The sequence below is a fragment of the Salvelinus fontinalis genome, chromosome 35 (assembly GCF_029448725.1).
Source record: "Salvelinus fontinalis isolate EN_2023a chromosome 35, ASM2944872v1, whole genome shotgun sequence".
Taxonomy (NCBI): domain Eukaryota; kingdom Metazoa; phylum Chordata; class Actinopteri; order Salmoniformes; family Salmonidae; genus Salvelinus; species Salvelinus fontinalis.
Genome location: NC_074699.1, coordinates 14,492,611 through 14,636,789, shown reverse-complemented (window position 1 = coordinate 14,636,789; position 144,179 = coordinate 14,492,611). Strand labels below are relative to the sequence as shown.

Below are 144,179 nucleotides of genomic sequence, written 5' to 3'. Positions count from 1 at the left end.
CTTTACACCTGACAGGTGAGGTCTTTAGGTGCAGACTGTGAAGTCAAGAGAGAGACATTTGACTAGTGGTGTCTGTTGAGATAGAAAGCAGAAATTGTTAAGGAAGAAACTGTTCCAGTGTTAGTTAGCATTACCCTCTAGTGGTGTGTCAATGCAAGTGCATAGGGAGTATCAGCATAACGACTAGCATGACCAAACCCGCAGGCAAGATAAACAACAATGCTACTGATTGGATTCCCTTGTGGAATTTAATTTACTGACAACTTAAATCAAGTTAAACTTATTTTGGTCAGTTTACTTTTGACCTCTGTGTGGTGTGATTAACTAACATGTGTCTTAGTAGTACAGGCCTATTCTACATACGTAGTGTACACTGCCATGTTGTTTCAATTTAAATAAATGCACAAGCTACTGTATTTTTACTCCGCCTACACCATCTTCTCCAGGAATAATGAGTGTTTAGACATTGTCAATGTGATCCCCTAGTTTTATTCCTGAAAATGATTCTGGTCCTTCTGGGTTTGAAAGTGCTCCAACTTGCCATTAGAAAGGTGTAGCAAGGTCATTGATGGCTACAAGAAGCGTATGTCTGCAGTTATCTTGGCCAAAGGCTGTGCAACCAAGTACTAGCTCCGTTGTGTAAATCATTTTGTCCATGCCTTTTCTCTTTATTATCTAAACTAAGATTGTAATCTTAAATTTACAAAACATAAAATAGGTTCTGCAATGTTGAAAATCCACTAACAAGGTGTGGTGACCCAAAGTTAATTTTTATTTATGTTTTTTACTTCTTTTAGAAGAAATAGGGAATTATTAAAGAAAATTGCAATGGTGCCAATATAGTTGACCGAAACTGTGTTATACATCTTTATTATGTTCCCGCCTCAAACATATTTCCAAAAATGCATGTGTATACAAAGTGTGTATTTGCATTCTGTAGGGTAGAAGGGAAGGATGGCTGTGTTGTGGAAGTGAATTGCCCCTATCCCGGCCCCTCAACTGTTTGTAAACTTCTGCTCTGGTAGGAAGCAGTGGGCCAAAGGGGTCAGAGTTCACTAGTGTCTCACTGCAGTTGAGAAAAGCGTCCGTTAAATGATCGTGGGAATAAGGGCGCCGGTGGTGGGGGGCTCTGGCTCTGCACACTGGACAGGACAGGGAAGCTCTACAAAGGACTGTGGTGGGAGCTCTGCTCTCTCTCCCTGCCCTCTCCCCTCTCTCTCTCTCTCTCTCTCTCTCACACATCTGATTTATGACTGTGTTTAGCAGGCCTGTATCTGTCTACTCTGTGCTTGCGTTTCCCCAAGTGTCGTCAGAGGACTTTCAGACTGGACCTATTGAACCCACAGATAGAGAGTCCAGTTTAAAGAATAACACCCTTCCCTTAACCCTAGCCCTTACCTGTTGGCCCTGACCATCCCCTCTGTGGCCTTCGGTCATCCCTCTAGTCTAGAGAGATGACAGATGACAGAACTGCTAGTCAGAACGCACAGTATAGGGCTACAGGTGACGGATATTTTCACTATTGCCACTTATACATCTGCAGGTGATAGTACCTAGTGAAATGACTCGCTGGTCCAGGTTTGCTGTTTATCATAAGGGTGAGGTTCCTCAGGTTGAATTGTTTCATTGTTTCATTGCCACAGCAGCTAGGGAAACCAGCCTCTCCTTGTCTCTGCAGTACTGGGCTGCTGTCTCTTGCTGTCCTCTCTGTTCATGGGGGGGGGGGGGGGGGGGGGGGGGGGGGGGTATGGTGAGGCTCACTCGGCAGTCCCAGTGTTCTCTTTTCAGGAGCACACACACACACACACAAACACACATACACACACAGAGACTCGTACACTAATGGGCAATAATGGAAACTCAAATTCACTTCAGTGCACATGTCTAAACACACAGACACATCGCGAGCAATATTCAGTACTCATCCAACAGACCTATCATTAAGCTCTTAAAGGCTGAGTAGTGCTAGGAGGGATCCAAGAGGCAGAGAGAGGGAGAGAAATATAGAGACAGAGATGTGGACACGCATGCTGATGATGGCCTCCACATTCTTGCCAGTTGTCATGACGACACTGCACTGCCTCCTTGGCCTAGCTGCATGCCGTAGGATGTGTGTGTGTGTGTGTGTCAGGGTGAGAGGAAGTGCTTGGCCGCATGAGAGACACTGTGTTTGTTCTACGAGGGTCTGCTGGTTGGAATGTTAAACTGAGCACTGAGCAGCAGTGTTTCTGGTCTTTCATGGTGCAGACGAGTGTTGGTGTTCTTATGAAAGTAGTCACATCCTTCACCATCCTTTCTGAGCTGATACAGAGACAGAGAGAGAGTGTGAAGGGAAGGAAGTGAATGAAAGGGAGATGAGAGGAGAAGGAGGGGATGAGAGAGGCAGATGTAGCTGGGGTTGAAAGGAAATCCTGGCTTCAGAATAAAGCTGGTTGGCCTCCACCTCTCTTCCTGTCGGTTAGTAGAGGCTATATGTCGTTTGTCACGTTCACCTCTAGGAGGTGTGTGTGTGTGCGTGCCTTCCCAGCAAAATGTGAGAAATATTAACTATCCAATAAAGAGAAATGTTACCACGAAATGCAGGGGACTTATTAAAACATCATGGCCATGTTAGCACAGGAAACTCGAAATATCTGTGAATCATTATTACACATGCATTGAACTTTCCCCATGGATCTCCCGAGAGCCATGTTCTGTCTCTTTGTCCACATGGAGCTGACAACAGTCTCTATTTCTCTCTCGCTCTAATTCAGATTGCTTTATTGGCATGAAATACAATTTGTAATATTGTCAAAGCAGTATACACTCATAGAAAAAAAGGTGCTATCTAGAACCTAAAAGGGTTCTTCGGCTGTCCCCATAGGATAACCCTTTTTGGTTCCAGGTAGAACCCTTTTGAGTTCCATGTAGAAACTTCTACATGGAACCCAAACAAGTTCTACCTGGAACCAAAAAGGGTTCTTTCTACCTGGAGCCAAAAAGGGTTCCACCTGGAGCCAAAAAGGGTTCCACCTGGAGCCAAAAAGGGTTCTCATATGGGGAGAAGAACCCTTTTGGAACCGTTTTTTCTAAGAGTGTAGTGGTACAGCATTTCAGTATATATAGTACAATGCAATGAAGTTAATGAAATACAGTTAATTTCAGTAGTAGTAGTAATAATAATAATAGTACATATAATCATGTACACAGGTACAACACTACTGCTGTCGTATTGTGTAATCTTCAGTCGATACATTTAATTAAAGAAAAAGATTATATAAAGAAAAAATTGCTTGCAAATCAACCCAAAAAATGTACATCTATTACTTGTAAGTTATATACAATGTTAACACTTTAAGGAAGTAATGGACATGGGATGTCCCTCAGGCTACGGCAATCATATGCATATCTGGCAGTAATATTTGCAGTTTCTCACTCAACCAGAATAATTACCAGCTTTACGTCATTAGTAAATGCACAGAAATTGGGATTTGACTGAGATATTTTCTTGAAAAAATATGATCTTATTTGGGAGTATTTCTCACAGTAGAGGAAAAAGTGCATCTCTGTCTCTACCTCCCCTGTCGTACAGTGACCACATAAACACTCCTCTTTGGTTAGCAATGTCTTTTTGCGTCTTCCTTTTTCTACAGCCAATTGGTGGTCACTGAGCTATTTGGTTAGGATCTGTCTCTGTTTTAGATCTCTGACTGAGTAAAGATATCATGCCAATTTGTATTCTCTTTTGAGGGCAAAATAGACATTTTGTTTATTCTGTGTTTTCGTTTCATTTTCCCAATTTGTCAAACAGGAGGTTTTCATTTTTGTCACAATTTGATTGATTTCCTTTTGTGTTTGGATAATATGGTTGTTTCGTGTTTTTAACAGCTGACACAGCTTTTTAGGGTTCACCTCTTGGGTTTCCAGTGCTTTGAATTATAAGGATGCATTATACTGTCTTTTAGATATTTAGGATCATTCTGCCAAATTTTGTATGTAGATTTTCAGTTGGGTTTTTTTTCCATTGCTTATAATCTCAATTACAGGTTGGATCCCAAACCTTGCTTCCATATAGAGTACCATTGAATATTTTGCACCAGATTTGGATAGGAATATTTATTTTTGAGAATGTTCTTCTTATGGAGTAAAATGCTTTGCAGGCCTTTTCTTTACTATATTCACTGCCAGACCAAATTCACCAGAGGCACATCTTTTTTTTTAGTCCCAGATAGTTTGGGCATGTTCAACCATGGTATTTCCTCATTTGAAGAAGTTTCTGCTGATCTGATTCCTGGCCTTTTTCTGGGAGATCACGACTTTGGTTTTCTGAAAGTTGATGTTGATTTTCCAGTTGATGCTGTATTCCCAAAGAATGTTACGTTGTTCCTGTAGACCTTGCTCTGTTGGTGCTCTCTCTTGCTCTCTTTCTCTCTTGCTCTCTCTCTTGCTCACTCTCTATTTCTCTCTTTCTCCAGAATCATATTTGTCCCCTGACTACAATCTGAGGGACATCCCCAGAAGAGGCTGTTCTTTGACAGTGCACTGCTCTTCTCTGCAGGAAGTTGTTTTCAGCCTGTTACTGTCTGTATTGGCCTGTATCTCCATGAGATGTATCTCTCAGGTTTCATTTGGGGATGATCATCCCTTTTGCAGACAGTTTTTAACACAGTTTTTACATTGTCTGTGGTGCAAAGTGCAGTAAACAGGTCTCACTCCTGCTAAATATTTGGACTCTGAGGTCAGCGTGACTTTGAGCAGAAATAGGAGACTGGGGTATGGCTAAACAGGAAAACCGCATGTCTCGAAATGTGAATACTTGATTAAGGACATATTTTCCCTCTCCCTAGTGGAGGCACAGCCAGAAGAGGACTGGCCACCCCTCATAGCCTGGTTCCTCTCTAGGTTTCATAGCCTGGTTCCTCTCTAGGTTTCTTCCTAGGTTTTGGCCTTTCTAGGGAGTTTTTCCTAGCCACCCCGTGCTTCTACACCTGCATTGCTTGCTGTTTGGGGTTTTAGGCTGGGTTTCTGTACAGCGCTTTGAGATATCAGCTGATGTAAGAAGGGGTATATAAATACATTTGATTTGGTTTGATTTGATTTGGAGGCTTTGGATCTGATAGAGAGTTTGGTTGGTTTATTGAAGTCCTTATTCTTAAGTGGCATTTAGTGGCTTTTCTGACTCTAGTATTCTAGGTTCTAGTATTTTATTTTTCTCCATTTCCACAGTGAACGTATCCAAATACAGGCTTTAACCTTTCTTTCCCTGAGCATACCCTATTTGATCCTAACTCCTGGTTCTTTCCATAGAACCAAATACTAATGTGATGAACGAGATTGTGAAGAGACCGGAAAGGGCAGGATGCATTCTTAAGCTCCTCTACCCCCTGACAGTCAGCAGACCACATCTCTCTCAGTTAAATAAAGCTTGCGGCTGCTGCCAAGGTTAGGCTTCAAGGTTCTACTGTGCAATAAGAGACTTCAACTCCTAATGAGTCCTTTAATTAGACGTTTTTGCCATTAGAAACTAAAGTTCATTTCATCTATTTCTCCAGGGGTCCTTCCATGTCCTCTAGACTTGCATAGAGAGTTGCCCTAGCAGTCAGGTTAGTTAAGTCCCAGGCCAAAGCCTCCTCAGTCCTTGTCTGTGTAACTTCTTTTCCATGTTTTCTGCTTAGGGTTAGGAACCTTCAGTCACTCCCTTGCGTGGAGGGTGCGTTTCTGGATTGTGTGTATGGAGTGACATCATACTGGATGCTGTCTTACTAACAGTCAGGTTGACTTGAGTTTGACCCTGAGTGGATCTAGGAGGAGTTAGTTGATGCTGTCATATAACCTGTTCCTCATCTGCATAACACCAGGACACTGGAGAAGCCAAAGGTCCATCACTGAGCCTTCCCTAGTATGTGGGCTCTATAAGCAAATCAATCAAGATGATGGATAAAATACTTCAAGATGAAATAGGGCTCACCTATGCCTTTTCAGTGGAAAATGTCATATACATTTGTACCAGATTTACATAGTACTAAAGAAGGAATACATATTAGGCATGTTTTATTTGGTGGTGACATGAGAAGAAAATGTTAATTCAATTCTAAAGGTTTTCACTAAGCTCCATATCCAGGTACATAATGTCCCCATCTCTTTCTGTACAGCTGTGTGTTTTAGCTGTGTCGTGCTGCTCCAGACTCTGAGCTTCTGATGGCAGTGAGGTGGAGGACGTTATTGTCACTCAGGGACACGGGGACTCTTGACTGGCAGATGGTGCCTCTCTGGATCTGGGCTACTGCATTAGCTCTGGCACATGCTACTCAGCACTGTGGGTTTGTATGTTTCTCTTTTAATCCAGGCATTCAGTTGGATAACAATGGATATAAGTGACAGAGACATACTGTAGTCATTCCCTGTTAGTGATTTATACCAGGGTTCCCCAACTGGCAGACCACGGGTGATTTTTCTAAGTAAAAAAACAACAACATTTTGGGGACATAAAAGACTGTAAAAACACCAGGAAATAATCTCCAAGTGATTTTAATCTGGGAAATCTGGTCCCAAGTATTCCCACGCATAATAGAGAGACACGTGATCATATACAGATGTAAGCAAGGTTTGAAATTATTATATTTTAGTCAAATATTGAATATTGAATGAAAAAGAGGACCCACTTCTGATCTTTCTTGGTTTTGAGTCAGACCTGGGATAATCTGGCTCTACTCTGAAATAGATGTGTTCCACTAACTAAACTGTTTTTCACTGTGTATTCCATTCAGTGACAGGGTCTTTCACTCTAGTCTCCTCTCTGGGATACACTGACAGAATAACGTTCTGTCTGTGGACCTACTTGGAGCAGCCTACTCTTCCAGCCCTCAGGAACTTAAATAGAGTTTCCTCTCCTGAGTGGACACTTAAAGATGCTCCAGGTTTTCTCACACTAAGAGAGAGAGGGAGACTGAAGAGGATAGCCCAAGGTTGGAGGTTTGCTGCGTTAAGATGCATATCATTTCTTAGTTGAGTGAACAAGGAGGAAGGTCACAGGCCGTCAGGCTGGCCTCATTAACATGGCTGTGATGGACTGAGAGATGGAGGTGGGAAACACAAGTGAAACACTCTCCTTTTCCTCTGAACGCTTTGTTCCATACTTGAGAGCTCCTATTAAGTTGTGCTCAGGGACTGTAAAGTGTCCTCTTTACTCTTTTGCCTGTTGTTCTCTATATCTCCCTGTTGCGCTCCCATTTCTCTCTCCCCCTTTCTCACTCTTAAGATGTTCCCTGCCTCTTTCAGTTTCTGTCTACTTTTAATTTCTTTCTCCCTCTATTTCTTTGCATCTTCTCTCTCCTTTCTCTCTCAGAACACTTTGATCATATCCCATGCTCCCATTTGATATCAAGAAGCAGAGATATATCTAGGCCACGCTGCAGACATCCGAACAAGGTGTTTTTGCTTTTAATTCTACAGCCTTCTTGGAACTTTACACGTTTCTGCATCACAACCCACACACTATCCCAAAATGGTGCTGGGGACGGTAAAAAAAAGAAAGAAGGCTGTTATACAACGTTAGCTTTCTTATTAACTCTTCTATGTACAATACAATTGGTTGAAATGAATATGTCAGAAGAGGCAGTATTGTTCAAATGCCTACAATGCAGTGGGCATTTGTCCGTCAGTTACCCTCTCATCCTCTCTCCTCACCATCTTATTCTCTCTGTCCTTGATCGCTACTCCTGTAACCAGTCCACTTCTATCCACCCTATTCCTCCTGTCTCAGAGATGGATTAGATGACAATGTCACAAAAACAATGCACACAGAAGTCTGCGTGTCGTGATACTAGATGGCCAGATAGCTAGCAACGTGTGGTGAATCGTCAGTGGCTTGTTTCATCTTGATCTTGATACCCTGTCTTGTTTTGAGGTATTTTGACTGATTTCATGTCAACGCTATATGACAAAAATTCGCTATCTAGCTAACCAACAACTGCAACAACGTATTTGAGAGACAACAAGTGCTTATTGTGCAAATGTATCTATATTTTCAATAAACGTTGGAGACAACATATAGTTTACATGTTGTCAACAATCTAAGCCAACCAGGTCTGTTTTGCCCCCTAGTTGCTCACGTGTCGGTTTTGTTACTAAACAACCAACCCGTCTGTATGCTCCTCTTCTTTGTGTGTGTGTGTGTGTGTGTGTGTGTATGCGTGTGTATGCATGCATGTGTAAGATGAGTTGTGAGGTTGGTACAGTAGGGGGTCTCCACTAGTATAACTCACTGTAAGGACTGTATGAAGTCAGAGCGTGACGTCAGGACAAGTCCCCCAACGACGATTTGAATAGGCCACAGGTCATAACATCTTAACATGTTCCCTCCATCGACAGGCCTACAGTATGTTGAGTCAACATACAGTACAGTACAGGAGACATGTGGAACATCTATCAACGATACCGCAGAACTGACAGAATTTTCCTGGTATTAGTGAACGGGTTTTTTGGGCATGTGAACGACACATTTAGTATGTACGTCTAATAATGTGAAACTGGAGTAGAAAGTCATTAGACATAATCGTTCTGGGAGCTTCACGTTAACAGGATATGACTTCATGTGTGTGTTTTACACATGTGCAGCTCTGCTGTGTATGAACCATCAAATATATTATTTAACAGAGAGAACAACCATCTCAAAATATAACTATGTGTCAGAATTTGGGGGGGAGGATGAGGTGGGGGGGATGTAGCGGCTTTGACACCTCTTACCCTTTTAATCTGAGATGGCGGCGCAGGGAGAGCGGGTTGGGGGAGGGGGGTTGGCAGGCAGGGTATCCCATCTGAGAGGGATGAATCCCAGGAGAGATACCTCAGGAGTGGCCCATCCAGATTAGGGCTGGATGGGGCTGTTTTATCAAAGAAAGGAGCCCAGATTGCACTGCAACATAAAACAACTGACTGGGGGTTGTTAAATAATTCAGAGTGAATGAAAGTAAAAGATTAATGAGTGCAGTTTCTCTGCAATGCTCCTCCTCCTCTTCTCCCCTCTATCTGTGTTGTCTCTGCATCCACTGATTCCCCCCCCCAAAAAAACTGCTGTCTGTCTCTCTGACTCAAGCGCACTCACACTCCCTATGAGGTGGCTGTATAGAGCAAATGTTAGTAAATTCTGTGTTGTTCCTGGCTCGGACATGGAGGCTCAACAGCAGTTCTTTCTCTTCAACAACAGTCAGTGATGTGTATTGCAGTGAGCAAAGCCTCGGAGATAGTGACGCATTCTGTAGCATTCAAAGAAATGTGTGGGTGATTTGCTTAAATAATGGTGCTGAATCACAGATGCCCGGAATATTCTGTGCTTTTGGGGAAAAGAGTGTATATTCTCCAGTATGTTCTTGTTGCCTAAAGCCTAGGCAGATGGTTATATTATACTTTAGAATGATTGATCTACTACTCTGAAATGTATGCCCTGCGTCAATGCGCCTGAGAATAATTCTTTCATGTTTGGAGAGGCGTGTCCACATGGGCTGACCCTTTACCCAGTCCAATCATCGGTGACCTGGAAGAGAAAGAAACGTCCATTTGCTGACCGAGGGGGACACATTAAGGCATCATCCAGTCCAGGTACCGAAACAGGGACCATGTATTTCTGACCAGCCAGTTAGTCTGGGGAAGGAGTCATAGTTCCTTCCCCAGACTAACTGGCTGGTCAGAAATACATGGTCCCTGTTTTGGTACCTGGACTGGACCAACCCAGACAGTCACACAAAGGGCCAAACCAGGACAGTGACCTACAGATAATAGAGGGATACATCCTAAACAGAACCATATTATGTGGTATACCTGAGTTTCAAAGCACCTGCCTGAGGTGTATTTCTATGTGAAAACTCCTGCTTTGCCTGTCTCTTTCTATCACAGTTCAACAGCTATCTGTGTTTTCAGTACAGCTGCTCAGTAAAGGAGCTGCCTGCACTGATGTATGTTTGACCATAGGCTCTATTTATGGCAAAATATGTATATATCGTCCACATGAACACGCGCTGTTGACCCTGACACATTTGTTTTGTCTGACCGAACATCGTCTGTTTCCTTGTTTGTGAGTGATTGTGTTGGGTCTCTGTTTGTGTCTATGAGACTTTGTGCTGCTAGCTGTGTGATATATGAATGAGTTTAGATGTGTGCACAGGATGTTAAATGATTATATATTTGTGTCTGCTGCTTGTCTCTCTCTGTGTGTGTGTGTGTGGGTGTGTGTGTGTGTGTTAGGTCTCTGTGATACATCAGTAACTGGGGCAGAACTGATTGCAGCTTATGGCTGTAGGCGAGCACAGACCTACATTCTGCAGAAGGATGGCGGGAGGGAGTGGAGACGGAGAGAGGGGGCAGAGAGAGTGTTTCCTACCTCTTTTCCACTCCTCCACACACTGTCTGGCTGACTGTCCAAGGGATTGAGGGACTTACTCAGCAGGCAGCGAGAGGGGGAGAGAGAGAGAAAGATGCACTCTTATGTCAATCACAGGGGACACAGAGAAACTTATCTTTGCATCTCATATCAGACAGATTGGCAGTACTCCTCCATTTCCAGGGGCGCAACTTTGGTTCTAGAAGTGGGGGGGACATAATAAATAAATAAATACATATATTTTTATACAGACGGATAAACACTCCAAACAGCCTACCCGACGCTTGAAGGCGTACGCATGGCCCTAAATCATACCGTTGCCTCGTTTTGTATCACATTCCAATGATAACACTGGGGGGGACAAAAATGCAATTTAAGAATGTGGGGGGGGCGGACATGTACCCTCCGTCCCCAGTGAAACTTGCGCCCCTGTCCATTTCTATTCTCAGAATTGATGAACAGGACTATGACTCACAGATGTAGCCTACGCATTAAAGTTTAGGACAAACAGGAAAGGATGTAGGTATTTCAGACTCAGAGAACAACAGCTAGACGGTGTAGTTGATGCAAAGGAAAAGGTGTAATAAGAAATTAGCAAATAAGGAGAGAATTTATCTGTCCCATTGTCCCAGGGGACTAGCAGTACGAAGGTGACTATGCCTCCTGTCCTGTAGCAGGTGTTGTGTCTGTCACCCCCTGGGCTGAGCAAGTCTGTTCATTATTCCTTGTACTCCTCTCCTTGTGAGTCCTTTCCAACCCAGCCCACAACAGGATGGAACCCATAGCGCCACCTCTCCTACGGTGATGTCACTTCCTGTCAGAGGTTATCACATGTTATATTAAAGGTCAGATGGACAGATGGTCAGCCATAGTATCTTACTTCAGCCCCTCTTGGTGTGTTTAAAGTACCACTCCCATCACTTTTAGATGCGTCAAATCATGTGATATCTTCCCCTCAGAGGAATTGTTAAGTCATGGGTTTTGTGGTCAGCTGGCCTCTGACCTTTCACCCCCAGTATCCTCACTTGCTGTTTGTCTCGCCCTATAATGTGACTCTGATGTGAGTTACAGATGTCAACACTGGGTCAGAGGTCAGAGAGTTAGTATAGAGATCAAAGTGCAAAAGGTGGTGAATTACTCTAACTGGCCAAGTAGGAGCCCTTCAAGGTCAATGAGGGGTTTTGTTGCTTGTCTGATTTTGGATATTTCAGGTCCAAATATAATGAATGACAATCACTTTCACAATCTTCTGGTACAGACAGATCGTTTGAAGAGCTTCTGAACCTGACCGTGATCTCAAATCCATCATGTTTATTACATGGACCTTTCTGAAGAATGCATTTGTGACTCACTGTAGCAAAATGTGTAATGGTGTTTTTTACGTTGGATAAAAGAACAGACTCAGAGCTACAAAATGGTATATCATACACTGCTTTTTGAGAAACAATGGGAAAGTAATTCTGCTTTGAAAGTTGATAAACTTGTAAACTCACTTTTGAGAAAATGGCATTTGAATGTTTTGGTATCTAGTAAAGAGTTCTTCTTTGTCTACACCTATTCAGCATCGTTCACACCCTCTTAAGCTTTAGCCCCACCCATCTAGTTTCGCTCTCGGAAAGTTTAGAGTGCACACTTGACGCTCTGGCGGATGATTTGTTTACCTCTGGATAACATGAAAACAGCCTAACCAGCTCGGCTGGCAACAATCTCATTATGCTTTTTTGTAGACGTTGACTGACACCGGCCATATTCGACAGGTGTTGTACACTTTAGCTTAAGACATGTAGCTAGCTAGGTAAACAATGAATCTAGCTAGGGAAACAACATGTAAGATCACACACATCACATAAGCCAAAGAGCCAGCTAGCTAACGCTAGCTAGTTAAACAACAATGAACACAGTGCAAAACCAAGTCATTACTACACTGCATGAATATGTTGGGCTCTAACCAACCAGGTTCAATGTTAACGAGCTAACATTAGGCTCTAACTAGAAAAGCAAATGGCTCTGGGATACGAATAATAAGGTTGGCTAGGGAGCCAGCCAGCAAACGTTAACTAGCTAACTAACAGTACACTTTAGCTTGAAATGAAACCACTTTCTGTCAAAATTAGAAACGTGTAATATCAGAAAATGTAGCTAGCTAACACTAGACTATCTCACCTGTATACATCCTTATGCATGATGGACGCGTCTCCCTGTCACGAATGCCATGCCACGGTTGCCCTTAGTTTGAAGATGTAGTCCGGAGACAGGTGTTTTCTCTCTTTTGCTATCATACTCTAATTCCATTGATTTTAAAACTCGATCCTCCAGAAAGTGGAGAGCAACACTTAATACATTTTTCAAAAAGCCGCGTTGACAGGATTACCAACACAGACTGACCAGCTCAAATAGACAGAAGCCTCTATATAGCCTTCTATATGGCAGACCAATCCAAACTCCTCTCTCTGCATGTTCAGCCCACTCATTATCTCAGCCAATCATGGCTAGTGGGAAAGTATTTTTCTCTGGCTTAACCAACAAGGCTCGTAATTTAACAATTGTATTCGTATTTGCAGGTGGTATACAAGTTTGTTATTAAGGAACATGTAAGTTCACATGTTCGAGAAGGCATTTCTGCCCAAAAAACACATTTTGATATTTTTTTTTTATGTTCAAATGGCTCTCCTGTGAAGCTCTCCAGCGACATACACCTAGTTTCCTGAATCGGGTCACATTTTGTTGACAACAGCATGATAACAAAGTAAAGAGCCTGTGTCTTCATAAAGGAAATCTAAAGTGCTTACTTATCCAAAATAAAAAATAAACTAAATAATTCAGGGTTCCTGGCTGGCAGAGAGGAAGTGGGGGACTATATTTTCACAAAACATGTTTTGCTCCCATTTCGAAGAAAGACTTAATCCTTTTAGTGTCTTTTATCGTTCACTGTGGGACTAGCAGTGGCACTTGTTGAAACAGATATAGTACATCTCACAAGGTGTTACAACACACAAAATAAATTTAAATATACACTCAAACAATTACATAAGGAACCTTTGACGTACTGTATCATTTCATTCACAGTATTGACATAGGCCTGCACCTTCTGATGCGTACTGTGCAGCTGAGACATGCTGGTTGAGTGACTGACTGAGCTGTTAGAATAAGTAGTTGTCTTTATTTCATGGATGTTTTTAGTGTTGAGGAATAGGAAGCAACTAGTTATGGGTCATGGGCTTTGGTCTAGTGAGATATAAACATTTGGTGTACAGACTGTTAATCTGCATTTCTGGTGATGGCTTTCTGTATTGCTCCTGTTTTAACCCCCACCATCACTACCATCACCATCAAACAGGGTTCTGAGGCCCTACAGGTCTGAGTTTGGAATGGCTAATGTACTGCAATTGTTGGAATTTGGGTGTTAGGAGTAAAGTAATATGGATGCAGTAGGGAAATAGTAATAACACTATTGTAATGACTTATTTGGAACCATATAATTTACACGAGGTTGAGCATCCCCAGCTGATTTATATGTATACCTAAGACACTATACTTTATGCATTTTTCTGATAGATTCCATTAGACAGTAAACATAGCGACTGTCACAATAGAGTGGTCCCTCTGTTGTGGGTTGTACTTGCCACTCTGAGTCTGGGGTCTGTGGATTGGTGTGTGTTGTCTGGCTGGCTCTCTAGTGCTGCCTCCTCCAGGGATCCACCAAGCCTTAGAGAGAGGAAAGGAGATGGGAGGGGAGAGGAGAGGGCTGATTGGGTGACTCATCCTGACCCACTTAACACAGTGAGGTGGGTAAGCTGGGATAATGCTGAAATATGGTAAAACAGCCTGTTTCCTACTCATGCAGAAAGAAGGAAAAGGAGTTTCCATCCTTCAAAAGTACACATTTTGAGGTGCAACTGACTCACAACCATATTCTTGTACAACCATTTTCTTGTAAATAGGTGAATGGTTCGAATTTGAAGCCTTTCCTTCTTACCATGGGTTTTGCATATGATACTGTATGTCAGTGTATATCTGAAGCATTCTTAAAGTTCCTCGAGGCCCCTTGCTGAATCAGCCTGTATCTTCGCCTCCCAACAATAGGAATTCAAATGTAAACAGAGGAGAGACATGGAAGCAAGAGCAGAGCAAAGACCCTGTCAAAGTGCCATCTTACTGCTCTCTTCACTTGTCCAGAACCACTAATAGGTTTGTGGTAAAACCAGGGAGCAAAAATCATTACATTATAACACATAAACTGCCTTATGAGGACAATAATAATATAATACAGTGCATTCTGAAAGTATACAGACCCTTTGACTTTTCCACATTTTGTTATTGTAACGCTCTGGGTGTCGGGGGGTGTGAAGTCAAGCGCAGGAACAACAGACTGTTCAATATGGTGCTTTTAATGCACAACTGGCAAACAATGTCCACACGAAAAAACACTGGGTGTAAACAAACAAATGTCCCCTACACGGAGGACAAAAAACACAGTACAAAATACACTTGATGAACGAAACAAACCAACGTTCATCTACTCCCGAATCCAACATACAGCTGAACAATCCCGCACAAAGAACCGTACGGGCTGGCTGACTAATAAAGCCCCACTAATTATAAATCACCTCAACACAGGTGTAACAAATAAACACATAAGGAGGGGGAGGAAAAAGAGTCAGTGGCAGCTAGTAGGCCGGTGACGACGACCGCCGAGCCCCGCCCGAACGGGAAGGGGAGTCACCTTCGGTAGGAGTCGTGACAGTTATGTTACAGCCTTATTCTAAAATTGATCAAATATTTTTTTTAAATCCTCATCAATCTACACCCAATACCCCACAATGACAAAGCAAAAAACACATTTTTAGAAATGTTTGCAAATGTATAAATTTAAAAAACAGTAATACCTTATTTACATAAATATTCAGACCCTTTGCTATGAGAAATCGAAATTGAGCTGTGGTAAATTCCACCTGTGGTAAATTCAATTGATTCGACGTGATTTCGAAAGAAACACATCTGCCTATGTAAGGTCCACAGTTGACAGCGTATGTCAAAACAAAAACCAAGACATGAGGTCGAAGGAATTGTCCGTAATGCTCCGAGACAAAATTGTGTCGAAGCACAGACCTTTGGCAGTGTATCAAAACATTTCTGCAGCATTGAAGGTCCCCAAGAACAAAGTGGCCTCCATCATTCTTAAATGGAAGAGAAGAAATTTGGAACCACCCATACTCTTCCTAGAGCTGGCTGCCCAGCCAAACTGAGCAATCGGGGAGAAGGACCTTGGTCAGAGAGGTGACCAAGAACCCGATGGTCACTCTGACAGAGCTCCAGAGTTCCTCTGTGGAGATGGGAGAAGCTTCCAGAAGGACAGCCATCTCTGCAGCACTCCATCAATCAGGCTTTTATGGTAGAGTGGCCAGACGGATGCTTCTCCTCAGTAAAAGGCACATGACCGCCCACTTGGAGATTGCCAAAAGGCACCTACAGGACTCAGACCATGAGAAACAAGATTATCTGGTCTGATGAAACCAAGGCCTGAATACCAAGCATCACTTCTGGAGGAAATCTGGCACCATCCTTACGGTGAAACATGGGGGTGGCAGCATCATGCTGTGGGAGTGTTTTTCAGCGGCAGGGACTGGGAAACTAGTCAGGATTTAAGGAAAGATGAACGGAGCAAAGTACAGTGAGATCCTTGATGAAAACCTGTTCCGGAGCGCTCAGGACCTCAAACTGGGGCGAAGGTTCACCTTCCAACAGGACAACGACCCTAAGCACACTGCCAAGAGGATGCAGGAGTGGCTTCGGGACAAGTCTCTAAATGTCCTTGAGTGCCCCAGTCAGAGCCCGGACCTGAACCCGATCAAACATCTTTGGAGAGACCTGAAAATTGTTGTGCATTGACGCTCCCCATCCAACCTAACAGAGCTTGAGAGGATCTGCAGAGACAAATGGGATTAACTCTCAAAATACAGGTGGGCCAAGCTTGTAGCATCATACCCAAGAAGTCTTGAGGCTGTAATCGCTGCCAAAGGTGCTTCAACAAAGTATTGAGTAAAAGGTCTGAATACTTATGTAAATGTGATCTTTTTTTTGCAAACAAATCAGAAAAACTGTTTTTGCTTTGTCATTATGGGGTATTGTGTGTAGATTGATGAGGAAAAAAAATATTTAATCAATTTTAGAATAAGGCTGTAACGTAACAAACTGTGGAAAAAGTCAAAGGGTCTGAATACTTTCCAAATGCACTGTAAGTGTTGCTGGGAAATAAGATGGGAGAGATTAATCATAGCTTGTGTGATATCATATTCCATAAACAGTCTGATTGCTAGAGGCCAGTCAGTGACCTGTCTGTGTAGTGTCACACAGACTGTGGTAACGACCCTCAAAATGAGACTGAGGTTTGCTTTGGCTCACACACATTGAACCATTTCCCAGAAATTCTTCACATATTAAATAGTTTTTTTTAATTACTTTTCCCCATCCATTTAATGCAGTCTTTTAACAGGTTAGGGACATAGGAGTTCTGGAGATGTTTTTTTTGCAGTCAGAATTGATCTGACTCAACTATGCAAAAACGTGTTTGTGTGTAAGTGAATATGTGTGATCGATGTGTATGAAAAAGAGATGAGTTCATGGGATTTAACTAGATAAGTAGATTTCATGAAGTGATTGATTAGTTGATAGCATCTTCCCAAGCATCTTCAAGCAGTCTGTAGATCAATGTTTCTTAATCCTGGTCCCAGCGATTCAAAGGGGTGCACATTTGTTGTTTTTTACCTAGCACTAGACAGCTGATTTAAATATGCTCATCATCAAGCAAAGATGGTGGATAAATTAAGATGTTCCCCTCATGCCGTTTAACTGTATCAAGGCACAAGTCGAGACCCAAATGCAGACACAAGAGGCAGAAGATTGGAGTCTTACAATGTTTATTATTAATCCCAAGGGGTAGGCAAGAGAATGGTCATGGACAGGCAAAAAGGTCAAAACCAGATCAGAGTCCAGGAGGTACAGAGTGGCTGTCACGTTCTGACCATAGTTCTTGTGTGTTGTGCTTGTTTTAGTGTTGGTCAGGACGTGAGCTTGGTGGGCATTCTATGTTGTGTGTCTAGTTTGTCTGTTTCTGTGTTCGGCCTAATATGGTTCTCAATCAGAGGCAGCTGTCAATCGTTGTCCCTGATTGGGAATCATATATAGGTGGCTTGTTTTGTGTTGGGGATTTGTGGGTGGTTGTTTCCTGTCTCTGTGTTTTCTCTGCACCAGATAGGGCTGTATCGGTAAGACACGTTTGTTATTTTTGTTATTTTGTAAGTGTTCACTGTTTATCGTCATTATTAAATCATGTTGAACACGCGCTACGCTGCGTCTTGGTCCGATCCCTGCTACACCTCCTCTTCAGACGAAGAGGAGGAAGGCTGCCGTTACAGTGGCAGACAGACTTGAGGTCAAGGCAGGCAGAATGGTCTGGCAGGTGGGTACAAAGTCCAGAAACAGGCAAGGGTCAAAACTGGGAGGACTAGAAAAAGGAGAATTTAAATAGCAGGAGAATGGGAAAACACCTGGTTGACTTGGAAACATACAAGATGAACTGTCACAGAGAGACAGGAAACACAGGGATAAATACACTGGGTAAAACAAGCAACACCTGGAGACAATAACGAGGACAGGTGACACTGATCAGGGTCTGACAAAGTTAAGTTGTGGCTCACCCATAGGCACCAATGCAATAGAAGCTGGGTCTGGTCTGCTTAGTTATTTTTCCACCTGAAAAAAAGAGCGAGTGAGATGTCTGGCTTCAACTTCCGTCTCTGCATCAAGCTTTGATTATTTGAATCAGGTGTGCAGTGCTAAGGCAACATAAAAAATGTGCACCCCTTTGGGTCCCCAGGACCAGGATTTAAAAACACTGCTCTGGAAAATTGTCACACACACACACACACACACACACACAGCTTTTAATGAGATAGTGTGGTCAAACATATACACAAAGTTTAAGTCTGAAACCTAAGACTGACTTCTGACCTTTGATATTCTAGACATATCTAACTTAAGGAATCTCTATTTAAGACTCCAGAAATGTTTGGCTAAACCATGTTCAAAAAGCATTTGAAATCGACTGTCTTCATGCTGACAATATTAGTAAAATTATGATCATTTGATGGAGGAAAAACATGATACAGTACAATGTTGCTTTGTTATAATGTATTTTCCCTTCTTAAACCTAATTAGCAAGTGATTCATTTTCACAATATTTCACTATTGATATAAAGGTTAGGTGTCAGTTCCTGCCTGTTCCAGCACATTCCAACATATTTCTACCACTTGATTAAACATCCATTTAACATCTAGTCCAAATTCATTAGTCAAGTGCTCTCATATTCACTCAGAGCTGAGAGGAACTGGCCTTCCAGGAACTCAGCCGTTTAAAATGTCCCCTCGAAGAAGCCAATTCACCGTAACAGAATTCAGAGAGACCTGTGAATATTGATTTATCAAGGTGGGATATTGGGTGTGGTACCTGACGTTTAACCCTCAAAGTGCTGGTGTTACACTCAGAAGAAAAGAATCCAGATTATGTGTGTTGCTGGTCATTTCCACCTATCATCTCCAAGTCATGTTCAGACCAGCTGGCTGGAGTGTTTACGGACATATTCAATCTTTCCCTATCCCAGTATCTTGTGTGATGTCCCCACTTGCTTTAAGATTTTTATTTATTTAATTTATTTCACCTTTATTTAACCAGGTAGGCTAGTTGAGAACAAGTTCTCATTTACAACTGCGACCCGGCCAAGATAAAGCAAAGCAGTTTGACACATACAACAACACAGAGTTACACATGGAGTAAACAAACATACAGTCAATAATACAGTAGAACAGTCTATATACAGTTTTTGCAGATGAGGTAACTTAAGGGAGGTAAGGCAATAAATAGGCCATGGTGGCGAAGTAATTACAATATACCAATTAAACACTGTGCAAGTAGAGATACTGTGCAAGTAGAGATACTGAGGTGCAAAGGAGCAAGATAAATAAATAAATACAGTATGGGGATGAGGTAGTTGGATGGGCTATGTACAGGTGCAGTGATCTGTGAGCTGCTCTGACAGCTGGTGTTTAAAGCTAATGAGGGAAATATGAGTCTCCAGCTTCAGTGATTTTTGCAGTTCGTTACAGTCATTGGTAGCAGAAAACTGGAAGGAAAGGCGGCCAAAGGAGGAATTGGCTTTGGGGGCGACCAGTGAGATATACCTGCTGGAGCGCGTGCTACGGGTGGGTGCTGCTATGGTGACCAGTGAGCTGAGATTGCTTTACCTAGCAGAGACTTGTAGATGACCTGGAGCCAGTGGGTTTGGCGACGAGTATGAAGCGAGGGCCAGCCAATGAGAGCATACAGGTCGCAGTGGTGGGTAGTATATGGGGCTTATGTGACAAAACGGATGGCACTGTGATAGACTGCATCCAATTTTTTGAGTAGAGTGTTTGAGGCTATTTTGTAGATGACATCGGCGATGTCGAGGATCGGTAGGATGGTCAGTTTTATGAGGGAATGCTTGGCAGCATGAGTGAAGGATGCTTTGTTGCAAAATAGGAAGCCGATTCTAGATTTCAATTTGGATTGGAGATGCTTAATGTGAGTCTGGAAGGAGAGTTTACAGTCTAGCCAGACACCTAGGTATTTGTAGTTGTCCACATATTCTAAGTCAGAACCGTCCAGAGTAGTGATGCTGGATGGGCGGGAAGGTGCGGGCAGCGATCGGTTGAAGAGCATGCATTTATTTTTACTAGCATTTAAGAGCAGTTGGAGGCCACGGAAGGAGAGTTGTATGGCATTGAAGCTCGTCTGGAGGTTAGTTAACACAGTGTCCAAAGATGTCTACCATTGTTCCTGTACCCAAGAAAGTGAATGTAAGCGAACTAAATGACTATTAGCCCATAGCACACACTGTCATCATGAAGTGATTTAAGAGGGTAGTTAAGGATCATATCACCGACACCTTACCCGACACCCTAGACTCAATACAATTTGCATACCGCCCTAACAGATCCACGGATGACGCACTCCCCAGTACACTACACACTACCCTGGTGGAGTGGTGCCAAGAAAATAAACTCTACCTCAACATCAACAAAACCAAGGAGCTGATTGTGGGCTACAGGAGATAGCAGAGACTACAGGAGACAGCTGAAAGTGCACGCCCCCATCCACATTGACAGGGCCACAGTGGAGAGGATGAAAAGCTTCAAGTTCTGTGACGTGCACATCATTGAAGACCTGAAATGGTCCCTCCACACTGACAATGTGGTGAATAACCTCAGGAGGCGAAAGAAATTCGGCTTGGCCCATAAGACCTTCAAAAACTTCTATAGATGCACCATCGAGAGCATTCTGTCATGCTGTATCACCGCCTGGTACGACAGTCAGCCCAACGAATCTCTGGGGGCACACTGCCTGCCTTCCAGGACATATAAAGCACCAAATGTCACAGGAAGGCCAAAAAGGTAGGACCTCAGACATCCGAGCCACAGCCTGGTCACCCCGCTACCATCTCGAAGGCAGACACAGTTCTTGGTGCTTCAATGGTCAGAAAATTGATCAAAACGTTATGAATTGTAGGTTCACAAATGTATTTTGCTCAAATTACTTTCTTTCTACTTTCCGAAAATACCCCTCATGTAAGCATGTAATTATGTTAATTTTGCATGCCTAACAACCCTAGGCAATATCAGTAGCCTAGTCATACTGCATGCTGTGTGCAGCTATTCCTATTCTTGATCTGGCACATCTGCGTGTTACTTTCAGAATTGAAATGTTGTAAAATGGCTCGCGCAATATTACGCTTTATTAGTTGAGTGGCAACCAATTTCATTTGCGAGGTTATTTTTATAAAAAATCTTTTGAAAATGGTGTTTTACCGGAATGAAAGTAGCCTAAGCTAGCGCTGGAGACACAACTCTTATCTGGCTATATAGTGTAGGTAGGCTACATGCTACTGACATTGCATGGTTGAAGCGAAAGGAGAAGTGAAGTTCACTCCGATTCCATCAACTTCCAAATGGTATAAACCAGGTTTCCCAAATTGGGGTGCGCGTTTTTCTTCGCATTTTCACACGACTATCTGGGTGATGTTTTTTCTCGCCTAAATGATCTGAATCTAGGAATCTAACAAGAAAGCAAAATAATTTTTTGATATGTTTTTCTGTGATTCTTAATGTAAACATTTAGGGCAGTAGTGATTACAGGGACTCTGCAACTATATTCAATGTGTCTGACAAAATTGAGGCTAAGATTAAGAAATTGCAGCTCTTCTCCATCTGCAATAACAAGGACAACACACAGGTCTTTCCATCATTGTATGCTTTTTTTGTGTGCAGATGAACTCAAGCTTACGGACAATGTAAAAGGTGATATAGCGAAGCACCTGAGTGAGTTAGTTGCGCAATTACGCAGGTACTTCCCCGAAAACGGATGACACAAAAACCTGAATTCGCTATCCCTTTCATGCCCTGCCTCCAGTCCACCTACCGATATCTGAACAAGAGAGCCTCATCAAAATTGCAACAAGCGGTTCTGTGAAAATGTAATTTAATCAGAAGCCACTGCCAGATTTCTGGATTGAGCTGCGCTCAGAGCATCCTGCCTTGGCAAATCACGCTGTTAAGACACTGATGCCTTTTGCAACCACGTATCTATGTGAGAGTAGATTCTCTGCCCTCACTAGTATGAAAACGAAATACAGGCATAGACTGTGTGTGGAAAATAGTTTAAGACTGAGACTCTCTCCGACACAACCCAACATCCTTTCAAAACACATCCTTCTCATTAACCTCTCATTATTCAGCATTTTCGATGAACAAATAAGGTTTTATATTTCAGATGGCTAAATCAAGACCAAAATTATTGATTATTATTATGTTATTATTTGTGCCCTGGTCCTGTAAGAGCTCTTTGTCACTAACCACAAGCCAGGTTGTGACAAAAACTCACACTCATTCTTATGTTTAATAAATGTATTGTATAGTGTGTGTGTGGCAGGCATACAATGATGGCAAAAAACAACATTTGAGAGTGCACTGACCCTGGTGCTAGAGGGGGTACGCAGCTGGAGGTTGAATGTTTGAAGTGGTATGGGACTATAACAAGTTTGGGAACCACTGGTCTGAACCATTCAACACACATACACACACATAGAAGTCAGCTCAGACAGATCCAGCTCATGAGCTCCATCAGCAGCAGATTTTAATTTACAATGGAAAAGGAATATGTTTACTCATTACATTTTAGTGCATCGAATTGTATCGCATTGTTCCAAATCGCATTGATTTGTTCCTCGTATCAAACCAAATCGCACCGAATCGTTTCAAACTAAAATGTATCGTTCCTGTATCGTCTTGGAGCGCATATATCTAGATACGTATTGAATATTCTTGAAAGGGAAAGATGCACATACTGTCTATACACACCATTTACATCAAATCAAATACATTTATATAGCCCTTCTTACATCAGCTGATATCTCAAAAGTGCTGTACAGAAACCCAGCCTAAAACCTCCAAACAGCAAGAAAGCAGGTGTAGAAGTACGGTGGCTAGGAAAAACTCCCTAGAAAGGCCAAAACCTAGGAGGAAACCTAGAGAGGAACCAGGCTATGAGGGGTGGCCAGTCCTCTTCTGGCTGTGCCGGGTGGAGATTATAACAGAACATGGCCAAGATGTTCAAATGTTCATAAATGACCAGGATGGTCAAATAATAATAATCCCAGTAGTTGTCAAGGGTGCAGCAAGTCAGCACCTCAGGAGTAAATGTCAGTTGGCTTTTCATAGCCTATCATTAAGAGTATCTCTACCGCTCCTGCTGTCTCTAGAGAGTTGAAAACAGCAGGTCTGGGACAGTTAGCACGTCCGGTGAACAGGTCAGGGTTCCATAGCCGCATACTCCAGACTCTGACATTGCTTGTTCTGATATTGCTTGTTCTGTTATTTCTTAATTTCTTGTTTTTTTCAGGATTTTGGATTATGTGTGTATTGTTATTGTATTGCTAGATATTACTGTACCGTTGGTTAGAAACGTAAGCTTTTCGCTGCACCTGCGATAACATTTGCAAATCTGTGTAAGCGATCAATACATTTTGATTAGATTTTCAGACAGGCGTAAATTACAACTATTCTCCCTCTGAAACCCCCGAAGTCTCTATTTGGAGGATGTGACAGTTTTGTCAAAGTGTGCTCATGTTAGTCCCGGTCCTGTAATGCTCCTGTGCTCGTGTCATCATCTGCTAAAAGGAACAGACATGAGGAAGGACGCTTCCTCTAACTCAAGGTTTACTGTGACACTGCATGATATCACAGGAACACTCTCCTTTCCGGTGCAACACACCAGCTGCTCTGTTGGAATCCCCTATATCTCTTTAGTTCAATATTATTTTGTACTCTTTGCTCTACAATCATTGATTCAGTTTAAACATGTTTACCTGCAGGTTATCATCATTGTACATGCCACAAATGAATGTGTATATACTGTAATAACACTATGAACCTGTTACTGTCATAGATTCATCTGATTTACCTATCATCCTACCTCTCCTTAAAGACGTTCTGGTACTTTGGCGACTACTAAGCATTTTTTAAACCTCTCACTTTGGGCTGGATGTGTCAATGTGTAGTTCATTCATGCATAATCTATGAGCAGAATTGCTGTTTTACCTCAATTAGCCAAAAATCCCTAGCTTTTCTGAAAGCTGTGCTGCGCCATTTTCCCTACATTTCCCCCCACTAGGCCAGACTCCTAGCAATTTGAGTTCTAGCCAATGAGCTTCAGCCCCTCGCCATTTGAGTGACAGCTAGCAAGATGCATACACAGCAGAGCGAGAGAGCAATGGTGTGGTGTACATATCTGCACATATGTTATAGTAGCAATTTTCAGGGACCACTTTTGGCTCGTGAGTGCTACGTTCAGAACTACTGGCTAAAAGTATACATAAGTATTGGAGAATTTCTTTTATCTTAAGAGACAGCCTCCTCATACTTACAACAGACTGTGCACAGGCGGCCTGTGACAAGTCTTTACTCCTTAATTGTCACTTCCTCTCTCTCTCGCTCTCTGTCTGTCTTTTTGACTGTCATGTGTCCCTGGTGTGTTATCTGTTAGAAACTTCAATAGAATGTGCAGAATATGTTATCACTTTACCCTCCTCCCTGGCCCTCTTTTTTTCCCTCTGTCCATCTGCTCCCCATAACCATACAGGGTGGACCCGGAAGGAGGAGAGGAGCAGCACAATGGAATACTGTAGAGAAAAATAGACTTGGAGAGATGAGAATAAAGCGAAGGGTCAAACTCATGAAACTAAATAAAAACAATAAGAAATGAAGTAAGGACATGAAACAGGCAGAGCCATGCTTGAGCTGCTGTATGGAGATGTGGACGTTGGATGCTGAAGCCTGTGTTTTTAGGGCATGCTGAGTAATGTGGCAGAGAGAGGAGAGAGAGCAGGAGGCAGAGAGAGAGAGACTTGCCAGCTCATGGGAGAAGAGAGGTCTGTTGGCTCTCAGTGGACACCAGAATGGCCCCACCATCCCTGACTCCTGTCTGTCATTCAGAGTGAGGGCACTCAGTAGTCATGACCCTGTCCTTTAACACTGTATCAGGGGCCCCAGCTTCTGCATACCATGGCTTTACAGCTTGACCGGTCATGGCCAGAGCTCATAATGGCGTTTCTCATTACAATTTTGGCACTGAAATGAAATACAGCTGAAGTCGGAAGTTTATACACATCCACGCCAAATACATTTAAACTCAGTTTTTCACAATTCACTAAACACAACTATACAAAAGGAAAACAAGGTCAGGAACGTGACACATAGTTAGGTAATTAGATAAATAACAGTCTTCAAATTAATGTTAAAATCAAGTCACGACATGGCGAATGCACAACACTGGAGAATAAACTGGATGAGCTCCGTTCGAGACTATCCTACTAATGGGACATTAAAAACTGTAATATCTTATGTTTCACTGAGTTGTGGCTGAATGAGGACATGGATAATATACAGTTGGCTGGGTTTTCCATGCATTGGCAAGACAGAACAGCAACCTCAGGTAAGACGAGTGGTGGTGGTCTGTGTCTATTTGAGTGCGAACTCTAATATTAAGGAAGTCTCAAGGTTTTGCTCGCCTGAGGTAAAATACCTCATGATAAGTTGTAGCCCATACTATTTACCAAGAGAGTTTTCATCTATATTTTTTGTAGCTGTCTGTTTAACAACACTAACCGATGCACGCACTAAGACCGCACTCAATGAGCTGTATAAGGACATTCGCAAACAAGATCATGTTCAACTAGAGGCGGTGCTCCTAGTGGCGGACTTTAATGCAGGAAAACGTATATCCATTTGACCTCATTTCTACCAGCATGTCACATGTGCAACCAGAGGACAAGTACAAAGCTTGCCCTCCATTGGCAAATCTGCCCATAATTCTACTGTCCTGATTCCTGCCTAAAAGGCCAGCATCCCAGTCGCCTCTTCACTGTTGATATTGAGACTGGTGTTTTGCGGGTACTATTTAATGAAGCTGTCAGTTGAGGACTTGTGATAAATGGACTTGTGATAAATGATAAACTTGGATTAGCTAACACAACGTGTCATTGGAACACAGGAGTGATGGTTGCTGATAATGGGCCTCTGTATGCCTATGTAGATATTCCATCAAAAATCATCTGTTTACAGCTACAATAGTCATTTACAACATAAACAATGTCTACACTGTATTTCTGATCAATGTGATGTTATTTTAATGGACAAAAATTGTGCTTTTCTTTCAAAAACAAGGACATTTCTAACTGACCCCAAACTTTTGAATAGTAGCCTACATGTTACAAGCAGACCACCATAGTCCCCGTGCCCAAGAACGCCAAGGTAACCTGCCTAAATGACTACCGCACGGTAGCAATCACATCTGTAGCCATGAAGTGCTTTGAAAGGCTGGTCATGGCTCACATCAACACCATCATCCCAGAAACCCAAGACCCACTACAATTTGCATACCGCCCCAACAGATCCACAGACGACGCAATCTCTATTGCACTTCACACTGCCCTTTCCCATCTGGACAAAAGGAACACCTATGTCAGAATGCTGTTTGTTGACCACAGCTCAGCGTTCAACACCAAAGTGTCCTCAAAGCTTATCACTAAGCTAAGGACCCTGGGACTAAAAATCTCCACTTGAAAAGAGATCCTGGACTTCCTGACGGGCCGCCCCCAGGTGGTAAGCGTAGGCAACAACACATCTGCCATGCTGGTCCTAGACACGGGGGCCCCTCAAGGTTGCGTGTTTAGTCCCCTCCTGTACTCCATGTTCACCCATGACTGCGTGGCCATGCACGACTCCAATGCCATCATTAAGTTGCAGACAACACAACGATGGTAGGCCTGATCACCGACAATGATGAGACAGCCTATAGCAGGGGTGTCAAACTCATTCCACGGAGGGCCTAGTGTCTGCAGGTTTTTGGTTTTTCCTTTCAATAAAGCCCTAGACAACCAGGTGTGGGGAGTTCCTAACTAATTAGTGATGTTAATTCATCAATCAAGTATAAGGGAGGAGCGAAAACCCGCAGACACTCGGCCCCCGTGGAATGAGTTTGACACCTGTGGCCTATAGGGAGGAGGTCAGCGTACTGGCAGTGTGGTGCCAGGACAACAACCTCTCCCTTAACGTCAGCAAGTCAAAGGAGCTAATCATGGACAACAGGAAAAGGAGGGCCAAGCACGCCCACATTCACATCGACGGGGCTGTAGTGGAGCGGGTGTCCTTGGTGTCCACATCACTAACAAACTATCATGGTCCAAACACACAAAGACAATCATGAAGAGGGCATGACAATGCCTATTCCCCCTCAGGAGACTGAAAAGATTTGGCATGGATCCTCAAAAAGTTCTACAGCTGCACCATCAAGACCATCCTGACTGGTTGCATCACTGCTTGGTATGGCAACTGCTCGGCATCCAACCGCAAGGTGCTACAGAGGGTAGTGCGTACGGCCCAGTACATCATTGGGGCCATTCTTCCTGCTATCCAGGACCTCTATACCAGGTGTCAGAGGAAGGCCCTAAAACTTGTCAAAGAATCCAACCACCCTCGTCATAGACTGTTCTCTCTGCTACCGCACGGCAAGCGGTAACGGAGCTCCAGCTTCTACCCCCAAGCCATTAAACTGCTAAACAGTTAATCAAATGGCTATTTGCATTGACCCCCTTTTTTACACTGCTGCTACTCACTGTTTATTATCTATGCAAAGTCACTTTACCCCTACAGTACCTACATGTACATATTACCTAAATTACCCCCACACATTAACTTGGTACAGATACCCCCTGTATATAGCCTCGTTGTTATTTTAAAGTGTAACTTTTTTTTTTTAACTTTAGTTTATCATTACATTTTTTACTGCCAAAATTGTCTTACTTAAAAAAATAAAACTGCATTGTTGTGTTTGATTTTAAATGTCATAAAGGAAGGCTAGAGACCAAAGCCTTTACCACAATGCCAATGAATGAGACACAGGGAAATGAGCAAACATTATTTCTAATACAGAGGAGGATTGACTGTGTGACCGGATAATGTTCTCTATCCAAGAACGGATGAGATGATTATAATATAGTTATGCAGTGGTATGAATATTAATTCCGATATTACACTGTAGTCTAATTAATCACGGTCTAATGACCAAGTTGTTTTTAAAAATGTATTTTTTTATTGTTTTTTCATCAAACACAATAGAAAGCATATTTGTTGATCGTGTAGTGTTGTGTAATAGCCATATTGTGTGAAACGCTCTCATGAATTGAACCACAACAGCTGAGCCATCACAAAGCCTTTGTGCGCTGGGGAAAGGCTTTGTGATGGCTCAGTTGTTGTGGATCAATTAAAAAAAAACGAAACAATGGGGCCTTGAATAGCTTTTTGGATTATTAAAACTAAACAAACAAACATATGCTATCTGTGACAAACCTGGTCATTAGACCGTGATTAATTAGACTACAGTGTAATATCTGAATTCATATTCATACCACTGCATAACTATATTATAATCATCTCATCCGTTCTTGGATAGAGAACATTATCCGGTCACACAGTATGCACACAGTCAATCCTCCTCTGTATTAGAAATAATGTTTTCTCATTCCCTGTGTCTCATTCATTGACATTGTGGTAGAAATGCGTCCCTATGCCATTGTTTGCTGGTAGATACATCTATTTGACCTTTCTCCCCTATCGCACTGAAATATTTGATGGGCTAGTGTGTCTCTGTCTGTCTATGTGTGTGTGTGTGTGTGTGTGCGCGCCCGCGTGCACCCGCACGCATAACCCCTCCCTACCAAACACCACCTCCATGTGACAAGAGAGTTGTTCGGCCCCTTTCAATTCCCATAGATCGAATTACTGGCTCTGCTCACTCCGCAGCGCAGCCCCACTGCCTCTGCTCCAATCACGGGCAGCCTCGCGCTCCCCTGGTAGGCCTACTCACCAACCTACTCTCTCACATTTTGATAGATCACTCCGGAGCTATAAACGCGCATCAACACAACTCGATTTTTCCTTGCTATCCGAAGATGAGAGTGTCCATCGCGGTGCCCTCTGCATGCTTTACCTCCTAACTCGGGCTCTAGACCCGCAGCTGGGACGGGAGAGAGAGCAACCTCTCTTTTCTCTCATCATCACTCGCTTGGTGTTCCAAGGACACGGGGAGCGAGCCGACAGTCGACGACAATAATTGTACGGTATTTGTGTATCCTTTCTCATTTAAACAAACTTCCTCATCCTGTCTTTCACGCTGGGCACATATAGGGAAGGAGAGAAGAACAAGGCTCCGCATCGCTATTTCTACCGTGGAAATACATTTGGACGGGTTTTGTGCCCTGTCCGTATTTGGTGAACCCTGGATTTAGTGACCATGGAGACGGTGGAGAAGGAGTGCGGGGCGTTAGGTGGACTATTCCAGGCGATTGTCAATGATATGAAGGTAGGTCGGGCATCATTATTGCTCGTAACATGTATTTTCTATTATTTTCAGAAGTGGATGATTTGCCAGCATTTGTGATTGCTTGTTTTCACCCTCGAGGACATGGAACCGTTATTCTGTCACAGTGCGGCGACAGGCTACCTACCCAGCCAGCACCTACTTGATAGTGACATTCCCCAGCAAGGCTTGCGCATTTGTCGCGTCATTTCTTTGGAAATGTTGTTTTGACGTCTACTATAATTGAATCCAATTGCTCGATCACCACTGCATGTGCTTGGTGTGTGTCAGAGCGTTGGTTTACTCTGCAAAGATCAGGTTAAACCTAGTCATCATGTAGGCTATGAATCCATGTGTGTGTTAGGGTAAGCATGTGCATTCGGAACACGATATGGATTATAACCATATGGATAATTTATGACCGAAAAAATGTGGATGTATTCAGCAATTATTAACACAAAATAAATGTATGTTAATAAACTGTCAGATTTAACCATGCGATTTTCACATGCCCCGTGATTTGTTGCGCGCTGTAGATGAGGAACAGCTGTTATAGGCTGTGTGAGAAAGATAGCCGATGTTCTCCCTCTTGTAGAAAGCAGCACCATTGATTTTCTGCCAAGCTGATTTTTAAAGAGACCGTGTGAGCCAAGCATGAGAACCTCGACAGCCATCATGCGTCCAGCAGTGCACACCACTGTGTCTGTCTGAACGGCCCATGGTGTAGGCCTATCCTGCTGTATGGCCTTCTTCTCTGGGTAGTCTACTGGCGTCACATCAAGATGCTCTTAGAGCAGCGATGGTCCAGATGAGAAGACAGCGAGCTAGACTCCTAGCTACAACGACTGTGACTAACCAACAGATTATTTGGCATACTTAGTATGTGGACAGTCTTCCTCTTTGAACAGGAAATAATAGCGCTGACTTGGAACCAGTAACACGACTACCAGTAACACGAAGCTGCATCAAGGGTACGTCATCCGAGTCCCAGTCTCATGTGAATAATGTTGAAGTAAAGCTGGCGTTCTGAATGGTTATTATTCCTGCACGGACCATCTATCTGTGTGAACATCACAGGGTTTTGAAGGAGCTAGGGACACGTCAAACTGCAACCTCGGATGAACAACATCCTAAACTAAGAACCCGTGACACCCCCTCTCTCATGGTTACATCTCTCTCTCTCTCTCTCTCTCTCTCTCTCTCTCTCTCTCTCTCTCTCTCTCTCTCTCTCTCTCTCTCTCTCTCTCTCTCTCTGTCTCTCTCTCTCTCTCTCTGTCTCTCTCTGTCTCTCTCTGTCTCTCTCTCTCTCTCTCTCTCTCTCTCTCTCTCTCTCTCTCTCTCTCTCTCTCTCTCTCTCTCTCTCTCTCTCTCTCTCCCTGGACACACTCATCTCATTAATTATCTAAGACACATTTCTCATGGTCTTCATCTGATCTCTTACTCTATGGTGGAGGATAATAAAATATGGGTCAAACAGTAACTTCAGCATCATCCATGGTCACTTTGAGTCTCAGGTTGGCCATTGCAGTAGTCTTAAAAAAAATATATAAAAACAATTAACCTTTTATTTAACCAGACAAGTCAGTTAAGAACAAATTCTTATTTACAATGACGGCCTACCGGGGAACAGTGGGTTAACTGCCTTGTTCGGGGGCAGAATGAAAGATTTTTACCCTGTCAACTCGGCGATTCTATCCAGCAACCTTTCGGTTACTGGCCCAATGCTCTAACCACTAGGCTACCTGCCGCCCCAATAGTCTTCAGTGGGTGTCCCCACAGCAGAGTGAGATGCCACATGGTAGGATCTAAGCCATTGGCTGACTGCTGTGTTCTCATGTAACCCCAGACAACCTCATGTTGTCACTAATGACCCACCTCTCCAAGGACTGCTGTTGTTGGCAGAGGAGAGGAGAACACACACAGACATGGATGGAGACCCTGGGATGCCCTGTTGTTGGACAGAGATTGACATGCGAGGAGGGCCTCAGCTATTTGTGTCTTTATGGCTGGCTATGCTTAAGATGTTATTTACACTAGACATAGCAGTGTTTAGTGATGCTGTTACAGTAGTTAACAGTAAATTCAGTGCTGTCAGGCGATCTCTGAACATTGATTATCCTCTCCAGCTGATATGTGCCCCCATGACGGCTGAAGACAAAACATCTCTTCGCTGAGCAGTGAAAAGCAAAAATGTTGAATGATGCACTATAGACTTAACTCATTGAGGAATGCAATTCCTTGTCATGTGTGACAGGTCACGTTTACATACGCATGCAATTGATCCATGTCCTAGTAAAGTGTTTCAACTGGTGGATGTTTCCCCCTCCCTCTTTCCCTCACTATCCCATTGTTGCAGGGGGATTGATTCTCCCATAGGGCATGCACAGTCACTTCTCATGTGTGTCTCCTCTCCTAGAATCACTGGCTCGGTCGACCAGGCTTTCTCTTTGTTCACACTGCAGTAGACATGCCCAGTACAATAGCTGGCAACACAACTGCACTAAAGAGACAGTCGACTATATGTAGTCAGTCCACCTCTGAATTGTATGGTACAGTGCAATACAGCACAGTGCCATGATGAGCGAGGCTGGAGGCCTCTCTGAAATTGGCATACAGTACATGAGTCGGATGTTTCACTGAAAGGAATGTACATTACAACCACAATGACATGAAAGAGAACCCCGTCTCCCTCTCTGTTCTCCAGAGAGAGCCCCCCCCCCCCCCCCCCCCACCGTATGGTATAATGTGTAAGAGAGAATGTATGGGGGGGGGGGGGGTGTAATCCCCTTTTAAGGAGACACAGACGGGACTATATGTGTGTGTGTGACTTACATACACAGGAAGGGGGGTGGGCTGTCTGGCAGTGTAGGCTACATCCCTCAGGGCTATGTCTTGTTATTATGTGACGGAGCAAGGATGGAGGTGATTTGATTTGTAAGCACAGGAGGTCACATTCTTGGTCGCCTTTCTCTTGCATTTCAAAGATGATGGTACAAAAAATAAATGAAACACATGTTTTTTTCTTTGTATTGTCTTTTACCAGATCTAATGTGTCATTTTCTCCTACATTAATTTCACATTTCTACAAACTTCAAAGTGTTTATTTTCAAATGGTATCAAGAATATGCATATCCTTGCTTCAGGTCCTGAGCTACAGGCAGTTAGATTTGGGTATGTCATTTTAGGTGAAAATTGGGAAAAAAGGGTTGGATCCTTAAACAAACAGATGAATGTGGGATGAACCACAAAGCTTGTGCTTTCCAAAAGACATGCATAGTCTTGACAACCCCATACAGGCACTATGTGTGTGTGTGTTGTCTGGCTAACCTGGGGAGATCCCACAGCATTGCTCAGAGGGCGTGTTAACAGCTGCACTTGTGACCCATTTCCGGACACTGCCTTTGGGCCGAGAGGCAGATGACCAGAGAGGGCATCCATCCTCGTGACTAGTGTCCGTGCTCGCCCAAATGATCATACCTTTGTAGGGGCCATTGATGCCATGACGACGTGCAAGGCCCTGGGTCTCTAAATGAGCATGTGTTCTCTTGTCTCTCATTAGGCTCGTTAGAGATGAATCGACTGGTTTCAGATTGAGAAATCACATTGGGACAGTGCCAGTGGTTCTCAGTGCAGGCTTTGTCGGGCCTGTCAAACTCATCTCATCGCAGTCATTTCTTGACTGTAAAGCCACTCAGCGCATTGATAATCATGAACGGGGAAAGAAACTGTGCCAAATCAATATTTTTGCTCTGTAAAAAAAAAATCAGGCTACTGGAGGAACAAAATCCACTGTTCTCTCATCCAGAAGTATTTAGTATGGTTTTCCATTCATTAGACCCCTAGATTGTACTATGGGGCTTACTGAAAATGTTTGGTTTGGGTCCAGGCAAAAAGGAGGCTGATGCTTACCCATGTCCTTAAGGACACCCTGACCTCCAACAAGACACATCTGCATTCCCCCCTGTCTCTGCATGATGGGCAGCCGTCGGCGACCATCCCCACCAATGAGAGTGCTACAAAATGCTACCTGCTTTTCAATCACATGTATTTTAAAACCTGTTATGGCTGCAGGGCGAATATTGAAAAAACTGGAAAATATGTGCACATTTTCAAACGGCCTCCTAAGAAACTTTTTATTTTACAATATGCATATATTTACTACTGTTGGATAGATAACAGTCTATAGTTTCTAAAAAGGTTTGAATTGTTTCTCTAAGTCGAACAGAAATATTTTTACAGCCATTTTCCCAGCCGAATTGAGATTTCCAAAATGCGATGTGTCTCTTTAAGACCTTGTCTATAAAAGGCCATTAGACTTAGGACCGTAGAAACACGTCACACGCCTTCATCAGGCTGTAATGCGGAAGTGAGAATTGAAAGCTGTCGAATATCTCGTCCATGGACTGAATAACACACCTTCTTGTGAGACCTGCGCAGTTAAAAAAAAATTCCGGGCGCGAAGCATAATTTGGTCTCGGCTTCTGGAAGAAGGTCGATAACGGTGAATATGATCTCTGACTACGATATTATTTGATACATGTCACAAAATCATCCTAAAGTATGTTTTTTCAATATACTTTAATTATATTATTGCAATTTATTCTGGACTTTAGATGTGATACGACGGAAGAATTTTTTGAAGAAAGACAGAGTAGCGCCGCAATGCTATTGTGCTTGCTAACCAAAGAGGGAAATAGTTCGTTCTGGAACCCAACTAAAGACTCTACTGGACATTGGACCCCGTTACAACATTCTGATGGAATATCAACAAAGATAAGGAACCAATTTGGGATGCTTTTTCATATATCTGTCGAACTGTGCTGTGCTAACTGGGCTAACTGTGCTAGGCTAGCGCTTGACTTATGCTAGTGCTGCCTTATGCTAGCTTATGTTGTTAGCTAATATAACGATATATTGTGTTTTCGCTGTAAAACACTTCAAAAATCGGAAATGTTGGCTTTATTCACACGATATCTGTCTTTCATTAGCTATCCACCATATGTTTTTCTGAAATGTTTTATGAGGTGTAATTAGTAGCCGACGTTGGTGTATGTATTTTCTCTGGCTACTCCCGTCTGGATTCAGACTGTAGCTATGTGTTAGCATTTATGGTAGCATCAATGTAAAACTGATTTATAGCTAAAATATGCACTTTTTATGAACAAAACATAGATTTATTGTGTAACATGTTATATGACTGTCATCTGAGGTAGTTTTTTCTGGGTTCTTTAGGTTGGTTTTAGTTTATTTCGGTTGGCTTGTGCATGCTACTTGAATCATAATTCATACATCATAATCATATTCATACGTGTCTGTCCACTTTTGTATTTGGTGGTGAGCTAACATAAATATATGTGGTGTTTTCTCTGTAAAACATTAAAAAAATCGGACATGTTGGCTGGATTGACAAGATGTTTATCTTTCAAATGCTGTATTGGACTTGTTAATGTGTAAAAGTTAAATATTTTTAAAAAATAGATTTTGAATTTCGCGCCCTGCAGCTGTTGTCATTTTCGTTCCGATTTCGGGCTTGCAGCCCAAACAGGTTTTAATGCCACTATATACAGTATTTCAGAGTGGTGGCAGTCAGTCACACAGAGAACCTCCAGTGAAGACTCCCATTTCAATTAGGCTGAGTGGTGCAACCACAGCCACCGCACAAATACAACTGTGGAGACCTGGGACAACTAGACCAGGGATGGAGAGCGAGATAGTGAGTTAGAGAGCTAAGATGGATGACTAGAACAAATAAGGGAGATGATAGTAAGAAAGATTGAGAGAGCATATGAGAGAGAATGAAAGGCACAAAGTGAGAGAGACAGACAGATATATTGCGAGTGAGACAGGGATGGAGAGGGAGAGACAGACGTGGAGGAAGAAGCTGTGCCTCATTAAGTGATTTCTGTTATTCATTTCTGCAAGGCTTCAGGCTGCTGTGGTAAATGGTGAAGAGGGAGATTATTTCCCCTCTCCATCATTCATTCACACCAGTGAGTGAGATGTACTGCTTGGGTGGGGATATAAGATTGAACCAAACCTGCTACTTTTATCAAGCGCTTGGAAGGACTTGACACTACCTAGACACATTGAGCAGCCCAGGCCCCAGCCAGTCAGACACCTATAGGCATCAACCTCCACTGGTCATCTCTCTGGGTACCTTAACTCCCCTCTATCCTCATCCCCCTGTTTTTTTCATGGCTGAAGAAACAAAAAGGAACTAGAAATGATTGGGAGCATTGGGTCTTACCTTATCTGTTTGATGTCTGGGAAGTGTAAGGTCAAGTTCAGGAAAATTGAGCAAATGTTTTCACATATTTTAAAATTCTAAAGGCATCAAATGAGTCTATGATCAACCTTGTCCCATGGCAGAAAGGCAGGGCAGGATAGTTTCGTTTCTATTACTATGTTTAGCTTAGTAAGATCCTCTTCCTCATAAATTATGCAACACACAGTCTTTCTGTTTCATCTGACAACAACGTGCTGCCTGTATCCTAATGTCATTAGAGAGCAATGATTTACCAACATGATGTAAAAGTAACATAAGGTGTATAGTTGTGTATCTATCCTTGGATAATGTGTATCTGTAGAGAACCCGGAAGTCTGCTTAGTTGGTGTGGAGCAGCAACGGAGACTGAGTTGGTAGTATTGATGTGCAGGGGATGGAGAAGACTGGATCCAGAGATTATTTGTGACCGACCGGCTCGATTCGGGTCTTATGTATCAACATTTGAAATTGTGTTTTTTACATTGGATAAAAGTAGAGACTCAGAGCTAGAAAATTGTATATCATACACTACAGTTGAGGAACAATGGGAAAGGAATTCTGCTTTGAATGCTGACAAACTTGTAACCTCACTTTTGAGAAAATGGCCTTTGAATGTTTTGGTACACCTACTGGAGAGCTCTTCTTTGTCTACACTCATTCCAGCATCGTTCTTAAGCTATAGCCCCGCCCTTAAACTTGTCAGATTGTCCGTTTTGTAAATTCAGAGAGTTTTGCTCTCGGAGCGTTCAGAGCGCACACTGGACGCTCTGGCCGAGGAGTAGGGTTGATCTTAGCGTTCTGTCCTAACAACAGCAGTCAAGCTCCCAAGCTAACTGGCTAACGCTTCCTAGCTTGCTAGCTACTTCCAGACACAAATGAGAGAACAGCTCACTGACCATTTTACTCGCCCTAGCAGAGCTGGTTATCCAGAGCGTTGGTGACTGCAACTGTGCGGCTGGCAACAATTTAATTACGCTTTTTTGCCAACATTTTACTGACATCGGCCATATTCAACAGGTGTTGAGCGTTTGTAAATTCATCAGTTATTCTGCACTCTGGCACATTCAGACGAGAGTGCTCTGAAATCGGAGTAGATAGCCAGAGCGAATTTACCAGCTACGTCTATCAAGAGTTGTCGCAGTGACATCAACATTCTATTGAAATGGTTACTTGCATAGTGGAGTCGTTTGTTAAGATATGTAGCTAGCTATGTTCAAACGGCTCTCCTGCGAAGTAATGACGCGCGACATACGCCTATTTTCCTGAAACAAGTCACATATTTTGGCAATTCCACAGTAACGGAATTATGCTTTAACTCAGATTTTTCACTTTAAAATGTATGCCAAACAAAAACCACCGATTTCAAAGTTTACAGACCACACTCTATGCACAAGGACTACTTTGAACAATTTACACAGAACATTTCACAAAAACACATTTAGTGGAAGAACTGTGCAGAAGCAAAGTTCACCCTTAGTTTTTTTATGTAACCACGTTTTCCATAAACTCGGTTAAAAACCCAGTGCAATCAAAAATGTGAATTTACCTGTGTTTTATATACACTGCTCAAAAAAATAAAGGGAACACTTAAACAACACAATGTAACTCCAAGTCAATCACACTTCTGTGAAATCAAACTGTCCACTTAGGAAGCAACACTGATTGACAATAAATTTCACATGCTGTTGTGCAAATGGAATAGACAAAAAGTGGAAATTATAGGCAATTAGCAAGACACCCCCCCAATAAAGGACTGGTTCTGCAGGTGGTGACCATAGACCACTTCTCAGTTCCTATGCTTCCTGGCTGATGTTTTGGTCACTTTTGAATGCTGGCGGTGCTTTCACTCTAGTGGTAGCATGAGACGGAGTGTACAACCCACACAAGTGGCTCAGGTAGTGCAGCTCATCCAGGATGGCACATCAATGCGAGCTATGGCAAGAAGGTTTGCTGTGTCTGTCAGCGTAGTGTCCAGAGCATGGAGGCGCTACCAGGAGACAGGCCAGTACATCAGGAGACGTGGAGAAGGCGGTAGGAGGGCAACAACCCAGCAGCAGGACCGCTACCTCCGCCTTTGTGCAAGGAGGGGCACTGCCAGAGCCCTGCAAAATGACCTCCAGCAGGCCACAAATGTGCATCAGTAAAAACACTAGCTAATTTGTAGGTCTACCTTTACTTAAACTTTATTATCCTCCTCCTCATGTGGGAGAGAAATGAGAAAATATCTTGAAGATAAATGGGTTTTTGGTAACAAAATTACATGGCACAAGGTATTGTTTCTTAAACTTACAGAAGGTAAACAATTTCTCATGTCTAACACGAGTCACATAAGAACAGCTCACAGGCACTTTGAGATTCGTCACAGTATCTATCCTCAAGTAATGTTAAAGTTACTGAGAACTTGCTCCAATCCAGTGTTTGCTGTTCATATCAGTAGTGGAGACGTTATATTTTGTCCTGAAACTAGACATAACACTTAGTGCAATGGGGGCTACTGAGGGGAGGATGGCTCATAATAATGTCTAGAAAAGAGCTAATGGAATGGAATCCAAGTGTTTGATTTGTTTGAAACCGTTCCACTGATTCTGCTCCAGCCGTTACCACGAGCCCGTCCTCCCCAGTTAAGGTGCCACCAACCTCCTGTGACTTAGTGAACATTTCCATTCAATCAAACTTGTCATGCGCATTGCCTGCGTCCATCACTCCAGCTGAACACATTTGGCCTACTGATACAGTAAATCCCTTAGAGGAGTCTACTTTCCTGGATCTAAGTAGTAGGAGCTCCCCTGATCTGGAGATTATGCAACACGATGTAGTAGACTTTGTGGGTACGCACGTTTGTACGTGTAGCTCTGCTTCCAATTACTTCATTAAGCTTAGGTGTATGCATCTATTAACCCTTTGCCCTTGCCTGTCTGTGCCCTGTCCTTGTTCCGACAGCCTGTAAATGGGCTTCTTAATAAGCTAGGGGCCCACCGTTGGTTCCTTGTCTCATACAGTTGCTATAGAAGGAATGTATACAGTATCCTTTGGCGCACATCCAAAATGGGAGCTATAATTTTAGCGTAAAGAACTGAAATTGTGTGGATGTTTTATTTCTTTAAAATTCTGAATTGGCCCGATTTTTAAAGAGCTGAAATTGGGCTAATCCACTCTTGAATCTGTGGTTCATGTCATCCTCCAGAGAACAAAGGAACAAAGTGATGAAGCTGTGAGCTTTTCATTCAATCCAGTAAACATGTTTGGTTCGCTAAACAACAGAACAGAATTCTAGTCCACTGAGCACAGATATAAGCCAATGGACTGTAAACTCACTGGAGAGTTCCAGAGTCGAGCTAGCCCATCATGGAACCGATAACCTTAAACCTTTGAGGGGTTAGCGAGAGCTGGTGGAAGGGAGAGATGATGCGCTGCATGTCTAGGGGTAGTCGGGCACGAGATGTGTTACTATGGAGTTTTCTGTGTGCTGTCACTACTGTGAGGATGTCTTTATGTGCAGAAGAGGAAGCGGTGATGCAATAGCATGTTATCAGTAGCTGAGTGGCCTGTGAGGAGAACACCGCTCCAGACCTCCAGCTCCAGATTCTTATTTGACCCTGCTGGTCATTTATAAACATTTGAACATCTTGGCCATGTTCTGTTATAATCTCTACCCAGCACAGCCAGAAGAGGACTGGCCACCCCTCATAGCCTGGTTCCTCTCTAGGTTTCTTCCTAGGTTCTGGCCTTTCTAGGGAGTTTTTCCTAGCCACCGTGCTTCTACACCTGCATTGCTTGCTGTTTGGGGTTTTAGGCTGGGTTTCTGTGCAGTACTTTTTGACATCAGCTGATGTAAGAAGGGCTTTATAAATAAATGTGATTGATTGATTGACCTGCACTGTGGCAGCCAGTTATGTCATGCTTCTGTTTGAATGCCTTGACCTCCAGGGATGCAAACAGCAATCCATTGTCAATGCAATGTGGATCCTGAGTGGCACAGCGGTCTAAGGCACTGCATCGCAGTGCTAGAGGCATCACTACAGACCTGGGTTCGATCCCGGGCTGTGTCACAACCAGCCGTGACCGCGAGTCCCGTAGGGCGTCGCACAATTGGCCCAGCATCGTCGGGTTAGGTGAGGGTTTGGCAGGGGTAGGTCATCATTGTAAATAAGAATTTGTTCTTAACTGACTTGCCTAGAATAATTATTTTTAAATATTCCTTCCTTTTTCTTTGTCTTTACTCTGCATTATCAGTCTGCCTCTGGGTTGTTTTATTGTTTCTGATAATGCACCTTTTAATGGCTCTGTTCCACTTGGTTAAGCTAAAGGGGAAATAGCCTGCTCTCTTTACCTGGGAACAATCCAGGCGGATGGATGGATTGAGAGAGGTACTTATCTCATTGTTTGTGGGTCATGTTGCAAGTCGAGTAGGAGTGAGTGAGCGATTCATTGAGGAGGATGGGAAATAAAATATCCCCAGGCCTACAATGAACCTAATAAACAATCGTTACACAATCGGGCACCACCAGGATGCCCTCTATTGGATTAGAATTCCCTAATATGTTAATGAGGGATGGGCTGGTGTGGTTGCAATGGAGAGGAGGCGTCGCCCACTCCTTATCTCCCATTATCTCCCAAGGCCTCTCCTGATAGACGTCAGGCTTGCAACATTGCAAGATTAGAGCACTTCAAACACAGACGGGGACCGCAGGGAAATACTGCTCTGATTTCAGACCAAATTAACTGACATCAAACACCAGGAATGAGACGTCAGATCACAGGGCGAGACGCCCTCTGTCGCTCACTGTAGCCCCCGTGACATCCTTGCTCCTCCGCTCCGGTTGTGTCCTGTCCCTTAAACGCTACTCTTCATTCTCCCTCTCTCCCATTCCCTTTCCACCATATCCCCCTTTCCTTTTTCTCCGGTCTCTTTTGTCTTTTCCTCCCACGATCTCCTAGGTTCTTATCCCCTCTCCCCCTCTCTCTCCCTGCATGCTGGGGGTTTGGAGACGGCGGGGGGACTCGGGGTTACTTGCTTCTGGAGATCTCTAACCCCCAGCTGTGCTGTGGAGTGAGGCTTATTTCAGCCTTGGGCACACAGCCCTATGATCTGCTGCTCTCAAGGTCATAGCGTCTGATAACAAAGACAGAGAGCGGCACAGAGGGCTGGACACACACTCTGCCCTGCAGGTAGAAGAGATGTTATAGTCAACTTGTAACACCATGTACTTACAGGAGGTTGGTGGCACCATTGTGGAGGATGGGTTTGTCGTAATGGCCGGAGTGGAATGGTATCAAATACATCATACACATGGTTTCCATGTTCCAGGTGTTATTATGAGCCATCCTTCCTTCAGCAGCCTCCCCTGCATTTACTACTATTTACCTTGTGGATTTTTTGCTTGTGATAATGGGTATGAACAAAGAGAAAGGACACCTATATAGGGTTAAAAAGAAGAGAACTTAACAGTCATTTTGGAGGGTACAAATATAGTGTTTGATTTGCGTTGCCGTTCATTGCTTCCTTTGATATCTGCCGGTGCCAGGGGCTGGTGGAAACAGAGGATGTGTTGCCCAATCACAGACAGTGATGACTCAGACCAGGGAACATAGCAGACATTTTTGTCTGCCTGCCTGTTCACCGTGACATTATTTCACCCAGAATATTCTGCTCCTCATGGGAGGTGCAATGCTACACGTGAAGTGCTCATTTTATATTACGCTCTTTGAAAAAAGTGTACCAAAGGGGTTCTTCGGCTGTCCTCATAGGAGAACCCTTTTTTGGTTCCAGCTAGAATTTTGGTTCGAGGTAGACCCTTTTAACCAAAAAGGGTTCTTCAAAGGGTTCTCCTATGGGGACAGCTGAAGAACCCCTTTAGGTTCTAGGTAGCACCTTATTTTCTAGGAGTGTTGTGCGCAAACACAAGTCTAGAGCATGTGGTGTTGACTGGTGTTGTGAGTGAAAACACAAAGGTCAGACCTGTCAGATATCTGTACAGACAATGCACTAGTTGTATTGCATAATGTCCTAAAATATAGATTCTAACGTGTCCCTTTCTATTTATTTATTCCCAGTGTTCATACCCCGTGTGGGAGGACTTCAGTGCCAAGGCCACCAAACTGCACTCCCAGCTCCGGTAAGCCCCAGCCACTGTCCTGTGTGTACTAGAGCAGTGCCCATCAATGAGTATCCCAGCCAGTGCCATTGATAACAATGGAATCCCCCGCTGTCTGTTCAGAGGCGCCAGATCTGCTGACTATGTTTGTTTATGTTGAAATGGCTGTGGTTGTGAACTGGTGCCAATCATATGTCTGCTCTGTCCCGCTCTGCTCTGCTCTCAGGACCACAGTGCTGGCGGCAGTGGCCTTCCTGGATGCCTTTCAGAAGGTGGCGGACATGGCCACCAACACCAGAGGTACGTGAGCTTCCAGATGTGTGTGTGTGAGCGAGCTCGCTCTGAGGATACGGGAGTTGATATGTGTGTGTGTGTGTGTGTAGAGTAATGTACGTTTTGCATGTGTCTGTGAGTGTGGGGATGAGGGTATCCCAGGTGATTTGGGTTAATCTTTTGGAGGGCAGCCTTTCCAGAGAAGGATAGAGAGACCGATTTGATTAGGGGATCACTCCTCCTGTTGTTGTGTGGACAGATTGTTGTGCATCTAGTTAAAGATTCCACAGAATGAAGTGTGTGTGCCTGTGTGATCGTGTTCCTTTATGTGAGAGAATAACATCAGGTATACTTGGATACGAGTTAAGGGAACAGATCCTCATAAGTGACACTCCGTGCCGATAGGGATGTGATTTTTATTAACAGTCCCTTGATAAGATGTCACCAGCTTTAATACATTTGTTTACTGATTTAAAAAGGTGAGTTTGATACGGGGCCTAAAGTTACATTCTCTATGAACTTTGAAGAGGTTTCATCCCTGAATTAGCTGTGTTTAGGGAGCAGAGATGGAGATGAATGGAGCATCATCCCACCGGATAATGTGAGGCGCGGAGAACAAAGGCTTGGTTTATGGTACAAGAGAGAGAAGATGTGGCAAGCGGCTGGGCAGCAGGGTTCTTTTTGGCTGGGGGGCTCGGGGCAGTGTTAGGAGACTGCTGAGCTCCTTTCAGAAGACTTGGCATACGGAATACTGGGCCTTACTGGGTGTGGCTCTTGTACTGTATGTGTGTACAGTGTGTGTGTGTTTGTGTCCCTGTGTATGTGTGTGCATGTGTGTTTGCCCCCCTGCGTGTGCATTTGGGTGTGTTTGTGAGAGACCACACCAGGCGTTTGGCATTTTTAATGTGCTGACAGGGTTGGGTGCTTCCTGTCTGGCCTGTAAAAGCAGTGAGGGGCACATCCTACATCCTCCAGAGACCACAGGGGCCCACCTAGGGCAGGACAGACACACACCGCCGGGGACAGAGGGAGGAAGTACACTATAGTGTAGGAGAGGAGCTGTAGGAAAGGAGAGAGAGAGATGGGAGGCTCTTCAAGGACACAACAAGATGGAACAAGGTATTATGCCAGAGACGGGAGAGGAAGGAGATGGAAGACGATGTCCTTTTTTCTCTTCTCTTTTTGTTGTAGTAGAAGAGTGTGAGGATTCAGCAGTAATGTATAGAGTTTAGAACTCTCCAGTGCGTGCGTGTGTCTGTTATTCCTTTGTGGTCATGTCTGCATTGCTGGTCAGTTGTGGCCGTGACTGTGGCAGATGCTAACTGTGATTATTGGAGATTTGTGGTGGAGACCACTCACTCACTCACTCACTCACTCACTCATTCACTCACTCACTCACTCACTCACTCACTCACTCACTCACTCACTCACTCACTCAGCATCAGCAGACAGGCACATCTGTACAGTATGTTTATCTGCCGCGCGGTCCAACACGCTGCGGGTTCTCCCGGTGATGGAGATGTGTGGTAACCACAACATACAGTAGAGTAACCGTTCTCAATGCAGTGACTCTATACGAACGCACAATTATCCCTCTGACTGCCTCGTGTGTTCTGATAGGCCTTCCCCATGAATGAAACCAGTTCAATGGCGTCTCTCTTAAGTAATTGTCTCTTCTGGCCATTTAGAATGTGACTGTCTCTCTGTGTGTGTGTGAGAGCCATTACAGTAACAGGCTCTGTCTGTCTCAGCCCCACAGGGCGAAGACGCTCTCTCTCTCTCTATCCCTCCGCTCTGTTCTCAGACATACAGTCCAGAACATAGAAATAGTTGGTTTGAGTTCCGTGCTACAGAACACCAGCCTCTTCTCTGAAGGAGTGGTGGTGTTCTGCAGTTTTAGGTTCTAGAACAAAGCGAAGAACAAGCCTCAGGTCCATGTGGAGCTGTTGAGGCCAGTTCCCTGCTCCACAGCCATGCTGGTGGCGTAGAGGCAGATGCTTTGCTAAACCTGATTTGGATCCCCACAGGTCCAGCTGTAACGCATCCAGATGTTCTGTAGAATCCTGTGTGTGTGTGTGGGTGGAACTGCTCAGATCCAGCTGGAACGCATACAGGTGTTCTGTAGAGTCCAATTGGCGCTGGAGCGAGCAGCGGCTAACAGGCCCTGTGTAGGCTTCTTCTCTGAGAAGACTGACTGTCACCTAACAGACTGCAGGATCAAACAGACTAGACTGGACTGCAGGGAGGACCTCGAGGGAGGGAGATATGGAAGCGGGGAGGGGTGAAAGAGGGAATGAGACCGAGGAGTGCATGTTGAGAGTAGAGAGCGGCGATATGAGGCGAGAGAGGGGACTATGAGTGAAGAAAACCGAGTGTCAACTCCCTGACAAGGGGCAAAGTTGCGGAGAGGAGTTTGTGTGTGTTTTTCAGATGTGCCCCTCTGCCCTCACTACCTCACGCAGGTCAAACAAGCATACACACACAAACACAAACCAGGCTTTCATCTTGCTGTTGGGGGCCCGCTGTGGCCCGGGGTTGGTAGTTTGGGGTAGGGTAAAGGGGGGGCCGCTGTGGTCCGGGGTTGGTAGTTTGGGGTAGGGTAAAGGGGGGGCCGCTGTGGTCCGGGGTTGGTAGTTTGGGGTAGGGTAAAGGGGTGGCCGCTGTGGTCCGGGGTTGGTTGTTTGGGGTAGGGTAAAGGGGGGGCCCGCTGTGGTCCGGGGTTGGTAGTTTGGGGTAGGGTAAAGGGGTGGCATGCTTCCTGTCTCTAATAATCTGTCCTCTGCCTCTCATTGAGCAGCCTTTTACTCCTCATCTTCCTCCACCCAGCTGCTTTCCCGTTACACATTCACTGTTCTTTTCTCTTTCTCTCTCTCTCACACACACACAGGGGTTACTAACTATTTTGACTACACAGTCTCTTTATTTTCCTAAACAAATATCATTTGCCAAACCCTCTCGTGGAACGATACTTATTGAGAGCTATAATAAGTACCAGGGTGAGACATGAACACTGAATGGCTGAGTTATTGATGGCCACCACTGACATTGGAAGCAGTGTGTATGGCCCTTTTCGAAGCTGATAGCCTTTTTCTGTCGGATAAAAAGCTAATTCATTTCAGAGAATACAAATGACAAAAGCTTTTTTGGCTCATATTCTGTACTCTCTCACTCACTATCTCTCATAAAAAATTGAGTGAAAAAAACTCTTTGTGGATCTTTGTAATCTGAGGGAAATATGTGTCTCTAATATGGTCATACATTTGGCAGGAGGTTAGGAAGTGCAGCTCAGTTTCCACCTTATTCTGTGGGCAGTGTGAACTAGAGGTCGACCGGTTATGATTTTTCAATACCGATACCGATTATTGGAGGGCCAAAAAAAGACGATAACGATTAATCGGCCGATTTTTTTTTTTACATTTATTTTTAAAATGTATTTATTTATTTGTAATTGTGACAATTACAAGAATACTGAATGAACACTTATTTTAACTTAATATTTTACATCAATAAAATCAATTTAGCCTCAAATAAATAATGAAACATGTTAAATTTGGTTTAAATAATGTAAAAACAAAGTGTTGGAGAAGAAAGTAAAAGTGCAATATGTGCCATGTAAGAAAGCTAACGTTTAAGTTCCTTGCTCAGAACATGAGAACATATGAAAGCTGGTGGTTCCTTTTAACATAAGTCTTCAATATTCCCAGGTAAGAAGTTTTAGGTTGTAGTTATTATAGGAATTATAGGACTATTTCTCTCTATACCACTTGTATTTCATATCCTTTGACTATTGAATGTTCTTATAGGCACTTATAGGCACAGTATTGCCAGTGTAACAGTATAGCTTCCGTCCCTCTCCTCGCCCCTACCTGGGCTCGAACCAGGAACACATCGACAACAGCCACCCTCGAAGCATCGTTACCCATCGCTCCATAAAAGCTGCGGCCCTTGCAGAGCAAGGGGAACAACTACTCCAAGTCTCAGAGCGAGTGACGTCACCGATTGAAACGCTATTAGCGCGCACCCCGCTAACTAGCTAGACATTTCACATCGGTTACACCAGCCTAATCTCGGGAGTTGATAGGCTTGAAGTCATAAACAGCTCAATGCTTGAAGCATTGCGAAGAGCTGCTGACAAAACTCACGAAAGTGCTGTTTGAATGAATGCGTACAAGCCTGCTGCTGCCTACCATTGCTCAGTCAGACTGAGTCGGCAACTCTCTATCAAATATCAAATCATAGACTTAATTATAACATAATAACACACAGAAATACGAGCCTTTGGTCATTAATATGGTCGAATCTGGAAACTATCATTTCGAAAACAAAACGTTTATTCGTTCAGTGAAATACAGAACCGTTCCGTATTTTATCTAACGGTTGGCATCCCTAAGTCTAAATATTGCTGTTACATTGTACAACCTTCAATGTTATGTCATAATTACATAAAATTCTGGCAAATTAGTTCGCAACGAGCCAGGCGGCCCAAACTGTTGCATATACCCTGACTCTGCGTGCAATGAACGCAAGAAAAGTGACACAATTTCACCTGGTTAATATTGCCTGCTAACCTGGATTTATTTTAGCTAAATATGCAGGTTTAAAAAAATATACTTCTGTGTATTGATTTTAAGAAAGGCATTGATGTTTATGGTTAGGTAAATTCGTGCAACGATTGTGATTTTTTTGCAAATGCGCTTTTGTTAAACCATCCCCCGTTTGGCGAAGTTGGCTGTCTTTGTTAGGAAGAAATAGTCTTCACACAGTTCGCAACGAGCCAGGCGGCCCAAACTGCTGCATATACCCCGACTCTGTTGCAAGAGAACTGACACAATTTCCCAAGTTAAAAAGAAATTCATGTTAGCAGGCAATATTAACTAAATATGCAGGTTTAAAACTATATAGTTGTGTATTGATTTTAAGAAAGGCATTGATGTTTATGGTTAGGTACACGTTGGAGCAACGACAGTCCTTTTTCGCGAATGCGCACCGCATCGTTTATATGCAACGCAGGACACGCTAGATAAACTAGTAATATCATCAACAACGTGTAGTTAACTAGTGATTTATGATTGATTGTTTTCTTTTTATAAGATAAGTTTAATGCTAGCTTGCAACTTACCTTGGCTTCTTACTGCATTCGCGTAACAGGCAGGCTCCTCTTTGAGTGCAATGTAAGGCAGGTGGTTAGAGCGTTGGACTAGTTAACCTGCATGTGCTCACTGCTCAATGATTGTTTATATTGTAATTGTTTTTAATAACCTGCCCAGGGACTCCGGTTGAAAATTAGCCGGCTGCCTAAAACCGACACTTTTACTGAAATATAGATTAATGTCTACTGTCTCTGTAAAAATAAAATCAACTCAACCGGAAGGTTGCAAGATTGAATCCCCGAGCTGACAAGGTAAAAATCTGTTGTTCTGACCCTGAACAAGGCAGTTAACCCACCGTTCCTAGGCCGTCATTGAAAATAAGAATGTGTTCTTAACTGACGTGCCTAGTTAAATAAATGTGTGTAAAATTTAAATAAATAAATACCCATTTCCGATTTATTATGAAAACTTGAAATTGGCCCAAATTAATCGGCCATTCCGATTAATCGGTCGACCTCTAATGTGAACATAGCTTGTCTTCTCTTGAGAGCCAGGTCTGCCTACTGCAGCGCCTCTCAATAGCAAGGCTATGCTCACTGAGTCTGTAGATAGTCAAAGCGTTCCTTAATTTTGGTCCACTCTGTGTCTCTGTTTGTCTGTCTCTCGCTCTCTCTGTCTGTCTGACTCTCTTTCGCCCTCCATTCTTGGCCCCCACAGTAGAAGCATTAAAACCTGGGGCTATCCCAAAAGCCTCGCTACCCACAAAGTAGCCTGGTCATAAAGAGTCCACTCAGATGTGCTCTGTGCAAGATGAGCTTGTACACGACTTCATCTGGGTGTTTTACGGCCTGCTTGCATGAGTTGAATAGGAAGGCCTATAATGAACATCATAAATCTGATTCATACGCTAGGGGGCAAAACGACTCCCTCTAGAAGGCAGAAGTACATGGCTGCCAGCTCAGCAAATCGTAGCCTGGAGCCTAATTGAGGGAATGAGGAGCAAAACGGTGTGTGTGACCTCTAAAGAATTGTATTTGTTTTTATTTGTCTTTTCCATATTAATCTTGCCTTCAGTGCTAAATACAGGCTGACATTGGACAGTCACTCAACTCGTGAGCAACTAGTCAAAGACCTCACATAAAATGTCAAAAATAAAACCGCAACCGGGTGTGTTTTTGACTGCTTTAGTAGTTAGACATCTCTACCCCCTTAACATTTCAATGCCCAAATCTGATACCCAGTGTAGCTAGGCACCATTATATCTTTCAATAGTGGCTTTGTGACCGGAATGCACTTAGACTGACGTGAAAATGAAGAACACATTCATTTGCAAAGAAAGGGAGGATTACAAAAGGCACAGGCTGGGTCTGTGTAATTTGATTTTGAAGGGAGAAGGCATTTGTCTGCTGCTGTTGCTGGCTCAGATCAAGACAGAGAAGGATGTTGTGAAATTGTTTCTGGAGCGAAAGCGAGAGAGAACAAGAACAGAACATTCTGTTGGCTGAAGTCAAGTTCAAGATGGGACCCTGGAGGTTGTTAGCCTGTGTGTGTGTTGACCGGGACATGGCATGGAGTGTGTGTGTCACATCAGGCCATGTTAGAGCCCTGGTGGCCTGTTCCTTCAACACTCCCTCATTAGCCAGTGGAGTGCTGGGTCGGTGTTTGTTCTTCATGTGGGCCACACGAGGACCAGTTAATACTGCTGGCAGGATCACAGTTGTCCTGACTCAGCTCCTCCACGGCACCCCCCTCTAGGGAACACCTGCTCCCCTGTGAGAGGGAGTCGATGCTGGGATCAGCAGTCTGAGGCATCGTCCGTGCAGCTCACCCTATTATCACAGCACAATTAAGACGGAGACTAAACACAACCTTGTCACGGAACCACCAGGGAATATTGTCACAGCGCCCGGGTAAAGAAGAAACAACATTGTACACTGTGGGTGAGACCGCTCTCTCATACAGACTAAACAAGCCTTTGTCGTAGATTGGTAGTGTATTAGTGCACTGTATAGTACGGCTGTCAATGCAAAAACACATTTCTTTCAGTTCGTTATTTGACTCTTTTTGGACACATTGTAGCTATACTTTGCACTCTAATCGGTGGAACGGTATCAAATACATGGTTTCCATGTGTTTGATGCCACTCCATTTACTCCGTTGTAGCCATTATTATGAGCCGTCCTCCCCTCAGCAGCCTCCACTGGTTAGCAACTTATCAGAGGATAGTGAGTGCCATGTTGAGGAGAGGAGGGGATGTGGATATTCTGTAGAGGCCATGACGACCTCAGGATGACCTTTGACTCCACGTGGGTCAGACCAGACATGCCCTTGATCTAACACATAATCCCATAATGCCTTGTGTCTGTCTGCCGTGGGTGGGTGTTGCCTTGCCTGGGGGGCTAGCTGCCCCTCCATACCGTCAGCACTCTTTTACCTGGAGTAGTCCTGTTTCCATGGCAACTGTATACTTCTGGTTAGCATTACATGACAGAATACGGTTCATAGAAAATATTGTTTGAATAGATATGCTAAGATCCCCCCACCCAGCCTCTGGAAATGGCAGAGGGCAGTAAAGGAATTGGCAAGAATCACAGGATTCTAAGGAAAGACCACTGTCCTGTCCCCATAGGTTGATAGACTCTGTGGTTCCTGGCTTTTGTTAGTGTGTAGCTGCCGTGACAAGTGCTGATGGGTGTTAAATGTGTGGGGAGAACAATGTGTGCGTGCGTTTTAAGACGGGTGTACACTACACAATTTTTGTCCCTGATTTAGCTGTCCTAGACACGTTTTTCATATCGGAGACAAAATCCCCAATGTCGTTGCCTACTCGGGGAGCACGACACTCGTTTAATGTGAGCGGGTCAGAGACGCAATCTTAGGGTCACCGATCCTGATACTTTCAAACATGTTTGATTTCGTCGGCAACAAATCTGCGACGCTCTTGTAGTGTGAGATGTGCAACGACACGTTTTGAGAACGGTGGTCATCAGCAGTAGCCAATGAGAGCTCGCCAGAGAAGAAGCCGGTGAGAGGATGTTGGTTCACATCACCCAGAATGTGTACACTCTTCGCAGAGGCCATGCCTACTACTAATATGCATTTCTACTTGCCAAAGTGTAAAATCGTTTCAGCTCTGAAGTTCACGAGCAATATTTCAATTCAAAATGTATTGGCTAGATATTTCAACTCCGTATGGCAACCGTGAATGTCTGCAATGAGGCTGCTTTTGAGCCACAGATCGATCTAGCTACTTTAACAATAGAATCACATTGTTGTTTTCGTGAGACCGCACGGTGAAGAGGCTTGTGGTGTGTGACCCCGTCTGTGCCAGATCGTTTAGTGTGCTCACCACTGCGTTGGGAAGACAGGAAAAAGCTACAGGAAAGACGGTGGTTTAATAAGGCTCAGCAAGGTCAGGATTTTGTACACCCGGCCTTACTGTGTGTGTTTTAGTGGTCTTTCTCCATGGAGGAACAGTCTGCAGAGGTTGGTGGGATTTAAACCTCCAACGCTCCTCATAGAAACATAATAGAGACAGGAAGGAAGCCAAGCATGCATAGTGGTTGCAGCAGTGGGATCTCTCTCTCTCTCTCTCTGACCAACCCCGCCATCTCTGTCTCTTTCCCGTCTTTCTCTCTCTCCATCTACTTCACTGTCTGTTTCCCTCCCTCTCTATCTAACGATTTTGACAGCACAATATGGTCAGCATGCTTGTTATAATACATTAATCCCTGTCGGATGGGGGGAGGCGGGGCAAGGACTTGTCAATGGCAACTGAAACATGCCAATCCTTTACCAAGTGACAGATCTGGTGGATTACTGTCGCTTCTCACTCGATTCAATTCAAGGGGCTTTATTGGCATGGGAAACATATGTTAACATTGCCAAAGCAAGTGAAGTAGATAATATACAAAAGTGAAATAAACAATAAAAAATAATAGTCATATTATGTATATATTCAGTGTTGTATCGATGTGCAAATGGTTAAAGTACAAAAGGGAAAATAAATAAATACAAATATAGGTTGTATTTACAATGGTGTTTGTTCTTCACTGGTTGCCCTTTTCTTGTGGCAACAGGTCACAAATCTTGCTGCTGTGATGGCACACTGTGGTATTTCACCTAATAGATATGGGAGTTTCTCTCTCGCTCTCGCTCTCTCTGCTTTCAATCAACCAACCAGAGAAGAGGTGGATCGCAGGCCCGGTTGCCAAGCAACAGAGCGAGAGAGTGATGGCAGAAAAATAGCTGTGTTGCCAAGTGAGAGGAGTAATTTGAGAGATGACATCCAGTATTTTAGAATGGATAGGTCGGCCGTGGTGAAATGTAGAATTCTAAAGCGATATGAAATAGGGATTGTGAATGGTCGGTCTGAATACAGTGTTCTTGATTACTGGGTGTTTATGGATAGTAACCTCCAAGGCTCCAACCTCGGTGTGTACAACCTGCTTATAGCACCCGCTTATAGTCATTGGCTTTGGTTTAGTGCCTTTACTGATTGTCCATTGCCTAAGGAGAGAAAGGCAGACTGGGGCTGAGCCTGGGGGCTGGTGAGGGGAGATGTGGGAGGAGGATGTGTGGCGTGTCCCAAACAGCTCTCTGTCTCCCTCTCTCTCCCTCTCTCTCTCCCTCTCTCTCTCCCAGCAGCAGTCTCTTCTCTCATTAAGAGGAGACTTGGCCTTGGCGTGTAGGCTCAGTGTTCTCTGCTTCCCACTTACATAGAGCTGGCCTTGTCCTGGCCGCCTGAGGGACAAAGGAGGACTGTGACACCAGGAAGTGTCCTCACAGAGTGGCCGGAGGGAGGGAGAGAGATGACCATTGTGACTGTGGCTTAATTAAAGCCAATAATGTTGTTTTTGTACCACTCTCTCCAAAACAAAAGGCAATCTCAGGAAGGTGGAGATGGCCTACTTAGAAGGGGGAGAGAGAGAAGACCGAGAGAGAAAGGAGGAGTTGTTGTGTGTGAGGTGAGTTAGAGAGGGATAGAGCGAGGTTGTTTTGCTTGCTGTTAGCCAGTAGGCTTTGTGTTCTGGTCTGTGTGTTTTCGACTGTCTCCCCGTGTGACAGTGTGTGTTACAAAGCACAGCCCCTTGTCCCTGACAAAGTGACTCGGGTTGAGCCGCCTTTAGGCTGGGGATGATTAGTTGTGATCACCGTGGGGCCTGGTTGATGCAGGTTGTTACGCCGTCAGGTTTTATATGGTTGGTGCTGTTAGCTCCTCTCAGTTCCACAGTTAATACAGGGCTGAAAGGGTCAAAGGCCACAAAGATAGTAAGGCCATGTTTATTATCAATCGCGGCCTCTTTAACCTCATTGACAACCAGGTTCCAGATCCTTTAGGTTCCAGATCCTTTAATTGTTGTTTTCTGTCAACAAATGCTAAATAATGCCAATAAACACAATCCTAAGAAAAATAAACTTGAATTGTATTTCGGATCAAGCCAATGAGGTCACGTGGTCATTGCAGAGAGAGACTGTCTCTTGTGTTTGTGAGGCATGGACATCGCCTTATAGATCTGTCCTACATCCAGATCAGTTTGATCAGTGGAATAGAAAGTCTTCAGTGTTCAGTCATGCCTGAGTGTGCTGTGGACCAGTGTCCCACCTCCAGCCCAGCCCTGCCTAGTCCAGACAAGACCAGGCCAGTCAAGCGGCAGCTTCCCAGCCTATGTGGGTTATGGTGGCTGGCTAGGGGTTAGGGTGGGGGTGAGGACAGTGTATGGATAGTAGGTTATGGTGGTGGCTGGCTGGACAGGGGGTGGAGGTAGGGGTTAGGGTGGGGGTGAGGACAGTGTATGGATAGTAGGTTATGGTGGTGGCTGGCTGGACAGGGGGTGGAAGTAGGGGTTAGGGTGGGGGTGAGGACAGTGTATGGATAGTAGGTTATGGTGGTGGCTGGCTGGACAGGGGGTGGAGGTAGGGGTTAGGGTGGGGGTGAGGACAGTGTATGGATTATGGTGGTGGCTGGCTGGACAGGGGGTGGAGGTAGGGGGTAGAGAGTGTGTGTGTGTGTGTGTGAAGGATCAGACAGGCCGGGTCAGGACCAGGGTAATCCAGTGTATTAAGTGTTAGTAATCAGGCGTGATCTCCCTACTGCTGCTGCTACTGCTGGCTCAGCTGGTGCTATCATCACTCATTTCATTAACCCTGCTCTCTCTGGCTGCCTGCATTCTGTCTGTCCGTCTGCCTGCCCGCCACACTCACTCCGCTCCTTTCTCCCTCCGTCTTTCTTCCCCACTCCTTACTTCCGGTTCCCTCGACAATAAACCACGCCTGTAACACAGATACACTGTTTACACCCTTTCATATTTCTCTACTCCGTGTTTTACACACGGAGGCTGGGCGTTGGTTCGGAGCCGCTCCTCTCTGCCCATAAAGGGAGATTTAGACACGAAGGCCAGTTGTGCCTATCGTCCTTCAGCCCAGCCAGTCCCTGAGGCCTCTGGGGAAGGAAAGGGGGACCAGACCACAGCAGCACTGTCCATAAACGTCTGATACACTATAAACAGTCTGAGCGATGGCATCAGGTGTTTCTCTTAGGTGGCCACAGGGAGAGGGAATGGTTTCTGTAAGGGGGCTGTATTTTGGTGAGTGAAGGGATTAGGTGGTGGGTACAGTATGAAAAGTGTTTAGACATTGTGTAAAAGGCGGTACTCATTTCTCCTTCTATAGCTCTGTCTCCTTCTCTCTCTCTTCTCTGTCCCTAAGGACAATATTTATAGCTGCTTGATCTCCGAAATGCCTGTCTGTTTTTCTCTGCTCCCCCTTCTTCTTTTTTTTTATGTCAACCAACACTCCATCATCTTGGTCTCCGTTCCTGCTATTTTCACCCTATCGTTCTTCCCCTCTGTTTCCCTTTCTTATCCACCCTTCTCTCCGTTCACCTCCCTCCCTTCCTCCTTCCTCCCACCTGCTCATTTTAAAGCCCTTAGTGTGGGCTCACATCTATGTAGCTATTCCTCTGGGTGTGTTGACATAGCAACCGTGGCTTTACTTTATGATGCAGATGTAGTGGCTGGGTACACTCTGCCTCTCACGTCCTTCTGACGTCTTTCTGGGAACCTTTGTTACCATTTGTGACACAGCATTTGTCATAATATGCATTTGCTCTTTTTTTTGTGTGCACCGTGACTGATTTTTGTCACTGTGTTTTTTTTGTTCTTACTGATGAGCCAAATACAGCAGTAGGGCCTGTCTTGTTCTCTTGTCTCTCTTGTCCTGTCTAAGCTCTGCGTACCAGTCCTTAGTCATCATTGCAGAGGGCTAATTACAGTCTTCCTGCCCTTGGTGCTCTAGTCCAGTCTGTCCTCTCTGGTCTGTGTGGAAAGGGAGTGAAGCAGACTCCAAGGCTCTGCTCCTACAGGGGACTGCTTTGATATGTGTTGGTTGTTTGGGAGGTAGATTTTAACTTAGCTGTGGAGGGGAGTGAGTCAGGGAGAGCGTTGGTGTTGGTAACCCCTCTCACACCCTCGGGGCTTTCAGCGGAGTCGGGGCGCTCCTGAAGTGGAGATGAAGTTGGGAGGCAATACAGAGTCCTCCTCCAGGGGGGTGAGGAGGCCTGGAAAGGCCCTCTTTTCTCACTCCTGGTGTGTTGCCATTGTCCCGCAGTGCTTTAAACCCAGAACACGAAAGGTCAGAGGGAGCTGCTGTTCTTTAGGCCTGATGAAATGATTAGACTGCTCTGGAGTGTTAAGCTGTTTCCCACAGCCCTGTAGAAAGACTCTGGAGGGCAGCCAGCCAGGGGCTGCTTTAAGCAGGTCTGTTCTCAGGGACGCTGCCTGGCCCCCTGACCTATCACAGGGGAGCTGTGAGGGGGCGGAGCTAAGGGTTCTGTTCTGCTTGTTCGGCCTGTGTCTCTGACTGCTGGATGTTCTGGTGAGAACTGTTACTAAAGCTCTCTCTCTCTCTCCTCTCTCTCTCTCTCCTCTCTCCTCTCTTCTCTCTTCTCTCTCGGGAGTCAGCTGAGATCTGGTCCTGCTTGACTTACACTTCCTCCGTCTACAATTTTCGAGTTAATTTTATAATTCCGTTCTCTCTCTCTCTCTTTCTCTCTCATCTATCTCTGCTCTGCCAAGAACAGCCTATCTCTGCTCCTTGTCCATGTCTGACAGGAAGAGTGATGGAGTCCCTAACCCAAACGTCCGTTCTGTCTCTCTCTCATCTTCACAAAATTCCCCAGTGCCCTGGCCACAGTTTGGTATGACGCATGCTGGATGCCTGGGGTGACACCAAGGGTCGCGAGGTCATGGGCCCACAGAGACATACACAGAGGACACAGGATGAAGAAACTATCCAGGAAACCAGCAATTATTCGCTCTGCAGTTGATAAGACAGTATAGCTTTGTTTATGTGTTTTGCTTATGTGTACGATAGTCCAGTTTTTGATTTGTTTTTGATAATTCACTGTGAGCCCCTCCCTACCTACACTCTCTGCAAAACAGACCACATGGGATTAGAGGACATTGCATGTTTCTATGATAGAGACGGAAAAAGTGCAATGATGTCTCAAGCTCTGTTACCCAGCCTTATGCTGTGATGGTGAAACGAGATGCTGCATGTGTGTGTGTGTGTGTGTGCGTCTACAGTGGAGGTGATGTGTCAAAGATGTGCCAGTGAGTGTGGAAACGAGTTGAAAGTTGGACCGACAATGTTAGTATTGCTCCTTGGCACAGTGCCCCATGTAAGAGGTTCCTTAGGCTCCGGCTGAGTCTGTCCCTGGCTCACATCCTGTATTCTACTACTGTGTTATCGCAGTCAGCAGAGTGTCTGGGCTCTGGGCCGGGTCAGCCAAACACCCACCCACCTACAGTACAGCCTCTCCTCTCGAATTGTGTGCACGCACGTGTGTTTGTGTGTACCAGTCAAGAACATGTGTGTGAATCCATGAGGCATTCAGGTATTGTTCGGGTCATGGAAAGATTACACAAGGTTTATGGCAGATTATGAGAGTTAATGGTGGGATTTCCATAGTGCTAGGGTGGTAGTTGTAGTGAAGAGTGTGTGTGTGTGTTGTTTGTGTGTAATCCTCTTTCCGAGTTTCCACAAGGAAAAAGGTTATTTTAGGCTTAGGGTTTAGGTTTAGGGTTACAATTAGGGTTAGATTTAAGGTTATGGTTAAGAGTTAAGGTTAGGTTTAATTTTAGGATTTGGGGTTAAGGTTAGGGTTAGGTTAAGGTGTAGGGTTTATTCGGTCCCCACAAGGATAGTAAAACAAACGTGTGTGTGTGTGTGTGTGTGTGTGTGTGGGAGGAGGGAGGGCGGGTCTGTCGTGCCTGTAAGCTGCTCTAGTCCTGCTGGGCAGATGGCATGTTACCGTAGGAACCATCTGTACAGGGCGTAGTAATGTGTGTGTGTGTGCGCGCAAGCATGTGGACGTGATGTGGATGAACACGTATGTGCTACCGTCCATGAATACAACACGCTACCTGTATTTAACATGCAGAGCGTGAGGCCATTGTGCCGTCATGAACAATCAGCTGAGGTGTGTGTGTGTGTGTGAGAGAGAGAGCGAACGAGGAAGGAGGAGAGAGAAACATACAGAATGATGACACCAGAGAGGTAGACAGAAAGAGAGGCTAATGGAGACGTTGGATCTGCTGTTGTTGTGGTGTGGTTTCTGCTTTAGGGAGACTTGCTGTACATTCATGTTCTGCTGCAGTACTAAGGCTAGGGAACAGTGCTCCACCCTTAGGGGCAACACATATAATGTCTATAACGTTTAGTTATGTAATACATATGGAAATAATATAGACTTACTCGAACGTCTCGGCGAAGTCCATTTTCCGTTTGCCGCGGACTACCTCTTGGGGCTGTTGGCATATGTGTGCGAACGTTTAATTATGTTGGCCAGCGAAAGCTAACGTTAGTAAACATTTGCGAGCTATTCCCCTTGTGGAACGTGCTTTAGGCTACACCTTTCTGCCTGTGTCTGTTTTTGGTTTCCCACCCAACATTACATTTCTAAAATGTTTTGCACTTCTTTCCCTGATCTGTTGCATAAAGCACCATGAGATCTCATGATAAATGCAGCGTGTTTGTCCCCAGCCCCCTTTCTGCTCCAACAGAGAGCTAGCCCTGGCTTCACACCACAGACTAGGTTAGCATTGACTGAGTGGCATTAGCCATGTTCTCTCCCTATTGCACTACCAGAGGCTCGTGTCTCTCTCTGTGAAGGACCATGGAGAACCGTTTTGACACTCTACTCCGAGCTGGTTCTATTGGTCCTCAGCTGATCAACGTTCTTGAGACCCACAGCCTCCTGTCCTCACGGTTTACATGTTTCGTACTGCCTGCAGATTGTCACCCTGGAAGCACATGGTAGCACTCAGTGGAAGGAGCTGGAGGGATACCGGCTTGTTTATGTGATGTAGTTGTTGTCTCCCTATTGGGTGGGGGGGGGGACCACTTTTTGTTCCCTTTATGTTTTAATAAGTAACTGTGAGTTAGCCGATTTGAGGCCCTTCATAAGGCTGCATTGGCTTTGCTCTGCTCAGCCCACACAGAACCAACCCACTGGACAAAAACGGGTTAAATCTACGTCGTTTCCACATTTATTTCAACCTCCCAAATCTGTGTGATGTTGAATCAACGTGGAAAACTGATTGGATTTGTGAAAAGTCATCAGCATGAGGGCATTTCATCTTTTTTTCCCACCCAACTTTTAACCTAAATCCAATGACATGGTGAAATGTCTTGTTGATTTCAGGTTAGTTGATAACTCAACCAAATGTAATTCAAAACTGACGTCCGTTCCCAGTGGGATTAGGACAGAGTCATTCTTATGGAGCCAGTGGGTTTTCATTTTTTTCCCACACGGTCAGCACTTCTCTTGTCGAGGTGGTCTGGTTGCAGACAGATGTCGTCGCCCCCCCCCCCCCCCCCAGCAGTCCCCCTGAGCAGCAACCTGGGAATCGTAGTGGAAGTCAAGTTCAAGGCCTGGATATCTGGAGAGAGGACAGGAAAGCAGCCCCCCTTCTCCTGTTGGAGGCTTTTCTCCCCACCCACCCAACCTTTGGGACCTTGACAGGAGAGGAGAAAATATGAGAGGAGTAGGAGAAGGGGAGAGGAGAAGGAGAAGAGAGGAGTAGGAGAAGAGGGGAGAGGAGAAGGAGTAGAGAGGAGTAGGAGAAGAGGGGAGAGGAGAAGAGAGGAGTACGAGGGAGGGCAGTGATGGGTGGAGATGTATCCAAGTAGAAGGACTAGAACTGCTGGTCTATACAGGAAGTGGACAGGCTAATAATCAATCCCATGAGCTTCCCCTCAGAGCAGAGCAGTTCGTGTCTCTGGACTGTCTCTTCTCTTGTGTGGCATTGCAGTGTGGATACTGAAACCAAGCCCGTCAGACCAGGTCTTACTGACATTGGCTTGTTCCTTGGTGTAAAAATATACCTTCCTGGTAATATAGGTCTAATTGATCGGAAAGCATGTGCACAGGAATGTCTGTTATAGTAAACACGTGAAGTAAGATACTATATGAGTTGGGTAGCAGTAACAGTGATATTTAAGGAGATGGTACCGACTATATTTCCCGGTACTGACTACTGAGTAAAACTCCCCTGCCCTAGTTAGTATTGTGTACCCCACTAACTAAGTGGTGGCGGGCCCAGTGGCCTCCACAGTTGTGGAGTGACCTTCTCAGCTTGTAAATCTGGAAGGTGTGTGTTGAGTGTGTGCTTAGTCCCAGCAATGTAGTAACCTTACATAGCAGGCACACATGCACTCAAACAGACACATTCACAAACTATATACACACTCAGAGTGGAGTGTATAAACGCAGTTGCTCACATATCTAGCCCATACACAAGCTATATAATCTTACCACTATTAGACACTGGGGAATCACTTGTCACGGCAGTGAGTGTACTCGTCACGGCAGTGAGTGTCTCAGTCCTACTTAGAGATCATGTGTTGTCTGAAGCCAGAGCCGAGCGTACGGTTAAATCGTTATACGGTGTCCTGGGGCCAACACTCACATTGAACTGTGTTCACTAACGTCAGACATCAGAGATGTTAAAAAGGGGCTAGTTACAGGGAAAACAAGGTTTTACATTTTTTTTTTTTAAAGATTGCTTTACTGATGTGGAATATCTTCTAGTTTGGAATGATGGAAAGTGGGAATAAAAGGGGGAGAAAGAAATATGCTGTGGTAAGAGAGATTGAAATGAATCTGAATTTATCTGATCATTTCTTTGACATAAAAGTCCCCCTCCTGTCACGGGAGTGGGTGCATTCCAGGGGAAGTATTGTTTGGGAAACATTTCAGCAGCATTTGTGGAGGCGATACGATCAGAGCCTGTAAGTTTGGCACTTTCTTTGGGATGGAGATAGTGAGATCACATCCTGTGGGCCTTGTTTACGTAGCCTACTGTACACGCAAAGAGCCTCCACCACTCTAGCCATGAAGTCAGCGGCTTTCCATGAATACCTTGGCAACCATCCGTGAGAGAGGGAAAATGAGAGGGAGCGAGCTAGTGAGGCAGAGTCCTGTTTCTCGTTCTGTAGTGGCTGTAAGGGGATAGCTGTCCTCTCGCTTTCTTTTCTTTTTCCTTTTCCTTGTAATGGTTGTAATGAGTAACCCGTCTGGTTGGGCAGTGGCAGTGGTGGGGTATTTTTAGCAGTAATACTGTCCCCTGCCAGGAACTTCCTTTTTGGAGTAAATATGGAGGGAGGACTTTAGCCCAGTCATCTCCCAACCTTCCCTCAGACCCGGGAGACGCTTTAAATGCTCTTTAATCAAGTCCAGAGAATGTCATGCTTTCTCAGGCACAGCTGATTCCACTCTTCTCCATGGCCCCGGCACTATTCAGTATCCGCCTGCCGATTGGTCCACGGGTCGCAGGATGTTGGGAATGCACCAATGGACTTCCTCTGCTCTTGTTTTTTAAATGTTTTTAAGCCAGCTCTTTGAAGTGATGGCCACCAGCCAAGCGGCCTCCACTGCCCTCCGTATGCCTAGTGTGTTCAGCTGCCCGGCAGGTATCCTCTCTTACACACTGTGCTGCTCTGGACGTGTGAACACGGCCAGCCACTCACACAGCATGTTTGGTCAGGGAGCCAATGATGTGTCTCCATTAGTCAGCCTTTCTTAAGCCACCGTGTAACCAGATCACCGTCTGACCCTTAACCCCAGACCCCACAGCGCCAATCATGCTGTGTCTTCTTCTCTGTCAGCTAGAGAAATAAAAAACACGGAGGCAATCATCTCTTCAGGGAGAGGGTACAGCTTGGTTAGGAAACACGGGTCGGATTCTGCAGTGACTATAACCTGTTTGCCATAGACGGGCTCTCTCCTAAGATAAACCATGCTTTAATCAGCATTCAGCTCCCACGGTTTGTTTTGGGTGAGATTAGCTTTTGGGGAGCATTTGTTTTGCCTCCACTGAGATGGCCTTCCAATGAAATAGCCTCGCGCTGAAATGGCCTGCCAATGAAATGGCCTCCCTCTGAGCTGACCCTCTAATGAAACGATCTCATGTTGGAACATTAATACAGTGAAATACACGTCCTCCCATAAGGAGTTCTAATTAGGACCTCTGAATACACAAGTACTTGCAGACCGATAGTGGATTGTAGGCTTTATCACTTTGTTAGTGAGCAGGCTATGTATGTCAACCCATCTTGGACTTGTATGTATTTGGTATTTGATTAGGATCCCCATTAGCTGATGCAAAAGCAGCGGCTACTCTTGCTGGGGTCCACAGCGAACATGAAACATGACATAATACAGAACATTAATAGACAAGACAGGCTCAAGGACAGAACTACATCAAAAACATTTAAAGGCACACGTAGCCTACATATCAATGCATACACACAAACTATCTAGGTCAAATAGGGGAGAGGCGTTGTGTCATGAGGTGTTGCTTTGTTTGTTTTAAACCGGATTTACTGTTTATTTGAGCATTATGAGATAGAACGGGGTTCCATGCAATAATGGCTCTATATAATACTGTACGCTTTCTTGAATTTGTTCTGGATTTGGGGACTGTGAAAAGACCCCTGGGGCCATGTCTGGTGACGTAAGTGTGTGTGTCAGAGCTGTGTGTGTAAGTTAACTATGCAAGCAATTTGGAATTTTCAACACATTAACGTTTCTTATCAAAAGAAGAAGTGATGGAGTATGGGTTGTTCATTTCTGGGCCTTGTTCTCTTCCCCTTCACCTATCAAAAGCACCATCAATATTTCATGTGTGAGATGGTTTTGTCTCAGAGTGCTTCAAAGAGAGTAGGGCTCTGACCCACTTACAGCCTGGTCCCTGGTATAGACTCTGCTCTCTCCAGCCAGGCCTGGCAGCTATTTCATCCCAAGGTTTGGGGCCCTTTGGGTGGGTGGTCAACAGGGGATGTAACTCTACCTCATCCCCCTTACTGAGTCCTCTGACTGCGTGGGGGGGTTAACAACACGTGTTGTAGCCCCACTGTAGATTCCTGTCCTGTTAATGATGTGTGTTTTGTGAGGAACTGATGGTCCGTGTCATGGTAATTGGACTGTGTGGGTGTAGCTGGAGCCTAGCATTTCAATTGATGGTGAACTCAGGACAGGCATCTAGGCCACTGTCCCCATCACGCAGGGTCACAGTGTGGGACTATTAGATAGGCGTGTAATGGTAAACTCTGAGTTGTATGCCATTGCCTCTTGAGTAAATCTGAGCTGATTTTAAAACATTTAAGGCTATTCAGTTAAAACAACTAGAGCTTATGCGCATGTTGTAATCAAAATTGGAATCTTAACTGCCGCATTTCATACTATCCTTTTGTGAGGAGCAGCCGGGAACTAGTTCTGTACGATGGCGAGTGGTAGGGTCGATAAACCAGAATTGGTGGATCCTCCATCATCATTTAAATCTCCAGGTTGGCTGGAGATTTTGTCTTCACAGTAGATTACAATGGCGATGGACAGAGAAAACATTAACAGTATGTCGCCACTGCTCAACGAGAATAGCCAATGCAGCTTGTTGTTGTCGGCCAATCACAAGTCATCAACGCGGTACTACAGTCACGGAGCCTCCGTGTGTGACAAAGCAAGTTAGGAGATTATCTAATCAATAGAAGATGAAATTAAAATGATGGAATTAATAGCTCAATTAGAAAGATATGTTACAACGACCAAGAGCAAACAGGTAGGCTGCTACTTAATGAGGCGTTGTTATTTGTAACTGTAGGACAGGGAGAAACCGCACGCAGCCTCAATTAGCCTAGCTAGCTAGTTAATATAGCTAGCTTAGCTAAAACAAGCTTCTCTGTTTGATGCAGTCAAGACAGGTACTATGTAATCATATTGGATGATAAATAACCTAGCTCCTAGGTATGACAAGCTAGACGTTAGTCTACTAACGCGAGTAGGCTTGGATGGTTGGTTGCTATCTGTCTGTCTCTCCCTCCTTGCTCCCCGTGTCACTCGCTCACAGTACACACACAGCATGTCTCTCCCTTTATCAGCTAAGGTTAATAAGTAGCTTACAAATTGACTTTTCTGCTGCTTCCCTCACTCGGATTGGGCCGGGTCTGAATCCGACCAGGTCTATACAGAACTAGTCTAGATGTCCTTGGGTCTGTTCGGAACTGGTCTCTATATTTAGAAATACTTTTATGCATATTGTGTTCGGTTGGGAAAGCCCCAGGTTCGTTTTGGAAGGAACTGTGAAGACCTCTACTTGAGAGGCCCAACATAACAATCCTTGTCACAACAGACAATTCCAGGAACATTGTGAATGCTGTCACAGAAGCAGGGCTTGGGCCACAAATCGGGTGCTTTTTAGTGTTGCGTCTTTTGCCAAATAAACAAAAATGTACTAAAGTAACTGTTGGCTGTTCATTCTCCCACTGTAACCTAACCGTGACCACACAACCACAATATGTACCGAACCCTGGGTTTGGTGAACCGTTACATCCCTAATACTAGTGCATTCATGTGATTATGTATGCATGTATGTGCGCATATGTGACGCCAGCGTGTCATCTCCATATGATAAATCAAGTGGATGGGAAGAAGAAAAAAACAATGTGCTGCTGCTCAGCTAAACACACTCTCACCCACTGACTACGTCCACCATTCACACACAGTATGTGATCCCAGGTAGCCAATGGCCACCCTCTGCCCCTGTCTCCATGGTAACGCAGTGACGAGTTCTGTCACCAGTGTTGACTGGTGACAGGAAGTGAAATTGCCCTAGCCTTGGCTTCTGTGTTTACATTTACATTTTAGTCATTTAGCAGACTTTGCGTGGAGTCTGTGGCGTAGTCGGCACCACTCAGGGTGGATGGTGTTGTGACTCATGAGTCACGTCTGACTCCGAGGCTGACCTCAGCCTCACAGCCCAGCAGGAACATAGTGCACAACCAGTCAGCACTCAGATATGGTACTCTACTTCTCTATCACTGCTTCTGCTTTCAATTCACAATGTTCCTGAAAGAACGACCAATTCCAAACGAATCAACACAGCCATCGTAGAGTGATGTCTTTAAATAATAATGCCTTCGGGTTCGACGTGTGCCATTCAGGGATGTTGTAACAACTCAAGAAAACTCTAGGCGTTGTTTAGAAGAAGTCTGTTTAGAGCACAAACGGACGCAAAATGTATGTCCGTGTCCAGCACCCTACGCCTTACATTCAAGGCTTAGGAACGATGAGACAAATAGAGGATGGCTCACAGCACTGAAGTTAAAATATCCACCAAAGAGGGTTCATGTTTTTACTCTTAATTTCATTGATTAAAAAACGACTAAGTTGCACCCCAACCCAGAATTATCCCGCGGTTATGAGCAACCCCGTCCAAAGAAAAGGCGAAGGCTAGCCCGGGTTACTCAGATGACCTCAACTATTGACAGCGACAACGTGCAACCCAATAACAAAGACGACGAGCCTTGTAAGTTTATGCACAGGCTTTTAAATCTATACTGTATTTAATGCTGTTGTCCTTGCATCGTCTACCAAGCCACTAGTACTAAGTGTACTGTTGTCTCTAGCTAATGTTAGCTAGCTAGGGGGACAGCTGCTTTTGTTTATCATCTTCTACTTAGCCATAGTAGTAGTACAAAGTAACTTTAGATAAATTTACCTGTACTTATCTAACGTTACCTTACTATAGGCCTACTTACCTGCTATAATAATCCTGGATTTACCCAGCTCGTTCCATTGTTTACATATATTACTGTGTGGAGCCTTCCTCCTCTGACACGAGCCTCCAGACTCACTTGGATCCTCCACTCATTGCAAGCAATACAGGTACCTCAGATATGTGAACGACCGGCTTTATTCGGTCTTATGTAGCAACATTTGAAATTGTGTTTTTTACATTGAATAAAAGTAAAGACTCAGAGCTAGAAAATGGTATATCATACACTACAGTTGAGGAATAATGGGAAAGGAATTCTGATATGAAAGTTGATAAACTTGTAACCCCACTTTTGAGAAAATGGCCCTTGAATCATTTAGTACACCTACTGGAGAGCTCTTCTTTGTCTACACCCATTCAGCATCTTTCACACCCACTCAAGCCTTAGCCCCACCCATCTCGTTAAGGATTCACATGTGAGGCCATGTACTAAACAGCCAAAGATTTCAAGACTAAAGGCTGGCTTATACTTATATCTATAGACAGTTGTCGCAGTGACATCATGAACATTCTATTGTCGTTCGACATCAAACTTGTCATTATGAAAAGTATGAACACAAAAACTACAGGCTGCATGACATCAGCAGACTGGTGGTCCAAAATAGCATAACTGGTGTATTTTAACACCAATAAACCCACTAGTTAGCTAACATTAGGCTATAACTAGCAATGCAAAGGGCTCTGAGATATGAATAATATTACTGCAATGGGTCCGTGTTGTTGGCAGGGAAGTCAGGCGCAGGAGAACGAACTTGGTATAAACGGAGTCGTTTAATAAGTGCTGACCAAACTCCAAAAACCAAAATATATATAAATAACAGTGGGTACAAAACCCGTCGCACACCAACACATACTAGAACAATCACATACAATAAAACAATCTCCGACAAGGACATGAGGGGAAACAGAGGGTTAAATACACAACATGTAATGAATGGGATTGGAACCATGTGTGAAGGAAGACAAGAGAAAACCAATGGGAAATGAAAAATGGATCAGTGATGGCTAGAAGGTCGGTGACGTCGACCGCCGAACACCGCCTGAACAAGGAGAGGGATCGACTTCGGCGGAAGTCGTGACAATTACTACACGATCATACACGTAATGTTAGCTAGCGAGCCAGCCAGCTAACGTTAGCTTGCTAGGTAACAGTACATTTGAACTTGCATTGAAAACAACTTTCTGGCACATATCTGAAAACGTAGCTAGCTAGACTCTCTAACCCGTATAAATGGATGAACGCTTTTCCCTCGTTGTCATTGATGCCATGGTTGCCCTTAGTTTGAAGATGTAATCCTGAGACAGGCTATTTATACAACAGCCTTCTGTGTTTTCTTTTTCGACTGCCTCTGCATATTTGTAGTCAAACGCCAGAATTATCTACATTTCCTTAGCTATCATACCCTAATTCCACTGGGCATTCCACTGATTTCAAAACTCGCTCCTCCAGAAAGTGGAGATCAATACTTTTGCAGTTCTACTATGTGATATCTTTCAAAAGAGCCACGTTAGAAAGGATTACCTAAACATACTGACCAGCGCATATTATTGACAGACGCGTGCCACATGGCAGACCAATCTGAACTCATCTCTCGGCATGTCTAGCCCATCCATTATCTCAGCAAATCATGGCTAGCAGGAAGGTTCCTGCCTTTGTCCGTGGATAAACCAACTAGGCTCGTAATTTAACATTTTCATTCGTATTTATAGATGGCATACACATTTGTTATTAAGGCACATGAAAGTTCACAAGTTCCAGAAGGCATTTTGGCGCAAAAATGTATATTGAATAAAAAACAATTTTTACGTTCAAATGCTTCTCCTGTGACAGTGACGTGTGACATACGCCTAGTTTCCAGAAACGAGTCACATATAGTCTTGATACTGAAGAAGTTCAAATTGAACCTCGCAATAGATTATCTTAGTTGATGATTCTGTGTATCAGATAGCATGGCCAGTAAGATCATCTCATACGGGATTGACAAGTTGGAGGTCACAAGAGACCTTATCCCATGGCTTCCTAGGGAAACCATTCAGGCGACAGCTTTGAAAAATATTACATGCATTTTAGCCAAATACATTTTAAACTCAGTTTTTCACAATTCCTGACATTTAATCCTAGTAAAAATTCCCTGTCTTAGGTCAGTTAGGATCACCACTTAATTTTAACAATGTGAAATGTTAGAATAATAGTTGCGAGAGTGATTTATTTAAGCTTTTATTTCTTTCATCACATTCACAGTGGGTCAGAAGTTTACATACACTGAATTAGTATTTGGTAGCATTGCCTTTAAACATTTTAACTTGGGTCAAACGTTTCAGGTAGCCTTCCACAAGCTTCCCACAATAAGTTGGCTGAATTTTGGCTCATTCCTCCTGACAGAGCTGGTGTAACTGAGTCAGGTTTGTAGGCCTCCTTGCTCGCACACGCTTTTTCAGTTCTGCCCACAAATTTTCTATAGGATTGAGGTCAGGGCTTTGTGATGGCCACTCCAATACCTTGACTTTGTTGTCCTTAAGCCATTTTGTCAAAACTTTGGAAGTATGCTTGGGGTCATTGTCCATTTGAGGCCAAGTTTTAACTTCCTGACTGATTTTTAACATCTTGGCCATGTTCTGTTATAATCTCCACCCGGCACAGCCAGAAGAGGACTGGCCACCCCTCATAGCTTGGTTCCTCTCTAGGTTTATTCCTAGGTTTTGGCCTTTCTAGGGAGTTTTTCCTAGTCACCGTGCTTCTACACCTGCATTGCTTGCTGTTGGGGGTTTTAGGCTGGGTTTCTGTACAGCACTTTGAGATATCAGCTGATGTAAGAAGGGCTATATAAATACATTTGATTTGATGTCTTGAGATGTTGCTTCAATATATCCACATAATTTTCCTGCCTCATGATGCCATCTATTTTGTGAAGTGCACCAGTCCCTCCTGCAGCAAAGCACCACCACAACATGATACTGCCACCCCCGTGCTTCTCGGTTGGGATGGTGTTCTTCGGCTTGCAAGCATCCCCCCTTTTCATCCAAACATAATGATGGTCATTATGGCCAAACAGTTTTATGGCCAAACATTTTTGTTTCATCAGACCAGAGGACATTTCTCCAAAAAGTACAATCTTTGTCCCCATGTGCAGTTGCAGACCGTAGTCTGGCTTTTTTTATGGCGGTTTTGGAGCAGTGGCTTCTTCCTTGCTGAACGGCCTTTCAGGTTATGTCGATATAGGACTCATTTTTCTGTGGATATAGATACTTTTGTACCTGTTTCCTCCAGCATCTTCACAAGGTCCTTTGCTGTTGTTCTGGGAAATGATTTTCACTTTTCACACCAAAGTACGTTCATCTCTAGGAGACAGCGGTATGACGATCCCATGGTGTTTATACTTGCGTACTATTGTTTGTACAGATGAACGTGGTACATTCAGGCGTTTGGGAATTGCTCCCAAGGATGAACCAGACTTGTGGAGGTCTACAAAAAGGTCTTGGCTGATATATTTAGATTTCCCATGATGTCAAGCAAAGAGGCACTGAGTTTAAAGGTAGGCCTTGAAATACATCCACAGGTGCACCTCCAATTGACTCAAATGATGTCAATTAGCCTATCAGAAGCTTCTAAAGCCATGACAAACTTTTCTGGAATTTTCCAAGCTGTTTAAAGGCACAGTCAACTTAGTGTATGTAAACTTCTGACCCACTGGAATTGTGAGACACTGAGTTATAAGTTAAATAATCTGTAAACAGTTGTTGGAAAAATTACTTGTGTCATGCACAATGTAGATATCCTAACCGACTTGCCAAAACTATAGGTTTTTAACAAGAAATTTGTGGAGTGGTTGAAAAATGAGTTTTAATGACTCCAACCAAAGTGTATGTAAACTTCCGACTTCAACTGTATATCTAGGAACTCTCTAGAGTCAATGATTCGATCTGGACTGGCTGATAGCCAAGGTTTTTGGACGCTTACAACTGTACCCTTGTGTGTAATGTTTATTCCCTGCTCTGTGAGTTGATTGCATAGTTGATTGCATAGTTGCATAGTTGGTGCTCACACAAGAATTTGCCTCTATTTGTGTCTGCACGTACAGGCACCTTTTTTGCTGAGCTGACTGTAGTTCTAATCTTCCTTGAACTGTGCCACAAATCAGATGCACTTTCCTCCCTATTCTAGTTTGCCAGCTTGTTCACCATGAACCTCAATGTATTCCTGGTAGAATGCCTTGTATTTTTCATAACTCAGATCATCATCACGGTTTGGATGTGGCTGAGAGTTCCTACCATCAACTGCACTATTTTCCCTGCTCTGTTGTTCTTCTGATGGAGGCATTGTAACACTTCTCCAGTAAAGTGTTTTTGAGGAGAACGAGAGGTTTAGTAGGAGTCTTGACCACACTCTAAAGGCTTTGTGAGACGGGTGATGTGGTATTTTTGGAAGCGATGGACTGCCAACGGCCCTTGAACTGCTCTCATACTCATCCTCCGCCTTGTAGTGACGTTTATCTGACTTAGACATTGAGGCTCAAGGTTCTTGGATGTCCCTGCTCATACTAATAATGTTTAGTCTAGCACGTTATCTCAAACTCAAGGTAGCCTTACATCATAAAAAGCCTGGACAAATAACATTACACAAGTTCAAGAAAACATCACATGCAAAATGTCTCAAATTGATTTTATGGTTGTAAATAAAATTGCTAGCCACTCTAATACCATTCACAAGATAGCTGCTGCATGGCTACAGAACTTCCTTAACCCTGCATTACACGAGCAACTGACTGTTTCGATGATGCCATTGCCTCTCTCTGTTACCCAAGCCGTCTGTTTTAGTTTGTTGACGCTCTGACTGGGCTCAACCAACCTCTGCTCTCAGGAAAGTCTGCTCTCAGGCATGTCTCTTGCACAAAACTTTGCTGGTTTTATTACACAGGCTTCTGTGCTTTTATAATTTCTTAGTTCTTCGCCATCAACACCCTCGGAGAGAACGAAGTAGTTAGACATTGTTATGTAGCTAACGTCAGGCCATCGCTGTCATGTCATCTACCCATTCTGTTAGCTTAGACGGATGCGGCTCTGTCACAAAATGGTTGGCATTGCTTGTTAAATCATATTTTTTGGTACGAATGAACCTGAACTTTTACTTGCTAGCTACTACAGCTAGCTATCTCCTGGCTCCAATGTAAACAAAGCTTAACTGGAAAACGGAAACCGGCTTCTGCTATGAATGACAAGGAAGGTCATAGTTCATGAAAGTGGTGAATAGAATAACACCTAAGAATATGGTATCAGTGTGTACAGTTTAAAAGCATGTCAGATTGTTATAGGCGTACTGGTTGACCTCTACATGGCTCAGAGATGTCCTGTCACGGTAGTCTGGCTGACACCTAACTTGAAGTCCGCCAAGCTACTCTCACGGTACATCCAGAATGGAAAATGAACCCTGACATACAGGAGAAAGCCTTGGAGACGCCAGTCTATATATACTCAAATTGACATGAGTAAGCAGTCACGGCTGTGTGAACTGACCTAGGACCAGATGCTAAGACAGAGGCTCCTCCTGTTCTCTGCTCATTCCTCAGCTACTGATTGACCTAGGTTCAGTAGCAGAAGTTTAATGTTCTGGGTGTACCATGTCGCCCTGACTACGTTCTCAGCCTGCTCTCCATTCCTAGAATACAGCCCATGCCATGCCATCTCCATTTAAATAGAGTGCACATTCCCAGCTCTCCCCTGGCTTTTAGTAATTGAATAGCCCAGATCAATGGGTAGGACTGGCTGGCCAGCTATTCAGCGCAGACAGGTCTGGCCTTGGTAGTCCACTACTGGTGCTGTGTATTCAATCTAACTTGACGTTCTTGGTCTCGCATTCGATCAGCGAAGTTAGACATTAGCTTATTTTGGGTCAACTTTTTTGAACCCAGATAAATGCTTAGGCATTAATCATGCATAAAGCGTTTCTCAGACAGTCGAAATCATGAATCCGCTGGCATCGTTTTTATGGATGTATACAAAGAAATGTACATTGAAAAAAAGGTCAAACTGAACAAAATGCAGCTAGTTTGCAGTCTCTACAGCTTCAGTTTGAAGTGATTAAAGGTTAAATAACATTCTTAGATCTGAATGTTACTACATTTTTCTTGTGGTTTTTATGGACGTTAACGTTGTCAGAACAATTTGAGATCATGACTTTAAATAGAACCAGGAGGAAACCTGTTAGACACGTTATGCTGAAGCACTGAAATTCCCAGAGAAGAACGTTGTTTCTCAATGTTCTCTGAACTATTTGAGAACATTCCCAATATCAAACCAGTTGGAGAACATTCCTAGAGCATGACCAACATTTTAATTGAAAGTAGCCATGTTTAAACTTTTAGGAAAAGTTCTGTTAAAGTAATAACATACCAACAAATAATGTTTTTTTATTGTCAGGTTCCTTAATGTGCTGAGAATGTTCCAAAGCCAAGCAACTATCCTGCATCATTCCCAAAAAGTAGTGGAAGGTTGTATGCAAAATAAAGGTAGGACAAATACGCTCTCACCATGTGGAAACATATGGTTCTCAGAACGTTTTGAGCTAGCTGGGTACTGTGAAACTCTCATCATTGTACTGATTGCATTTGTACTCTATTCTTTGGGCTTCAAGGCTACTACATGTATGCAGTGAGCCTGTGTTCCCTTTGCAAGTTGTGTAAGGGTCTGCTGCAGTGTCAGTCATTCATTTTATTTCCACGCTGCAGTGCTACTAGTGATTTCTGCATTTTGCCCATCCTCAATTTCCCTATGCATTGTGTGTGGTTCGGGCTATATTCAATCTACTGCCGTACAGTAACATGTTATCCATGTTTCAGTATCTTGCGCCACAGTATGCATGAATCCAGTCTGGTGTGTAATGACGGTGGTGCTGTGTTTTGGGGCCGCGGCTCACAGGCATGGACACATGCTGGGATAGGAATCCAGGCCTCCATGAATTATTCTGTTTTATGTGCTGCTGCTGCAGTCTCTCTGTCTCGTTCGCTTTTTCGGTCTTGCTCTCTCTCTCTCTCTCGTTCTCTGTCTCTCACACTTTATCTCTATTTATTTCTCTGTCTACTCCCCCCCTCCACCTCTCTCTCTCTCATCCCTCTCACGTTGTTGCAATGTCGTGGGCTGATCCCTCCCTGCCGCAGACGGCTGTAACCCTGGCAACCAAAGTCACACCTGCCATGGCGATACCCTCCTCTCCTCATTATCCCACTCAAGCCCAAAAGCTCTGTCATCCCTACTCTGTCTCCTCCCTCCTCCTCTACTTCCCCTCACCCCTTTCCTATCTTCTTCATGGCCCTTTGTGCCCCGCTCTGCCTCTCTGGATGGAGTTCTGGGAGAGAGGTGTGTCTACGCACTACACACAAGGGCCGGTCACTAGCAAGACTTGCCATGCCCGTGTCTCCGTTTTCTCTATCATGGGAGTGACTAAACTAAATAACACTGTACCCATTTGAAACATGACCTGTATGCTGTACTAGAGTAGTATGGAAGTGAGGAGACCTGTCTCTCCAGGGACAGGCAGTGCATTTTCTCCAGGAGCAGGCAGTGTGTGATCTATGGCACAGATGCACTATGTCTACAAAAGTATGTGGACACCCTTTTAAATTAATGGATTCGTCGTTGCTGACGGGTGTCTAAAATTGAGCACACAGCCATGCAATTGCTATAGACAAACATTGGCAGTAGAATGACCTTACTGAAGAGCTCAGTGACTTCCAACGTGACACTGTCATAGGATGCCACCTTTCTAACAAGTCTAACAACTGTAAATGCTGTTATTGTGAAGTTGAAATGTCTAGCTGCGAAGCGGTACGCAACACCTCACATTATGGGACTGCTGAAGTGCGTGGCGCGTAAACATCTTCTGTCCTCGGTTGTAGCACAGTAACTGTTCGTTCGGAGCTTCATGAAATAGGTTTCCATGGTCGAGCAGCAGCACACAAGCCTAAGATCACCTTGTGCTTTGCCAAGTGTCAGCTGGAGTGGTGTAAAGCTCACCGCAATTGGACTCTGGAGCAGTGGAAACGCATTCTCTGGAGTGATGAATCACGCTTCACCATCTGGCAGTCCAATGGACAAATCTGGGTTTGGTGGATGCTAGGAGGATGCTACCTGCCGAATGCATAATGCCAACTGTAAAGTTTGGTGGATGAGGAATAACTGCCTGGGGCTGTTTTTCAGGGTTCGGGCTACACCCCTTAGTTCCAGTGAAGGGAAATCTTCACGCTACAGCATACAATTTACATTTAAGTCATTTAGCAGACGCTCTTATCCAGAGCGACTTACATTTAACCTTTTTTTTTTATTTAACTAGGCAAGTCAGTTAAGAACAAACTCTTATTTTCAATGACGGCCTAGGAACAGTGGGTTAACTGCCTTGTTCAGGGGCAGAACGACAGATTTGTACCTTGTCAGCTCGGGGATTTGAACTTGCAACCTTTCAGTTACTAGCCCAACGCTCTAACCACTAGGCTACCCTGCCGCCCCAATGACATCCTACATGATTCTGTGCTTCCAATTTTGTGGCAACAGTTTGGGGAAGGCCCTTTCCTGTTTCAGCAAGACAATGCCCCCGTGCACAAAGTGAGGTCCATACAGAAATGGTTTGTCGACATACTTTTGGTCATGCAGTGTATGTTCTAATCCTATGTTGACACATCTCTCATCTCATCTGGGTATTACAGATCATGACCTGCGTGTGTGTTTGTGTATATCTTAGCTCAGATTGACCAGAGATTTAAAAGGCTATACAGTACAGTGGTTGTAGGGAGGAGGAAGGTGCTTCGTCTATTGGATGTGTAAGCAGTTTTATGGAAAAGTGTATCTGTCTATATATTGCAAGACATGAGTGTGCGTCTGCACGTTTGTGTGTGTTAATGTGCGCTCACTATCCCCTTGCCGGTGAGTTGGCTCCAGTACGTGGGCCAGTCATGTCAGCGTTGTGATTGCTCATACAGGGAGTGGCCAGTTTTCTCTGCTCTGTCCTGGTGCTAATGTTTGCTGCGTAAGTCAAAGTGCGTAAGTCAAAGTGCGTAAGTGCGCGGCTGCGCACATCAATGCATGTGAGTGTAATGGTGTGTGTGTGTGTCTGTATTAGTCCTTGTGTGTGTGCTTCTGAATGTGTGTTTTGGTGTGCGTGTGTGTGTTGAAGCTATGCTGGCAGGGCACCCGGGATGCTCAGTCACTTGCGTTAAGGATGACGTGAGACTTGGTGAAGCCATGTGGGCCTCAGAGGGGTATTGTGAAATATTCTGGGCCTGCCTGCCTGAGAACTAGGCCAGACTGTTAGACAGACAGAAAGAGCAGCCAGGATTCCACTGGGACATGCCAATCCAATCATAAGGGACGGAGATACACTGTCTGACTGAGATTACACACAAACTAGGTGATGAAGGTGCAGAGATAGTTGAGATTACCTTGGCTGCTGGGTCATAATTCCTGTGATTGCCTTATTCCCACTTTGAGGGTTGGGAGATTCATAATGCATGTAGTAATGTACGGTTACATCATGAGGCAGCTGTCTGTACTTCTGAAGTTCTATATCTGTCAGTGTGTATAAGCAAGAGTGCCTAATGTGTTCTGTATCTGGTGTGCGTTCTTCCGTGCATGCATGTGTGTCTGTGCATGCGTGTGTGTGTGTGCATGCGTGTGTGTAAGGTCTCTCAGTATCAGTGTAATCCTGTGTCTCCCAGCAGGATTGTAACTCATAAAACAGGACTATTAAAAGTCTCCTAATCCTCCAGAGGCAGGCTGGGGGTAATTAGTACCAGAGCAGAGCGTCCCAACTCTCTCATTCATTAATGCCCTCCAAATGGTATTTACCAAACGACTTGTACATGACTCACTCACTCACTCACTCACTCACTCACTCACTCACTCACTCACTCACTCACTCACTCACTCACTCACTCACTCACACTCCCTCCTTAGATACAGGAAGTAACAGGATGTACAGTGGATGAGTCTGTCAGCTGATTGCTCTGGGGAGATCACAGGTGTGCGTGTATTGAGCATGTGTATGTTTTGTAATTATGTGTGTATGTGTGTGAATGATGCAATAGAGAGAGGGAAAGGGGCTGACAAATCCCTCTGCAGATTTCATCTCCCCCCGTTGCCATGGAGATGCTCTGTTGGGAAGGCCACAAAGCCTGAGGTGCAGAGAAAAGGAAAATGCTTGTGTGAGTCAGAGAGAGAGGAAAAGAGAGAGAAAGAAAAAGAAAGAGAGAGAGGAAAAGAGAGAGAGAGGGAGGAAGTGGTGATGGTGGACTATTATTACTGAGCAGAAAGTCTAAAGAGGCTCATTGATATTCTCTGGGAAAGGAAAGCAGCCCTTGCTGGGTGTGTTCGTGGTAAACAGGCCTGCTAGAGGAGCTCTGTCTGTCCCCTGTCAGTCAGTCTGTCTGTCTGCCCCTCTCGCTCTCTCACTCAAACACTTGTTTTTTCTCTCTCCTTCTCTCTGAGTGAAGGGGTTTGTTCGGGGGTGATGGGACGTCCACACCGCTTTCCACCCCCGCTGCACTAGGCCCTCATTCTGGGGAAATCAGCCATTGCTTCTCTCCCCTTTCACCCTATTTACCTGCTCACCATAACGATCAGACAACAAACCCTGTAAATATCGAAATTAACACCTAAAACCACTTCACTCCCTCCTTCACGTCTGGACAGCCCTAGTGTGAATTGATGGGACTCTATGGGAGGGGAAATAGGCTGTGTATAACTCTCCCATGACCGTATGTGTGAAAGCCTTCCTACTCTGTGAAGTCTTAGCCCAGTGGAGGGAGAGATGGGCTGGGTGAAAATGCTTAGGGCCAGTGAGTTTGGCCCAGATGTGTGTGCTAAAGAGCTATTTTCTGCCCATTCGGTAATCACTAAATTATGAATGTTGAGTTTATGATACAGTATGCTGCAGTCACGGCGTGTGTGTGTGTGTGTGTGTGTGTGTGTGTGTGTGTGTGTGTGTGTGTGGGTATAAGCTCTATGTGTGCTTGTGTGCTTAGCACTCAAGTAGAGTGTGCTGTGAGTGTGCGCTCATGCGGTCTGTGTGTGTCAGTGTGTTAGGCACGTTTATATGTTGGTGTATGTGCATGGCATGTATTTGTGTGTGACCTATTTTCTCCATCTCTCATAACAGAATGCTTATGGGGGTGTACTGTCAGCAGCAGTGTGTGTGTATGTATGTGTGTGTGTCTCTATAGAGCTGTGCAGACATTGATTGGGTTAGTGTGCAAATGAGGAGAGGAGGGCTGACACAAGGGAAGGGTCAGTCACAATGGCAGGCTGGGCCATCCTCCCTGATCTGATCTAACACACTTCTCCTTGATGGGATAAAGATAGAGCCTGAAATAAGACTCTGCATCAGATCCAGGGATTGAAAGTGGAACTGACACAATGTTAACTACTTTGCAGATATGAAACAAACAGACAATTGTAATATTAGTCAAAAAATATTGAATTCCCAGTTTATGCTACAAAAACAGCTTTATAAGAGGTTTTAAAAAATAGGTTGTATTTGATTCAACATTTCATGACGTACACGGACACATTGTTAGCAGAATAGATGGATGCAGTTTGATGCATGATTAATATCATTCACCAATACATTTCTTGGAAGTCCAACAAATATTGCTAACAGGTTGTAAATCCCAGCTGGCCTGGTACAATGTTTGCTTCCTCCTTTCGGGAGGCACTGTTTCAGTTTCAATGACTCAATATTCTGGACAAAAATGGACTGGCTGGGAATGTCAATACAATCAAACTAGCAAGGGCAATGATCACAAGATAGCTAGCTAGCTAGTGGGTGACTGACTTCTTCAGCTAGAGATGCACGTGTCATTTGGTTAGCTAGTGTAACGGATGTGAAATGGCTAGCTAGTTAGCGGGTACGCGCTAGTAGCATTTCAATCAGTTACGTCACTTGCTCTGAGACTTAAGTAGTGTTGCCCCTTGCTTTGCAAGGGCCTCGGCCTTTGTGGAGCGATGGGTAACGACCGTGCTTCGTGGGCAACCGTTGTTGATGTGTGCAGAGGGTCCCTGGTTCGCGCCCGTGTCGGGGAGAGGGGACGGTTTAAAGTTATACTGTTTACATTGATGCTGTTGACCCGGATCACTGGTTGCTGCGGAAAAAGGAGGAGGTTGAAAGGGGGGTGAGTGTAACGGATGTGAAATGGCTAGCTAGTTAGCGGGTACGCGCTAGTAGCATTTCAATCAGTTACGTCACTTGCTCTGAGACTTAAGTAGTGTTGCCCCTTGCTTTGCAAGGGCCGTGGCTTTTGTGGAGCGATGGGTAACGCTGCTTCGTGGGTGACTGTTGTCGATGTGTGCAGAGGGTCCCTGGTTCGCGCCCGGGTCGGGGCGAGGGGACGGTTTAAAGTTATACTGTTACACTAGCAAGAGATGTGAATCGCCTTGTTAGCTAGCTAGCTATGCTAAACTACTGTTATACAGTTAGTACATCTCTTGTGTTTCGTAAATTCACTCTGGCTAGCTATCTACTCCGATTTTAGACCACTCTTGTCTAAGTGTGCCAGAGTGCACAATAAGTGATGAATTTATGAACGCACACCTGTTGAATAGGACCAGTGTCAGTATACGTAGGCTGAAAAATTTGGTTAGTCATGAACGCACTATATAACATGACAACGACCTAACCAGTTCTGCCTGGGCGTAGCTAGCAAGCTAGCCGTCTTTTGCCAGTTAGCTTGGGGGCTTGGTTGGGACAAGCATACATTGGCAGGCAAGCCGCAGAAGAAAGAGCAGGCTATTCCCCCATCATTTACCAGTGCAACTTTGACTGCCAACTTCTTGAAAAAGGTTTGCTCTGCCTATCATTAGTTGTTGATCTTGTTGATGTGCATATAGGGAAAGATGGCCTACCTTTTTATGGTTGTTTGATCAATAGGACTGTAAAGTTCCCAAATGTAAGATGACTCTTGGTATTTATCTACATATGTGCAGCAATCCAATCAAGTGTATTTTGTGACTTTTGCCCGAATGTGTTCCAGTTATCTAACGTCACGCTGTTGCAACTGCCTGTAAACACACAGTCCAGTTCAAAGTGAATGATGGCAGGCCCTCGTGGCAAATGAATGTCCTTGAGTGGCCCAGCCAGAGTCCGGACTTAAACACCGATCGAACATCTCTGGAGAAACCTCAAAATAGCTGTGCAGTGATACTCCCCATCCAACCTGACAGAGCTTGAGAGAATCTGCAGAGAAGAATGGGAGAAACTGCCCAAATACAGGTGTGCCAAGCTTGTAGCATCACACCCAAGAAGACTCCAGGCTGTAATCGCTGCCAAAGGTGCTTCAACAAAGTACTGAATAAAGGGTCTGAATACTGAATACACATGTAAATGTGATATATATTTTTTTCTGTTTGTAATAAATTTGCAAACATTTCTAAAGTGTGGAAAACGTGAAGGGGTCTGAATACTTTCTGAATGCACCTTTATATGAACAGATTTTAATAAGCGTTCATGTTGTTAAAATGCTGTCAGTTCCACTGTAAGTCTCTGCTAAGGCACTAGAATGTTCAGTAAGTTTTGATTTTTTTCTCACCACGGTCCCAATGTCCTTTTTCCCGATGGAAAGCCTGAAGTTATTTTCTGATCAAATGCTCTGAGTGTTGTGACTTGCATGTGAAGGGCTGTGGGCCTACTGCGGCACTGAAAGCAAACATTTCTAAAATGTGGAACATTTCCAGGAGCCCCGTAGAGAGTCATGGGATAGCATGTGAAACCACAGCCGCCCACCTTGTGACAGAGCAGAAAATGGCTGGAGGGGGTTGTGACTGAGGAAATAGAGGAAGGGAGGAGGTGGCAGAGGAGAAAGAGAGACACCCAGTGATCAAGGAAGATCCAGCACTGATAAGCAACAGTCTAATAATCCATTGCCAAAGTGATACTATGGTACGGATGTGAATGTAGGCTTATCCTCATACAGTAACTCTTTAGAGTGACTGGTATTAGATAAATACTATTCTATTAGGTAGAGAGGAGTAGAAGTTAAAGAATGTTCTGCCAGAGTGACCTTAGCAACAGACAGCCCCTCCGACAGTCACGAGGAGTGCTAGTTCTGCATTGTCACGGCAACCAGCAAGACTGTCAGTCTGAGGGGTGCTGATAGATTTGGAAAGGGAACGAAGGCAGGGAACGAGGGGGCTGTGTCTGTGTGTTTTCTTCTGACTGTGTCTCTCCAACGAGCGGAATGGAAAAACAGTGTTCTTGTGCATTAACCACACGCTCCTGCCTGCATTGCATTGCTGTCCTCAAACTGAACCCACCTGCTAGAAAGGCTTGCTGTGCCTCCACAGAGGTCTAATGGGGTTTAAGCTAGTGAGCAGTATTGGAGTCTTGCCAGGCAACTGGCTGAGTTTCTCCACTTATTTCCTAAAGTTCATCAACAGTGCAGACGGAATGAAAATGAGGTTCTCTCTACACTTTTTCATTTGTTTTCTCACTTGTCCACTCACCGTCTCTCAAAGACTGACGAATAGGAACATTTCACACAGAGGACAGGATAGTGTTTATAACTAACACGTCAATGTGTCAGGGTGTTTTTACTAGTGGGCACACTCACACAAAACTGGCACCACCTATAATGCAGCCTCCCTGGCAGGTCAGTGACCCTCCCGTGTCCCAGGGTGGAAGAATGGCAGAAAGGAAGCTGAGCAATGTCAGGAAAGGCAGAGCGAGGGATGAGAGAATAGAGGGATACCCCACGGGGAGTCCCCGTAGAGGAGGGTGGGGCGCCCACAGCAGGGGCTGTGCTAATTACACCTTCTTTACTGTCACACACACACACACACACACACACACACACACACACACACACACACACAGGGAGAGATGAAAAGTAGTGTGTGTGTTTTGATCTACTGCTCGCCACCCAGTGAATTCATCAGGGCATTAATAGAGCTCCATGAATATGCAGTGCAGACTGGCTTGGCTTCCTCCTCTCTCCCAACACGTGCTTCACCTTACCATGGGGATACGTTAGAGTGAGTATGAGACCTGAGATATGTGTGTTAGTGTTTTGGACTGGCAGTGGTGAGATGGTATGAGATGGTGTGTGTGTGGTATGGTGTTTAGGGTGGTTGCATACTGCAGTATTTTACAGGGGGCTGTGAATATTAGGTCTGTCTGTGTTTGTTGAGGCAGTGGTTTGGGCAGAGACTAGCAACCATGTCTGGGTTGGTTGTCTGCTTCTGCGGTCGGCACACGTGCCTTTATCTCCCGGAAATACACTTGAGGAGATCTGGGGAACCCCTAGCAGCTGTCCCACAGAACAGATGAAAAGACAGGGTCAGGAATCAGGATTGTACGATTAGCAACTGGGATTTCACGCTCACACACTTTCCTACTGCTACGGAGACCACGTGGCTGGATGTCTGATGTCTGTGTAGCATTGAATCCTGTTGAGTCCTATTGGTGTTTGTTTAGGCCCGAGTGTTGATTCCATAGGTCAGTGTCTGCAGGGGCGTGTGGATGTTAGCTGTTAGCACCACTGTGTGTATTTGAACAGCTGCCTCTACACTCCATCTCAGTGGAGACTTGGCTTATTCTCTCTTACCTGCAAGAAAATACTCAAGGCTGTCATGACCCCGACTTTCCCTCTTTGATAAATCAGGAAAGAAGAAAAGAAGTCACATCCTCTAGTTCTACCGTTCGTTAGCCTCACTGAGGGAGGGGAGGAGAGATACATGTTGTACAGTCGTGGCCAAAAGTTTTGAGAATGACACATTCATTTCCACAAAGTTTGCCGCTTCAGTGTCTTTAGATGTTTTTGTCAGATGTTACTATGGAATACTGAAGTATAATTACAAGCATTTCATAAATGTCAAAGGCTTTTATTGACAATTACATGAATTTGATGCAAAGAGTCAATATTTGCAGTGTTGACCCTTCTTTTTCAAGACCTCTGCAATCCGCCCTGGCATGCTGTCAATTAACTTCTGGGCCACATCCTGACTGATGGCAGCCCATTCTTGCATAATCAACGCTTGGAGTTTGTCAGAATTTGTGGGTTTTTGTTTGTCCACCCACTTCTTGAGGATTGACCACAAGTACTCAATGGGATTAAGGTCTGGGGAGTTTCCTGGCCATGGACCCAAAATATCGATGTTTTGTTTCCCGAGCCACTTAGTTATCACTTTTGCCTTATGGCAAGGTGCTCCATCATGCTGGAAAAGGCATTGTTCGTCACCAAACTGTTCCTGGATGGTTGGGAGTAGTTGCTCTCGGAGGATGTGTTGGTACCATTCTTTATTCATGGCTGTGTTCTTAGGCAGAATTGTGAGTGAGCCCACTCCCTTGGCTGAGAAGCAACCCCACACATGAATGGTCTCAGGATGCTTTACCGTTGGCATGACACAGAACTGATGGTAGTGCTCACCTTGTCTTCTCCGGACAAGCTTTTTTCCGGATGCCCCAAACAATCGGAAAGGGGATTCATCAGAGAAAATGACTTTACCCCAGTCCTCAGCAGTCCAACCCCTGTACCTTTTGCAGAATATCAGTCTGTCCCTGATGTTTTTCCTGGAGAGAAGTGGCTTCTTTGCTGCCCTTCTTGACACCAGGCCATCCTCCAAAAGTCTTCGCCTCACTGTGCGTGCAGAGGCACTCACACCTGCCTGGTGCCATTCCTGAGCAAGCTCTGTACTGGTGGTGCCCCGATCCCGCAGCTGAATCAACTTTAGGAGACGGTCGTGGCGCTTGCTGGATTTTCTTGGGCGCCCTGAAGCCTTCTTCACAACAATTGAACCGCTCTCCTTGAAGTTCTTGATGATCCCATTAATGGTTGATTTAGGTGCAATCTTACTGACAGCAATGTCCTTGCCTGTGAAGCCCTTTTTGTGCAAAGCAATGATGACGGCAGGTGTTTCCTTGTAGGTAACCATGATTGACAGAGGAAGAACAATGATTCCAAGCACCACCCTCCTTTTGAAGCTTCCAGTCTGTTATTCGAACTCAATCAGTATGACAGAGTGATCTTCAGCCTTGTCCTCGTCAACACTCACACCTGTGTTAACGAGAGAATCATTGACATGATGTCAGCTGGTCCTTTTGTGGCAGGGCTGAAATGCAGTGGAAATGTTATTTTTTTTAATCAGTTCATTTGCTTGGCAAAGAGGGACTTTGCAATTAATTGCAATTCATCTGATCACTCTTCATAACATTCTGGAGTATATGCAAATTGCCATCATACAAAGTGAGGCAGCAGACTTTGTGAAAATTCATATTTGTGTCATTCTCAAAACTTTTGGCCACGACTGTAGACTGTCATGCTGAATTGTATTAGCAACCTAAAGGTGTCTGTAGCCTGACAGGATGTGTGGTTGTGGAAATCAGTTAGGGGGGCAAGAGATGGAGGGAACACTAATGTCAGCAGAAGATGCCTGATCACTCTGTTCCTGCCTGTCATTCTCTGTCGCTCTTTCCTTCTGCCTCCCTCTCTCTCCCACTCCCTCTCTCTCCCACTCCCGCTCACATCCACCCAATGCACCCGCCCCTTGCTGTCTCCTTCTCTCCCTCCCCCTTTCTCTCTGTCATATCAGCCTGTTCCCTCACCATGGTGTTGGTGACTAAATGTCATGGGAAAAATCAATATGTGCTGGCTCCCTGTGGGTTTACTGCAGGAGGGGGGCGTTGCAGGGAGGAGGGTTACAGGCAGGGAGGCTAACAGTAAACGCTGGCTAGCTGTGCTGTGGCAGGAGCAGATGGGGATGACAGCATACTACACAGAGGAGAGGAGCTCCTTTCAGGATTAGTTCACTAGCTGTCTGTGTTAGGGGTTGACCTATAGATAAACAAGGTATAGTGACTCTGCTATTGGCTGCCCATACTGTACAAATACTGTGTGTGTGGGGGGGGTGGAGGATCCTCAGACTGGGAGATTAAACATGCTTAATTTTACTCACATTCCTCACCTTTCTAAGACACAGACACACACACACACACACACACACACACATACACATACCTAGCTACACACACATAGCTAGACACCTAGCTACACACACAACTACACACACACAGCTACACACACATAGCTAGACACATAACTACACACACAGCTAGACACACGCTGGCCTAATTTGTTTCCCAGATGTGAGCCTTGAGTTTTTTTCTCCCTCATCTTGTTGTTGATCTCTTGCGGATGTTGTTATGAGCGAGAGAGAGGAAGTTAATAAGAATATAAAACAGGAAGAGAATATATTAAAAGGAGCACAAACAAACACACACACACACATACAGGCTGTTACATTCTCTCCCCAGCAGTTAGCTCTTTAGAATGTGTGAGGAGATCCCTCTCAGCACTGCCTCTCTCGCTTTCTCTCTCTTTCTGTCTCCCTCTTTCTCTCGCTTTCTCTCCTCTCTCTTTTTGTCACTAGGTATCAACATCTCTCCCCCAGACTTTCAATTTCAAGGTACTTTATTGGCATGACTTTAGACACCATTTCAAAGTGAGGTTAGAAAATCCCCCCACTCCTTCCGTATGTGTTGGGGTGTGTGTGGGCGGAGGGTAGAGGGTAGCTGTGGTGTAGGGGTAGGGGGCGTTGCCATGGGCTGGGTTAATACATGGTTGCTGGGTAATTAAGCAATAAGGCTCGAGGGGGTGTGGTATATTGACCATATACCACGAACCCCCAAGGTGCCTTATTGCTATTATAAACTGGTTACCAATGTAATTAGAGCAGTAAAAAATAATTGTTTTGTCATACCATTGGTATACAACAGCTGTCAGCCAGTCAGAATTCAGGACTTAAACCACCCAGTTTATAATTATGAATAGACCTCTGTATTTTAACAGTGTGTGTTCACGGAGAGTGGCCTTTTAGTCTCTCTCTCTGTGTGTGTGTGTGTGTGTGTGTGTGTGTGTGTGTGTGTGTGTGTGTGTGTGTGTGTGTGTGTGTGTGTGTGTGTGTGTGTGTGTGTGTGTGTGTGTGTGTGTGTGTGTGTGTGTGTGTGTGTGTGTGTGTGTGTGTGTGTGTGTTACTGTGCAGTAATCACTGATTTGACTTTAGACATCCAAGTGAAGGAGGGGCCAGCAATACAGAAGGCTGATTGCTTTACCAGCATTGTCAATAATAAGTCCTGTCCTTACCGTGCCAGCAATGAGCATTAATAGTTTGGTTCACCTCTAGACATCATTTGGCAAAAATGACTGTCACAAATGAACAAGTACCCCCCCTCCACCCCCCTTCTCATTTGTTCCTCTCTGTGTGTAATCAATGTGTATACATTTGAATACTAGGAGCCCATCTCTCTCACCAGTCTTATAGGTATGACCAAGGTCACAGGAGCCCCAGATCTCTCATTATGAAATGTGGCAGGGGGCTGGATGCTCGGATTGACTCAGATAGGATCCTGCTGCGTCTCGGTCCAGGCCACTCTCATGGCGCGCGCACACACACACACAGACACAGACACACACACACACACACACTCACACACACACAGTGTCAATGGGAGACAGGGAGGAGTAATATGATGATATGACTTGAGGAGGAGGAGCTGGCATCTCTGTACTTATCTGAGGTGGAAGGGTCTGCTTGTCCAACAGGAGTAATCAGACGGAGTTGGGGCAATCCCTCCCCTTCCCACTGGGGCACGTGTAGGGACAGGGGTGTAGTCCGAGCCAACCCCAGGTAGATGGAGAGAGAGGGGTGTGGTTTGCCCAGATAACCCCTTAGCACCAGGATTAGGGAGAAGAGGGTTAAATCCCGTCGGAGCTAAACCCCTTGTGCCTTGTCCAGACATCTGGGTTCAGCTCTCTAGAGCCATACCTCTGTCAGCACTGGTGAGATTTAACCCTGATGCTGGAGGCTATCAGACTAAGCGATTGCATGTATTAGGTACTAGAACTCCAGATGTGACACTTCCTACTCGCATGTTAACATACCATCTATCATGTTTACTTTACCCCTACTATATGTACATAGCTACCTCAATTACCGTGTACCCCTGCACACCGACACGGTACTGGTACTCCTGTATATAGCCAAGTTATTTTTATTCGTTATTCACTTTGTATTTATTCTTCGTGTCACACTTTCAATTTTTGTTGTCTTTAATTCTGCGTTGTTTGAAAAAGACCCATAAGTCAGCATTCCACTGTTGGTCTACACCTTGTTGTGTACGCCGCACGTGACACGTACCATTTGATTTGGAGTGGAGTGCGTCTTGTTTCTTCACTGGAGTGTGTACTCTGAGGCTCTTTCTAAGCCAGTAACACCCGTGGTTTTAAAACTCTAGGGTTGCTTGGCTCAGCTTCTTTGGAAGCAAGTGAAGTGGCCCGCTCAGAGTCGGGGATCAGCTTTTTCCAAATGTTCTTCCTCGGCTAAAAATAGCCTGATGTTTATCAGAGTTCCAGGTTACTCACTCACAGCCTCACGCTCACTATACACATACTGTACACTACACACACACACACACACACACACACTGCGTAGGCCTCTGAAACGGCTCTCCTTAATATCTTTATTTGGACTAGGGCAGGAGTGTGTATATTACCTCCAGGTTACTGCTGTCTGTTGGAGTGAATATTAAACAGACCTCAGTGGGCAGTCTGTTTGGTGGTCTGCCTGGCTTGTCGGTCTGCAGTATACATTACGTTGACTGACCGTTTTCCCGAGTGTTTCCCCAACCTCTGTATTGTGATCTCTTTCAGGCGCCACCAGAGACATTGGATCAGCTCTTACCAGGATGTGCATGCGGCATCGCAGCATCGAGGCCAAACTGCGCCATTTCACCAAGTAAGTCCCGCCCTCTTACACAGGCATCCTCCTATAGGCCTAGCGCTGTCCCTGCTATCACTCCGTTAGTGGGGATTGGTCCCATGAACTGTCAGTCACTGCTCTGTGTAAACCGTATCTTTGACGATGGCAGCCAACAGTAATGAGTAGTAGCTGTCATCCCATCCATGTTCCTTGGCTGACCTTCTGAAAGTCTGTGGTAAAGCTTTGGACAAACTGTGACCCTTGTTTTTCGTTCAGAAGCTACAACAGTATGGAAATGAGAATAGGTGGCAGGTCTAAATTTACATTTTGGTTATTTAGCAGACACTCTTATCCAGAGAGACTTACAGGAGCAATTAGGGTTGTGCCTTGCTCAAGGGCACATCGGCAGATTTTTGATCTAGTCGGCTCTGTGATTCGAATCAACGACCTTTTGGTGACTGGCGCAACACTCTTAACCGCTAGGCTACCTGCCGCCCAGACTCTCCATGGTAGGAGAGTGAATTGTGAGTGAGCTACCAGTCATGGGTTTTCCATGCAAGTCTATCCCAGTGTTTGGGTCGGGTCTGTGGTAATGTGGAAATAGCAGTGCAGAACACTTGTGCATGTGTGATTTAGACACAAGATCACCTCAGACTGGTTATTCTACACACTATCTAGACTGGAACACTCTCTCCCTAAACTGTGTGATGCAGACAGGAGACGGAGGGAGGAGAAAACAGAATGTGAGGACTAAAACCCTCCATCTCCCCATCCTCCATCTTCTCTCCCCAAATCCCAAGCACCTCATTATAGGACGTCTGTAGACTATTCTCTCAGACACGTAGACTAAATGAATGGAATCACCAGCAGCAGCCTACTCTGTTCTAGACAGTAAATCTCAAAGAAAGGAATCCATTCTATTTAGTCTGCGGTCTCGAATGATTTTTCCAAATCAGAAGCTATTACCATGATGATGATGATGGTGGTGGTGTCTGTGGTGATGAGGAAGATGGTGTCTGTGGTGAGGATGATGGTGTCTTGTTGGGGGTGTTTACATTCCTAACAAAGCGTTTCTGGGAGCAAAAGTTTCCTCACCCTGCGGTGGCACATCAAAACCGGTCTCCTAACCCGTCTACTTTGCGCCACACTATAATCAGGGCTGAAGTACACATCAGCACTGTGCTGTCAGTCTGTGATTGGTCGACCTGGGAGGCTGCAGTTTCCAGACTCCACCATGGGACTCCCAGCTCATCCTGGAGTGACGGGGGTGTGCAGATGTGTCACATATCAGAAATAGTGAAGTGGGACGAGCCACGAAAGAGAATTATATAACCGCTTTCCCTTTCTAAAGATCGTATGTCTTAGAGCTTATATTTCCCATGGTTTCATAAGAAAACATATCATTTTTAGAATTCATCAATGCAAAGACTCATTTTGTCCACGTGTTCCATATGATGTGTGTCAGATGAAGCCACATTGTTACATTTAAATGGATAAGAAAATCACGATTAGCCTCCCGAGTGGCGCAGCAGTCTAAGGCAGCGACTCGACCTTCGCCTCATCCCGAGCCCGTTAGGGAGATGCAGCCATGAGACAAGATCGTAATTGGATATCACGAAATTGGGGCGAAAAAGCGGGGGGAAAAAGAAGAAAAAAAAAGAATACAAGTAAATCGTTATTATAACCAGTAATTAACACACCCAATGTACCTCGCTCTTACTCTTTCCCTCTGTCCTCCCAGTGCCCTGATGGAGAGCTTGATCACTCCTCTCCAGGACAGGATTGAGGATTGGAAGAAGACAGCCAACCAGCTGGACAAGGACCATGCCAAAGGTGAATAATAATATTATTGGATTGGATTTATATAGTGCCTTTCTACCAAAGAGCTTTAAATAGTAAGGGTGAACCTCACCTCATCCACCACCAACGTGTGGCACTCACCTGGGTGATGCACGGCAACCGTTGTTGTGCCAGAGCACTCACTGCACATCAGCGAGCATGGTGGAGAGGTGAGGAGTGATATATGGCAAGTAGGAATGAGGGGGATGACTAGGTGGCCATGATGAAAACCTCATGATGGAGGTGTGGGACAGGCAGGGTACCTCTGGCCAATCATATTCCCCTCTGTCTCCGGTGTCCAAAATGGATGACATTCTGTCCCCGCTCTCTCCTCCAGAGTACAAGAGATCTCGTCATGAGATCAAGAAGAAGTCCTCAGACACCATGAAACTGCAGAAGAAGGCCCGGAAAGGTAGGCCGCTCTTCTTCTCTCTCTCTGACTGACAGCTAGCATGGCTGAACACAAACTGCCCTCTCCTGCAATCCAGCGCTCTAAAATCCCAGCAGGTTGTGCATTTTGTTTGGGCTCTATAACTATAGGTTAACCCGGACATTCTCTGTTATGTGGCGGTCTCAGCTGCGTCTTCCCTTCAGCATGATATTACAGTAGTACTAGTAGTAGTGCTGAAAATGTCAAGGTCAAATCCTCAAGGTGAGATCCTTTGCCAAGGCATTCTGATTATATCACTGTTTAGTTTTTTTAAGCGTTTGACATAGCTGACGTTTGTGTTTGTAGATTGTTGACGATTACAGTTTGGTCTTTAAAAGGGCCATCGACTCTAATCACTACAGAGAGGGGGTGAAATGAGGGAAGCCGCAGTGAGGGAGAACATTGCTCCACTCCATGTTAGTGAAGACCGAGGTTGTAGAGCAACACTCTCCCCTGGTGGTCAGGATGATAATGACAGGCCTTCCCTCATTCGCGATAAAACAGTTCACTCTGATCCAGCAACCAATAAATACTGTTGTCTATTTAAGGCTGTTTCTAGACAGTTGCCAGGCAGATGCATGAATCTAAAATGATGAACTGAGGTGTATTTAATCTGAAAAGCGGTGGACATTGATGTTTGGGTGGAATTGATTTTGATTTTGCTGCAGTGTTTTTGCTCTAACCGTGCGCACTTTGGCCGTGAACTGAGCTGTGATGGCTTCCTTGTACTAACCCTAACGATGAGCTCAACGATCTCTGCTCTCTCTCCTTTACCCCTATCACCCCTCTGACCCCCTATATGTCCCCCAAATCCTCCTCTCAACCACCTTTGTTGTCCCTTCCTCTTCCTTTCTCTCCCCTCTCTCTGTCTGTTGTTGATTTCCGTTCTGTAGAAATCCAGGGTAAGTATGTTGATCCCGTCCCACAACACTGCTATGCTATGCTACAGCTTCTTCTTTACTACATGTATTCTGTGTAGAGGGGTTTCCCATGAACAAAAAATGACTATTGGGAGACAGTAAATAGCTACGTGATTTACATCACTATAATGCATTTGGCCTGATACACTCATCTTCAGCTAGTTAGGCCTACTAGCTGTAACCATTAAACGTCTTCTTTCTGAGCCCTCTGGAAAGCTGTCCTGTGACCCCTGTGACTCCTGCATGGCTTGTTGTTCTAAAGCTCTTTCTGCTTTCTGCTCACAGCACTGGTTGCTGTTGACTAAGACCCCCCCCCCCCTCGCTTCTCTACCATGACCATCTCTGACACTACTCCCTGCTGCATGACTTAACATTACAAGACATTTTGAAGACATACTTTCATTCGTTCATTTTTTTCATTATTTGGTTTAACTTCTGTAGATGTCAGTCTGTTTAGTGGCTGTATGCATTTCTGTTCATCTCATGTAGATACCGTACCAGTGTAGTATTTGTAGATCATTATGTCCTGTGTCCATGGTGTCTGTTATTGGCTTGGGGGACAGAGAAGGGAGGGATGAGAGGAGGGGAGGGGTGACATTTGTCCCTTCAAGCCCAGACACACCACACATTTTCTAATCTTTTCTTTCTCTCCTTCTCCTCTCTCTTGTGTGTCACACTTGGGTTTTTCCTTGTGACCTCTCTGTTACCCTCTTCTCCTCCCGTTGTCCTTCTACCATCCCCTGTCCTCTTCCTCGTCCCGCTCACTGCATTCTCTCTCCATTCCCAACCCCCCCACTCCCTGTATACTATGCCCCTGCCCTCTGTTTCCCTTTCCCTGCTCCTTGTCCCTGTCCCCTGTACTCTTCCTCCTGGCTTCCCAGGCCGAGGGGACCTGCAGCCCCAGCTGGATAGTGCCATGCATGATGTGAATGACATGTACCTGCTGATGGAGGAGACAGAGAAGCAGGCGGTGCGCCGAGCTCTGGTGGAGGAGAGGGGACGCTTCTGCACCTTCATCGGCTTCCTGCAGCCTGTAGTGGTAAGACTGGAGGAGGGGAGGCAGGGGCTGTATGGGGAGGGGAAACACCAGGGACCTGGGGTGAGACATGGGGACAATCCCTAATCATCCCGTCATCCCTACGCTTTCTGCACTTGTGGAGATCTGAGAGGTTTTGATTGGTGTAAGCAATATGGTAAAACTTCCATCTAGCCTATCATAGGGTGAGGTGGAGCTATTACCAGGTTGCTCATACCAATCAAATCCTATCAAGTGTTTAGGGGACGATTTGGGATTGGGCCAGAGTGAAGATGAAACCGGAGGAGATGAGACTTGTCAGGGGCTGAAACCTAACTTGGGGGGAGAAAAGTCAATAAGCCACCAGCTAAAATATATTGACATTGCCCTCTAGTGTTGAGTCAAAGCTGAACAGTTGCAGTCATTCACATAAGGCCACCGCTATTGCCATATATAATAACACTAACTGACTGAAATGAGTCTTGTTGTTTTGATCAGAATGGAGAGATTGCCATGCTGGGAGAGATCACTCACCTCCAGGCCATTATTGATGACCTCACTGTGCTGACCACTGATCCTCACAAACTGCCTCCCGCCAGCGAGCAGGTGCCGATTCTCTCTTCTAAGATATTTTTATTATTTTTAGTCTAGTATTTTAGTATAATGCACCATCTCTCAGTCCCACTGTCTAGACAGAGGTCATTAAATGCTAGATGGAACAATGCTTGTGTGATAGAGTGAAATGTGCCATAACAATAATAGCATCATAATGTGTACCAGCAAGCAATATGCTATGCATTTATCTGAATGTGATAAACATGTCTGCTTGTACAGAGTTTGATTAGTAATGCCTAGGAATTCCTATAGGGGAACTATGCAGTTTACCAGCTCATGCATTACAACTTAAGCTAATGCTACGTGTCCGTGTGAATCGTTCTCATATTTCCCCCCTTTCAGGGGTATAACACTTACATGGTGCGAACTGGTTTGTCCTCGCTCTCTCCCAGGTGATTAAAGACCTGAAGGGTTCAGACTACAGCTGGTCCTACCAGACCCCTCCCTCCTCCCCCAGTAGTTCTGGCTCCAGGAAGAGCAGCATGTGCAGGTACGAACCAGAGGGAGATAGGACACATGGACTAGAAATACAGACATTTGTATTGACCTGGATTCATTTGATTTGATCAACAAAGGGGGGGGGGGGGGGGGGGGGGGGGGGTTTATTTAGTTTTGATCCAAGGTGTGTGGATGATATGTTGTACGCTGTGTGAGTGTGAACATGCAGAACATCTGACAATAAAAGGTGACAGCGAAAGTGTGTCAGTGAGAGGTGGCGTTCAGATATGTGTCGTGTCTTGGTAAAAGAGGCGCTCCTGCATGTCTGCACATGTCTGTCTCTGAGAGTCTACTGAGCGTCTGTCTGCTGGTCCATGTGTCTGTTGTGTCCTCTGTCCTCACAGAGTTTAATCACAGATGGCGCCATATGGCTTGCAACACTCAGAGCACTAAAGAAATTTATTTTTTTCTCTTAGTGGTGAAAATGACAACTTTATTTCAACTTAAAACAGACTTGTTTGATGATAACGAATAGCACGTAACATTTATGTTAGAATGTTATTTGAGTGTTTTTCTAAATAATCCCAGTTTCCATGTGTGAAGTAGGACACTTGTTAGGTCTGAAGTGGTGTCTTCTATTCTGAAGAAGTATCTCTCAGGCTTGTCACGTTAGTGCTCTGGTGTGTCGCTTGTGTCACTGTCTGAGAGGCCATGTCTTTGGGCATGCCAGCAACCCTGCCCTGTACCCTGTGTGTCTAACCTACCCAACCCATGCTTGGTTCTCACACGGTCTTAACTTGTCTTTTCCATGTTTACTCCTCCTCTCCCTTCCCAACCCTCTACTTCTGACCCCCCCCCCCCCCCCCCCCCCCCCCTCAACATGTCTATCCCCATCCCTGCATGTGTGTGTCTCCCAATCTCTCCACTCTGCATTCACACTTACCCTTGGTGTTCTGTGTGTTTGGCCTCTCCTCTATTTCCTGTGGTATGATCACTTCCTATTCCTCTGTATTTGCACGGCCTCTTTCTCTTCCTGTGTGTTTGGCTTCTCCACTCTGTGCTTCCTTCACCCGTATTCTGGTTGGGTTCCCCTATTTCACTGCTGCTGTTCTCTACATTCAACTCCAACTTGGAAATGTCCTCATCTTAACCTCTGACCATCATATAAACTACCCGTCTCTCTTATATGAACTCTACCCATCATATAAACCACCCGTCTCCCTCATATGAACTCTACCAATCATATAAACTACATATCTCTCTCATATGAACTCTACCAATCATATAAACTACATATCTCTCTCATATGAACTCTACCAATCATATAAACTACATATCTCTCTCATATGAACTCTACCAATCATATAAACTACATATCTCTCTCATATGAACTCTACCCATCATATAAACTACATATCTCTCTCATATGAACTCTACCAATCATATAAACTACATATCTCTCTCATATGAACTCTACCAATCATATAAACGACATATCTCTCTCATATGAACTCTACCAATCATATAAACCACCCATCTCTCTCATATGAACTCTACCCATCATATAAACTACCCATCATATAAACTACCCGTCTCTCTCATTTGAACTCTACCCATCATATAAACTACATATCTCTCATTTGAACTCTACCCATCATATAAACCACCCATCATATTAACTACCGTCTCTTACATGAACTCTACCCATCATATAAACTACCCGTCTCTCATCTGAATTCTAATAAACTCTCCACTCTACTTCACTGTACCTCGCTACCATCAATCTCCCTCCTTTTCCCCTTTCCATCTCACTTCATCACGCTCTCCCCAAATCCATCTCTACACACCATCATTCAATTTCCTACCTTCTCCACCTCTTGCTTCATAAATGTGGTTTATATGATATCCCCCTACCTTAAACACTTCCCTTCACCCTGCCTGACCCTCTTCCCTGCCCCCTCACCACCCTCTCACCCTGGCTCCACCCCCCTGCAGCAGTGTGAACAGTGCCCACAGTAGTGCCTCCCGCTCCTCCGGAGGCTCTCAGACTCACTCACCCAGTTCGTCCTATCGCTACCGCAGCCTGGCCCAGCCGCCACCAGGGAACGCTCACCGCCTCAGCAGCGTCTCCTCCCACGACTCAGGCTTCATATCACAGGACGCCAACGTCTACTCCAAGCCTCCCTCGCCCATGCCCTCTGACATCACCAGCCAGGTATGACTGCCGTCACAGATGTCGCTGCAGTGCTGAAACGTAGCTCCGCCCTCTACTCTTCTGCCTGACGTCTCTTGGTTTTGCGTTCATTCTCCTTCTTGACTTCTCTTCCTTTCTGCAGAAGTCATCAAGTTCCGCATCCTCCGAGGCTTCCGAGACCTGCCAGTCAGTCAGTGAGTGCAGCTCTCCCACAACGGTGAGTACAACCGCTCCCTCGCACTCCTGTCCTAATGGGTGGCTCTCCCGTTTCTTTCAGGCAGTCACACGATTAACTGACTTTGAAAAAGAATGTGAATATACTATAGCCGTGCTCATTCTAGTTGTCTGGGTTTTGCGTACCGTAATGTTGTGCCGTATACGGTGTATGAGAGAAGCTGGTAAAACTGACCAGCAGGATTCTCTCCGTAAGTATGTGAACCTCATCAGCCCAGGTGAACTTGTGGTCATCTGCTCTGTCACCGCTGATCTCTTGTCTTTGCCCTCTTTTCTTCTGCTACTCAGACACGTTGTGTGTGTTTGGGAGTGCAGATGCACGTACTTGCGTGCATGCACCTGTGTGTATGCACCTGTGTGTGTGTGTATATGTATGGACGGTATGACCCAGAGGTCACATCACAAAGGCTCCTCTCATAAGCCTTTGGCGTTGATGGACGCTCTGACGATCCCGATCTTGTCTCTCCGTTCCGCAGTCTGGCTCGTCCTTCGCTACCTTCCGCCCTGCTCTCTCTCACACTGGCTCCATCAGGCCTCTCTCTGTCATACTTCCTGCGTCCCCACCCTATAACTGCTCCCCTGGATCCAACACTACCTCTCCCACATCAAAGGTTCCTTGCTGGAAGGTTTGTTTTCATCTGCACACTTTACTTTGCAATTTTTTGTAGTTTTTTTTATATTTTTTGGGGTTGTGTTTTAATTTGTGCTTCTTGAGTTAACGCTTATTCACCAGGTTTTTCTTTTCATTTCCCCATCTGCTTAACTCATTCATGATTTCATTACTTTGCTCCCTAACCTCTGTGCCTTTTGTTTTGTCGTTGGCCAACAGTCTCACCCCCTGGTTTCAAATCTCCTGTGTGATGATTTGCTAAACTTTGCAGACCCTGGGTGTCACCCATTTCACATTTCCAAGTCTCACAAACTCAAAAGGCTTCAAACCAATAAACCCACTCATTATCTTGGCCCAATACCAAACACTCACACACAATGAGGAACCCCCCCCCCACCCCACCAAACACACACACACACTACCCCCACACTGTACCCAGATGAAAGGCGTCAAACTGCTGGATAGTGGACGGGTCTCTCTCATTAGAGAGTTCACTCTGTTGCTTTTCACTGCTTCTTATTAACCACCCCCACCTCTTCAGGATTGGTCCAAGGCAGGTTCTTATGAGCAGCCGTTGGCTGCCACGCTTCAGCGGCGGAAGGAGCCCCTGGATAGGCTGAGGGAGAGCGAGGCATCCCCGGGCTCCCAGGGATATGCTGGTGCTCACCCAGACGATGTCCAGAGGCCCCGAATGACCCCCGCCACCATCGCTGCCAAGGTAACAGAGATTTACCCTCGCAATGGTGTGAATACAAGACACATGCTACTATAACACAACTGTTGGATTTTAACCCCGAATTGGACTTTGGTGGTTATAGTCTGTCCGTTGTGCTTGGTAGTGGTCCTGTGCTCCTACCGTATGATAAGTGTTTTCTAAGGCGAATTGATTGCGATACGGTTAGATCCTGGATTGCGATACGGTTCTGGAAACCTTGAACTTAGTTATCATCCTGATCATGTGTTAGTCCACTAGTCACGTGTAGCTCAGTTGGTAGAGCATGAAGCTTTCAGCGGAAGGGTTGTGCGTTCGATTCCCATGGGGGGGACCTGTATGAAGAAAAGTACTCTGATGTACGCACTCTCTGTAAGTTGCTCTGGATAAGAGCGTCTGCTAAATGACAATGTGTTGTTGCTTCCTCCCAGCACGGCGAAGAGGTGTCTCCAGCAGCCAGTGACCTGGCCATGGTCCTGACCCGTGGTCTCAGCATGGAGCAGCAGAGGAGCAACAGGGACTCCCTGCAGTACTCTAGTGGCTACAGCACCCAGACCACCACGCCCTCCTGCTCCGAGGACACGATCCCCTCTCAGGGTACCACTCTGACAAGTACACTCCTTCGCTCGTAGAGTAAACACCAATACATACAGAAGTCAGCCTCACTTACATTAACCAACAGAGAATGCACTCACTGTCCTCTCTCAAGGTAACATACATGTACTATACCTCACAACTTAAGAGTATACACATCCCTCTATCTCTCTCTCTCTCCCCCAGGGTCGGATTATGACTGCTACTCTGTGAATGGAGATGCCGAAGGTGAGGCGTCAACTGACTTTGACAAGTCCTCCACCATCCCCCGCCACAGCAACATCGCCCAGAACTACCGCCGTATGATCCAGACCAAGAGGCCGGCCAGCACCGCTGGTCTGCCCAGTGGAGCCCAGGGCGGAGTGCTTGGAGGGGGAGGGGGCATTGGGACCCCTGGGACTGCCACCATCCGCCGAACCCCATCCACCAAGCCGGGTGTGAGGCGCACCCTGTCCAACGCGGGCCCCATCCCCATCCGCCCCCCCATAGTGCCAGTGAAGACACCCACGGTGCCTGATGCTCCTGGGGGGTACCCCGGGCCTCCGGTACGTGTGGGCAGTGAGGAGTGCGTGTTCTACGTGGCGGATGACTCCTCCCCCAACACGTTGGAGTATGTGAAGGCCTCTCCCAAACGTCTGAGCCTGCCCAACACAGCGTGGGGGTCTGGGGGAGCGATGGAGATGAGTGTGTATGTCCAGCAGGCTGCCCAGCACGGCTCTGAGGAGGACCAGATGATAGCCGCTAACCGCCACAGCCTGGTGGAGAAGATAGGAGAGCTGGTGGCCAGTGCCCATGCCCTTGGGGAGGGACAGTTCCCCTTCCCCAACCTTCCTGATGACCCCCCACCTGGCCTGGACCCCCAGCACGACCCCCAGGCCCCCGGGTCAGGCACCGACGTGCTGGTGTCCATCCGCAGGGGTGTGCGGCTCCGCAAGACCGTCTCCAACGACAGGTCAGCGCCCAGGATTTTGTGATGGTCCACAGCGGAGCGGAGGGAGCGCAGCCTGCACCCACCGAGGTGCCCCAACCACTACATGTCTCTGTAGTAAAGAAATGAATATGACAACAGAAGATTACAACAAAAATACGTTTTAATTAGAAGTAAATGATAAGTAACAATAATAATGCTGATAATGAAAAAGTAAATCGTGAATAATAATGACAGGCTCTAGCCACTATAACTCTATCGTGTCTGGGCGCATGTTTGTTTAATTAGCACCACCATCACCACGGGATCCTCAGACTGTATATAGAGACTCTGTCTGGACTGACTGCCGAGAGAGAGACTGTTTTATAGGGACCTGGACTTCCAGCCACCCTCTCCACCTCCTCCCACAACCCCCCACTCCTCACCCAACCTCTTACCCCCCCATTCTAGAGTAAAACAGAGGGAAGCAGGTGGCAGAGAGACAGATGAAAAGTGGGGTCAGTAGGGGGCTCCATCTCTCCCTCTCCCTTTAGCTCAGGCCACAAGGCTCTGACAATGCACTGTTAGCTTTAAACCATGGCTAACCGCGTAGGTGTGTGTGCGTGTAAGAGGTGGGCAGAGTTCTGCTGCAGGTCAGCTGGTTGTATTTGAGGGTGAGGCTTCTCTCCTCTGTGTCGTTTGTTGTTACCCTCACACTGGGCACACACCGGCTAAATTAACGTTGTTTCCACATCATTTGAATGAAATGACGTTGGACTGACGTGGAGTTGACGTCTGTGCCCAGTGGACTGTTTTTATTGTGACATTTGATTTCCTGTTACCACTGTATGAGAAACTACAAAATGAAGCCAGGCGTATATATTTTCTAAATCCAGAGAGAACATGTTAATAAGAAATGGAGCAATAAATGTGTTTTATTTTCTGCTTGCGGAGTGGAGGAGAAACAGAAGCTGTTATCTTAGGTTTAGGTTCTCTTTTTTTAACTTGCAGGCAATCATCAGGCGTGCTCAAGTACATATGACAGTGGCTGTCTAACTTTGGCCATTGGCTTTTCTCAAGTCCTTGCCTGATGTGTTAAAAAAAACAGAAAAATCATTGAAAACTGAAGCACTTTGAAGGTTAATTTCTAGTGTGGCCACTAGGAGTCAGTGTGGTCATGCTATGTGATGAGACGAGGGTGCTGGGGGACTGAGAGTTGGCTGTCATGCGGTGTGCTGAGTGAGTGCCACAGACCAGTGAGTGAAGCAGTTCAATTGGTGAGAGAATAGGAAGATCGAAAAAGGAAGTGATAAAGAAAGGTGGGAGATGGGAACGGAAGGATACGCCATTGGAGGCATGGTTATGTACAATGGGTCCGTGCTGAAAAGGTTGAATTCCAAACAACGGATTTATAATTTAGATCATAACATTTATGTAAAGAGGGGGATGGTAAGCTGCTGTACTTGTCATCACCTGTTGTGAGTCTCAAACATGAGATCCATAGCTCATGTGAACCATGTGCAGCCTTACACGGGAGCTGGCTTTGCTAAAGACATTAGAATGAAAGTGACTATAGCCAGGGAGAAAAAGTGAGGATAATTTAAGGGGTTGCCAGAAGAAGGGGGGAATTTATGTTTACAGAGTTAGCTGGAAGAGAGTTGCTGCAGCGGAGAGAGATGGAATGAGCATTTCACTGCCTGTTCATACTGTAAGCCCGAGTCGAGAGTCAGACGCACAGGAGGAAGTCAAGACTAGAAACTGTATGAATATATATATCGTAACCTTTCATAAAATTATGTTGCCATATTTTTGCAATAATGTTATGCTGTAGTCTTACTTTTGTCAATGAAAAAAAAAAAAGAACTATTTCCAGAGAACAATGAATCACAGTGATATAGGATCTGAGCAGGCAGAGAGCATTATTCTGACTGCTGTGCTGTAGGGTAGTGATGAACTTCATGGATGTCTGCCCAATGCTCCCTAGCAGTGACTGTTGATGTCCTCACCTTGACTACAATGACCATTACAAAATGTATCTCAATGCTTATTTTGTTTTAAAAAATGTTTTTTTTATTTATTTAGCCTAAATAAGAGCACTGTTTTAGAAATGCCTGTGGCTGTTTTAAAGCGAGGATCTGCTTTGAGAAGATGAAACACCTGGTATTGTAGAATATTGCTCATCTGCTGGAGTGCCTGTAGTACTTCCACAAGGGGCTCTGTAAGAGGGTGTGTGGGTGTGACGCGGCAGGGTGGGGCGGCGGAGGAAGGGGAGAGACCAGCAGTCTGGAGGGAGTGGCCCAGGGTGGATGTGACCTGCCCTGGCACAGTGCATTCTCGACCAGAGGATGCTCATCCAGAGAATGTCTGCAAAGCACAGGTCAGAACGATGTATATTTATATATACATATATACATACATATACTGTTTAAGAAGTTGAACACTAATTGTACAGGTCAAATTGCTAGAATCTAAAAAAAAAAAAAAAAAAAAACGTTTTACTCACATTACTTCACATTACTGAAGAAAAAAAAGCAAATGTCAACTGTGTGACAGCAATATGGGAGTGTGTTTATTAGCCAATTTAACAATACAACTTCTTGTCTAACAAAAAGGTAAACATGTTTACTGTCTTTTTAACTGTGCAGACTTAACTCTGGCAATTATTCTGTTCCAATTTCTTGTCATGCTTGGATTACTCTGCTTCATTCTGATTGTGTGTGATGCTCCTTACCGTTCCCGAGACCCCAACTCTGTAAGCGTCACTTCTGTCAGAGCATTAGAGAAAGACAGGATGTGGCACAGAGACAGACAGAGCGAGAGAGACTGGGCTGTTTGCTAGTGTGTGTTAGACTGAGAGGACCCCTACAGGGGAACTACATGGATGTCAGTCTTGGTTGTCTCTCTGCCTGGGATGAGGTGACACTCTCCAAGACCCCATGGTGGATGACTAGCAGTCACCTCACTCCCTCACACCCCCACAGCTGGGCTGTCTCTGGGTCCAGACTCTCTTTCCCTCTTTCCTCACTATCACTCGCTTCTCGCCATCCTCCCACTGGGCATAGATGTCAGTTTAACGTCTAGTTTCGATTTACATTTGGTTGAGTTGTTATCCAACAATAATTCAACATTAAATCAACAACAAAAAAAGTATGTTAAAAGTTGGGTGTGCGAAAAAGACGGAATGCCCTTGCGTTGATTACTTTTTGCACATCCAATTAATTTTCCAAGTTGATTCAACGTCATCGCATAGTTTTTTGGGGGTTGGAATGATATGGAAACAACGTTGATTTAACCAGATTTTGCCCAGTAGGCTACCCCCACTTATACTCTCAATAAATGAACTTGTTTCTTTTCAACCTCTTATCCACCCATCCACCACAACCCCAACTCCTACTAGCAGCTCACTCCATAGCTTGTCTCAGCCTCAGCATCAGCTCTTAAGCCAGAGCCAAGCCCAAACTCCCAACAGGACTTTGAGTGAAACACTTTCCCGCTGGGGCTAATGCAAGGACAGGGAATAACTGTGTCATCACAATAAAATGCTGGTTTCACATGAGAAGAACAACACTTCCATGAGAACGTGATATGATGTCTCATGCTGGCTGGATTATAGCTAATGAAATCATTTAAGTTAAACCTTAACTTCCCTCTAAGTGAGTGTTAATTTGCAATAAGTGCCCATGTGACTTCTCTCTCTCAAATGGGGTGAGTTGTTTGTCTGTGTATCCTGCTGCGCTTGCCATGGGTGGTGTGTCCATAGTGTTAGCGCTGTCGCGAGGGGAATGGAGCAAATGGGTTGATGGGAGTGTTTTAGCCTAATACACTTCTCTCTTCATGTTGAGTGAGGTTTGCACAGTGCTGTGTAGAGACGTATTTTTCACTTCCGTGTCTCTGCAATACAGCCACGGTCGCAAGTTACACTTATTTAAATAGCTTTTTGAATACTTATGCAGATCACTTTCACAATTTCAATAATAGAGAAAATGTGTTTTCATTGCCTTGTGAGTTTCACTGTGTGTGATTTAATACTCCCCCCCGCTAAGCTATATAGAAATAACAATGGAACTCATTCATAATGTGGGATACTGGATATGTAACAGGAGTCTATAGGTCTCATTGGGTCTCTATAATGCATTGCCTAACACAGATCAACCTGTCCTCCCCCTCTTAATCCTGGATAAGAGCTTGGTTAATCAGCCTTATTACTGTAAGAACATTAGAAAGTGGATGACTGTCAGGAAATCCTCTGGACTATAGTCATTCTGGCCAACACAGACCGTAACACTGTATGCCTTTATAGTCTAGGCTGGTGTTAGTGTCCGACCAGTACACACAGCCGTACTGTGACGTTGCAAATGACTTTATGCCGTTGTAAGGTAGCCAAACAGCCCAAGCCCCTCTTCCTTTAACTAGCTTATAATTCATATGTTCAAGCATATGTGAGGGCAGGGATTGAATCAAGCTGGGTAGCTGTGGGGTGTAGGTCATGTATGGAGGTTATACTGTACGTGGTCTAGGAGTAGTTTGTTTACATTGTCCACAGGTGTTGCGTTCGTGTGTCTTCGTGCTCATGAAGTCTACCCTGACGTATGTTGAGGATCTCTGACACTGATGGAGAAACATAGACTCTGCCTCGACACAAGGTGGCTACACGCCCACTCTCCCACCCACACACAGCCTGTCCCCGTCTATTTAAAAAGACCAACAAAGTCACCCCACAACGATGTCACCATCCGTTAACTCAACGCTGTCAGCTCCTGAGATGTAGTCAGGCAGGGAGGAGGTGACTTGCGTTTCCAGGTGCCATGGTAACAGAACTGAATGTCTTTTCACTTGTGGATTCTCAGTGGTTTCCTCTCTCTTCCTCTTCCCAAAGCCCAATCCAATATTAAAGCTAAACCAATGCATCTATGAACTTGACCCTTGCCACAGTTTTTATGAAGTCATTATTTTCATTACGGTATTGTGAAGAGATATGATGTGTGCATATGTTTTTGTACAAAACCCCCTCCAATGGAGTCACGTAACGCTACATGCTTTCTGTCTTCTAATTTCTCTCCTCTTTAATTTATTGTGCCCTTTTCTCCAAGGCTGTTTTGCCTCTTTTGCTGATGACAAGTTTTTCTTTTTGTAATATTAATCCTTTTAATTTTGTTAACTTTAGTCACTGCTAATGTAACAAAACGCACTGTGATGATTCCAGTATTAATAAAATATGTACTTAAACTGTGCACGAGTTTGAGAGACGAGTCCTTCATTTGTCATTTAAAAATGTGTTTTAGCGGAATAAACAGCTCTCACTGTTAAACTAGAGGTCGAGAGTCGATAGGTAGAGCCAAGCCTTTGTTCCGTGTTTGGTCGACAGGGGGCGCCAGAGATCTGCTAGGACTAACACTGGGGATGCTTTAGAACTCAGCAAGACAGATTCTGATTCCAGGAGGGGGATGTCTGTCGGTAGCGCCAATTGATGCGTGTATCTCACCCAAAACTTCAATTAAGTTCAGCAGTGTGCCAACACGATGCTCAGTGTAGCTTGAAATAACAGAATGACCAGAGGGACAGAATACTGAAGTGTTGGTCTGTCTGGTTTATTTGGTCTATATGTCACCCCGGTGTTACTGCTAGGAGATCATGCAGAAGCTCATCCTGGACTCCACACAACGAGTTCGTGACGTCAGTACATGGAAAAACCAGTCTGTCTTCATTAAACCACTGACAGAACAAGGACGAATCCCCTTTACTTAATGTCATCTCCCTAGCCACCATTTAAACCACACAAAGGAAACTTTAATTAAAAATAAGTGGAGCACAATTAAGCTGAGAACGCCTGACTTTGAAACTCATGGGGACTTGGGGGCCTCTGCCTGAGTGAGACTGTATGGGTAAGGCAGGGGGTTTCATTTCCGCTGTTCTTTGCTTCCCATTTTGTTGAAACTAATTAAATGTTTTAAAGGTACAAGTTGAGCTCCACTAATAGCAAGCTGGTGGAGGAGATATTGAATGAGGTATTTCGTTGTTGTAGTTGAAGACCATGAGAGGGGTAGTAATTGTGGGGTATATGGTGGGATGCTTTGTCAAAAAATAAATATATTTTACAACTACATTCAAAGTTCGCGATAACAGGCTTTTTACCAGACTTCAAACTTACGTCTAGCCTACTACTTCAAGTTCACAACTTGAGGAACTTAGAACAATTCAGAGTTGTGAAATCAATGCTGCATTGTGTCATGCATATCAGTAATACAGCCCACACGTTGCAAGTTGATGTCTTTCATAACCAAACCTATTCAAGCGAGACACTTTGTTTACTTATTTTTTTAATCTTCTGTGGTCTCATTCATTTAAAAAATCTTACATTTATACTTGAACTTTGTCGTAAGACCATTTGACAGTGTGCTTACATTCGATTCTTAAAAGATACTGAGCATAAACGACCTTGCTTACGCAGTTTCTAAGAAGCCATTTGTAATTTACGCACCTGTGATCTATAAATCTCAAATTAATTTACTATTGATGGCACCTGAACGTGCCTTACACTCAGCGATTTCCCCTTATAGAATGCTAGCACAAATGAGGGTTTAGTCAGGAATAGCCATGGACCAAAAGAGAAAGCTAACTTTTTGGAGACGAGATCACGGCGGTGGTAGATGAGATTGAAGACTGGCAACCCGTATTATTCGGCGGACTTAATAGTGGGTTGACGAAGCCACACGGGTATCTTGGGAGTGTGTCGCCGCTGCAGTGAACGAGGTGGGGCAGCAAGACAGAACTGTGGCTGATGTGAAAGAGAAATGGTCTGACCTTAAACTGCAAGAGGAAAAAAATAATAGCCATACATAACCTCAGCATTAAGGCAACAGGAGGGGTGCCTGGCACGCCGGAACTCTCCCAAATGGACCAGCGCATCGGGTCAATCATTGGTTAAAGCGCATACACTGGCCCATGTCCCGACGGAGACAGTAAATGTTTAAAAAAAGTTGTTTCTTCTATTTGAGCTTTTCTGCTTTATTTTTCATATGGTTTAATCCCAACTTTTATATCGTTTAGCAGTAACATCAAAAACGGTGAAGTCGGCACGCGAAACCACCACGACTGCGTCTGTAATGTCTGCTTCCAACTCTCAAACATGTAGATCCCCAGAACGCAGCTCACTTCCCAGATCCCGATCACCTGTTCACACACCTGTATGTTATTATCGCACACTATTTAGTTCAGTTCTTTGCACACCATCATTGTGAGGTTTTGTTTTGTGACACACTTCTATTCGGAGCTCTGTTTTTCGTAAGCTAAAGCTTCCCGAGTATGATAGTTTTTGCCTGCTTCACCAACGACACCTTTTGCCTATTCCCTGCCTGTACTTTCGGATTTCCTATTAACCTGTTGCCTAATCTCCCAGACGATGTTACTAGGCTTTTCCCTGCCTATACTGTTGCCTTTTTTGAACCCCCTTTGTATGGCCTTCTGCCTGCCCCTGGACCCAGCTACCTGCCGCCTCCTGTGGTCCTTTACATAAACACCCGCTGCGCCCTGCTCTTGAAACCAGCTGTCTCCCATCGTGTTCATTACAGCATCACTGGATCACGGTAAGTAATTAAGAGAATGTTTAACTTTGGTTGTCAGTAACTTATATACAATACATACACTGATTTATTTTAATTCACATAGAAACGGGGGGAGCTGCTTTGCAGCTCGTGCGCAGGTTGAGGGTGGCCCCTCCACCCAGGGATAAAGTGCATGAGGCTCCCAAGCCTTTTAAAATGATAAACTTGGATTAGCTAACACAACGTGCCATTGGAACACAGGAGTGATGGTTGCTAATAATGGGCCTCTGTATGCCTATGTAGGTATTCCATTATAAATCAGACGTTTCCAGCTACAGCAGTCATTTACAACATTAACAATGTCTACACTATATTTCTAATCATTTTGATATTTTAATGGACAAAAAAATGATTCTTTAAAAAACCAGGACATTTAAGTGATCCCAAACTTTTGAACGGTAGTGTACTGTACATGTTCACCTACAGACGGTGCGCGTAAGGCAATATGCGCGCAGTCAACTTCACCTATGACCCCTGGGAAATTAAATGAGTGGACAAACTCGGCTTTGACGTGCCTGTTCGTCAGCTGTAAATGGGAAACTAATGTATCTCGTGGACAACACTTGTAGAATCGGCTCGATCACTTGTGGCAGGATGCGGCTGAATGATATACCTGATTACATCGTGTCTTCCTTTCCAGATTAGGTGCTAAATCTGCGCACAAATCTAACAGAACATTTCTTTGGAGACGATAGCGATTTATAAGCCCTGGGTCATCACGTGCAAAAAACGTAGGTGTGATCTCTGAAAACTCTCCCTTCACAAAGCACGGTTTTCCATTTCTTCCAATAACACAAGAACAGCCATGGATATTTTTTTTCTAATTTGACACACTATTTATAGAACATCGCATTCCGTTTAATTCAATAACACTTTTCGTCTGCCAATTAATTCCTAACAAATTGTTCATAAAGCTAATGCATAGTTCACACCAGGCTTGGACACAGATGCGTCCCAAACTGCAATACCCCTACATAGCCAGCAGAAATTATTTATGTCTAGACTTTGCATAGAGAAGATAATTTCCACGTCAAAGTAAGGTTTAATAAATAACTACTTATACGTGGTTTTCTGCGTAAGTCATACTTAAAATCAAAATCGCTCACAAGTCTGTTTTTATAAATGAGGCCCCTGGTGTTCTGATTAACTTAATTCATATGCTACATTGCCACCTGGGAGGTTATCTACATTGAGAAATACTTTTTTTTTTTTTTTTTTTTTTTTTTTTTTAAACTTCAACTGATAGTGTTCCTACTTTGGATCAATGTCTCATAAGTGCAGAGCAGTAACATCAGTTTCTTGAGATAATAGTTCAGATGTCTTTTAGGCATAGGCATACCTCACCTCTCCACACAGTTGCTACATATATGTCTCTGAGCTCCAGACAGACATTAAAAAGATCCTAAACCAGATCTAGCATCTCTTCATAACAATACCGCATCTCTTCATAACACCCTGCCCTACAGGCGGCTCTGGCTAAGGAATGATAAGAGGCATAATTAAACTCCCAGTTTCTCTTAGACAGCTTTGAGAGCCAACTGCTATTTAAGTTGTTGTCAGTTCTTTCAGTGCCTGTCTCTCTGATGTAGAAGGCAGTTTTATCTGTATGGTATGTCTCTCACATTGTCCATTAAAACACTTTATTTCAGCCTATTTAAGACACACACACACACACACAGAGACACTTTTATCATCCTGACAAAATGAATAACAACTGGCCCAGCCACAAGGCCACAGAATGACATGGTGCATTGGGACTTATTATAATGGTTCAGGATAAATTCATGTTCAAATGTATACATTATTGAAGAAAATATAGAGAAAGCAAGGTTGAGAGATGAAAGGGAACCTTGAGTGTGGAAATTGGAAATGACAGAAAAATGTCAGGCACTTTTCTGTTTGTCACAACACAGTTGTCATGCTAGCAGAGATTGGTGGCTGTTTGCCCTGCAAGTCCTTAAAATATTAATACAAAACAATGGAATATATTGGCTCACTGTGAAACTAGCAATACGCCTTATCTTAATGAAAGTCTAAAAGATAAGACGGGGGGGGGGGGGGGGGGGGCGGGGGGATAGGAAGAAGAAATGGTGTGCATATAGGTTGTGCATCACAGGGAGAGTGAATGAATTATATAGGGACGGAATGAAGGCTAGTAAATGAAAGGTAGAGCGGTTTAGATACGGATGGAAGTAGAGAGGAAGAGAAAGGTTGTGTTCAGTCAGACAGCGGAGGAAGCCCCCAGTGCTAAGCTACGGCTGCCAGTCTGAAGACAGAGAGATGAGTACGCTGACATCCCATCATCACCTTCCTCTCTCTGCTCTGCTGGCTGCCGTGAGGCTCGGAATGAAAAGAAATGGTTTTGATTCTTTTGGAAATCTATAAGAGGAATATACCTTAACGTCTGCCCTCCTCGCCGGATATAGTTCACACCATAACCCAGCCCCTCTATCAGGATTTGACTGGCTTGTCACTTTGTTAGTTTGTGGACCACAATAATATCCTTTTGCTCTGTGTTTGGTGGACATCTCTTTTTCAAGTTGCTCTCTGTGCGTGTGTGACTCTGACCTCTTGTCACACCGTCTTATCGAGAGTATTGCCTTGGAAGGAAGTCATTGTCAGCTGGTCAGATCTCTCAGGTGTGACTTGCCACCACCTCAGGACTGAGCAGTCAAAACATCTCTCTTCTCACCTCTCCCTTTTGTCCACAGGCAATACACTCATGTTCAACCTTATCCTCCCTTTCTCGCCTTGCTACACAATTCCTTCCATCCTTATCCACATCTGTCGCTCTCGCTCTCTGTCTGTCTCTATCTCACTCTCTTTCTTTGCCGTCTCGCTTCCTTGCATTCCGTCTCGTTTCCAGTGTCTTTTTTCCTCTTTCCCCTCCCTTCATCAGTTCCAGTATACACGGTTTCATGTGCATCTCTTGTTTCCAGATAAACAGCTTGGCTGGTCTGACTGCTAGCACAGCGGCCCACAGCAGCTTGCCTCTAATTAATTGCAGCTAATGAGGAGCATCATTTGCATATCAATACTCCCTCCCTGTCCACACCACACTGTGTCCCTGGTCACTATGCAGCTCACCTCTCAGCTCTCAATGAGGAAGAGAAATCCCAGTGATGTGACACCCAAGCGCCTTTTAATTACATTATACACCTAATGAGATCAAATTCCTCTAACTCTTCTTTTTCCACTTTCTCCCTGTTTATATTCCATTCCTGTGATTTTCTTTGTTTGGTTGGTTCAGCATTGGTATTGAAGACAGTAATGGAGGAATATTGGCAGTAACTACACATAAGCTTTTAATATTTCTTGAAACATTGATTTCACATAGAGTATGCTATGTGATGCCATCTCCCTCGTGGAGAGCCCACTGTCAGTAGCACCGAGCCAATGCTGAAAGGGAGCAGCTGATCAACCGGCAGTGATCTCTGTCTGTGAGTGGTGCTTTAGACCCTAGCCTTGGGGTTAGTGGTTGAGTTTAGCCACAGCCGCTGTTCCAGTCCGATTTATGAGATGAGCGGATCTGAGGCCTCAGCCTCTCTAAAGCTGACGAGCAGTGGGAGACTTCTTATTGAGTGAGCAAAGTTTTCACAATGCACCAGTGAATGCTGGGAGACTGAGGCCAATGGGCTCTCATTGCCCTCTTGAGGAATGTAGGGTTTTGCTGGAGTGACATTACTTTTTCCACTGATATCTATCCAACTGGAGAAAGGACTACAGAGGCTGACCTCTTGTCTGGCAGAAGGATAGGACCTATCATTCTTTTAGTTCTGGTTTTCTGGGAGAACAATGAAAAACGGAATTAATTAGCCTCTAATCTTATCCGAGACTTGTTTTCTGTGAGTGTAATTAAGAAGTGTTTATTTGGACACGGTTTATTTTTCAAGTAGGTAACGTGGCTAATTGGATTTATGTTTAAGTTGTGTACACTGCAATTGTGTTTTTCAGTCTCAAGTGTGAAAGTTGGCCACTCCAATTACAGACTTGAGATAAAATGACGAAGTATTTCATGGTTTTGTAAATGCAATAATAACACTAAAACGACCATTGAAAGACATTTAGAATTGGGAAGACATTTAAAATTGTTGAGCAAGGAATTGGCTTATAAACGCACATTTTACTCCAGCAGCAACCAGCTGAGGAGCTGCAGGAGTAATCCCGCTCAAAATAGGCTCTGTATGCTGTGCGTGTGTGACCAGTTGGAGAAATAAGATGCATGATGACTAACGAAAATACACATAGGCCAATTTAATCCCATTAAATTATACAAATTAACATATAACCCAATAAGCATGACAGTCAAATGTATTTCTATCAATGATTTAAAACGCATAATTTCTTTAAATTTTGTTTTTTCTCCCAGGCATTTTGGCTGGCAACAGTTTTATTTTCCGGGCTTTTGTCACGATCGTCGTAACTTTGAAGAGGACCAAGGCGCAGCGTGATAGAAAGACATCTTCTTTTATTATGAAGACGAAACAAACAAACAAAAACAACAAACAGGCGACCGTGAAGCTATAGCAAACAAAATAGGGCTGACACTAAACACTACACATAGACATTTCCCCACAATAGCCTACTGCCTATGGCTGCCTTAAATATGGCTCCCAATCAGAGACAAATCACACATAGACAAACCCACCCAACTCTCGTGCTGACCAACTAAATAAATACAAGACAAAAGAAAACAGGTCAGGAACGTGACAGCTTTTCATTTTTTTTTTTCATCGGCCAAAAGCCGGCAATTGCTGACTAACAAAAACCCTGATGGTAACTAGTATAGGGTAATTGTCATAGCTACATTCTTCCCTACCACAGATTCCCACAAGGTTTCAGACTCCAGGATGGGAAAATGCTAAGAAACCGATGAAGGCAGAGACAGTTTTCGATTTCCATTGTAACTTGTAATGTTAAAAAGGGAACTATCAATTGAAGTCGAAGATTGAAGTCGAAGTTTACATACACTTAGGTTGGAGTCATTAAACCTTGTTTTTCAACCACTCCACAAATTTCTTTTTAACCAACTAGAGTTTTGGCAAGTCGTTTAGGACATCTACTTTGTGTATGACACAAGTCATTTTTCCAGCAATTGTTTACAGCCAGATTATTTCACTTATAATTCACTGTATAACAATTCCAGTGGGTCAGAAGTTTACATACACTAAGTTGACTGTGCCTTAAAACAGCTTGGAAAATTCCAGAAAATTATGTTATGGCTTTATTTATTTTATTTATTTTTTATTTCACCTTTATTTAACCAGGTAGGCTAGTTGAGAACAAGTTCTCATTTGCAACTGCGACCTGGCCAAGATAAAGTATAGCAGGGTGAACAGACAACAACACAGAGTTACACATGGAGTAAACAATAAACAAGTCAATAACATGGTAGAAAAAAGAGAATCTATATACAATGTGTGCAAAAGGCATGAGGTAGGCAATAAATCGAATAATTACAATTTAGCAGATTAACACTGGAGTGATAAATCATCAGATGATCATGTGCAAGAAGAGATACTGGTGTGCAAAAGAGCAGAAAAGTAAATAAATAAAAGCAGTATGGGGGTGAGGTAGGTAAATTGGGTGGGTAGTTTACAGATGGACTATGTACAGCTGCAGCGATCGGTTAGCTGCTCGGATAGCAGATTTTTAAAGTTGTTGAGGGAGATAAAAGTCTCCAACTTCAGAGATTTTTGCAATTCATTCCAGTCGCAGGCAGCAGAGAACTGGAAGGAAAGGCGTCCAAATGAGGTTTTGGCTTTAGGGATGATCAGTGAGATACACCTGCTGGAGCGCGTGCTACGGGTGGGTGTAGCCATCGTGACCAGTGAACTGAGATAATGCGGCACTTTGCCTAGCATAGCCTTGTAGATGACCTGGAGCCAGTGGGTCTGACGACGAACATGTAGCGAGGGCCAGCCGACTAGGGCATACAGGTCGCAGTGGTGGGTCGTATAAGGTGCTTTAGTAACAAAACGGATGGCACTGTAATAAACTGCATCCAGTTTGCTGAGTAGAGTATTGGAAGCTATTTTGTAGATGACATCGCCGAAGTCGAGGATCGGTAGGATAGTCAGTCTTACTAGGGTAAGTTTGGCGGCGTGAGTGAAGGAGGCTTTGTTCCGGAATAGAAAGCCGACTCTAGATTTGATTTTGGATTGGAGATGTATGACATGAGTCTGGAAGGAGAGTTTGCAGTCTAGCCAGACACCTAGGTACTTATAGATGTCCACATATTCTAGGTCGGAACCGTCCAGGGTGGTGATGCTAGTCGGGCGTGCGGGTGCAGGCAGCGAACGGTTGAAAAGCATGCATTTGGTTTTACTAGCGTATAAGAGCAGTTGGAGGCCACGGAAGGAGTGTTGTATGGCATTGAAGCTCGTTTGGAGGTTAGATAGCACAGTGTCCAGGGAAGGGCCGGAAGTATACAGAATGGTGTCGTCTGCGTAGAGGTGGATCAGGGAATCGCCCGCAGCAAGAGCAACATCATTGATGTATACAGAGAAAAGAGTCGGCCCGAGAATTGAACCCTGTGGTACCCCCATAGAGACTGCCAGAGGACCGGACAACAGGCCCTCCGATTTGACACACTGAACTCTGTCTGCAAAGTAGTTGGTGAACCAGGCAAGGCAGTCATTAGAAAAACCGAGGCTATTGAGTCTGCCGATAAGAATATGGTGATTGACAGAGTCGAAAGCCTTGGCCAGGTCGATGAAGACGGCTGCACAGTAATGTCTTTTATCGATGGCGGTTATGATATCGTTTAGTACCTTGAGCGTGGCTGAGGTGCACCCGTGACCGGCTCGGAAACCGGATTGCACAGCGGAGAAGGTACGGTGGGATTCGAGATGGTCAGTGATCTGTTTGTTGACTTGGCTTTCGAAGACCTTAGCTAGGCAGGGCAGGATGGATATAGGTCTGTAACAGTTTGGGTCCAGGGTGTCTCCCCCTTTGAAGAGGGTATAAGCTTCTGATAGGCTACTTGACATCATTTGAGTCAATTGGAGGTGTACCTGTGGATGTATTTCAAGGCCTACCTTCAAACTCAGTGCCTCTTTGCTTGACATCATGGGAAAATCAAAAGAAAATCAGCCAAGACCTCAGAAAAAATATTGTAGACCTCCACAAGTCTGGTTCATCCGTGGGAGCAATTTCCAAACGCTTGAAGGTACCACTATTGTACAAACAATAGTACGCAAGTATAAACACCATGGGACCACGCAGCTGCCATACCGCTCAGGAAGGAGATGCACTTAGGTGTACTTAGGTGTGAAAAGGGCAAATCAATCCCAGAAGAACAGCAAAGGACCTCGTGAAGATGCTGGAGGAAACGGGTACAAAAGTATCTATATCCACAGTAAAACGAGTCCTATATCGAAATAACCTGAAAGGCCGCTCAGCAAGGAAGAAGCCACTGCTCCAAAACCACCATATAAAAGCCAGACTACAGTTTGCAACTACACATGGGATTGTACTTTTTGGCGCAATTTCATTTGGTCTGATGAAACGAGAATAGAACTGTTTGGCCATAATGACCATCGTTATGTTTGGGGGAGAATGGGTAGGCTTGCAAGCTGAAGAACACCATCCCAACCGTGAAGCACGGGGGTGGCAGCATCATGTTGTGGGGGTGCTTTGCTGCATGAAGGACTGGTGCACTTCACAAAATAGATGGCATCATGAGGCAGGAAAATTGTGGATATATTGAAACAACATCGTAAGACATTAGTCAGGAAGTTAAAGCTTGGTCATCCAAATGGTACAATGTACCCAAGCATACTTTCAAAGTTGTGGATAATGGCTTAAGGACAACAAAGTCAAGGTATTGGAGTGGCCATCACAAAGCCCTGACCTCAATCCTATGGAAAATTTGTGGGCAGAACTGAAAAAGCATGTGCGAGCAAGGAGGCCTACGAACCTGACTCGGTTACACCAGCTCTGTCAGGAGAAATGGGCCAAAATTCTTACAACTTATTGTGGAAGGCTACCCGAAACGTTAAACAATTTAAAGGCAATGCTACCAAATACTAATTGAGTGTATGTAAACTTCTGACCCACCGGGAATGTGATGAAAGAAATAAAAGCTGAAATTAATCATTCTCTCTACTATTATTCAGTTTTTCTTTTACTAGGATTAAATGTCAGGATTGGGATTTGGTTAAGGTGTATGTAAAGTTGCATCTTCAACTGTAGATGACTACCCACCACCACTAGAAACATTATTTTCTGTTATTGAGCAGGCCTATATATTTGTGAGTCCAATTAATCCTATTATTCTAAAAATAACAATCCTTGTAATTTTGTAAAATATAAGGTATTTTAAATGTGGCAATCAAGTTGACTAAGGCCGGGTGTACACTACACGACTTTCAAAATCCTAACCTTGCTGAGCCTTAGACGACCATCTTTCCTGTAGCTTTTTCCTGTCTTCCCAACGCAGTGGTGAGCACACTAAACGATCTGGCACAGACGGGGTCACACACCACAAGACTCTTCACTTGGTCATGAGGATTGTTGATACCACGCTGTCTCGTGAAAACAATGATGTGATGATGTCTTTAGATCGTTAAAGTAGCAAGAACGAGCTGTGGTTCAAAGCAGCCTCGTAAATGTTTTCAGACAGACGTTCACGCTTGCTATAGAGTTAAAATATCTAGCCAACAATTTGGATTGGAAAACATTCAGTAACATTCAAAGCTTGTACATTTCGGAGCTGCAAAGATTTGATGCTTTGGTTAAAAGCAAGTACACATACATTCTGTTGTGGAAATTCAAATCAAAAGGAAGAGAGACTGCAGATTCTTAAACAACAACTTTTTATTATTGGGTTTTCAAATTTGGAGCTGGTTAACAATCCACTCAACAACAGTTAAGAGCCCAACAAACAATATGGATCTTAGCCTTTATAGGAAAATACAACCTCTGTCTGCATGGCAGTTTAGTAGGTGTGTGAGATCATGGTGGGAACAGCGCACAAACCAGCGATAACACCGGTTTTGTTATTCTTTTCTGCTGATAGAATTGTTGCTGCTGCTCAAGCTAGCCTCTGTACTCTTCATATCTTCCCACAGCTGTGCCATTGAATGATACAAAAAGAACAGGATGGACCAAAAACTGTGGTCATTCTGAGGCTCTTTTGTCTTTGGCCGCGTGACCAAGTTATTCAGAAACGAGAGGATAAACACTGGCTTCTTACATGAGCGAAACAGACAGTGGAAATGTACAGGTTTTAAGGCTCATACAGCGCATGTGCATAGCAAAGTTTGTAAAAAAAAAATATAAAAAAATAACTAATACTAGTAGGAGTCATGGCTCCTGCTTGAGTCTACACTTTCTGGGTGATGGGAAACAACGTCATCTCACTGGCTTCTTCTCTGGCGAGCTTTCAATGGCTATTGCTGATCACCGTTCTCAAAACTGATCATTGCATATCTCACACTACAAGAGCAGTGCAGATTTTGTGCCGATAAAATCAAACGTTTAGAAATATCGGGACTGGAGAAGCCCCTCTTTAGTTTGAAGGTATTTTCACTTGTTAATGAGTAGCAAGTACTTATATAGAAATTAATCATAGGTTACTTTATAGTTACACTTTAAATAGCTAAATCCTTTGTTAAAACTAGCGACTACCTTGTACTTATGCAGATATTACATATAAGTACTCATTGGTGTATTAGTGTGTTTATTTTCTCACTTGGATGATGTTTTCTGAAGCTGACTATTAGAATGTCAGGATGGGTAACATACTTTGTAGGTACACAATTACAAGTAACTACCCCTCAAGATACTCTTAATTTCAACTAGCTAAATCCTGTGTAACACCTAGTAATTACAATGTGCGTATGTGTAACCGATGTGAAATAGCTGGCTAGTTAGCAGTGGTGCGCGCTAATAGCGTTTTCAATCGGTGACGTCACTCGCTCCGAGACTTGAAGTAGTTGTTCCCCTTGCTCTGCAAGGACCACGGCTTTTATGGCGCAATGGGAAACGATGCTTCGTGGGTGTGTGCAGAGGGTCCCTGGTTCGAGCCCAGGTAGGGGCGAGGAGAGGGACGGAAGCTATACTGTTACATATGCAGATATTACATGTACTCTGGTTTACAAGCGTGTTTATGGTCTGACTTGGATGGTGCTTCTAGAAGCTTTACAATTAGGGCCAGGTTGTCAGGATGGGCAATGTACTACATGAGCACACTTTAATTACACGTATGTACCCCTCGAGACATAATTTCACCTAGCTAAATCCTGTGTAACACCTAGTAATTACATTATACTTATGCAGAGTTTACATGTAACTCTAGGGTGAACCTCCCACTTGAGGATAACCCCAGTTAGTGAGGTTGTCCTACATCTTATCTCAATCAAATGGTATATTTTTTGGGGGGAAAGTGCTAGCAACAACATTGACATGGAAATGTTGAAGTGTGCGTTCACGGTTAGGTAATTAGAGCCTACGTAATCTTGGGACACCCAGCGCATCTGTCCACAACAGATAAGATCAAATTTTATTTGCCACATGCACATTTTTTGTTGTTGCCACATCTATTTTTCTTGTAGTCCACAATCATCTCCTTTGTCTTGATCAAGTTGAGTGAGAGGTTGTTGTCCTGGTCTTTTAACTCCTCCCTATAGGCTGTCTCATTGTCAGTGATCAGGCCTACCACTTGTGTCATCAGCAAACTTAATGATGGTGTTTGAGTCGTGCCTGGCCAAGCAGTCATGAGTGAACAGGGAGTACAAGAGGGGACTGAGCACGCACTCCTGAAGGGCCCCCGTGTTGAGGATTAGCGTAGCGGATGTGTTGTTACCTACCAATACCATCTGGGTGCGGCCCGTCAGGAAGTCCAGGATCCAGTTGCAGAGGGAGGTGTTTAGTCCCAGGGTCCTTAGCTTAGTGATGAGCTTTAAAGGCACTATGGTGTTGAACACTGAGCTGTAGTCAATGAATATTTGGATGAACTTTTTCCTGTTTGCTTATGGCCGTATACAGCTCATTGAGTACGGGCTTAGCGGCAGTATCGGTTTGTAGTGGTAAATAGACAGCTATGAAGAATATACACTGCTCAAAAAAATAAAGGGAACACTAAAATAACACATCCTAGATCTGAATTAACTATTCTTATTAAATACGTTTTTCTTTACATAGTTGAATGTGCTGACAACTAAATCACACAAATTATCAATGGAAATCAAATTTATCAACCCATGGAGGTCTGGATTTGGAGTCGCACTCAAAATTAAACTGGAAAACCACACTACAGGCTGATCCAACTTTGATGTAATGTCCTTAAAACAAGTCAAAATGAGGCTCAGTAGTGTGTGTGGCCTCCATGTGCCTGTATGACCTCCCTACAACGCCTGGGCATGCTCCTGATGAGATGGCGGATGGTCTCCTGAGGGATCTCCGACCAGACCTGGACTAAAGCATCCGCCAACTCCTGGACAGTCTGTGGTGCAACGTGGCGTTGGTGGATGGAGCTAGACATGATGTCCCAGATGTGCTCAATTGGATTCATGTCTGGGGAACGGGCGGGCCAGTCCATATCATCAAGGCCTTCCTCTTGCAGGAACTGCTGACACACTCCAGCCACATGAGGTCTTGCATTAGAAGGAACCCAGGGCCAACCGCACCAGCATATGGTCTCACAAGGGGTCTTAGGATCTCATCTCGGTACCTAATGGCAGTCAGGCTACCTCTGGCGAGCCCATTGAGGGCTGTGCGGCCCACCAAAGAAATGCCACCCCACACCATGACTAACCAACCGCCAAACCGGTCATGCTGGAGGATGTTGCAGGCAGCAGAACGTTCTCCACGGCGTCTCCAGACTGTCACGTCTGTCACACGTGCTCAGTGTGAACCTGCTTTCATCTGAAGAGCACAGTGGCGAATTTGCCAATCTTGGTGTTCTCTGGCAAATGCCAAACGTCCTGCACGGTGTTGGGCTGTAAGCACAACCTCCACCTGTGGACGTCGGGCCCTCATACCACCCTCATGGAGTCTGTTTCTGACCGTTTGAGCAGACACATGCACATTTGTGGCCTGCTGGAGGTCATTTTGCAGGGCTCTGGCAGTGCTCCTCTTTGCACAAAGGCGGAGGTAGCGGTCCTGCTGCTGGGTTGTTGCCCTCCTACGGCCTCCTCCACGTCTCCTGATGTACTGGCCTGTCTCCTGGTAGCGCCTCCATGCTCTGGACACTACGCTGACAGACACAGCAAACCTTCTTGCCGCAGCTCGCATTGATGTGCCATCCTGGATGAGCTGCACTACCTGAGCCACTTGTGTGGGTTGTAGACTCCGTCTCATGCTACCACTAGAGTGAAAGCACCGCCAGCATTCAAAAGTGACCAAAACATCAGCCAGGAAGCATAGGAACTGAGAAGTGGTCTATGTTCACCACCTGCAGAACCAGTCCTTTATTGGGGAGTGTCTTGCTAATTGCCTATAATTTCCACCTTTTGTCTATTCCATTTGCACAACAGCATGTGAAATTTATTGTCAATCAGTGTTGCTTCCTAAGTGGACAGTTTGATTTCACAGAAGTGTGATTGACTTGGAGTTACATTGTGTTCCCTTTTATTTTTTTGGTGTGTGGTCTACAGCTTATCATGAGATATTCTACCTCAGGCAAGCAAAACCTTGAGGCTTCTTTAGATTTCATGCACCAGCTGTTGTTTACAAATATACATAAACCCCCACCCCTTGTCTTACCAGAGGCTGCTGTTCTGTCCTGCCAAAAAAGCGTAAAACCCGCCATTTGTATGTTATTCATGTCGTCGCTCAGCCACGACTCGGTGACACATAAGATATTACAGCTTTTAATGTCCCGTTGGTAGGAAATATGTGCTCGTAGTTCGTCTATTTTATTATCTAATGATTGTATGTTGGCTAATAGGACCCGATGGTAAAGACAGATTACCCACTCGCAATCGAATACTTACAAGGCACCCAGACCTACGTCCCGGATATCTCAATCTCTTTCTCCTGCAAATGACGGGGATGAGGGCCTTGTCGGGTGAATGGAGTAAATAATTTGCGTCCGACACATTAAAGAAAGAATCTTCCAGTACGGGGTGAGTAATCACTGTTCTGATATCTACAAGCTCTTTTTGGTCATAGGAGATGGAAGTAGAAACATTATGTACAAAATAAGTTACAAATAGCACAAAAAAATACACACATAGCACAATTGGTTAGCGGACCGTAAAACGGCAGCCATCACCTCCGGTGCCATTATTACAACCTTGTGATAGTTATTACTGATTCGGATGCAGCTGAGAAGAAACAAAACACTAAATTGGTGAATTTAGTGGAAACTTGCCCATTTGTAACAAACATGGTTGTTGTTACACATCTGTAATTACAGATTGCAATTACCACCAGTTACATGCTGTTATTACAATATTATTAGAATTAACTACAATGCTTGTTACAGTGTAATTACACTAAGGGCTCCTTACCATTAAGCGTTTCCGAAACGCCTTCGAAGTACAATTTCCTTAACTTAAAGTTAATGGAGGATATGTCTCTAGCATTTAAACTGCAGCTCAAGTCTCTGAATGCTTAACTTAGACAAAGTTTAAGGGCACCCAAACAACTCTATAATCAACCATTTTATGGAAATCTCAGTAAAATATCCCATATCTGTGATAGTTGTGATAGCACTCGTTTTAAATATCATAGCTGGTCTTTTTCATAAATATTTTTTTCTAATTTTCACCCTTTGCCCCATCGTCTGTTATTTTTCTGTTTTGGGGAAAGCTTTGAACAGATATCATCCCATCCGATCTGTCACTCTGATAGGGAGCAGACTGCTAGGATAATTGTTACCACGGTAATGAGAAGCCATGCTCAGACAAGATAGGGAACTTTACTAACAGTTGCCATGAAAAATGTATATTTATTAGCCTCAAATGGCCACAAAATGTGTTGAAATGATATTGAGAAGCTTATTAGAGAATTAGGCATGTTTTCACGGACAGTTTGCTATGTTTTATTTATAGAATATTTATAGAATATCATTGTTTCTTGAGGAGTGAAAGCTTGTGATTAATTACAATTAATTGGGGGAAAGTTCAACTTCTAAGATCTCATTAAGTTTAGTTGAAGTGTGGACAATGGCGCCAGAGATGAAATCAGCATCATACCCCTTTACAGTCTTATCATTCTTCTACTCTTTCTTTCCCCTGCCTGAAACAATCCTGCTCCTATTTTCTTTCCTCCCCTTCATCCTTTTTTCTCCTCCTTGTTCCCTCCCTGCTCTTGCCTTATTTTGCTCCACCCACCTCATCCCTCTCGTTTCCTCTCCGCCTACTCCCTTTGGTGTAAAGCCCTCTATGCCACTTTACAGCAGCCTCCGCTGATCTTTTTAATCTTCTTAGCCAATTTGCATATTCTCGCTGTAATTTTATTCAACACATTTCTCCCAGGTTGCATTTAAATAATACAAATCCATTCTATATTTGTCAACTGTGAGATATTATATTTATGAATATAATTGAATAGATTCCAGCCCTTGGAAGATGGAGCCAGAAGACATTGGAACAAGATAAACATCTGGAGTCCCACTTTTCAACTCTTTATTAATCATTCTGTTCAAGAGTCCAGCCCCATCTCAGACCCAAAGTTCATCTTTTCAGCCTTTGTTGGCCGCTGCCTCTACTTCTAATGGGGTCACATTCACAATTAATGAGTCTGTACAATCATGTTCTCTCATTTGATAATGCTAATCATACAAAGGGATGTTACCTATTTGAGAAGAGAGCGTTAATCAAATGGGAAGGGATCTGACAGAAGAGAATAATATCTATGAAGTAGAAAGCGTGGCCTTTGGAAACCAATATCAGACTTGTTTCCGTTGACACAATGTTGTGCTTAATACTGGGGTAATTCATCCATTACTTTGAATCCTGGATTACTTACTCTTCACGGGTGGAACTTTTATGGCATAGTGATGCCTGGAATCCATAGATTGATACACTTCGTCTGATACAGGCTTTTGAAGTCGATGCTGCATTATCAGGCAATCATTACCCTCTCCACTGAGTCAGAGACCCCAATCTATAGCAGCAACACCCCCTCACCCTTCCTTCATATAGCCAAGATCACAGCAATACTGCAGTACCCTCTAGCCTGATACACCACTCTCCTATAAAGTCCATTCCCTCCCACCGCGGGCTCACTTTTTATTGAGTGAATGATCAAGGGATTGTCGTTCTGATGAGCTAGTAATTCTCCTCAGTTTCATTTATTTGTGTGATTGGTTGCTCATCCTCTTGTAAGGCAAGTAATCTTCACCAAAACAAGGTAGATGTGTCTTTGACCAGAGACGTAGGTTACAGTTTAAATGGCAGAGATACAATGGCTTTCATCTAAGGAAGCTGTGTGATTCATGTTATAAAGTAAAAATGTATGTTTATTCAATAAGACCAGAATGAACCACATCATACAGTATAGGACTAGTGCCCCACATGAACAAGTAGTACAGTTTACTATAGAGTAGTACAGTACTTACTATAGAATACTATATCTCAGTGTAGTGTCCTTCGATCACGTGTAGTACATACTATATGTTGTAGAATACTACAGTAAATACTACTGTATTATCTGCCTCACCAAAAACTGTAGTAAATACTACAGTACCCAGCTGCAGTAATACAATGTTCTGAGAATCTTATGCTTATTAGAGCTTGTTGAGAGCGTGGTTGTCCCATGCTTGTTTTGCATAAAACCTTCCCACAACTTTCTGGAAATGGTGCAGGATAATTGCTTGGTTTTGGAACATTCTCAGCCCATTTAAGGAACTTGACAAAATAAACTTTTTTTTCTTGGTATTTCATTACTTTAACAAAGTTTCGTAAAAGTTCAAACATGGTTACGTTTAATTTTAATTTTGGCAATGTTCTAGGAAAGCTCTCCCACTGGTTTGACATTGGGAATGTTCTCATAGTTCAGAGAACATTTAAGAAACAACATTCTTGTAACGTTTGTCGTCGGGAGGAGGACCAAAGTGCAGCGTGGTATGTATCCATAACTTTTAATCAAGATGAATACACGAACAAAACGACCAACGAACAGTTCTGACCGGTGCAACAAACAAACCATAAAATAACCACCCACAAACAAAAGTGGGAAAACAGGCTACCTAAGTATCTCTCAATCAGAAACAATGATAGACAGCTGCCTCTGAGAACCATACCAGGCCAAACACATAGAAATAGAAAACCTAGACCTACAACATAGAATACCCACCCACATCACACCCCGACCAAACTAAAAATAGAAACATACAAAGCAATCTACGGTCAGGGCGTGTCAATTCTTCTGTTAGAATTTCATTACTTCAGCATAACGTGTCCGACAGGTTTGCTCATGTTCTGAAATTATTCAGAGAATGTTAAGAAAACATTCCATAAACACAACTTTATTAATGTTCAGAGAACATTCTAAGAATCTTATTTAAAAACATACATTCCGTTTTCAGAACTATATAAGAAAATCATCCATAAAAATCACCAGAACTTTAGTAACATTCTAAGAATGTATATTTGAAACGCATCTCCGGGTTTCTAAATCAATAGTTGTTTAGTAGATCAAATAAATTGGGAACCATACTTTTGATTGACTATGCAGTAGGTTACACTCTGTTTTGTGGACTTCACCGGACAGATGTTGCTCTCCGGTTTTGTAATGAAACAAATGTGTGGTTGAATTTATTCTTCCACTGTCTTCTTATTGTCTCCGCCTTAGTTCATATGCCTTGCCACCGTGATATATAGACCTAACAGGTCATAGAGCATACAACGCAATTATCACAACACATAGTTCGTAATATAGTTTTTTGTTTCTGGATTGGCTTCCCCGTTAATTTTACCCACACACCACTACTGATGCTTTGTCTTGTAAGTTAACTTTAGGGTCTACACTGAGTGTACAAAACATTAGGAACACCTTCCTAATATTGAGTTACACCGCCTTTTGCCCTCAGAATAGTCTCAATTCATTGGGGCATGGACTCTACAAGGTGCACAAATCATTCCACAGGGATTCTGGCCCATGTTGACTCCTATGCTTCCCACATTTGTGTAAAGTTGGCTGGATGTCCTGTGGGTGGTGGAACATTCTTGATATACATAGGAAACTTAAGTGTGGAAAAACCCAGCAGTGTGGCAATACTTGACACAAAAACCAGTGCGCCTGGCACCTACTACCGTTCAAAGGCATTTCAATATTTTGTCTTTCCCATTCACCCTCTGAATGGTACACAATCCATGTCTCAATGCTTAAAAATCCTTTAATCTGTCCACTCCCTTTCATCTACACTGATTGAAGTGGATTTAACAAGAGACATCAATAAGGGATCATAGCTTTCACCCGGATTCACCTGGTCAGTCTATTGCCCCTTTCAAACATATGGTGCCTTGAAAGCGCTCTGACTACGGCATATTTGTTTGTCTGAAAGGGTACACTAAGTTTTTAATTAGTATTATTTATTTTTTAATGCCGCCACGTAACCTACTCTGGAGATGGTTTCGAAGCGCCACTGAACAGGCATTTAACTTGTCTGTAAGCAATACCGCTTCTGAAGCGGGACTAGCGTCCATCACTAATCAACCAGAACTGTCAATCAAATGATCTCAAGCTGCCTGCCTACCTGTTGTCTGTGCACAGACCACTCACTCCAAACTAAAATACTTTTAAATACAATGACTTACCAATACATTTAGTAGGGAAAAAAACACATCTACCTACCCTACCATAAAACACAACAGCACATCAATCAGCAACGTTTATTGTTGTCAGGGAAGTAATACCAAATATTATATGCTGGAGCACAATTCTACTGTCTGAAAAGGGTACAGACGCTTCTGATGCGGCACTTTTTTAAATTGTCAAAGTGTTACACACTGATCAGTTTCACCTGTCCTTGTGATTGTCTCCACCCCCCCCCCCCCCCCCCCCCCCCTCAAGGTGTCGCTTGTTATCGCTGGTGTATATATCCCTGTGTTTCCTGTCTCTCTGTGCCAGTTTGCCTTGTTTGCCAAGTCAACCAGAGTTTGTCCTTGCTCCTATTTTTTTTCCCCCAGTCGCTTTTGGATCTAGTCCCCCTGGTTGCAACCCTTGCCTGTCCTGACCGCTCTGTCTTCAAGTCTGCCTATCCCCTTGTACTGTTTGTAGTCGGATCTGGTTACTGAACCCCTGCCTGGCTTGACCTCGACTGCCCTTCGTCTGGTACTGTTTTGGACACTGCCTGTCACCGACCAACCTTTTGCCCCTTGGTTGAGTTCCGATATTTATTAATCCATCTGCTTCCTGCGTCTGCTTTTATGTCTTGCCTTTTGTCCTTATAGAAAGGTTATCAATTGTCGTTAGGACGCCACTACACTAATGGGTCAATATGTATGAAAAGGGTGTACAGCGCATTCGGAAAGTGTTCAGACCACTTTACTTTTCCACATTTTGTTACATGACAGCCTTATTCTACAATGTTTTCCTCATAAATCTACACACAATACCCCATAATGACAAAGCAAAAATACAAAACCAAGTATTCAGACCTTTTACTCAGTACTTTATTGAAGCACCTTTTGGCAGCCTCAAGTCTTCTTGGGTATGACGCTACAAGTTTGGCACACCTGTATTTGAGGAGTTTATCCTATTCTCCTCTGCAGATCCTCTCAAGCTCTGTCAGGTTGGATGGGGAGCATCGCTGCACAGTTATTTTCAGGTCTCTCCAGTGATGTTTGTCCGGGTTCTGGCTGGGCCACTCAAGGACATTCAGAGACTTGTCCCGAAGCCACTCCTGCGTTGTCTTGGCTGTGTGCTTAGGATCCTATTCCTGTTAGAAGGTGAACCTTCGGCCCAGTCTGAGGTCTTGTGCACTCCTGAGCAGGTTTTCATCAAGGATCTCTATGTACTTTGCTCCGTTAATAATTTCTTCAATCCTAACTAGTCTCCCAGTCCCTGCCGCTGAAAAAATCCCCACAGCATGATGCTGCCACCCCCATGCTTCACCCTATGGATGGTGCCAGGTTTCCTCCAGACCTGCCGCTTGGCATTCAGGATAAAGCGTTCAATCTTCGTTTCATCAGACCAAAGAAGGTGTGTTTTGGCAAACTCCAAACGGGCTCTCATGTGCCTTCTACTGAGGAGTGGCTTCCGTCTGGCCATTCTACCATAAAGGCCTGATTGGTGGAGTGCTGCAGAGATGGTTGTCCTTCTGGAAGGTTCTCCCATCTCCACAGAGGAACTTTAGAGCGGTGTCAGTGACCATCGTGTTCTTTGTCACCTGCCTGACCAAGGCCCTTCTCCCCCGATTGCTCAGTTTGGCCGGGCGGCCAGTTCTTGGAAGAGTCTGGGTGGTTCCAAACCTCTTCCATTTTAAGAATGATGGAGGCCACTGTTCTTGGAGACCTTCAATGCTGCAGACATTTTTGGTACCCTTCCCCAGGACTGTGCCTGGACACAATCCGGTCTCTGAGCTCTACGGACAATTCCTTCGACCTCATGGCTTGTTTTTTTTCTCTGACATGCACTGTCAACTGTGAGACCTTATATAGACAGGTGCGTGCCTTTCCAAATCATGTCCAATCAATTGAATTTACCACAGGTGGACTCCAGTCCACCAGGATGATCAACGGAAACAGTTGTAGGTCCCTGGAATCCCTGGTGACGGAATTCTCCTCTTTCCTTTCTATACGATCTGACAAAAGTGATCTCGGGCTATTTGATTTTCAATAGCAGGAAGAGCAGCTCAATTCCCAGAGCCTGCACACTAGAGGGACATGGGAATCCAAGGAGAAAGACTGGGAAGGAAGACCAAGGAGAAACTACTGATATGAAAGGTACCACAAAGCATGGGGTGGGTTGAAAGATGCAAGAAGAGACAGTACAAAATGTGTAAGGACAGGTGTATGGAATGGGGGAGGAGTAAGGATGGAGGGAGAGGTAGAGATTGGGGGGGGGGGGGGGGTATGGTGGTATGTTTTCTGTCAGGTGAGATGAAATGGAATTCAACACCTCATTCTGTAGCCTCATTCTATCTGAGACTGTTTGATTGTTGGGTTATTATAGGCAGAGCTTTCATCACTCCTGGCGGCAGGGGATTCGACACAGATGTCGAAGAATGAAAATGTTATGCGTGTGTGTATTTATGTTTGTGTGAGCTTTTGTGAAGCTCTGAGGTTTGGCTCCTGCATGCCTCAGTGCTTGGGCATTTTTTTAAACAGTCTAATCTCTCTGATTTTACATTGCGTCACACAAAGGTGCAGTCAGCTAGTCAGTGTAGCACTGAGAACAGTGGGGGTGGCTGTGTGTGTGCTCACGGGCATCTCTGTGTGTGCCTGCAGGCTGTGTTATGGTGTGTGTGTATACAATCCTGTTGTAGGTCCTTGGTGTTTTTATTTTTTAGAAACTCAGTCCCAGTCTCAACTTCCTGTTGAGTTAGAATTGTAGAAAACACAAGGTGCAATTTCTAAATGTGGTTGTGCATCAGCAGTTTTTATCTTATGTCAGTTGCTGACAGCCACACAATTAGCCCATGTCAGCTAACACTTTTTAGATTGGTAAATTAATCTAGCCAGCTATCTAAATTTAGCCTTCATGGTCGAATTACCGACCGGGTGGCGCCTTTGATTTTGTTAGTCACTCTCACTCACTCAGATATCAGATTTAAAAACTACTACGATTTCTCTCCACTTTATGGCAAAATGATTAGAATTGGCTGACATTTGTTATATTGCTAAATCTTCTCTCCGTCCCATGGCCAAATGTGTAGAATTGCAGGAAATGAACTCTAAAATGTAAGTGGTTTCTCTCTGCTGTCAAGAGGGGGACCAATAAAATGTTTCGCTTAGAGCCGACCCTAGCCTTCTAGGGGCCCTGACTGCATATGTGGGTACGTAGACCCGCGAGCCACTGCTGCCCCTCATGATGAGTTCAGGTACTGCGTGCGTGTACAATCTTAAAGGGAGCCATGGGGACTGTGAGCGGGACTATACTTGAGCATAGAGCTGAGGGGCTGAAGGCCATTCCAGAGCTCATTTCCAGAGTGAGTCAGTGTGTGTCTGTCTCAAAGACCATGCTAGTACACTAACTCAGCACGCTTCATCAGCCACAACACTCGCCAGCTTACATCTAAACCTTGGACATACTGTGTGTGTGTGTCCAGCGCACTAATGCCCCGCTTTGTTCCTTCAAAGAGTGTTATTAAAGGTGTCGGTGGTAACTTGCATAAAGGAGCAGGCTGTGTATTATCATAATAGTAATTTATATGACAATGTTTATCGGCTCTATTTATGTTCCCATTTGATCCATACACACATCTTCAGAGAGACCTATGGATGGAATAAATAATTCAACAATACTTCTGATGTTTAGTTCTGCACTATTTACATATCACAAGTGCGCTTTGATGTTCAGTGCACAGATGTGATGCTCACTCATAGTCAGCAACTAGGGAATCTGTTTACAGTGAGAGAGACTGAGGGGATAGAGAGAGAGGGGATAGCGAGAGAGAGAGGTACAGAGAGATAAATAGACATGCAAGGTGGTTGCTCGCTGGCTTCCTGGCAGCGTTTGAGCCGGGTTCATAATGATGACCTCCGGCGGTGGATCAGAACCTCACTGGAGGCTGCAGCGGTAAAGAGGGTGGGAGGACGGGGCCTGGTGAGGGAGGGAGATCTCTGGGTGTGTTTGCTGCTCCAACGGAAGGCAGGCAGGCTCCGGTAGGTTCTACAGCGGCAGCATGCTGATGGTCCATGGGTCTGCCCAATTGGGCTAATTAGAGAACAGATGCCCCCCAGAGCTGGAGACCCCAACTAAAGGTCCCAGTTGCTTCCTTGGCCATAGTATCCCCCATATTCAACCTCCATCCAGTCCAACTCTCCACCCCAATGTATCACAGATCACGATGTGTGCATCTCTCTTACTCTCTCCCCTGTATTTGGGATGGGTCTTTATCAGTGGAGGCTGCTGAGGGGAGGACGGCTCATAATAAGGCTGGATTGGAGTCAATGGAATAGTATCGAACACAACCATGTGTTTGATACCTTTTACATTGACTCTATTCCAACCATTATTATGAGCCGTCCTTCCGTCAGCAGCCTCCACTGGTGTTTATGCCTGTACCTTGCTATGCAGAGCAGAGGTACTGTGGATGACCTTGTCTAGACTTTCTTATCATAGTGGCTCACCGTGTCCCCTCATCCTTGGGTTTAATTGGATATGCCAATGTTTATTTTTTTCTGACGGCACACAATGAGAACAAAACACCTACTAAATACCTCTTCTTCTCCCTCCTAGTCTAGTCTCCTGTCACCTACCCCAGCCTCAACAGTAAACATGAAGGACTGTTACATCCATGCAAACTAAAAGAAAAACAGTGATCATGGTGAAACGGTTCAACGAATGACATTGAAATGAAGATTGCAAATCGTCTATTTACTCAATGTTCACTTGATCAGAAGTTTAGAATCTGTTTCCATTTGTCAGCACACTCAGCACCACATTCCACAGTTTTTGTCCCCCAATTAAACTGACTGACTTATACTAAAATCTCGGAAGTTAATCAATCCGTCATTACTGACACAATGAATTTGAATATTGAAATAGCATGTGTGAATGAGAAAAATGAATTGGTACATTTTAAGACCCAAGTGGCAAACAATAATGCAGGTGCTAGGGATGGGTGTAAGCATGCGGGTCTGGGCAGATGAGATGTAGTCATTTTTTGTATGTGTAAGTTGTCGTTCGTATGTACAGTACCAGTCAAATTTGGACAAACCTACTCATTCCAGGGTTTTTTGTTATTTTTCTACATTGTAGAAAATAATAATAGTGAAGTGTACGTGTGTCCAAACATTTGACTGGTACTTTAAAAAATAAATAAAAGGAAAAATATAATTACAATTATTTAAACTGACTAACCTCAAAATGTGATCCTTTTTGAAATGTGCAAATCTCTCTGAGTAAAGAGTCTGAGATTTCTCTTTGGAAATCAAATGAATAAAACACTGAGCCAAAGCTTTTCTCTGGGTTAATTAAGTTCGCATACATAGATTATTGTTTTGTTATCTTGCCTCTGATTTATATTGTCAGATTTGGCTTTTGGATAGGAGGTATTCCATTGAGTATGGTTTGTAAATGATCTCTTGGTTTACATTTTTAGTTGTTTGCAGGGAGGCTCCCCTGGCTGTGTCCTTGTGCGATGCACTCTCAGAGAAAGCCAAGGTTGAAGAATTAGTTTCCGACTTTGTTAGTTAGAATCACTTTGATCAAATTTAATATCTCACTATGTATTTTCTCTTAACACCAAGCTGTTGTTTCATGACATAGACAGTTATTTTAGATCTGCACATAGATAACATAGTGGACAACAACAACAAAAAGGACATTGTGCCCAATACAATGCATAGAGTTCTCATCACAAGTCCCTCCATCCTCACTTTATCACAGAACTGTAAAAGTTCTGTTATTGGACCTCCTGCCCCCTATATACATATAACAGAGAAGATTAGAGTGATGTAATGCAGGAGGTACAAAACGGTGAAAGCTTCCGTTCTGTTTAGAGAAGCCCTATTTCTTTGTCTTCATGAGATGGGTTTCTTTGTGACTAAATTAGATTTCCAACATGCCTTAAAGCAAGGATGTCAAACTCATTCCATGGAGGGCCTAGTCACTAGTGTCTGTTGACCTAGACAACCAGGTTGTCACGTTCTGACCTTAGTTCCTTTTTTATGTCTTTATTTTAGTTGGTCAGGGCATTCTATGTTTTGTTCTGTTATATTGCTATGTGTTTGGCCTAGTATGGTTCTCAATCAGAGGTAGGTGTCAGTCGTTGTCTCTGATTGGGAGCCATATCTAGGTAGCCTATTTTCTATTGTGTTTTGTGGGTGATTGTTTCCTGTGTGAGTGTTTGCACCATACGGGACTGTTTCGGTTGTTTGTTTGAACTTTTAAGTGTTCTGTTTTTATTAAATATCTCATTATGGACACTTACCACGCTGCACATTGGTCCGATCCTTGCTACTCCTCCTCTGACGAAGAGGAAATTCGTTACACAGGTGAGGGGATTTCCATACTAATCAGTGACCATCAGTCAAGTACAAGGGAGGAGCGAAAACCCGCAGACACTCGGCCCTCCTTGGATAGAGTCTGACATATATCTTTGCCTTAAAGGATCTGTGTTTCTAGGATAACCATTCAAGATCCAGCCCTTTCTACTCATGTTGGGTATTTACAGAGTTGTGCCTTCTGACTACTGAGAATTAATGAATTTACGCTGTTTATTTTTTTAATCTATGCATCACAGACGTGTGTTTGGGTTTGATGATTGATGTGTATATGCACCACCTCAGCATAAACTAGGAGTGAAGATTAGAGGAAAGTCGAGATTCAGCATTACGTGGATAGGGTTGGTACTCACGTAATCACAATAAGTCAAATTCTACACACACAAGCCCCTGCCCCCATCTCCACCCACCGTCACACAGACACAAGCCCCTGCCCCCATCTCCACCCACCGTCACACACACACAGACACAAGCCCCTGCCTCCATCTCCACCCACCGTCACACACACACAGACACAAGCTTGCTGACAGCACATTCATTTCCTATCTAAAATCTCCCTAATCTGTGTGTTTATTCTAAAATCAGAGACACTGCAGATGTTAGACACCCCTGGCTGAATTAACCCATTTTGCCACTAATGCTGTAAGTGCATGAAAGGTTTCCAGATACTTGGACAGCAGTACACTACCATCAATTATGATCTAAGTTGTTGAAATTGGTACGATAACGCTAATAGGACTGAACCCAGTTTTGCTCACGTTTGACGCATTTGTGTTTAACCAAATTCTGTGGTACTGATATTCTGCGTGTTGTAGCCATTTCTCATTAGCATTGCACATTATGAGAGGTTATGCACCAGTTTCTGTTTTATTTATGAAGATATTGTGCTGCTTTCAGTTTCTTTATAATAAATCAAATACAATTCTGTTTTGTTTTTTGACAGTCATTTTTTCACAGAACACTTAAAGGCCCAGTGCTGTAAAAACTAGATTTTCTTGTGTGTTATATATATCCACACTGAGGTTGGAATAATACTGTGAAAATTGTGAAAGAAATATGATAATGCCCTTACGGTAAGACATGTTTAGGGCGAGACTATTTTACTGTATACCGGTATTGATGCACGGATCGGTTTTGGATTTTTGCTTTACCTTCTATAACGGTATTTCAATGTTTGGACTGTTAAATGAGATACTCAACTCTGGCACGTGTGATGTCCATTTTTATTGTTTACTCCGTTTGCTACTGGAGTCGTCTTTCATCCTCACCTCCTGCTGCATGCCTCTTCCCATACCAAGCCCTGTCACTCAGAGAGCAGTTTCTCGACCACAGAGTCATGAACTTTGAACTTCTTCACTTAAATCTAATTTTATTGGTCACAAACACATGGTTAGCAGATGTTATTGTGAGTGTAGCGAATAAGTCACTGACAGTGTCACCAGCAAAGCACCACCACACCTCCTCCATGCTTCACGGTGGGAACCACACATGTGGAGATCATCTGTTCACCTACTCTGCATCTCACAAAGAAACGGTGGTTGGAACCAAAAATCTCGAATTTGGACTCATCAGACCAAAGGACAGATTTCCACCAGTCTAATGTCCAATGCTTGTTTCTTGGCCCAAGCAAGTATCTTCTTCTTATTGTATTTCTTTAGTAGTGGTTTCTTTGCAGCAATTCGATGAAGGCCTGATTCACGCAGTCTCCTCTGAACAGTTGATTTTGAGATGTGTCTCACTTGAACTCTGCTAAGCATTTATTTGGGCTGCATTCTGAGGTGCAGTTAATTGCCAATTTCTGAGGCTAGTACCGCTAATGAACTTATCCTCAGCAGCAGAGGTAACTCTGGGTCTTCCTTTCCTGTGGCGGTCCTCATGAGAGCCAGTTTCATCATAGCGCTTGATGGTTTTTGTGCCTGCACTTGAAGAAACGTTCAAAGTTCTTGATGTTCCGCACTGACTGAGCTTCATGTCTTAAAGTAATGATGGACTGTTTTTATTTGCAATTTTGAGCTGTTCTTGCCGTAATATGTACTTGGTCTTTTACCAAATAAGGCTATCTTCTGTATACCAACCCTACCTTATCACAACACAACTGATTGTCTCAAACGCATTAGGAAGGTAATAAATTCCACAAATTAACTTTTAACAAGGAACACAAGTGTGCAAAGCTGTCATCAAGGTAAAGGGTGGCTACTTTGAAGAATCTCAAATATAAAATAGTTTTCATTTGTTTAACACTTTTTTTGGTTACTACATGATTCTTTCTGTTATTTCATAGTTTTGATGTCTTCACTATTATTCTATAATGTAGCAAATACTAAAAATAAAGAAACCCTGGAATGAGTAGACGTGTCAACTTTTGACTGGTACTGTAAAGCGACTAGAATGAGCTGTAGCAGCAACATATGTGGTGAGTGTGAAAGTGTGTGTGGCGTCAGTATGCATAGAGTCAGTGCAAGAGAGTCAGTAAAAACAAAACTGGTAGACTTTTGAATAGCTATTTAGCCGTCTTGTTTAGCAGTCATGGCTTCTGTTGGTTCCAGACTTGGTGCACTGGTACCGCTTGCCATTTGGTAGCAGAGAGAATAGTCTATAGCGTAGGTGGCTGGATTCTGTATTTTTTTGGGGGCCTTCCTCTGACACTGCTTGGTATAGAGATCCTTGTTGGCAGGGAGCTCGGCACCAGCGACGTACTAAGCCGTACTTACCCCCCCCCCCCCCCCCTGTAGCACCTTGCGGTTGCCATACCAAGCGGTGTTGCAGCCAGTTAAGATGCTCTCAATGTTGCAGCTGTAAAAAATGTAAAGATCTGATGGCCCATGCCGACTCTTTTCAGCCTTCTGGGGGGGAAGAAGCGTTGTCGTGCTCTCTTCACAACTGTGTGGGTGTGTGTGGACCATGTTAATTCCTTAGTGATGTGGACACAGGAACGTGAAGCTCTCGACCCACTCCACTACAGCCCCATCGATGTGGATGGTGTGTTCGCCACACAGTTTCCTGTAGTTCGCAATCAGCTCCTTTGTCTTGCTGACGTTGATGGAGAGGTTGTTGACCTGGAACCACACTGCCAGGTCTATGACCTCCTCCCTATAGGCTGCCTCATCGTCGGTGATCAGTCATACCACTATCGCGTCGCCAGGAAACTTGAGGAAGGTGTTGGAGTCGTGCGTGGCCACGCAGTTGTGGGTTCCTCCCTGGCTTATTTATTCATTGTCATGTCAAACAACACTGTATTCAAGGTTATTCTTTCAGCAGGTCAGAGTTACTCAACAGCTCCCTGAATCTATTTTATGTAAAAAATACAAACATTTAATGTTCTGCTTTGGAAGCATTATTCTATGAAAAAAGGTTTGTATTGACCTGAGGATCAATCAAATAAATCAATCAGACCCAGTTATGTGTCCAGCTACAGCTAGCTAACATGCAAGGATTAGGTACTTTGTATCACATCAATAACCTGTCCATACTATATTCTAACTGTAGAATTAGAATAATCACACTATTTCCATGATTCCAACAGTTCACCAATTAACTAGGTCTAGATTTTTGGCCCATTTCATGCAGCCCTGCGTGGCAGTGTGGAAATGATAACAAGGTGCAATTGTTTAAAGTTGAATTGAACAGTATAAAACAATCAGATTGGAGAATAGCCCATTGAAATCGCTTTTGTATGTGTTGCCACCCTAGGGTCATGAACTACTTATAAAGCATATTTAGAACTTTTATTATGCAAAAAATAGAAAATACTGTCATAAATTTGAAAATACTGTGATATATATTTTGGCCATATCGCCCGGCCCTAGATCTGTTTGAAAAGACCCCCTGCAATTTCAGCCTGTTTTGGTGAGATGGAGCTTTGGCCCTGGTAAATTAGTTAATAGACCAATCAGAAAGAGGTCCAACCCCCTCTGCCAACTGCTGGTTTTAGTTTCCCCCTCCCCACTGACTACTCCCAGACATTCATAGCAAAATTCTTGCTTGAGAAATTTGTTTCTTTTTGACCATTTTAGTTGAAAACAATCACATTAAAGTACTTACTTAATAGTTACCCAGAAAGTATTTGATATTGAGATAATAATGGTTGCATTGGACCTTTAATAACCCAATCCCCCTCCTGTTGTCCATGTAAGCTTCAGTTATTTTGAACTCTCCTGTGTGTAATGTGATCGGGTGAATGGGTCTTGTATGTGATGTTGCTAATGTATGTACTGCATTAAGATGAATGATGGTATGTGGAAGGCAAACCTCTCTTCCTCTCTGGGACCATTCATTTGATTGCCTTCAACTGTGTAACTCGTTTCTCTGACAGTATCTGGGGGGGATATGAGAGAAGGTCGTTACAACATCTCAGTTTAACCATATTTCTCCTTTGCCATGAAAGGGCCCAGTTAAGACACTGCCAGATTTCTCCACGCTCCCAATCGAAATTAAATTTTTATTCCACACGCTTTCATCTCAGGCCATTTGATAGGCCTTGATTATTCTCTCGGCTGAGGTTCCATCTCTGTCAATCCAGCCACCTTGCTCTCTTGTCTGTGATAAAGTGAAGAACAGAGGGAGAATAAATTGCTGAAAGGGCTGGGTTAGAGGAGGACGGAAGAGAGGAGAGGAGGAGAAGTTGCAACATTCAGGCATCTACTTGATGAAGTGAGTGAGAAAATATGGACAGGTTATTGATGTGATACAAAGTACCTAATCCTTGCATGTTAGCTAGCTGTAGCTGGACACATAACTGGGTTTGATTTATTTATTTGATTGATCCTCAGGTCAATCCAAACCTTTTTTCATAGAATAATGCTTCCGAAGCAGAACATTAAATGTTTGTATTTTTTACATACAATAGATTCAGGGACCTGTTGAGTAACTCTGACCTGCTGAAAGAATAATATCTGGTAAAACAGGGTAGGTAGGAGAAAATAACAATTCCAACCAATTCACATGCCCTAAATGAGCCCTGGTTTATAGGAAAGGGGCTCTTCATTGGAAAGTCGTCTTCTTCATAACTGAACCTTTCTCGTCCACCTATTGCAGGGCATGTCATTTCCATCGAAACTGGGCTGTTTAAAACTGCCTGTAGCGCAGGACCTGAAGCAGGGATATGCATATTCTTGGTGCCATTCGAAAGGAAACACTTTGAAGTTTATGGAAATGTGAAAGGAATGTAGTAGAATATAACACAATAGATCTGGTAAAAGCTAATGCAAAGAAAAACAACCATTCTTTGAAATGCAAGAGAAAGGCATAATGTAAACATGGCAAAAAAAGAAATGTCCATTTTTCAGGACCCTGTCTTTCAAAGATCATTTGTAAAAATACAAATAACTTCACAGTTCTTCATTGTAAAGGGTTTAAACATGGTTTCCCATGCTTGTTCAATGAACCATAAACAATTAAGGAACATGCACCTGTGGAACGGTCGTTAAGACACGAACAGCTTACAGACGGTAGGCAATTAACGTCATGGTTATGAAAACTTAGGACAGTAAAGAGGCCTTTCTACTGACTCTGAAAAACACCAAAAGAAAGATGCCCAGTTCCCTGCTCATCGGCGTGAACGTGCCTTAGGCATGCCGCAAGGAGGCATGAGGACTGCAGATGTGGCCAGGGCAATAAATTGCAATGTCAGTACCCTGACACACCCATAAGACAGCGCTACAGGGAGACAGGATGGACAGCTGATCGTCCTCGCAGTGGCAGACCACGTATAACAACACCTGCACAGGATCGGTACATCCGAACATCACACCTGCGGGACAGGTACAGGATGGCAACAACTGCCTGAGTTACACCAGGAACGCACAATCCCTCCATCAGTGCTCAGACTGTCTGCAATAGGCTGAGAGAGGCTGGACTGAGGGCTTGTAGAACTGTTGTAATGCAGGTCCTCACCAGACATCACCGGCAACAACATCGCCTATGGATACAAACCCACCGTTGCTGGACCAGACAGGACTGGCAAACAGTGCTCTTCTCTGACGAGACGCGGTTTTGTCTCACCAGGGGTGATGGTCGGATTTGCATTCATCGGTCCTTACCAGACATCACCGGCAGCAACGTCGCTGGACCAGACAGGATTGGCAAAAAGTGCTCTTCACTGACGAGTCGCGGTTTTGTCTCATCCAGGACCTATATACTAGGCGGTGTCAGAGGAAGGCCCAATAATTGTCAAAAATTGCCAACCGGATTATGTACATTTCCCCCCCCTGCTGTTATTTCATTTTTCGGCAAAAGAATGAGCATAACACCGATGCCTGTGCTCTGGAGGGGAATCGGTTTGGAGGTGGAGGGTCCATCATGGTCTGGGGCGGTGTGTCACAGCATCATCGGACTGAGCTTGTTGTCATTGCAGGCAATCTCAACACTGTACATTACAGGGAAGACATCCTCATCCATGTGGTACCCTTCCTGCAGGCTCATCTTGACATGACCCTCCAGCATGACAATGCCACCAGCCATACTGCTCGTTCTGTGCATGATTTCCTGCAAGACAGAAATGTCCCACCCCATTGAGCACGTCTGGGACCCGTTGAATCGGAGGGTGAGGGCTAGCCCCCCCCCCCCAGAAATGTCAGAGAACTTGCAGATGCTTTGGTGGAAGCGTGGGGTAACATCTCACAGTAAGAACTGGCAAATCTGGTGCAGTCCATGAGGATGAGATGCACTGCAGGACTTAATGCAGCTGGAGGCCACACCAGATACTGACTGTTACTTTTGACCCCCCCCCTTTGTTCAGGGACACATTATTCAATTTGTGTTAGTCACATGTCTGTGGAGCTTGTTCAGTTTGTCTCGGTTGTTGAATCTTATGTTCATACAAATATGTACACGTTAAGTTTGCTGAAAATAAACACAGTTGACAGTGTGAGGACGTTTCTTTTTTTGTTGAGTTTATTAGTCCATCCCAGATGCAGTTTAGGTTTTTGCCACTAGATGGCATCAGTGTATCTGCAAAGTTTTAGACTGATCCAATGAACCATTGCATTTCTGTTCAAAATATTGTATCAAGACTGCCAAAATGTGCCTAATTTGTGTTTTAATAACTTTTCATGTTCAAAATTGTGTACTCTCCTCAAACAATAGCATGGTATTATTTCACTGTAATAGCTACTGGAAATTGGACAATGCAGTTAGCTTAAATTCTTGTTAATCTTTCTGCCAATATCATATGTCTATGTCCTGGGAAATTTTCTTGTTACTTACAACCTCATGCTAATCGCATTAGCCTACATTAGCTCAACCGTCCCGTGGAAGGGACACCGATCCCGAATAAGTTTTAATTCAGATCTGGGGTGTGCATTTGGCAGCAGGATTTGACAGAGCAGCTTTAGGGTGGAAACTCTGGTTCTTTGGTTATGTTTGTGGTTTTGTACTATTGGGTGAAAATGTAGCTAAAGAACTTCTCTCTCTGCATAACCTGCTCTGTTTCCAGATGATAACACATGGGAAACCTCCCAACTATGTCTTTGTCTCCATTTACCTGCATCTACACCACCTTGTAAACACTCTCTATCACCTCTTATAAGCCTGGGCATACATGCTCACAAAGTCCGTTAAAGCCCATAGGCAATCGCTAGGTGCAAACGACATCTCCCTCAGGCACTTCACGGAGCAGCCTGTTAATTACAAACAAAACCGGACTGAGACATATTAATTGGACGTGCCGCTGGTAGAGAACAGGTAGAGGTAACAGAACAGCTAGCTAGAAGCCTGCAAATCCACAGTCCCCTCATGCCTGCCTCCCCTCACTGTGCATTCAGAGTGGAACTGACCTGCAATCCCTGAATACGCTCTTGTATTGATTCACTGTTTGGTGGTGGTGGATTGTGGGGGAGGAGGAGTGGTGGGTGGGCAGGCGGCAGGGAGGGAGACGTTTGCCCCCAGTCTGCTCTCGGTGCGGAACAGTCCTAATGCACGTGGACTGCTCTTCTAAAGGGGGAAGTCTAAAAAAGAAAACAGACTTGTGAATAATGCAGGAGAGTCGTATGTGTATATACAGGGTCCCTGTCCCTCTGTCGGTCTATCCGTCTCTCTGTCTCTCTCCACACACTCTGGAGGTGCACTGGGTGTTTTTGAGGTGTTACCATGGTAATTAAGATCCTTAGGCAGAGCGATGGAGGACTCCGTATTGAATGTTGATTAGGGTTCATGGCGATGCCGGGTCTCAGGCAGACACAGCTGTGGAGAGGGGTCTCACGGAGGTGGTCTCAGCCAAGTAGTATATCCTATAGCCCATTATTGATCCCATCAAACATTATGTAGTTTGACAATAGATTAAACAAACATTTAGGGGGGTTAAAGGGCTAGCATTAATTTATCATAGCAGTTTATCATCCAAGCAATCACAAATACTTCGAGATTGATCACTCAAATCCTGAATGTGCATCTTCCTCTCCTTCAGTCTCCCTCACTAACTAAGCTAAGCTATTGTGATCCTCATGAGGAGTGACTTGACTCTAAATCCAACATGTTACCACAACAGTGAGAGCTCGAGATTTGTAATCTATAATTTTTCAGCAGATGTATTATATTTTTCTCAACATCAATGGGCGGCTCAAATAACACCGATGGACTGTTGCAGACTAGATGTAATTGTAGGCCCTGCCTCAGGCAACACATCCTAATGGGGTCATTTCCCTCCCTTAATCATATCACAATTAACTTTTACCAGTGGAATATAGACACCAATACAATCATTTTTTTGTATTAAAACCTTTCAGAAATATTGTATTAAAATATGCATATACTGCAAATACATTTTTCTGGTCACTGGATGAAGTCAACCTAAATATTTTGGTTCCATTTTGTTAAGACACTCCAGGACTTGACTTGTATAGAGATTGTGGATATACACTTTTTTTCATCTTTCTATCTGTAAAATGCTAAAGACATGTATGTAAACTGCATTTGTGTTGCATATTTCCAAAGAACATGTTATTGTCACGAACCGGCTCAAAGCCCGTAACAAAAGGGGACAACGTGGAGATAAGGAATAACAAAACATATATTTCTTAAATAAAGTAACTAAGTACAATATACATTGGTGTGTGTGTGTGTAATCAGTGTGAGTGTTTAGGATGCATGAATGTGATAATACAGGGTGTTGAAAGGTGCCAAAGCAAACAACCAAAAACCACCAAGATACACAACAAAATCTATCAAGGTGTCTGCATGGAGAGAGTCTCTTCCATGAATGGGGAAGTGGTGTATTTATCCTGGGAGACACCGGGCTCAGGTGTTTCCCATGTAGCTGACGACCCTCCCAACTCCGCCCACCGGCATCCTAATAAGGAAACAAGAACAAAGAGAGAATACGGCAGACAGAGTGGGAGGGTCGTCACATTATCTATAATCAAAATGTGACAACATATCAACATATCCCTCTATACAAGACTGGATAATATATCTAAGGATAAGCACATAACATTTAGTGAATGCAGATGATTCTGAAGCTGAGAAAAATGTGTTGGTGTGTGGGAAGAGTCAAACTTTTGGGAAATGGAAATTAATTTAAATTTTAATTACTATTTGCCAACTGGCTATTTAGACCCAATCTCTTCAAAGTAAGATCCTACATATAGTCCACGTTGTAACATCCTCTATGAAATTGGCTTTTAAATGATGTATGATTACATGTAGTGAGCTTTAAATTTATGAATTTATGTCCGTTTGAATGTGGTTAAAATTCATGACATTTATTCCACAAAATGGATAAGTTAATGCATTTTAGCCTTTGGGACCTTGCCTTAAGGGCCAGTAAGCCCTTCCCCCCCACTGTGGGACTCGCTCTCTCGCTCAGGTCTTTAAATGAACAGTGTTGTAACGGTGTGCAAATAGGGAAAATAAATAAACATAAATAGGGGTTGTATTTACAATGGTTTTTGTTCTACACTGGTTGCCCTTTTCTTGAGTCAACAGGTCACAAATCTTGCTGCTGTGATTGCACACTGTGGTATTTCACTTAACAGATATGAGTGAAATACCATACCTTTCCAATGTGTCAAGTAATTATCTTTTTGTTTTCTAAATGTTTAAAAAAAATTCTGCATGCAGTCTCAACTTGGTGTTTGTCCCATTTTGTGAATTTTTGGTTGGTTGGCCCATAAAGGGAAATGGGTTCTATAACTAATTCAAGCAATTTTAGCCATGTCCTAATTGGTATGTTGAATTTTATGTTCCCTTTGATGGTATGGAAGTTCTTGCCTTGTCTCTCAGATTGTTCACAGCTTTGTGGAAGTTACCCGTGGCCAAGGTATGCATAGTTTTTTGCGTTCATTAGGGCACCGGTGTCTAGATGGTGTTTGTGGTCCTGGCAACTGGACCTTTTTTGGAACACCATTATGTTTGTCTTACTGAGATTTATTGTCAGGGCCCAGGTCTGACTATCATGGTCCAAACATACCATGACAGAACTGAAGAGGGCATGACAACACCTTTCCCCCTCAGGAGAACGAAAAGATTTGGTATGGGTACCCAGATCCTCAAAAAGTTCTACAGTAGCACCATCGAGAGCATCCTGGCCGGTTGCATCATCGCCTGGTATGGCAACTGCTCGGCATTCAACCGTAAGACGCTGCAGAGGATAGTGCGTATGGCCCAGTACATCATTGGGGCCAAGCTTCCTGCCATCCAGGGCCTATATACTAGGCAGTGTCAGAGGAAGGCCCAATAAATTGCCACCCGGACTATGTACATTATTTATGCATAGTCACTTTATCCCTACTTACATGTACAAATTACCTTGACTAACATGTACCCCTGCATATTGACTTGGTACTGGTACCCCCCTGTATGTATGTATGTATGTATGTATGTATGTATGTATGTATGTATGTATGTGTGTGTGTGTGTGTGTGTGTGTGTGTGTGTGTGTGTGTGTGTGTGTGTGTGTATATATATATGTATGTGTATATATATATGTATGTATATATATATATATATGTATATATATATATACTGTATATATATATATATATATATATATATATATACTGTATATATAAACTGCTCAAAAAAATGAAGGGAACACTTAAACAACACAATGTAACTCCAAGTCAATCACACTTCTGTGAAATCAAACTGTCCACTTAAGAAGCAACACTGATTGACAATACATTTCACATGCTGTTGTGCAAATGGAATAGACAAAAGGTGGAAATTAGAGGCAATTAACAAGACACCCCCAATAAAGGAGTGGTTCTGCAGGTGGTGACCACAGACAACTTCTCAGTTCCTATGCTTCCTGGCTGATGTTTTGGTCACTTTTGAATGCTGGCGGTGCTTTCACTCTAGTGGTAGCATGAGACGGAGTCTACAACCCACACAAGTGGCTCAGGTAGTGCAGCTCATCCAGGATGGCACATCAATGCGAGCTGTGGCAAGAAGGTTTGCTGTGTCTGTCAGCGTAGTGTCCAGAGCATGGAGGCGCTACCAGGATACAGGCCAGTACATCAGGAGTCGTGGAGGAGGCCGTAGGAGGGCAACAACCCAGCAGCAAGACCGCTACCTCCGCCTTTGTGCAAGGAGGAGCAGGAGGAGCACTGCCAGAGCCCTGCAAAATGACCTCCAGCAGGCCACAAATGTGCATGTGTCTGCTCAAACGGTCAGAAACAGACTCCATGAGGGTGGTATGAGGGCCTGACGTCCACAGGTGGGTGTTGTGCTTACAGACCAACACCGTGCAGGATGTTTGGCATTTGCCAGAGAACACCAAGATTGGCAAATTCACCACTGGTGCCCTGTGCTCTTCACAGATGAAAGCAGGTTCACACTGAGCATGTGACAGAGTCTGGAGACGCCGTGGAGAACGTTCTGCTGCCTGCAACATCCTCCAGCATGACCAGATTGGCGGTGGGTCAGTCATGGTGTGGGGTGGCATTTCTTTGGGGGGCCGCACAGCTCTCTGTGCTCGCCAGAGGTAGCCTGACTGCCATTAGGTACCGAGATGAGATCCTCAGACCCCTTGTGAGACCATATGCTGGTGCGGTTGGCCCTGGGTTTCTCCTAATGCAAGACAATGCTAGACCTCATGTGGCTGGAGTGTGTCAGCAGTTCCTGCAAGAGGAAGGCATTGATGCTATGGTTGTAGACTCCGTCTCATGCTACCACTAGAGTGAGAGCACCGCCAGCATTCAAAAGTGACCAAAACATCAGCCAGGAAGCATAGGAACTGAGAAGTGGTCTGTGGTCACCACCTGCAGAATCACTCCTGTTTTGGGGGGTGTCTTGCTAATTGCCTATAATTTCCACCTTTTGTCTATTCCATTTGCACAACAGCATGTGAAATTTATTGTCAATCAGTGTTGCTTCCTAAGTGGACAGTTTGATTTCACAGAAGTGTGATTGACTTGGAGTTACATTGTGTTGTTTAAGCGTTCCCTTTATTTTTTTGAGCATTGTATATATATGTGTGTATAATGCACTGTGGAAAGAAATGTGTGTTTGCGAATTTAACCGCACACTTGTTTGTGTACATGGATTTAATATAATAGTGTTTGTTGCCTTGACTGTGTGCTTAGGGTTGTTGTCCAGTTGGAAGGTGAACCTTCACCCCAGTCTGAGGTCCTGAGCGCTCTGGAGCAGGTTTTCATGTCTCTGTACTTTGCTCTGTTCATCTTTGCCTCGATCCTGACTAGTCGCCCAGTCCCTGCCATTGAAAAACATCCCCACAGCATGATGCTGCCACCCCCATGCTTCACCGTTTGGATGGTGCCAGTTTTTCTCCAGACCTGCCGCTTGGCATTCAGGATAAAGCGTTCAATCTTCGTTTCATCAGACCAAAGAAGGTTCCTTTTGGCAAACGCCAAGCTGGCTGTCATGTGCCTTTTACTGAGGAGTGGCTTCCGTCTGGCCACTCTACCATAAAGGCCTGATTGGTGCTTCAGAGATGGTTGCCCTTCTGGAAGGTTCTCCCATCTCCACAGAGGAATTCTAGAGCTCTGTCAGAGTGACCATCGAGTTCTTGCTCATCTCTCTGACCAAGGTCCTTCTCCCCTGCTAGCTCAGTTTGGCCGGGTGGCCAGTTCTAGGAAGAGTCTTGGTGGTTCCAAACTTATTTAATTTAAGAATCATAGAGGCCACTGTGTTCTTGGGGACCTTCAATGCTGCAGAAATGTTTTGGTACCCTTCACCAGATCTGTGCCTCAACACAATGCTGTCTCGGAGCTCTACGGACAATTCCTTCGACCCCATGGCTTGGTTTTTGTTCTGACATGCACTGTCAATTGTGGGACTTTATATTGACAGGTGCATGCCTTTCCAAATCATGTCCAATCAATTACATTTCCCACAGGTGGACTCCAGTTTTGTTGGTGTAGTGTTTTCCAATTTTCCCCAAAGTGGTTAGATTCTATGGTTTCTTCAATTACATTTCTGACATGCTGTTCCTTCATTTTCCATAGTTTATTTCTGCAATGTTTTAGTGATTCTCCTTAGTAAAGTTGTAGGTTCAGGTTTTCTGGGTCTTTATGTTTTTGGTTGGATAGGTTTCTCCATTTTTTGTTAGGTTTTTGCATTCATCAAACCATTTGTTATTGTTATTTTTCTTAGTTTGTCTGCTTGAAAAGAAATGTGTTTGATAGGTCGAATATACTGTTTAGGTTTTCTACTGCCAAGTTTACACCTTCACTATTACAGTGAAACATTTTGTCCAGGAAGTTGTCTCAAAGGGATTGAAATTGTTGTTGCCTAATTGTTTTTTTGGTAGGTTTCCACACTACTTTCCTGTAGTATTTCTTCATATTATTCAGTTCCTTTGGCATTGATGATTGAATATTGCTCTGTTCAAACAGACTGATTTTGCTGAGATCTGATAGGGGTGTCAGTGGACTGACTGTGAACGCTCTGAGAGACTTTGTCCAATGTTGTCTCTCTCTCGCTGTCTCTCTCTCGCTGTCTCTCTCTCTCTCAGTATCCAGATAATTGACTGCTGAAATGTGTGCTAGAATAGCACTATTGCATACATGTCTGCAATAGTGATACTTTTTCTCTGAAGAGAACTTTGATGCCATCTACAGTACCAGTCAAAAGTTTGGACACACCTACTAATTCAAGGGTTTTTCCCAATTTGTACTATTTTCTACATTGAGAATAACAGTGAAGACATCAAAACTATGAAATAACACATATGGAATCATGTAGTAACCAAAAAAGTGTTAAACAAATCAAAATTGGATTTTAGATTCTTCAAAGTAGCCACCCTTTGCCTTGATGACACCTTTGCACACTCTTGGCATTCTCTCAACAAGCTTCACCTGGAATGCTTTTCCAACAGTCTTGAAGGAGTTCCCACATCTGCTGAGCACTTCTTGGCCTCTTTTCCTTCACTCTGTGGTCCCACTCATCCCAAACCATCTCAATTGGGTTGAGGTCAGGTGATTGTGGAGGCCAGGTCATCTGATGCAGCACTCCATCGCTCTTCTTCTTTGTCAAATAGTCCTTACACAGCCTGGAGGTGTGTTGGGTAATGTTCATGTTGAAAAACAAATTATAGTTCCACTAAGCACAAACCAGATGGGATGGCGTATTGCTGCAGAATGCTGTGGTAGCCATGCTGGTTGTGTGCCTTGAATTCTAAATAAATCACAGACAGTGTCACCAGCAAAGCACCACCACACCTCCTCCATGCTTCACGTTGGGAACCACACATGCAGAGATCATCCGTTCACCTACTCTGCGTCTCACAAAGACGTGGCAGTTGGAACCAAAAATCTCAAATTTGGACTCATCAGACCAAAAGACAGATTTCCACCGGTCTAATGTCCATTGCTTGTGTTTCTTGGCCCAAGCAAGTCTCTTCTTATTGGTGTCCTTTTAGTAGTGGTTTTTAGGTAGCAATTTGATGATGAAGGCCCGATTCACGCAGTCTCCTCTAAACAGTTGATATTGATGTGTTTGTTACTTGAACTCTGTGAAGTATTTATTTGGGCTGCAATTTCTGAGGCTGGTAACTCTAATGAACTTATGCTCTGAGGTAACTCTGGGTCTTCCTTTTCTGTGTCGGTCCTCATGAGAGCCAGTTTCATCATAGCGCTTGATGATTTTTGCAACTGCGCTTGAAGAAACTTTCAAAGTTCTTGAAATGTTCCACATTGACTGACCTTCATGTCTTAAAGTAGTGATGGACTGTCATTTCTCTTTGCTTATATGAGCTGTTCTTACCATAATATGGACTTGGTCTTTTACCAAATAGGGTTATCTTCTGTATCCCCCCTTCCTTGTCACAACACAATGTTTGGCTCCAATGCATTAAGGAAAGAAATTCCACAAATTAACTTTTAACAAGGCACACCTTTTAATTGAAATGCATTGCAGGTGACTCCATCATGAAGTTGAAGTGGCACGTAGCCTAGTGGTTAGAGCGTTGGGCCAGTAACCGAAAGGTTGCCAGATCGAATCCCTGAGCTGACAAGGTAAAAATCTGTCGTTCTGCCCCTGAACATGGCAGGTAACCCACTGTTCCTAGGCAGTCATTGTAAATAAGAATTTGTTCTTAACTGACTTGCATAGTTTGATAAATGAAAGAAAGCTGGTTGAGAGAATGCCAAGAGTGTGCAAAAGGTGGCTACTTTGAAGACTATAAATATATTTTGATTTTTTTTTAACACTTTTTTGGTTATTACATGAGTCCATACGTGTTATTGCATAGTTTTGATGTCTTCACTATTATTCTACAATGTAACAAATAGTAAAAACTTTTGACTGGTACTGAATATACATGTATGTTCTCTGTGGTAACTTCTATCTGTACAGCGTGAACTCTGACATGCAAGGATCCCTTTGTCTTCTTAGGAATTATTCCTTATTTGCATTGGTCTTATCCCCCACACAAGCCTTTAGATGCTGTAACATCCTGTGGAGATTGGGCCTGGGTGATCAGGTAACTTTAACTTGGTATGGTTTGATTGCTTGGTAATGCTTTGTAACTTCAGCTGTACGCGAAGCCTTGTATATGAACCGTTCATTTTACAAAGTTATTAAATAATACTTGTGTTTTGCATTTGCTTTTCATTACCATTCCTTGATCTTAGTCAGCTAAACTCATATTTGATTGCACATAGTTTTACTATAATATTAAATTGAGTCAGATGGTCAGATTTATTAAATGTTGATTAAGTATTATTCAGCCCTACATAATATTTACAAAGCAGGCACTTGTGTAATCTTCTTGGGTTTCTGGCCATGTTATGCTTATGGATAGTTTCTCTTTGAGGATCTTTAGACACTAGTGTATTTTCCAGAAGACGACTAGTCATTTTTATGGTCATGTATATGGATAGTTTCTCAGAGGACCTTTTGACCCTTTGTATCCTAGATGTCAGAAACATTTTCCAAAAGGAGTATGGAGGTATTCAAAAACACACACTAGAAAATAGAGAGAACCGACCTTGACTAATATTTCTTTAGTTGCAGTGAATCACTGAACAGGATGTGTGTAGTTTATGCAGGTTCTTTAACCCTTTAACCCCATGTTCAACCAGCTGGTAGAGCATGTTTTGACAATGGATACTAAAAACAATATTCGCTTGCACTTGGTCAACTCCCAACTCTCCTGCCTCATTTGTATCCTTTTGGGTTGCTGCAAACTAAGAGGGCTGTAAGAAAAAAAAAACTGTCAAAGATATGGAATAAAATGCAGGAATTCAGACGGTGAGGGATGAATATTGCACCATTCCTATTAGAGACCTTGAGTAAGAATCTGAACAAAATATTTCAAATGTACAAAGGCTAAAAAGCAAGAATTTTCAAAAAAAGGGCTCAACCAGGCAGTTGACATGTTAGTCAAAGTATGGTGACCTAAGAATAGGGTACTTAAATATACACTTATATGATCAAATTGTTGACAAGACACTTTAGGCAACATACATACCACAGTTCATGATCCATGGGGTCAATTATTCAGTATTCAGACATTTTTAATGTAATAAAATAACTGCACAATTTGTTCAAAATAGACAGTCCTTACTTAACAAGGCTTACCTACCTATAAAAGCCATTGAAGCAAACCTAAAGTAATTTTAGTAACATTGTTGAAATTAGTAAAAATGCTATGCAAATTGCCATTCTTATGATGTAAC

General features: G+C 44.1%; 1 protein-coding gene across 8 annotated transcripts; it reads left to right on the top strand.

Annotated features, from left to right (window-relative positions):
• Positions 1–28,761: 28,761 nt before the first annotated feature.
• Positions 28,762–100,663, top strand: LOC129834353 (protein MTSS 2-like). 8 transcript variants are annotated; one of them, XM_055899263.1, is made up of 15 exons: positions 28,762–29,363; positions 41,680–41,741; positions 41,947–42,020; positions 84,876–84,960; positions 86,666–86,757; positions 87,101–87,175; positions 88,995–89,152; positions 89,627–89,734; positions 90,136–90,233; positions 92,264–92,396; positions 92,518–92,592; positions 93,086–93,235; positions 93,761–93,937; positions 94,363–94,543; positions 94,712–100,663. In XM_055899263.1, the coding sequence occupies exons 1-15, from the start codon at positions 29,295–29,297 to the stop codon at positions 95,497–95,499; spliced, it is 2,325 nt and encodes a 774-aa protein (XP_055755238.1). In that variant the 5' UTR covers positions 28,762–29,294; the 3' UTR covers positions 95,500–100,663. The 8 variants fall into 8 exon arrangements, with proteins under 8 accessions (XP_055755238.1, XP_055755236.1, XP_055755239.1 ...); XM_055899261.1 differs by having other exon boundaries at positions 92,177–92,396; XM_055899264.1 differs by having other exon boundaries at positions 28,763–29,363; positions 94,363–94,528.
• The last annotated feature ends 43,516 nt before the right edge of the window (positions 100,664–144,179 follow it).

Excerpts from the sequence above, each read along its gene's own strand:
- LOC129834353 (XM_055899261.1), top strand. The coding sequence starts at position 29,295 with ATGGAGACGGTGGAGAAGGAGTGCGGGGCGTTAGGTGGACTATTCCAG. Across the intron at positions 41,742-41,946 it reads AAACTGCACTCCCAGCTCCG|GACCACAGTGCTGGCGGCAG; the intron begins GTAAGCCCCAGC and ends CTCTGCTCTCAG. Across the intron at positions 93,938-94,362 it reads CCGCCACCATCGCTGCCAAG|CACGGCGAAGAGGTGTCTCC; the intron begins GTAACAGAGATT and ends GCTTCCTCCCAG.